The 143078-nt window shown below is 40.0% G+C and overlaps 8 protein-coding genes across 11 annotated transcripts; 4 read left to right on the forward strand and 4 right to left on the reverse strand.

The window, feature by feature from the left end:
• Positions 1 to 7053: 7053 nt before the first annotated feature.
• On the reverse strand, positions 7054 to 14159 carry scml4 (Scm polycomb group protein like 4). 2 transcript variants are annotated; one of them, XM_026319385.1, is made up of 6 exons: positions 14023 to 14159; positions 12764 to 12966; positions 12046 to 12175; positions 9820 to 10029; positions 8977 to 9122; positions 7054 to 8521 (listed from the first exon to the last, which is right to left on the reverse strand). In XM_026319385.1, the coding sequence occupies exons 2-6, from the start codon at positions 12959 to 12961 to the stop codon at positions 8396 to 8398; spliced, it is 810 nt and encodes a 269-aa protein (XP_026175170.1). In that variant the 5' UTR covers positions 12962 to 12966; positions 14023 to 14159; the 3' UTR covers positions 7054 to 8395. The 2 variants fall into 2 exon arrangements, with proteins under 2 accessions (XP_026175170.1, XP_026175169.1); XM_026319384.1 differs by having other exon boundaries at positions 9820 to 10032.
• A 10213-nt stretch (positions 14160 to 24372) lies between these two features.
• Positions 24373 to 36603, reverse strand: sec63 (SEC63 homolog, protein translocation regulator). Its single transcript, XM_026319042.2, has 20 exons — positions 36325 to 36603; positions 35451 to 35550; positions 33932 to 34046; positions 33722 to 33834; positions 33575 to 33636; positions 33075 to 33133; positions 32806 to 32856; positions 32569 to 32677; positions 32339 to 32433; positions 32073 to 32205; positions 31430 to 31522; positions 30828 to 30973; positions 30599 to 30746; positions 30344 to 30426; positions 30103 to 30171; positions 29844 to 29999; positions 29583 to 29753; positions 29177 to 29377; positions 27438 to 27542; positions 24373 to 26919 (listed from the first exon to the last, which is right to left on the reverse strand). The coding sequence occupies exons 1-20, from the start codon at positions 36446 to 36448 to the stop codon at positions 26782 to 26784; spliced, it is 2271 nt and encodes a 756-aa protein (XP_026174827.1). The 5' UTR covers positions 36449 to 36603; the 3' UTR covers positions 24373 to 26781.
• Positions 36604 to 37288: 685 nt separating this feature from the next.
• iyd (iodotyrosine deiodinase) lies at positions 37289 to 39533 on the reverse strand. Its single transcript, XM_026318772.2, has 5 exons — positions 39264 to 39533; positions 38515 to 38706; positions 38251 to 38410; positions 37939 to 38095; positions 37289 to 37741 (listed from the first exon to the last, which is right to left on the reverse strand). Exons 1-5 carry the CDS (start codon positions 39460 to 39462, stop codon positions 37559 to 37561), a joined length of 891 nt encoding a protein of 296 aa, XP_026174557.1. The 5' UTR covers positions 39463 to 39533; the 3' UTR covers positions 37289 to 37558.
• A 1819-nt stretch (positions 39534 to 41352) lies between these two features.
• On the forward strand, positions 41353 to 57560 carry ppp1r14c (protein phosphatase 1, regulatory (inhibitor) subunit 14C). The gene is made up of 4 exons (XM_026317976.1): positions 41353 to 41682; positions 54385 to 54468; positions 55058 to 55090; positions 57045 to 57560. The coding sequence occupies exons 1-4, from the start codon at positions 41449 to 41451 to the stop codon at positions 57117 to 57119; spliced, it is 426 nt and encodes a 141-aa protein (XP_026173761.1). The 5' UTR covers positions 41353 to 41448; the 3' UTR covers positions 57120 to 57560.
• Positions 57561 to 66493: 8933 nt separating this feature from the next.
• On the forward strand, positions 66494 to 88788 carry map7b (microtubule-associated protein 7b). Of its 2 annotated transcripts, XM_026319534.1 has the most exons (19): positions 66494 to 66610; positions 77275 to 77433; positions 77569 to 77646; positions 78254 to 78417; positions 79336 to 79450; positions 80443 to 80553; positions 80728 to 80823; positions 82148 to 82267; positions 83374 to 83519; positions 84202 to 84338; positions 84565 to 84809; positions 84928 to 85078; positions 85160 to 85328; positions 85512 to 85616; positions 85697 to 85747; positions 85854 to 85887; positions 86020 to 86134; positions 86263 to 86444; positions 87030 to 88788. In XM_026319534.1, the coding sequence occupies exons 1-19, from the start codon at positions 66565 to 66567 to the stop codon at positions 87038 to 87040; spliced, it is 2235 nt and encodes a 744-aa protein (XP_026175319.1). In that variant the 5' UTR covers positions 66494 to 66564; the 3' UTR covers positions 87041 to 88788. The 2 variants fall into 2 exon arrangements, with proteins under 2 accessions (XP_026175319.1, XP_026175320.1); XM_026319535.1 differs by lacking the exon at positions 80728 to 80823.
• Positions 88789 to 88989: 201 nt separating this feature from the next.
• armc1l (armadillo repeat containing 1, like) lies at positions 88990 to 91179 on the reverse strand. Its single transcript, XM_026318674.1, has 7 exons — positions 91124 to 91179; positions 90658 to 90835; positions 90346 to 90437; positions 90077 to 90260; positions 89877 to 89993; positions 89621 to 89695; positions 88990 to 89509 (listed from the first exon to the last, which is right to left on the reverse strand). Exons 2-7 carry the CDS (start codon positions 90808 to 90810, stop codon positions 89315 to 89317), a joined length of 816 nt encoding a protein of 271 aa, XP_026174459.1. The 5' UTR covers positions 90811 to 90835; positions 91124 to 91179; the 3' UTR covers positions 88990 to 89314.
• A 147-nt stretch (positions 91180 to 91326) lies between these two features.
• On the forward strand, positions 91327 to 97466 carry mtfr2 (mitochondrial fission regulator 2). The gene is made up of 8 exons (XM_026318622.1): positions 91327 to 91461; positions 92279 to 92461; positions 92608 to 92712; positions 92897 to 93021; positions 95815 to 96023; positions 96129 to 96417; positions 96567 to 96750; positions 96981 to 97466. The coding sequence occupies exons 2-8, from the start codon at positions 92390 to 92392 to the stop codon at positions 97032 to 97034; spliced, it is 1038 nt and encodes a 345-aa protein (XP_026174407.1). The 5' UTR covers positions 91327 to 91461; positions 92279 to 92389; the 3' UTR covers positions 97035 to 97466.
• Positions 97467 to 121423: 23957 nt separating this feature from the next.
• On the forward strand, positions 121424 to 140291 carry LOC113137568 (cAMP-specific 3',5'-cyclic phosphodiesterase 7B). Of its 2 annotated transcripts, XM_026319299.1 has the most exons (14): positions 121424 to 121713; positions 124348 to 124408; positions 127396 to 127730; positions 131681 to 131770; positions 132135 to 132298; positions 132433 to 132496; positions 132713 to 132808; positions 133763 to 133863; positions 134557 to 134688; positions 134780 to 134871; positions 135047 to 135191; positions 135337 to 135433; positions 136532 to 136612; positions 136751 to 140291. In XM_026319299.1, the coding sequence occupies exons 3-14, from the start codon at positions 127403 to 127405 to the stop codon at positions 136966 to 136968; spliced, it is 1608 nt and encodes a 535-aa protein (XP_026175084.1). In that variant the 5' UTR covers positions 121424 to 121713; positions 124348 to 124408; positions 127396 to 127402; the 3' UTR covers positions 136969 to 140291. The 2 variants fall into 2 exon arrangements, with proteins under 2 accessions (XP_026175084.1, XP_026175086.1); XM_026319301.1 differs by lacking the exon at positions 127396 to 127730.
• Positions 140292 to 143078: the final 2787 nt, after the last annotated feature.

The raw sequence follows: 143078 nt of genomic DNA on the forward strand, positions 1-143078 counted from the left end.
AGTCAAATTTTATTGATGGTGTAAAATCAGCATTGCAGTCTCAAGGGGCCACCAGCTTGGATAAGGACCTTTAGTCTTGTCTTGTCTTTTTCATTATTCTTGTGCTTTTAAAAGTAGTCCCTAAATGAACAAAAGTTGGTCTCATTGTCAGTCTATATTTACATGATTCCTCTGATGTGAGCTTCAAAACTGTGTCCTTCAAGTGGATCTTCAAGAATTTACAATTGTGCTTCTTCTTCTTATATCTACTCTGTTTTTCACAGTCTGCACTTTCATAGATGAAAACACTTGTGTTCAGAGATAAATATAAATAGGTGCCAGACAGAAAAAAGTTTGGGCTCACATGAAAACTCAAATGACCCATCTGAGGTTTGCCTGTTAAAAGTTCAGGACAGCTGATGACTTTGGTTCTCATCGAGGCAGTAAAATTTATAGCAAAGCACTTTTTCCATCTAGTCTACAACAAATGCCAAGAACACAATCCACATTTTTGGAGATGTATTGACAAAGAAAAAAAATCAATAACTTTAGTTTGCAGGTTTAAGATAGATAAAGCCTATATGAACTACTCATAAACCCACCGAGTAAAATACTTTTGCTTTAAAGAACAGTAAACGCATGTGTTTTTACCTCGTATCTGAAGAGCATAAACAACACACACTCCCTTGAGCGTGTCCAGATTGTTCAAGTGTAAAAAAAACAGAGATAAGAGGGTGGGTGGACAGCCTGTACTAATACTGTACATAGCTTAACACATCTGTCATTCATTTGGTGCTTTTATCCAGACCATCTTGAGTACATCCATTTGATATAGGTGTGTTCCCAGTGGGAAATGACACACTGCAGTAACCCTGCACTGTTACCACCATACTCTGCCTGTTGCATCATCAAATGCACTCTCAAAACAGCTAGAAACTAAAAGATCCTACTCATTGGAACAAAAATAAATTCAGCATGAATCATCCAATATGCGAAAAAAAAACCCCAGCTGAAACAAAGTAGTTATTGATCTGTGTGACCAATCTGCTACATCAACTTTCTTTCTGAGATTATTTGCCCTAGTTAATATTTTCCTAATCAAGATTTGACAAAGGGATTATGTGAAATGAGAGAACAGTCACAAATTTGCAGATAATTCTCCCAAGCTGTAAGGCAGCTGTTTTCATCCAAAACAGGTAACTCAGCTTCATTTGACAGTAACCTAACTGTACCAAGCAGCAGATAGATAAAGTTAGCAACTAGTTAGAGAACATATTTAATGAAGCATTTAGCAATAGTCAGTTTTTCTAACATATTAAGACAAAACTGAATGAATATTGAACTTAACATTAACTGGGTGACCAGAAACATAAATCCAAATGAATGCTGATTTTGTGCAAATCTGAAACTGAAACAGATTAAGTCTATCAATATTTGCTATGCTGCTCTCATTATATTACAGACCTACAGTATAAAGTAAGAGGACAGCAGATCCTTGGCATCTCTTGTCCACATGTCAACACTGGATCCTCAAGCTCAATTTAAAATCATTCCACTAATATAAAACAAAAAAAAAAAACTCTGTGTATATTTTGAATAATTAGATTAGAGATTGGTTATTATGATGCAAGCACTTGTTTTAATGGTTGTAAAGCTGACAGGTTGTTGATGAAATCTCTCTCCATACAGTAATTTGTACTGTTAAACTGGATGGAGGTATTGCGGCTCTCACTCTTTACATAAAAGCCTTCTGGAAATGATGTTACAAAATAAGCCTTGATCAAATAATGCGAGACATAATCACATCACCATTTAAATGGAAATCTTTGCAGCATATTTTTCCAATTCCACCCTCTGAGTACTTATCTGTGACTTGGTCTTGTCATCCATTAACATGTAAACACTCGCTTGTGTTTGAGGAATTGGAGTGAAGCTTGGAAAAGCCTGGTAGCTCATGTATGAATAGAATAGAGCTTTAGAAATAGGTGTTGCTTTTTTTGCACTATCACACATAAATGCACGCAATGCTCTTTCCAGTTTAGGTGCACAGATAGGAAATATTTCACATAGGAGAATTTGAATACCTTCCAATCAGTCCAAATACATTTTGAAAGAGGAAATCAATTTAGATAAAAGTGACTTCAATTTCTAATTTTCACTTTAAAACACAAAAAATGAAAGGAAAAACAGCGTTTTGGTTTAATTTACCTTTATACATAAAAGCTTTTTTATTAAATTATTAAATTAGAATCAAGTGTTAAATGAGGAGAGTTGATTTTTTTTTTTAAAAAGTTGTGCTCTTTCTGCCTTCTAATGAAAATAAACAAAGTGGACGTGGCTTGGCGTTTTCACAGTAGAAGCTTCATTGAGTCTGCTCTGTTAACTCGATGGTCGTGTTATGACAGTTTGCAGTATTTCAGAGACTAGACAGAACAAACAGCCTACCTGTGTTTTATCCAAAGTAAAGAGAGTCAGTAGTTGAACTACAGGATGAATTTGACAGCTATGATGTTTCTTTAAGCCCAAAGGTCCCCAAATTTGGGGACTTTGGTGAGCGATTAGTAAACACAGCGTGAAACAATAGACTAACACCGAAAGAATATAGCGAATGCAGCAGCCTGGCCTCCCTCCCACACAGCGTTCGACGGATTCTGATTGGCTGATCGTGCTGTGAATGTCATTTTGACGAGTGTAGCGTCATTCTATTGGCTCTAACAATTCAAACGAGGTGCCAATTACTCATCTGAACTAATCTCACGAGTTTCCCCTTTGTTGTTTATTGTTGCTGTTCTTTTCTCTCCGCTCTATCCACTCACCCCAACCGGTCGAGGCAGATGGCCGCCCAAATTGAGCCCGGTTCTGCTGGAGGTTTTTTCTTCCGTTAAAGGGAGTTTTTCCTCTCCACTGTCGCCAAGTGCTTGCTCATAAGGGAATTGTTGGGTTTTTAGTTTTAGTTTTTGTAAAGTGCTTTGAGATGATTTGTATTGTGATTTGGCGCTATACAAATAAAATTGAATTGAATTGAATTAATGACACCAAAAGTATTCAAATAGGCCTTGTGGTTGCAGAGATATACTCATTTCATTATGGGTCTGCAATTTTCGAGCAGAGTTCTAAAAAATAGGCTTATGGCCCAAATGAACTGTTCATCAGGCAGCAGAGCACACTTCGGTTTCTAACCAATTACCTGCCATATCTATCTCTGCTGTATACACTATATGCATGCGATAGTGCATATGTTAGCATGCCAAAACACTGTTATAAGTAGAATAGCCTATATATTCATGTGAGTGGCATAGAGTAAATTTTAAAAAGAAAGGAAAAGGATAAAAGACAGCTTAGTGAGAATTTAAAAAGTGTGAAAGAGCATGTTGACAAATGGTTGGGGAAAGAAGTGTGATGGAGGAGAGGTGTGCAGCTGTTTGTGCTTTGATTGTATTCTAGGAGGGTGTTGTCTCTCAGTATCTAATGTTGTGGCTAAATTGTGATGAATAGCTTGCTGGAGTGTGCTGTTTGTGTGTGCGTACGGTTAGACAATGACTGTCTACTCACTGTTTATTTTGTAAGAAGCTGCTTGTGATTGTGTGCAACAGTAGTTATGGTGCGTATAGCTGAGAAGTGTTTTCAAAGGGGATGTGACTAGAAAGAGGAGATAATGTGCAAGCGAGGCAAAAAAAAAGAAAGAGTATGAAAGAGTTCACATTGACTGCTATGATTGATCTGATTTTCCTAATTGGCACGTAGATCTCAAAGCCTATGTCCTTTGCTACATTGACTGTGCTCAGTGAGTGTCATGTTTAATAAGCTTCCTGATTGGGTTTCTGGCTGTGTGATTGTGCCCTCTGGCTATTGGGTGACTGCAAAACAGGGGGAGGAGAGGAGAGCAGAAGACAGGAGGGTAGTGGAAAGGAGACTAGAAGAAAAACGAGAGGAAAAAAGAAGACTAGATTTAGTTAGTATGTTAAACATACTAACCATGTTAGGACATGTATAACATTGACCATGTTTATCATCTCAGAATGGCAATTTTGGCACGCTGATATATGTCGATTAGCACTGAATACAAAGTGCAGCCGAGACTGAAGTATGTGAAGATAAGTGAAATGTTTTCTATATCCGAAAGAGTTACCTTTTTTTTTTTTTTGTATATATAGAGTACCATGTCTCAATAGGTCTGCCAAGGAAATATATGATTTCTGTTGATTTGGAGCCCTGATGGCCGATATATACATGTTTTGCACTCCAGTCGGTACACTATTGAGACATTCTAGTTGTAGAAAGAGGTGACGATTTTATGTTTATCTGTCATTTTCATTCCATCTCTCCTGCTTTCTCATCAAGCCCCTGATGAAGTGATAGAGTTAATGGAACTTTTTAAGGTCTTGTGGAAAGCTTGTTGAGAAGTAGTAATAGGCTTGCTAGACTGGTGATGGTAAAAAATTAAGATCTGCACACCATCTAATTTCAGAGCCAGACTGAATTGCTGTAGGCAAAAACTTTTCTGTGCTTTATGTAATGAAGTGCACTAGCACCACCTACAGACAAGTTGTGTATTTGTGCAACTTTAAGCCAATAAAAATCATGAGAATAAACAACCACAGTATAACTATCTACACAGAACCATGCACATCTGAACTGCATATATTAAACTATTAAGTGTGAATGTTCAACCTTTGCATTGAACAGTAGTTTGATAAAGGGACCAACAAGAGCATTGCAGCCATGTGATGGACTAGTGACCTGTCCAGAGTGTAACCCTGCCATTCACCCAGAGTGCTGGGATAGGCTCCAGCAGATCCCCGTCACCCTAAGTAGGAATAAGTGGGTATAGATAATGGATGGATGAAGAGCATGTCAGTCTTCATTAACAATTACAACTGAAAGCTCCTAATAAAATCTAGTAAGTGGACTTTGAATTAACATTATTTTGACATATAGCATTTATTAGGGTGATAATGCATCAGGGATTACACGGCTTTCTAATATATACCACATTCTCTCTCTGATAATTTCTCTAGACACGACTTGTTTTGGATACTGTGGTTTGAGATTTCATTTTAAACCATAACAGAAATGACCTTGGTGCCTGACAGAGCCCACCTTTCAAATTGTGATTCCTATGTTTATCCAGTAGATGGCAGACTCATTTAAAGCAAAATCTGTCAAGTTTGAAATTCATTATAAGGCCTTATTACTATTAAACTTAAATCAGCAGCCAGTCAGATTCTGGTTCACATCCAGCTCTAATTAAGACTAAGTCAATCTTCATTGTTTGTAAATGTTCTCGGGCCGAGCCTCACATTCCCTGTTACATAACAAGAGTGTGCATGGGTGTGTAAAGTGAATCCCTTTTAATTGTCACAAACACAACATTCATACTCTACCGGTTTGGGAGCAGAAATACTAGGCACTGACCTGTTTGAAGTTAGGCAAATGAACTGACAGTATTACAGGTTCTCAACATGAGCAATGGTAATGGCTGCCTGTAACGATAAGGTGAAATACTAGCTTTCCAATCAATGCAAACAGAAGAGCAAGAGAACACAACCATTTATTTAACGAAACATAAAACAGAAACTTAGACATGGTGAAACAAAAGCCAGATCCCCAAAATTCTTCCATATTAGTCTCTGCAGGCAGAAACAAAAGCGGCTGTGTGATGTAATGCACATATTTTGCAGAGCCTGGTAAATGTTAAGTTCAGTCTTGACTTATAAGATGGTACAGGTAGGGTAGGATGGAGATATGGAGGTCATCTAGAAATCCTTGTTTTCATGAAAACACGGTTAAACACATCCAGGAGCTTTCCCAAGATCAGTGTTCATCCCCTCAGGAGAGCCCCACATCTGTGGAGCACAGGGAAATACAGTGATCAGACACTATTCACTGAACACAGCAGTGCATTAAGTTCTACTGACTAATAAACAGCTATCACTGACAACCTGCAACACAAATACACCAGTGTTTGGATCAACAAAGCTTATAGACAAGTACTTTGGACAAGTGTCCAGTTGAGGACGTACTAACCAGTATGTAACAGGTTAAGCTATACACATATGAATTCAGCTAGACACGACTTACAGCCATTTCTTGGTGCAGCAAGACAAATTCCACGTTAAGTAACGTTAAGTAAACCTTACCAAGACAAGTCCAGCTTCTTCTGTGTTTCTGCCAGTTTATCCTGAAGCCGTTTCTTCCTCCAGTCCAGAAACTTCCTCCTCATCCTGTTGGCCTGCCACCCCGTCAGGAAACCGAAGGCAAAAGAAACAACGACAGCCACTTGTAGCGTCCTCTCCGAGATGTCTGCCATGTTCACCTCTGTCTCAGACAAACGTGTGACAGCCACGCCACAAGCCTGAATGTTTACACAGGAAGAGAACGGTCGTACTCACGCGATAGTACAGAAACGTTAATCTCGCGGGCTTCAAAATAAACGTCTGGGAACATTTTCTAGGTTTGTAGTTGGGTGTTCCGTTTTTACTTACTACTACTACTACTACTACTACTACTAATAATAATAATAATAATAATAATAATAATAATAATAGAACACACAAACTCTAATACAATTCATTTAAAAAGTTTATTTTATCTGGCAAAGTGCGATTTGTAAAAAAAAAAAGCATTGAAGTAAAAAGTAAGGAAGGTCAAAAGTCACCAGGATGATAGAATTGCAGAAATTTGTAATTTGGGGATACAGCTGTTGTGCAACACAACCCCTGTGTGTTCATGCACCGAAAATCACTGAAATGAAGTTATTACATTGAAAAAGCTAAACCAGAAAATAAAATACAGCTGATAGCTCAAAGGGCTGAAAGATAATTCATACATAAACATACATGCTGTACTTCACACACATCTTGATTGCGGCACACCGACACAAAATATTAGAGTAACAGATACTGTACAGTAAATTCCAAAAGGTATTGTGTTTAACCACACATTATACAAATTTGTCATATGCTGCATGAGATTGATCATTAATGCATCGTTGCTGTTTGTACAGTTTTATATGACAAAACTGTATTTAGTGGTTGCAAAACTCTTATTATTTAATGCTCAAGACATTTTGACTTAATATGTGATACTTTTTACTGCTTCATCATTTTGAAGAACAAAACATAACACACAGGAATGGATATTCAAAACAACTGAAAAGATATTGCTAGAATGTAAGCTAGCCTTAATGAAGTGTATGAGAAGAGTGATTACATTGTCAAGTGTTGTCGCTGTAGTGGCAGTGACTGTTTCAGTGAGCACCAAGTTGCATGATTTTTTTTCAAAAAGTTGCTTTCAGTGACGCCACTTTGTAACCTTCTGAAACACTGAACTCAACCAGTAAGCTTTGCATTCTCCTAGACAGGTTGCACAGCAACCTCAAACTGTAACATGTTATAGAATTTATGCAAATATGATGAAAACACAGCGTCTCCTCTCCTTCCTGTGAGGTTAATAAAGATCATGTCATCATCCACTCCTATGCTTAGTGAAACTGTTGTGTTATAGTTTCCTCACTCAGCACTGAACTGTGGTTAGTGGTAAAAGGTTCCAATTACTTGTTTCGTGTTTTTAGGGGTGAGCTACATCACTTGTTTCTAATGCAGTTTTACATGTTTCAATATCAAGATAAAACTAAAATTTCACATACTGTTTACAATAATTCTGCTTAAGATGCGAACCGTATTGTGTCGGTTTACTCAAGATCCGAGAATCTCTGGCATAGAAAATGTCGACTTTGCAAAGTGATTCATCTTTCAGAGACTGTGTCCCAAAATGACACAATAGCAAAATTTAGTTTTTGGTTTTTGGGTACATTTTTGGGTCAGGCTGAGTAAAATAGTAGTTTGCACTAGCTGTTGATCACAGCAGCTTAGTGAAGTGTTTGAGCATTACCTAGATAAACATGGTCAGTACAGCAGAAAACTGATTATCTTAAAAGACAGCAGCAGTAAGAGTTTTTTAGGTTTGAATATGATATTGAGGTAAAGCACCATAGAAGTTTGTAGAAATCCCTGTGTTTGTAGGTCTTTAGAGGTGTTGAGAGGTGTTGTCTATGATCTGCACAATTTCATGATGTCAAAAGTAAGACGCAGTTATTACAGGTCACATTTCAATATATAGTAGCTGCCATCTGTGTGGAGTGAAAAGTATTTACAATCTAAAGCCATTAGAGTACCTGGGAAACAAAGATGAAAGCGAAATAATAGTTTCAGCTTTAAATAGTCTTAATATGTACAGCCAGCATATTGAATTTGTCAATAAAATGTGGTGCAGATGCAGTAAAAGCTGTTGAGTATGCAATCTGGATCCAGAGGCAGTCGTGATCTGTTGCTGATGGTGGGAGAAAGTTTGACTGAATCAGCACTGGTTTGGTTTTACGGAAATGTGATCGGGGTTTGGGCTTCTCTGCAGCAAATCACAACCGGTTCTGTTTGAGCCTGTCGATGTGGTAACAGAGTTTGAGTGCAGGTCCCAGCTTCAGTCCCAGATACTTCATCATCATCTCACTTTTCAGCAGGAGCAGAGCATCTCCATCTATTTCCTGAAACACATCACAGAATCTATAATATTCTGTTTTCATCTGTGTGTGCAGCTAATGCCATGTAAAAAATACACTCTTTACAACAACCCCTTTACCTTTATGTATATGCGTAAATAAAGCTGCGACAATCCTTTCTGTCCTTCACACAGACTGTTTCAAAGCCTTGTGGTGATGTTAGAAAAATCCTGGTCATTTCAAATATTATGTCACAAGCTTGCCTGAGGACCAGAGGCAGTACAGTGGCTCATAGAAAGTTGAAAGACTTGTAATATACTGTTGCTTGAGGCCAGACCTCATTACATTTGAAAAGTGCTATAATAATACTCATCTAACACCTCATCTAACACACCGCCTAACACCTAATGCATGCTGTGATACAAGCTCTTTTGCAATAAATTCAGTGTTTAGTGTGGGACAACTGTTTTGACCTACAATATGAAGTACTCTGGACTCACATGTTTCCTGAAGGCATCAGCATGGGGTCCCAGGGCTTGGGGGTCAGCATCTTTGATGAACCACACCACCTCCTCGACACCCCAGCTGGATGGGTCCTTACCAGCAGGACGCTTGCACTCTCCAGAGTCTGGTATTGCACTATAACCTTTGTAGCAGAGGGGGACAAGCAAATGCTTTGACATAATAGGAATCCAAGTACATAATACATAATACAATGCAGTCTTATGACGTTACCTGCCAAGACTGTAGTTCCACAGGAGAGATTTGCAACTTAAAGTAATAGACTGACATTTTGCTTTTCTGCCAAGCATTAGATAAGAAGATCAATATCACCATGATGAAGGAACTGCATGTGACTACCAACAGCTCTAAAACACACTAATTAACACATTATAGCTTGTTTGTTTTAACTTGTACAAAAAGTGCAGAAACAACGGTTTGTGGTTTTACAGGATGTTAATTATGGGACCACTTTTTGCCTGGGTGTAGTGACTTCCTGAAGTCTTTTCATCTACATGAGGTTGCCGGGCAACCAGCAGAGTCTCCAGTCGCAGAGTCTTTACAAAGGACATTACAAAGATTATATTGTCCAGTGTTGAGTGACACTGTCAAAGAGGTTTTTTTCCTCATGTTTATTTGAGGGTATAGTTTGCACCGGTGTTGAACTGGACTGCTTTATATTGCTATGATGAAAATGATATGAATCACTAATTTCAGTAAATGTCAGTTATCAGGCCTTCACAGGTAGAACTAGAGGTTAGAAGGAAACATCAGCAAATGCATTTGGCGCATTTGTGTTCTTGGTGAATGAGCATCTTACTGTAACTATGAATTAACCTTACCATTTCTGTTTCCATCCTGAAAGCTTCCTGGGCTCGATGCTTGTCTGCACGTGCCCACTGGAGTAGAGCAGCTGCTGCCACGGTAACTATAAGAGTGCTTTGATGGGTACTGCGATGCCATGACATTGAAGGCAGAGTCGCTGGGATCTACAGCATAGCGTTTGGAGTCGATCGCTGGGTCACATAAGAAGTCATCAGGCATTGGCGTCTCTGCTGGAGGGGAGATGACAGGTAGTAAATTGTCTTATGTAACACTTTACACTACATGTCCATACACTCATACACCAATGGAACAGCCACACCAGCAGCTTGAGGTTCAATGTCTTGCCCAAGGACACTTCAACATGTGGGGTAAAGAAGCCAAGGATCAACCCTCGAACCCTTGGTTTGTATTTGTCCTTGTGGTTTGAAGCACCACTCAGCACAGATACATTCTCAAAACCTCCATATGGAAGTTAGGTGTAAAACTAGGAGGAAGTATCATTTAACACTAAAGTAACAGCTTTGTGCAAGAAACACCTGTTTAAATCAAAAATATTTTACTTTACTTTCAGACCAATAAAATGCTTGCAAATTTAGGTACTTTATAAAACAGTAGTTATATTTTAATGTTCTTTGGCGGTTTAATAATATATAATAAATAAGGCTGTGTTAAAGCCCCCTTAAGCTTGTACAAATATGGATGTGAAAATGTTATGTAGTAGTCAGTAATTCCTCTGAATCTGCTCCGTTTGTGCCAACCGTTTTTCAGCATGTCAATAATGCAGATGCCCCCTAGTTGTGCCAGAGCTGGATAGTTATGGTGTTACCGGATGACAGATTTATAAGAAGGAAATACTGCATTGCAATGATTCAGAATTATGTCTAAATTGTGCTAACAAAAAGGTCAAACAGAATTTTTTGTGTCCTGAAAAATCAATTATGTGATAAGATCTGTGCATGTAATTTTGCAGGCTTATGTACTAATGCACAGACAGTGCAGAAATTACATATTACAATATCATAAAATGTGCAATATGTATTTAATATTTTAATATATATGTTACAGATTTGTTTATTGTCCATTTTAAAACACTATATCCTTAAACCATTTAACAGTTTAGTTCTGTTAATGCAAAAATCTCAAATATTCTTAAACCAACAATGCAAATACTATAAATGATTATAAAATCAAATATTGCTTTTGATAAACGACAGTAAAAACAAAACATGATGTAGCCAAATCATTTATATTTAAAAGGGAATGTAACCTGCTTAGACACAGTGTCTCAAAAATATCCCTAAAATAGAGGTAATATTTTTGAAAGGCTTCTCCATTTCACCAGAAACAATTTACATATCTATCTGGGTGGCACCCCAGGGAACACACTGGTTTGTGTGTGTGTGTGTGTGCGTGTGTGTGTGTGTGTGTGTACTTTGTTTCTGTTTGTCTACTGTCTGACATCAAACAATTTTCATGATTTGCAAGAACAATGAGCAAACCGCTGGTCCTTGACACACAAGGTTCCCATTCCCACTTCAAATCCATTAAAGGCCATCTTTAAATATTTGCCCACACAGAGCAGGACAGAGCAGGAGGGAAAAATTAAAGCAAGACAGAACGAATTGGTGTATGAGGTACATTTTCCTTTGTAAAGAAATTAAAAATGTCTGTTCTTTCTCCAGGGCCAGAGCAGGACAGAAAAGGTTGACAAAGCTGAAGGGGGATGAGAATGAAGATATGTTTGGGTTATGCTTGAACGTACACATTAAAGCCATAGACACTGGGCTCCCTTTGACTCCCTATACATACATGCAAAACACTGTATCGTTTCACACCTAAAAAGACATCCCCTCACGGAGAACAAGCCATCTGTGTATTTACAGAACAAAGAAGAAACACACCACAATGACACTTGTAAAGACAGATTTTAACGCTGAATTAACATCACAGTCAGAGCAGGTAGCAGTGTAGCAGAGGGATGAAAAAGATAAGGATCAATAACAGAAGAGAAGGAAGGGAGGACACATCATAACACAAAGTCACAGCAAGTCGAGCTGATTGTAAAATAAGTATAAAAAAAAGCAGAACTTGTACCGAGGCTTAAAAAAAACATTAGATTTTCTACCTTGATTCAGCCCCTTGCTACACTAACATTATTTCCCTTTGTACATAAATGAGTATTTTATTCAACAGAAAAACCTATAAAGGTTAATGTGGCTGTGTGTGTCTTTGTGTAGTATTACCTGTTAGGACCTGCGGTGTGGCGGAGTGTGGGACGATAGCAGCGTCCTGTGGGATGGATCCCATCTCAGGTTCTGGTGTGCTGCTGGGAGGAGAGTTAGCCAGCGGGGACATCACCATCCTCGGCTTCAGCTACACATATTTGTACACACAAAAAACAACAGTGTTTACATTTTTAAAACATCTAATTAAAAAAATGAAATATAAATGGCCCAATATGGGTGTGTATTCTGTATATTCTCATTATATTCCCATTAACAATGTTCTCAGATCAATCAAAATACTTAGATCCATAACATGAGTATGACAAAAACTGTAAAGTTTGGCCAAAGAGTTGCACCATACTACAGTAGCGTTGAAGTTAATGGAAATTTGGTCATTAGTTCTTTCTTCAACTTAAGCATCAGAAAGAAACTGGATCTCCGGATCTTTTAATGGCATTAAAAGAAATGATAGAGTTTAAATCACCCATGTCACATGCATCTAATGTAACACATTGTTTCTATTTTTTATTACATTTTATGCTATTTTTATGCCTATGTGATTGGGTGTTGCATCCTGTCATTACACAGGTAACCTACACTAAACTTGTCTTTTGTAGACACAGAAGAATGCAGCTGATTTCAGGATGTAGTCTGTGTAGGCGCTGTTTAATTTTCATGACAAAGAAATGCTCATTTCAAGGTTAATATAAAAAAAACAAAACAATCAGTGACTGACCTTAAAGCCAGGTTTTCTGCCTCTCTTCTTCGGGACCTTGAGGGGTGACAGCGGCTCTACATAGTGACTCTGAAACTCCAGCTTACGGATGGGAGGACGCCCTCTCTTTCTGCCAGGTACTTTACCCTGGGGCCCCATTATGAACTGGGGGCCAAGTGTGGGAGTCTGCATCTCTGTGTCGGCAGACAGGGTACTCATCAGACCTGTCAGAGACAAAAAGATTATTAAACTGAAAGTAACAGGAAGTGGCAGCTTTAAACTACATGCATCACTGCCTTGGCTCCAAACTAGAGCGGAAATTTAGATGCACATGTGAGACTACCCCCTCTACATGCACTCACTCACACACACACAATCAGAAACTAAAAGAAATAGTAGAAGCAAAGCCACATAAAGCTTTGTACTACACCACACCCCTCCCCCCCCTCCAGCTGCAAAGATCACAATAAATATCATTACTGCACAGAGAATCAGAGACAAAGCCACTCACACACACACACTCTCCCTCTCTCTCTTTGTTACACACACTCACACACACATGCACAGAGGAAGTGAAAGCAAAGCACATATATCCACAACACCCCCACAATCAATCAATCAAGTGCACATTCATACGCAATCTCACACACACACGTACAACTATCTATGTGAGGACGCTTATTGAAATAATTTACTCCCTAACCCAAACCCTAACCCTAGGGCTGACTTTAACCCTGAAGCCAAGTCTTTTGAAGGGATGTGAGAAAGTGAGGGCAAAATGTCCTCACTCCTATGGTCCTCACAACGTATGGTACACACTTGCACAGCATTGGTTTCAAGTGTTGGTCTTGTGAGCATTTATACACATAGCTCTGACGTTCACAATACGCGCCTCTTTCAGACGACCTGTGTCCCTTATTTCATTCATGCAGCACAATACCTGACGTGGCCTTTAAATCTGAAGTTATGCTTTTATAGAAGGTGCTGGTGTACTACTGTCATCAACAGTCACAGCATACCTGTTATTTCTGTTGGCTAAGAAGCATACACACCAGGCTTTAAGTCAATACATACAGACTGGTAATTATTAAAGAATAAAATCATCTTCCTATGATGACAAATAATATGTCAGTGGAAGAGGAGGAACAGGAACAGAGATAGACAGAACACGTGAATATGCATAATTTCTTCCATCCTCTTTCTCTTTCTCTTTCTCAGACCAAATCACATAGAAAAAGCTTCACAATGAGCATAAATTTATCATTCTGAGCATTGCCTACCATGCACACAGCCTCCTGGTAATCACTGTATGTGTGATGCTTCACTCCGGCAGTAGGTTTCTGGATATTCCCCTGATGGATCTCCAGGAGTCTGCCTCTACTGTTCTCTGCTGCTACACACTGTCAAGACACCGACAACTCTGTGTGCCTCCCTCTTCTCTACCCCCCCCCCCCCCCCCCCCTCAATCCTCAGAAACCACCTCAGAAACAACCCTTCCTCCCCATCTTTTCTCCCCTAACCCCCTTCTTCTGTGTCCCCTTTCAGTCGTCATAGCAACACGCCTTTAACATCCCGCGGCAGCCGGCAGACGTGCTGAGCCCAAAGCAATGTCTGTGTGTCTGTGTGTGGCTGCGCGGGGCTGTAATGTAATTACAGTTGCCGCAGCTCAGGGTTTTTCTTGTCTGTCTTCAAAAAAAAAAAAAAAAAAAGCTTAAAGCGGGTGACAAGGGATTCAAGCTGTGCAATGTTTCACACTACAAGATTTAGGGTTACAAACTGTAATCTGTACTCAAATTATTTCTGAAATTTTTTTTTTTTGCACAAAAATCATCTTCTCTCAACATAAAACAGAACTGCAGTCTAAACATATGAAATCTTTTAATTAATCTTAAATGTTTGAACTTTTCTTACACTGGCTCATAGCGAGAGGGATCAATTTTTTTTTTTTTTTTTTTTGCAAACATCAAAAGGTTCAAGCAGAATCCCTTCAGGATTACTCTGCTGCTTTTGTTTGTGATAAAAGATCATATTGCTGTCAAAGCTCACAGCCTCCCTTTTATTTATAGACTTTCTCTGCCTTTGTGTCAGCTCATGTATGAAGCTTTTGATTTATCTATAATGAAAAAACATTACACATGGAAAGCAAAAAGGCCAGCCAAAGGCAAGGTTGTGTGTGCTTTCCCCTCTGAGATGCAGGTAGAAAAAGAAAAAGCAGGCTCCAGAGTGCTTATTTGCTCTTAAAGGCTACAAGTGTAGAGTACAACTCTGGCTTTACCACCTCACCAGCGCATATTGATTAGTTGTTCTCAGGATGCTATGCCCATTCCCATTCAGTGCTGCATTTGTGAGTTTGAACACTCAGTCAAATTCAGTTTAACCTTTCAAAGGGAGGATCAAACGCCGGTGTGCCCTCCCTCACACGCACGTGAAGAGATTTGTCAGGAGTCGGCTGTAAAGCAGTCTCTCACAACCTGAATGTGACAAGACCGACAAACTCTAATGTTTCATTACGTCAAGTCCATACATGATAATAAAAACAGGACAATAAACACCAAGGTCAGGACAATAACGATATGATACTGGATACTGAGCACTGGCACACGTTTATGCTCTTAATCGGGACTGACTGTGATAGAAGGGGACCTGTGTGTGTGTGTAAAGGAAGTGACCCATAAATCATAAAAGTAATTACACAGTGAGATTAATCCTGATGTCCCTCCTCAATCAGTCCTGTCCCATTACAGCGCATCACATTACAAACAGGGGAAGATTGAGAGAAAACAGATAATCACCTTTTACTTACCAAAAATTGGATACGAGGGAGGGAAAGCGGTTAACAGGAGACAACACCATTATTTTACAGGCAAGGGGAAAGCTTTGCACCACTGCACCGCACCCTAACACTATCCAATTGGGACTGCATCCTAATTTGTTTATGGCTAATTAAGCAATTAAGCGATCAGTGAACCCCTATGCCCAATTTGATTTTTCGACTAAGGGATATTGTCTCTTTTTGAAAGCGTCGTGTTGGAGGAAAGCATCTGAAAGCTGTTGGAGCTCAGCATTATGGCCATAGTAATGCAGCAATGATCAGCAATGATTAACATAACTTAATCACTAGCTTCAGGGGATGGAGATTTGCATGGGTTTTCACTTATGCAGAGGGAAAACTAGAATGAAGTGAGTTATGCTAATGTCAGACTAAAGTGCACACCTACACACACATAAACAAAACAGTCTAAACACTGATATACACACACCAAAATGCATGCATAAAATAACTGCATTGCAACTGGAAGCTATATACCATTACCTGCATGCAGACTACATTGCTGTGTTTGTGTGTGTGTCTGTGTGTGTTTGTGCTCTTTAATCAATGAAACAACGTAACAAACCCCCTGAATTTATTTACAGCACAGGCAGGGCGTCACCATGGTAACAGACAGTGAAATCGGATCCTGCGCCAGAGTCGTGTGATAAGGTGCGAATAAATAAACGCATAAACTACAATGTGTGTATTAAACAGGCACATATACACACACATACATATGCACGCACCCCCCTACACACACACACACAGCCCCTCCTTATCTCCACTCACCCACTTATAACACAACACACTTCAGAAGAAAGGAAAAGTAAAAAATATTGCTCTTTTCAGCAGCTTTGGGTCAGGGGAAAAAATTTCATGTGAGCATTTCTATTTTCTGCTAAAGTTTATACTTCGGTATTTCTGTTTTTTATTTTACCCTACTACATTTTTCTGACAAATACAGTCAGAAGTTATCTTACAGATTAGCATTTTAGAGTCAAAATTAAAGGAGAGCTGACTAAGATGTTGTTAGTACATTCAAATCAACACATGCAAGGCAGTTTAGGACCTAGGTGGTGTTCACATAGATACCTATCACTTAGGAACATCAAAAAGATTTGATCTGACAAAAAATCTAAACTGATCATTAAAGGCCTGTAGTGTTAACATAGCCTTACTCTGTGTGCAGGTGTCAGGTGCCTGGCCCCTCAGTCTCTGCCCAGCTGGCTCAGACTCCGCCTCCAAATCCACCAGGTGCCAGCAGCCCCGCCCCTGGTCGTCCCGTCGATCCAGACGCAGACGCAGTCGTACACCTTTGCTGAGGACACCGGGTAACCAGGTGACAGAAGGCGGACGAGTGGATAGTTCAAGGTGGGAGTTAAGGTTGAAATCCCGTCCTCCTCGCAGCCTCATGCCCTTGCAGCCCACCAGGGGTGAATGAGATACATCACACTAAAGAAAAATAGAAGTAAATAAAAATTTTAAAAATTGAACAACAACATATATCAAATGATCCTTTATGATTTCAAAGGCATGTTGCACAGGTCCTGACCTACCGTCAAACATGCTTCCCTCACAATAAAATACTCCATTACATGATTTCTCAATATTAATCATGTCTTCTACAATTTAATTCCAGATCTTTTAACCCTTAAATGAATGTGAAAACAGCAGAAAGGAGGCAGGGAGAAGAAAAAGAAGCAGAAAAAAAAAAAGAAAAAACAAGAGTGGAAGGCACATTAAAAGACAAAAAGAAATTGGGTGAGGCTCTTGCGTAATTATACCAGCATGTGTTCCAAGGTCAAAGAAATAAACTCGAGGCTAATGGAAGAAAACGGCTTTGCTAGTGATAAAAATATTGAAGACAATGTGTCTATTGTGCAGTAAAGTGAATGCAATTTGGCCTCCAGGGCACTGGATTTACTGATTTACATTAAGTAACTAAGCATTCGGTCTCATCTGTGTAGGATGGAGAAAAGACAAGTGAATGGGGAAAAGAGGGAAGCTTGGAAACTTGTTAGAGCTGATGGAAATGTTCACATTATCACCCTATTACCCTGTTCTGCAAGCTGATCTTATTTTCTGTTTGGTGATTATTAGTCCTGCAGTAATTACTTTTAACAGTTTTTACCCAGGTCTTTATTTACCACCTTCAGGCTTAGAACAAGTAATGCTTAAAATGTTAGAATTTCATTTACTCAGAGATTATCAGCAAATACTATCATACCATAATACACAATTACTTTTATTACAAAATTAATTTGCTTAAAATAAATAAATAAAATAAAGTGATTGGGTTTACTAATTAAACACACTAATTAATCTTTGCCTTCCTCAAGCAATGGTTTACAATGTACGCCATCTTAATGAGCAGCATGGTGGATTAGTGATTAGCACTGTTGCCTCACAGCAAGAAGGTTCCTGGTTCGAAACCCAGCAGGGACCTTTCTGTGTGGAGTTTGCATGTTCTCCCTGTGCTTGTGTGGGTTTTCTCCAGGTACTCTGGTTTCCTCCCACAGTCCAACAACATGTATGTCAGGTTAATTGGTGACTCTAAATTGCCCATAGGAGTGAGTGTGAGTGTGTGAGGTTGTTTGTCTCTATGTGGCCCTGTGATGGACTGGTGACCTGTCCAGGGTGTACCCCTGCCTTTCACCCAAAGAGAGCTGGGATAGGCTCCAGCAGATCCCTGTGACCCTAAATAGGAATAAGCGGGTATAGATAATGGATGGATGGATGGGCACAGAGTATTGGACAAAATGAATTTATGACCTGATGATATCACCAAAGTGATTACAATTAATCTTGAGGGTGATGTGAATATCTGTTTCAAATTTCAAGGCAATCCATCCCATAGTTGATTACCAAAGAGATCAAGATTCATCTTCTGGGGACCATGAATATTCATTAAATATTCAGCAAATAATGTGCTATCTTTTAGACAATGAACAAAAAACAGGTAGAGATATAAGAAAAGAACACAGAACAAAAGGAGGAAACAGCAAAGTGAAGATGAATCACTTTTCAGGGAACTGTCAGTTTCGATCAGGTTGAAGATGAAAAATCTGCCCTCAACCCTAATATTTCACATTTACCATAAAATCTGAAACATCAAACAGTGATCCAAAAAAAAAACATGAAAGAAAGAAGTTTTTCTCTCACACACACACACATACACAGCTATCTGTAACACAATGAAACAACTGGAATGAAAAAAAAAGTTAAAATTGATGAAACAGTGTGCAACTCATCCCACATACACACACACGTTTCTTTTTCTGTCTAAAGGCTTCGACTCCCATGAGAGCAGAAAACTATTTTATCTTGCCACTTTACCAAAACACTTGTGGATTGGAGTCCTGCCAGGAGTGAATCTACTTGAGAGATTTCTTTAACAAAATCAAACATGCATGGACACACACACACACATGCACATATACACACAACTGCTGTTCATTACCACAAGATGTGAAAGACACAGATAACAGGCAAAAGTGCTAGAGAGGCTTCAGAGAAACTCAGTCGTATGACTTTTCTTTTTAAGAGGTGTAACTACATTTACACCTGATCGTTCCACATTCTGCACATGCTTTACAGACGGAAACTGGCCTAACATCTCTCTCATACTAGATTTGTTCTGTAGATATCAGATGACCTACAAAATAAAACTTACATCAGAATTAGTCAGCTAAAGGTGATAAGACATTCAGTGGTATTTCACACCACAGACAACAAACACACCAGAAACTAATCAGATTTGAAAATAATAGACAGGAAACATAATGGATGTTTTTTTTTTTTTTTCTTTTTTTCAGTTCTCAGCATCTAACACACAGTCTTATCATTTGACTGGACACTTCCATGGGCTCCATTTAAATCAGAATTTGGTATAGGTTAATCAGAAAAATCTATCATTTTTGCAATGTATTTGCATGTGCACAACTGTTTTGCCAAAAACTTTTCAATTCAGTCAACATTTATAAATGAACTATTAATAATAATAATATGTTCCATAGTTACTTAGCCAGGACGTGCTCTAAAACATGTCTGAAAATAATGAAAAATGCTCACAGCAACAGAAAAAGATATTCAATTGACAGTCATTTAAAAAGTAACTGTACTTTTCTGTGTAAACCTCGTCTGTCGGTCCAAAAGTGTACAGCACTTGATTAAAAATATGCTATTAAGTCAGACATATGTAGCACAGCCTGAAACATGTCGTGATGGCAATTTTTTGATCCCAGGGTAAAATGCTTTCTAATAAAAGGAAAGAAAATGGAGAGCACAACATCCCACGTACTCCCACTGTCTTTATGCTACTGAAGAACCTGCGTAATTTGCATCCACCGACCTGCATTCAAACCCAGGTTGACTCTTCTGCTGGGAAAGAAGAAGATGAATAGCTTCTGTAGAGTCGCCCTGTTTGCATTCTTTAGCAATCAGTGGTTAGTTTTACCAGCATCAGACCCACAGACACAAACTCAGCACCACTTTTTTCTCAGGTTGGCAGTGGGTCAGCATATTCAAATGCATCACATACAGTAAAATATAAAATGCAGTTTAAAATGACCTTGTGTTTGATGTTCCTAATATTTTGTACTCTTCTGAAGTGCCATGAACAGACAGCATATGGTGCCTGTAGACTTATTCTGAGACTGGAATTAGTTTATTATGGGATTCTTGTAGGTTAGGGCTTGTTGTAAATGATATAAAATCCTACAATGAATCATTTTCCATTAAGTGCTTTACAATCTCACATAGAATAATTGACGCCTTTAAGTTCTTTTCCGTGATAAAGTCTGTGCTTCATGTCTTTACCTGTTCAGGCGGCGTTGATTCAGCTACACGAGTCCATTTCTCCACAGTGGGCAGGCTGCGCTCAGAGAGTGAGCCGGTGCATGGAGCAGCAGAAGCGGCAGGAACACCAGGGGGGACTCTCGGTCTGGATCAGTTCGGGTTCCACCCATGCAGATGCGGCAGAGAAGCGAGCGAGGAGCGCGGACTGGGATCGGATCTGCTGGACGGGAAGCTGGAGGAGACGCAGTTTCACCTTCCAAAAAAAAAAAAAAAAAAAAAAAAAGACCGCCCCGGAAATTTTGGCAGGAGTTGCAGCGTCCTCATGGGCGCAACTTGGTGTTGATCATTTCCCCTCGCAGGTTTTAAAGCTGCGTCTCATTCACCTGCACTGGTTCATCAGGCAGAGAGAGAGAGAGAGAGAGAGAGGGAGAGAGAGAGAGACACCAGCAGTAAATAAAACAGGGGCGCTCAAACTCAAAGAGGCCCACCCCCCTTTTCCTAAGACTGAAACACTCCTTGATTGACATGGACCGAGCATGGAAACAAATACATATTTATTTTCATTTATTCACTATATTTTACCTCCATGTGCATCAGTTCAACAGATATGCTAATTTCCCTTTTATGTGTTGAACTCAATTAGCCTAAATTTACATATTGTTGGTATCTTGAAGAAAAAAAACTATATGTATTATCTAGGAAAGATATTATATCATGATGCTAACGTGAAAAACTCACCTCACATTTGCAAAACTTAATTCAATTCAATTCAATTTTATTTGTATAGCGCCAAATCACAATACAAATCATCTCAAGGCACTTTACAAAAACTAAAACTAAAAACCCAACAATTCCCTTATGAGCAAGCACTTGGCGACAGTGGAGAGGAAAAAACTCCCTTTAACGGAAGAAAAAAACCTCCAGCAGAACCGGGCTCAGTTTGGGCGGCCATCTGCCTCGACCGGTTGGGGTGAGTGGATAGAGCAGAGAGAAAAGAACAGCAACAATAAACAACAAATAGACACTGCAAGTTGGTGGGGCCAGTAACTGCACATCAGCGATAAACAGCTCCAGGACCAGGGACACCTGCAGAAGGTACAGAGAGAGAGAGAGAGAGAGAGAGGGAGGGAGAGAGCACAAACTAGGGGAGAGAGAGAGCACAAGGTTAGTAACATTCAATGGTGGAATATACATGAGGTGGGAGAGAAGGGGGGGGGGGGGGGGGGGGGGTGCTCAGTGCACCGATGGTCCTCGGGCAGTCTAGGCCTATAGCAGCATAACTAACTAAGGGATGGTTCAGGGTTGCCTGAAGCCAGCCCTAACTATATGCTTTGTCAAAGAGGAAGGTTTTAAGTCTAGCCTTAAAAGTACAGAGAGTGTCTGCCTCCTGAACCCAGGCTGAGAGCTGGTTCCACAGGAGAGGAGCTTGATAGCTAAAGGCTCTGCCTCCCATTCTGCTTCTCTGGGAACCACAAGTAGGCCTGCACTCTGAGAGCGAAGTGGTCTATTGGGATAATATGGTACTATGAGGTCTTTAAGGTATGAAGGAGCTTGATTATGAAGGGATTTGTATGTGAGAAGAAGGATTTTAAATTCTATTCTATATTTTACAGGGAGCCAATGAAGAGAAGCCAATATAGGAGAAATATGATCTCTCTTGCTAGTTCCTGTCAGGACTCTGGCTGCGGCATTCTGGATTAATTGGAGGCTTTTTATTAAGATATTAGGACATCCAGATAGTAATGAGTTACAGTAATCTAGCCTTGAGGAAACAAATGCATGGACTAGTTTTTCTGGATCATTTTGAGACAGGATGTTCCTAATTTTGGAAATGTTGCGCAGGTGAAAGAATGCAGTTCTAGAAATTTGTTTTATGTGTGAGTTAAAGGACATGTCCTGGTCAAAAATAACTCCAAGGTTTTTTACAGTAGTGCTGGAGGCCAGGGCTATGCCATCTAGAGTAGCTATAATTTTAGAAAAGTTATTTCTGAGATTTTTAGGCCCAAATATAATGACTTCTGTTTTCTCCGAGTTTAAAAGTAAAAAGTTACTGGTCATCCAAGCCTTTATGTCAGTTAGACAGGCTTGAAGTCTGGTTAACTGGTTTGTGTTAACAGGTTTAATAGATAGATATAACTGAGTGTCATCCGCATAGCAGTGGTAATTAATAGAGTGCTTCCTAATGATATATCCTAAAGGAAGCATGTACAGGGTGAACAGAATCGGTCCTAGCACAGAACCTTGTGGAACTCCATAACTAACTTTTGTTCGTGTGGAAGGTTCATCATGGACATGAACAAACTGGAATCTGTCCGATAAATAGGATTGGAACCACTTTAACGCTGTTCCTCTGATACCAATCACATGCTCCAGTCTCTGTAATAAGATGTTGTGGTCAATGGTGTTGACTGCTGCACTAAGGTCTAGGAGGACAAGTATCGAAACAAGTCCATTATCTGAGGCTAAGAGAAGATCGTTGGTAACTTTCAACAGTGCTGTTTCTGTACTATGATGTGCTCTAAATCCTGATTGGAAATCTTCAAATAGTTCATTCCTGTGTAAGTGGTCTGATAGCTGCTTAGCAACAGCTTTTTCTAGGATTTTAGAAATAAATGGCAGGTTGGATATTGGTCTATAATTAGCCAAGACTCCTGGATCAAGACTAGGCTTTTTGAGTAAAGGTTTGATTACTGCAGTCTTAAAGGCCTGTGGTACGTAGCCTGAAACTAGAGATAAATTTACCAAGTCCAATAAAGATGAGTTCATTAATGGCAGGGTGCCTTTAAGCAGTCTAGTCGGGATGGGGTCCAAGAGACACGTTGATGATTTCGATGAAGCAACTACTGATGTAAATTCAGAGAGATCTATAGGAGAGAAGCAGTCTAAACATAACTGAGGCCCTACAGATGATTCAAGAGCTACTGTAGTAAAAGATTCATTTATTGCAGGTATAGGAAGCATCTGCTGAATTTTATCTCTAATAAGTTGTGATTTTATTTGTAAAGAAACTCATAAATTCATCACTGCTGAGAGCTAAGGGAACACTGGGCTCAACGGAGCTGTGACTTTTTGTCAGCCTGGCTACAGTGCTGAAAAGAAACCTGGGATTGTTCTTATTTTCCTCTATTAGTGATGAATAGTATGCAGTTCTGGCTTTACGGAGAGCTTTTTTATATGTTAGTAGACTGTTTTTCCAGGCTAGAAAAATTTCCTCTAAGTTTGTGGAACGCCACTTCCTTTCCAGCCTTCGTGATGCCTGCTTTAAGGTACGAACATGTAAATTATACCATGGGGCTAGTCTTCTCTGAATCACTAACTTCTTTTTCAGAGGGGCTACAGAATCAAGCGTTTCACGCAGTGAGGTTACAGCGCTGTCAACAACATGATCAATTTGGTAGGGAGTAGGATTAAGGCAGCTGCCCTCCACTATGTTTATACTTGGCATAGATGCAAATAAAGATGGAATCATTTTCTTAAATTTATTAACAGCGTTGTCGGATAAACATCTGCTGTAGTGGAATTTTCTTCCAGACGCTGCATGATCCATCATTTTAAACTCGAACTTACTGCCAAGGAACTCCCTAAGCCCCTTCTTACCATGGGGGCCTTTACGTAGAATAGCTAATTAACCCTAAAACCAGAATTTAACAATAAATAAATAAAAATAAATAAAAACCGTGGCATGCATTGTAGCTCAGGCTTTTGTAGTCCTGGGTTTACTGGTGCTTATAAATTCATGCACAGCAACTGTACAAATGTCCAATTTTAAGGTTGTTTTTTTTAAATAATTATTTATTGCTCTATTCTACTATTTTAGTGGGATTTTTTTTTTCTTGCTGCTGTGGTACCTGAATTTCCCTGCCACTGGATCAATAAAGTGTCATCTAATCTAATTTGTGAACACTAATCAGTTTAAAACAGGAAAGAGCCAATGTCTCACTGCACACAGGTCAAACTGACTTTGCTGCAGTTAATTCATTAATTAATCAATCACTCTCCTTCTGGTAAAAATAAAACCATGTAATTTAAAAGTTTTTATTTGAAATGATTTTAAATACAAATAATATATTTTTTTTTCCATTTACAATGACAGTTCCTTTGTAAACAAAAGTGGCAGATAGTCATTGGATAGTTTGTCCAAACTGGGGCCGCCTGCCGGCCAGTAGCCCGGACATGGTCTGTCGTGGGAGAGATGTCGTATTTAACCTCACTGCAGTTTTTCCACACAGCGTAAAATCACTGATGCTACATTCTATTGCAGAGCGATAAATACTCAAGAGTACAATATTACCTTTTATCATACACCAGCTTTGAACACAATTACAGGAGGGTATAGTGCACGCATGTGAATTTGTATGAACGTGTGTTTGTGGTGTTGGGAGAGCATTCCCATGGATATTCAAACCTTTACCTCTCCCACACTAACATGACACACTAGTATATACCATAAAAGTGTGTGTGGATATTCATGGTGAAAGATTAGTCGTATTTGTTTTTAAAAAACTGAACTGTCATTGACATACAGTAAGAGCCCACAGAGCTACGCATGGAAACTCTGATTTTGTTTTTTTTACACCCCCCCCGCCCCAACTTGTCAGTCTAACAGATGTAAAAACAAAAGTTAGAACCAAACAAGACACAGATTTAAGTATAACATTTGTTATATAACTACAGCTTAACTGAGACAAAAATCTAAATTTAAATGAAAAAGGGTTTTCTTGGTTAGCCAAAACAGCTTGGTAGTCTCCTGGCAGAAAAGAAAAAAGGAGTAGTCCTCCATTTGGTGGAACAAATCAATCCAACTGAAATGGCAGTAATTAGAAAAACTAAGGTTGTTCTGTTTTAATGACTAAAGACAAAAGGTGCTAGACAGAATATGCTTAGTCTTACAAGTTCATTTCACAAGGTTTTTGTTCAAGAATTGTTTTAGTCGAGTGCTGTGGATCAGAGACCTCATGTCTCAAAATCTCATTAACAAAAGACCCGTCACATGTCCAGTATGCTTGCTAACTGTCTTCCAGCAGAAAAAAAACAACAAAAAACTTGAACTTATTAGGGGCTCTGTCATAACAAGACCAGTGATATGTATCCCAAGACTGCAGCGCTAAACGTTACTATGAAAAGACTAATTCTAAAATGAAAGAAAGAAAGCAAAAAAAAAACACTTCAGATTCTTACAAACACACACACACAAAAATAAACTTTCTGCTCTCCAAGAACCACTGGTGCATAGCACCCAAAGACTTGTATGTTGTGGTATTTCAGTTGTATTCATAAGGCCTTTTTGGACAATGAGTATACACTGGAATGTGCTACAGTTGTTAACAAAAAAAAAAAAAAAAAAAAAAAATCTAAACAAATGAAAGGATGATAAGAAAGAAAGTCACTTCTCTGCAAAAGCCACAAGTATATCTATAGCATGATCTGAGCCCTGTAGAAAGACTGAAAACTCACAACTTTTATGCAGTATATGAAGAAGAAGAAATAAATTTTAACACTGCAAGTTTTTTTTTCATTTTCGCCCAGCACACCCAGCTCTAAACATCTGTTGTTTCTTTCCAAAAAAATAGACTTTGACTTGGATTATGCAGAACAGGCAAATTTAAAAACTAACTGGATAACCATCTCTATCTGCGGACCAGTGTCTCCTTTGACATAGAGTGAGTAAAAGTACATACAAGTGACTGGCAGAAAAAACAAACACCAGAATCTACCGTGTGCACTGATGTGCACTGATAGGAGCAAACGTCTCGGACGTGATCCCTGACAAACAGGGCTAAAGCTCACACCTCTGCAGTTTAAGTGTGCAATCAAAAGTATCACTGTTGCCGAGTGATTTTTAAAATTAGGGAGACACAGCAATGTCATGATTTCCATTTAAAGATCATCTGTTCTTGTTTATTTTGCAAACAGAATCATTTGTTATGCATCCCAACTCCACCTCAAGAAACATAGAGCCCAGATAATAGGTCCTCCAGTCCACTGTGCCCATATTTCACACTTGTACGAACACATACAAAGGTTACAAACACACAGCATACACATACATACTCTTACATACAAACACACACACACACCACTCAGGTCTGGCTAAGTATTGACAGATTTCCCTTCCCCTAGCAACAGAAAGTGAATGAACAAGTCTCTGTAGAAAAGGGGAAATGAAGGGGGCAGGGTCACAGTCCAAGTTATGAAGGTGGAGGTGGAAGGCTGTTTGTGTACAAACTGTCCCTGGTGATTCTATGTGTGTGTGTGTGTGTGTGTGTGTGTGTGTGTGTGTGTGTAATACGGGCAAGATGTTGCTGCTCCTCATTCACTGCTCTGGAGTGTTGCTGTGGGCTCAGGAGTGGGTGGCCAGTCCACTGGTGGTGGTGTGGGGTGTTCAGGGAGAGGGGGAGGATTGTGAGTGTGTATGCGTGTATGTCAGTGTTCAGTCGTTGTCCTCGTCATCGTCTTCACTCTCCTCGATGCCATCGCTGTCCTCCTGTTCCTCGTCCTCCTCTTCTGTGTCGGGGATGTCCCACTGCGGGTGGTTGTCCAGCATGGCCTTGGCTTCATGGACCTCCAACTAAGAAAAGCAAAGTACACACCTTTAGGGACTAATGCCCCTTTTCCATTACACAGTTTTAGCACTACTCGGCTCTACTATAACTCAACTCCACTCAGTTTTGGTCATTTTCCATTATAATTGAGTACCACCTCAACATGTGTGTGGCCACAATAGTGATGTCAGCGTGATCCTCCTTTAGTACCTGCTACCAGGTATTATCCCCTAATGGAAAACCCCAAAAATCTTATCCTATCTCTAATCTGACATTTACAACCACAAAAGTGATCTAACACTGCAATACAGTCCAGGATGAAACCACTGCTTGATGGGATAAGTAGTTCACTGGGCATCTAATGTCTATTATTGATAGGGCAATACTCTCTGCTTTTCTGGCACAAAACACATTACATCGAGAACATTACATCTATTTACACGTATTTGGTTAAAAGAAAATGCTCAGGAAAATGCTCTAACCAGTGAAAGGGGCATACCATGAAATTACACACACAAACTATCACAAAGACTTTTGTCATCACCTTTAGTGGTTTGATCTGGTCCAGTCCCATGTAAGAATCAGAACGGAGAATGACAGAATATTGGTAGTTGCCTGTTTTGGAAGGGGCTGGAAACTTCAGCTCCACCTGAGGAACAACACACACAGACACATATCACTATTAAATCTAATTTAGTCATATAGTGGAGTGGCCGAGGGTACACTGCCACATGCTGTAACATTGCTTCACTGAGGCTAAATTGCTAGGGTTGATGTCAAAATAAAATTGCCACCATGAAAAAAAAAAAGCATGGTTTTTAATCAGCATTTAACAAGAGCTGCCTTTTTTACAATATAATACATACATACATGTATGTATTATATTGTATTTATTCAGGATGAGGTCAACCTGTAAGTGGCAAACACTGTTAACACAGTTGAATATTACAAACTTAAAAAAAAAAAAAAAAAAAAAAAGAATCCACAGTCATTAATGACACATGATCATGTAGCTGCAGAGGGACAAAGTGCACCAGGTAATCACAAATGAACCATCATATGATGATGGGCTCCAACTGTAAATATTAGACCAGCATTTCCTCAGGCTGTGACTGCTATGTCATGCAATTGCATATGGCAAACATCTAATTATCGGCACAATGAGGCTAATGATTATTCAGAGTGTGAGCGGAGAATGAACCGCGGACACAGCTGCAATTTACTGCCCCACCTTGTTGATGAAAGCAGCCCCCTTTTCCCTCCCACAAAATACTCATCTGTCAAAGATGCAGCATAAAAGCTGGCACGCAACACAAACAGAGGGAATTGTTGAAGTGACAGACTAATTGATACCATAAGAGTAAACTGTTATGCATGGACAGGCCATCTCTTGCTACTGCATTCCTACAGCGCAGCAACAGCTGGTCATGCAGTCTTCATGACCTCATTAAGCTTTTACTTCACTGTCCACCCCTGCTGCTGCTGGAGAGCACCAGGATCAGAGGCGCACACTGTACAAAATAAACACACACGTGTGTTTTGTTCTTTGTGGGGACTTCACATTGACTTACATTAATTTCCAGGAGCCTTAACCTTAATCTATGGCAACTAATCTCAACCTAACCTTTCATTAACCTTACACTAATTCATCACCATAAAATTTACATGGTGGGGACCAGCATCAGGTCCCCACTATGTGGCAGAGTCCCCACAATGTGCGTATTACCAGGTGTGCATGCGCATGCAACACACACACGCACGCACGCACGCACACGCACGCACGCACACACACGCACACACACGCACACACACACACGCCTCCAAGGAAAAAATAATGACACAAAGTGCAAAAGGTTGCCTAGCAACAGGATATGTAAGGGGCTATGGTGCACAAGAAACCTGAACACACCCCACCTCAACTTATTAGACCTTTCTTCTCCAGGAGATTCACAGCACAATGTAACCTCCAATTATTTTAATTTAACACACAGGACTGACTTTATAATACTGAACATAACAATGCAAAAAAGTAATCATTTTTGTTAATTAATATCTATACTACTTTATCAAGGAACATTTGGTTCTTTCTTTTAAAATGTGAAGCTTTCATTGTAAATTCGTAATTTTAAGATGGCATGTTGGGCTTTTAGAAAATGCAATGGGAATTTTATCTTTTTGTGCTGTTTTCCCAGTTTGCCATTCACTATGAGATAGGCGTATGCTCATTTCCTGTGTGTTACTGTTTTTTGTAACACACACACACACACACACACACAAGCTCACCTCTTCTGTGTCTTTTAGTGTGCAGACGTGGTAGGGCATGGAGACGAGGGTCTGATCCCGGCGATCGGCGATGTAGAGCCACCACCACTCCTGCTTTTCCTCGGGGAAGTACAGGCTGTAGACAGGGTGCGTCACTTTGGACTTGGTCTCTAGCAGCGCCCGCTCTCGCCGCTGGATGCTTTGCTGCAACGCCTCCCACTCCTGATAGGAAGATGTTGAAGTAGTGAGGGGATGTTTGACAGCATTTATTAAAACATTTAAATTGCATCTGTACTTAATGACGGGAAACATCTTTCCTGCTAACTCATATTGCAGCATATCATGAAAATAAGTTTAATGGCCACTCAACATGTTATATTTTCCTATTATTTCTCAGGCATGACACTGACATATAAAGTTCTCTAACCTCCTCATCGTCGCCGGCCACTTCATCCACTTCTGTGTCACTCTGTTTGTCGCTGTCTTCATCTCTCTCACTGGGAGAGTCCTTGTTGGCCTCACCCTCGTCGGACTCGCTGCCTTTGTCTGAGGCTTCATCTTCTTCTTCCTTTACTGTCGTTGCTGCCGCTACGACTTCCTGTGACACCAACATCCATAACAAGAATTCATGATGAATGTGTCTAAAAGTCATTAAGCAGTTTTATTTCAACCATGACTGATAGCGTACATTTCCTGCCACGTTTCCATTGGCCTGCTTGGTTTTTGCAGGCGCAGGAGGGGCCTTCTTCTTGGTTAATTTTTTCTTCTTGGACTTCGCTGTCTTCTTAGCCCCTTTACTCTTGTTCTGCCACACTTTGGTTTTTGCTTTACTTGAGTCTCCTTGCTTTATATGTGCACAAAGAAAAAAAAAAAAAAAAAAAAAGTTTAGGTACTCAGCAACATTTCTTGAACCCATGAAACTTTCAATCTCAGAGTGTTGCCCTTACCGCTTCCTCTGTAGTAGCAGCCTCCTCTCCTGTACATGGGGTTGACTCCTGCTCCTTTTCAAACATGTCCTACACAAAAAGTGCACAATTAATTTATGCTTTGCAACCATGCACACAGTGAACAGCAAACTCTTGTGGTCATCTGTGAAAGTGCAGGTACACAGCAAGGATAATAAATCAATTTTAAGTCACAGAAGCTACTCATGTTGTACTGTAGTTGTTTAATCCAATCGTCACTTACCGCCATGCGTTTTCTGGTTAAGGTGACAGTTACTGTAACAATAGAGCCTGCTGTGATGTTATTGCTGTCTTCATCATCAAGGACTGCAGGGACACAGTGAAAATGTACACGAGGAAATGACATTAGGTGTTTGTAATCTTTTTGGTCGAAATATACTTTAAAACACATTTTAATGTGGAGAGAAGTGAGGTGAGACACTTTTTGTACCATGCGGAGAGGAAAAGCCTGTTTCTAAGTGTGCACTTCAGGACTAACCCTGCAGTTTCGTATCCATGGTGATGTGAGGGAAGCTGCCCAGCACAGCCATAACTTCATCGTATTTCTCCTCCCCCAAGAAACGCAACATGTTGCGTCTGTCAGAGTCCTTGAGACTCACTAGGTCCTGCAAACTCCGAACCTTGTACTAGACAGGAGAGGAAACGTTATTTTATCTACACTGCACAAGTACAATGTACGTGCACATGTAGGAAAACTTAGCAGTTACCTTCTTGGAGATGCAGTAGCGGAGGTTCTCCTCCTCGAAATGGGGCAGCTGCAGCAGTGGTGACTTTGACTCCTGTAGACCCTGGACTATCATCTGGGTCAGCTTCATACAATTCTCTATGGTTACCAGTCGAGGAGCATGGAAACCTGAGAGAGATGATTTTGTTTGTTAAACAACAGTAAACTACTGAGCTGTAAACTACTAAATACTTTTTTATACATCTGCCCCCATTTTTAATGAGAGATTCAATTCTCCTGTGCATGGATGATCTCAGTCTAATACCATTCTTCAGCTGCTCTTTGCTGAAGGACTTTACCTTCTGGTTCAAAATACTCCAGAGGTGTTTTATAGGATTCAAGTGAGGGACCCACTTGGCCAGGTCAAAGTTTTTCGCTTTTCAAAAGCTCTTGTGTGATTTTTGCAGTGTGTTTTAGGTCACTGTCATGTTGGATTTCTCTGCTTTATAGGTCATCTTTTCAGTCAGGGTATGCAAACTACACTTCAACTGATAAATGATCAAATTATGATATATTTGTATAACATTTTAATAATATTCCACATGGGTGTACTCAGTTTTGATGGCTACTGTATTTCAAGTGTACCTCCTCTGCTGTTGGCCATCATGGTAAGCTGACAGCCCACGTTTATCATCTCCTGGAGGAGAGCTGGACTCTTCCTCACCACAAACCTCTGATCTGGGAACATAAACACAAACATATAGACACATATACAGAATAACATGTTCCTGATGGGGAAAGGCAAAAGCTCCATTTGTTCATGACTTCGGTTTTTAACAAACTGGACTCTATAAGTGTAAGATTTGATGCTGTACTACCAATATAATTAAGTGGTTTCATAATGGTGATGAGGTCCTGATGGTGCCAAATCATAGGAGCCAAAATATTGGATGTGCATTTACTAATGCAAAACTACTCCCAGCTTGTAAGGGGTGAGTATATATAATATCTCTGCACAAACAGGGCAGGGCTGTTTATTCATGACAAAATCTTGCTGTTTGACAAGTTAATTCCAAACAGCCTGTGCAGCTGTTTTATTTCCCTTTTTTGGAAATCTAAAGAACCAATTCCTGTCCACTTCTGTTGCTCCAGAGAAGTCATTAGGCTGTGTAACTCACAGTGATTATGTTAACATGAAAATACAACTGTTTTAAAACACAACTGTGAAGGCTAGCAGGTAATGACAATATTTGGATTTTTTTTTAATATAATAGTTTGAATTTTTTACCTTCCTCTAACTCTTCTGACACGTCCATGCGTGCCAGGTGAGCAAGCACCAAGACCCTGGCCTTTAAGCTGTAAGGATAGCAGAACGGAGGCTCCTTCTTTTTCACGTTGATATTTCCCAACTCACGAATCAACTGCAAGAAGAGACAGGACATTTTGTTTATGCCATAGACCTGAAACAATTCAATTGTTCTTAAAGTATATCCCTCCCTTTAAATTCCACTCAGGCTGATCTCACATGCACACTGTGTTGATGTCTGTTATTACCTGTGGCACTTCGATGTTGTCTGTTGGTCGTATGGTGGCTTCTTTATTGCTGCGAGGGTCAAACTCAAATGCTGCCGTCAACACCATGGCTAACCCTGGAGTTGAGAATTAGAAACAACTCAGAATTGGTCCAAAAGAAAAAGATCATGACCTGAACATACTAGTTGCTTGGTACAGCTTATTGGTGGGTATATCTAGTGTACATTAAATGGTGTGTAGGGTAGACTCACGCTTCATGTTCATATTTGGTGTCTTGTACATGAAATGCATAAACAGCTGTGTTGTGTTGATGAGGATCTGGTCTCCGCTGTAGCGGATTGAGCGGTACCACCAGGTGCCCTACAATGGAGATGCAAAAACAAAAAATTAAGAGAAAGAAAATTGAACAATTCAGGGTATAAGAAGCAAGTAGAACTATTTTATACAATCTAATAGAACATTGTTTTAAATCATGGATCAGGACTTACCACAACAACAGGAAGGATGACCATAAAGGCTAGTCCATATACCAACAGCACCTACATAGGAAAAACAACTGTCAGTCCGTATAACATTCTGAATGTGGCCTACATAAGTAGTGACACTGGATCATGCTGCAGTCTTTAAGCTACTTATCACAATGGCTTTCTGTAGTCATATAGAAGGGATATAACACATTTCAAGCACATTAAGGAGTGATGAGCTGATGAAATCTAATTTGATGAAATATAAACTGACATAATCAATAAACATATACCAGCATTGAGTTCTTCTGGTCAACAATCCAGGCAGGAAGGGCAATACCAAAGCTGGTTGCTAGAAAGGGAGACATAAAAAAAAATATCCTCTGTTTACCTACTGCACTGGGCTATATATAGCAATTTGGTATTGTAGACAAGAGGGAACTGAATGTCTGTTGATGCCACTGGATCAAGTAAGATTTGTTTGTGTGTGTGTTGACATTAATTACTACACAAAGCATCATTAAAACCATAAATGTCTGGGGATTATTTAAGAGCAACTTTACATGATTGTTTTTTTTTTAGCCACTACACCTATGGTGCATAATCATGGGCCACCAATGATTAGAAACACCCGCAGCTGAAGCATGTGTGAAAGTGGGAGACACTTTTCATCATCAGCTCTGGGTGTCAGCTCCTACTGGAATGAATGGAGTGCTATGTTTCAACTCATCTTCTACTGTTCAACACATTCATGATTCACACCTCGACTCAAAAATGCAAAGGATTCACTTACCTCCTGGACCATCTGGGTTGCCGTAAATTTGCCAGTTTAATTTTGACTGTTCATTGGTTAGACTGGGAAATAAAACAAGTAGACACAAGTAAATTTCAGATGCAGTCTTACTGTCTAGACTTATGTCAAAACCCGAATAACACTTACGCAGCATAGGCTTTGGCAATTCTCATGAATGTGGCCTCATCACCACCTTTGTCCGGGTGAAACTTAAGTGACAGTACACGGTACTGCTTCTTGATTTCTGACAGAGATGCACCCTAAAGAGAGAAATATAATTACATCATCTCTAAACTGCATATAGTGGAAATAACAGATACTGAATTTGTTCTGAGTTTCTGTTTTGTATGCATTTACCGGGTCCAAATTGAGGACTTCATATGGATTATACTCCTGATACTCTCTGTCCAGCTTGGACACCTTGTAGGCTAGCAGCAGGAACACAGCCCATCCAAATAACAAGGCAGCTTTCCTGAAAATGGCAACACAAATACAGTAAGAAAAGGTTGCACATAGATGTCTGTTTTCCAGACAACATCAGATGTGTCTCATTTTACAAGGCTCAAATTGTGGCTTGCAATCACGATAATAGTTTGTTACAATGCTGCAATACAAACTAGCTCTCAGCATTTTAAAGCTACAAACATGAGGTTGTAAACTGAAGCACTAAATAAAGCTCATTTTACTCTACTGCATACAAGGGGAAGGGTACGAGTTTATGTCATTGTTGTTGTTTGGTATTTATGCATGGTAGTTGAACCTGTTTCCATGACAATAGCAAAACCCTATGGCCTGCTCTGCAACATCTGTTGCCATGACAACCGCTCACTATTCTCAGAGTTGTCTGAGTAACTCAACCAGAAAAATACATGATGGCTTCCCATAATAAACACTGTCATTATGATACAGTTGGGAAGAGGAAACAGATACTGAGATTTTGCAAGAAAGGATAAAGACAATCATTTTGATTCCTGCCACTAAATAAACATACAGGACTCCACCAAGTTCTTCTGCCAAGAACACAAAAATGCTAATTAGGAATTGAGGAAAAAAAACAGGATGTAGGTCGAGTTACAAAACAGGAGTGGAAAGTGGAAGAATGAAGACAAACAGCTGAGAAAGCGGAGACAGAACGAAGAGGACACAAACACTGCAAAGAAAGCAAATGAAAGAGAGAATATGGGCAGAGTGAGTCAGTGAACAGCACTTGAACACCCATCGTTCCATTAACTTACACACTCGGAGCGAATACACAACACAGAGAAAACAGGTGCAGTGCAACATACTTGTCCAGCTGCACACATTACTGAGAGGTTTACACATAAAAACAACATAAACCAAACTTCAGCCAAAAATCACCCAAATTAAGAACTACCACGCACCCATATACGTACGCTCGAGCCCGTCTACGTAATGACACCATGGCCTATGTCTCATCTTCAGACAACAGAAACAATAACACTATCCAGCTAGAAACACAGAGGCTGAAGGAGTTCCTTCTCCAGTGATGGGAAGATGACTGAGCTTTCTCTCAGCTTAGGCAATTCACAACCAAACAACAGAGGGGATGTGACATTTGGAAAACCTTTTAATGTAAAGCCAAGCATGCCATTCATACATTAAAGACTTGAATGAAAGTAATCCATCTGGAGGTGAAGTTGGATTGGATTAAACACATCACACAGCTCCATAAACTACAAAACACTAAATAATGAAGGAGACTAATCAAATACATGTGTCTTAGGTTATGGAAGAATTTCTAGGAAAAGGAAGTCTGGTTGGTTATCATTACACCTACAGGCTGCCTGCATTCATTCAGGCATTCATGCTCCCTGAATTTTTACATCAAAGCTAAATCCAACTGAACTGGACTCACTTTAGTGTTGGCATGATGCTCTGCTGTGACTTCATCAGCCTGAGTCGGTACCACAGACACCTGCCATGGACCCTCCTCAGGCTCTTCAGCCGCAGTTGTTCTGTGGAGGAGGGACATAAAGATTTTATTGACACCATTAGAAACACACCGGTACCAGTCGCAATCAACAGTGATAAAGCTAAGTCATTTGGGTAGGATTACTGGTGCTTAAAACTAACAATCGAAATCAGAGATGTAGCTTCTTCCCTGTGACACAACCTGGACAAGAGGAGACTGGTTATTATCATGTTGTGAGCGAGAACACCCAGCATCCAACAAGTGTCTAGCCTCATATTGTCATAGCATAACTGATTCTGACCTGATAAGATTTATTAGTATATGTTAACGATTAAATAAACCAGATTAGATTGTAGCTCCATTGTTGGCAAACAGAAAGCTGCATCAAGATAGGTCTATAGCAAGAACCTGTCAGATTAGCACTGGCCTTTGGTGGTGAAGCTTCATCTGGGCTGATCAACAGTTAGCTTCATGTTTCTACGGGTAAATCATGTATCCAGCTAGTAGTTACCAGCTAGATGCATGGATGGGAGGTGATGGGTTAGTAATAGGTAACTAAAGCTGTGAAGACAGTAAGAGCTGGTTAACACTGGCTGACTTGTACTAAGCTCTGATCAGATAGAGACCATCGTTTCCCAGCTACATGAATGAAGCTACTGCGTCGTTTGGTTTGGTTGGACAGTCCCCGCCTCCAGCAGCAGGTTAACCAGCACATACTTCCAGCTGCTGAGGGTTTACAGAGCCAGCTGCTGGCTGAACCCTGCACTAGCTTGGGTTAGTTAGCCAGGTTAGCAATGAGCCAGACATCGGGCCTTACCAGCATTCTGATCCCGGGGCCAGAGGTAATATGTGGCTGGGATCACAATAAGTCCGACGAAGGACGTTAGGAAGTAGAAAAAGGTATTGCCGCTGTCATCGTACTGGAACTGTTGTCCGGCCATTTCGTAGCGGCAACTGTGTCGCCCTTCTTCTCCACCACTGCGCTTCCCCCTTCTAGCCCAATTTGTTGACACGGAACCTTAGCCAGCGAGCTAGCATCCAGCCGAGACCATGGGCTGCTCTGGGCATCGGTGTACGTGGTGTACGCCTGCGCAATGTGGCCCTTCTTCTTCTTCTTCTTTGGGGGTTTCGCGCTTTCGCTGCGCGTTACTGACCCCGAGAGGTGGAAATAAAGACAGATGGAGGAAGTGAGTGAGTTATCAAAGGGGTGTGATGTTGGAAAGGTGCAAGGTTAAATTCTCCAACTCCTGCACTCTTGAAAGCCTACTGCCTCTCTTGAAAGCTACAGACTGTCAGTCACTGTAGCATTTATATAGCTTTAAAAAAAAATCAGAAAATTGTTATTTCTTGTGTTTTATTATTTTATTAGAATTTTCATTTGAAGGTATATGCATAAAGACACTATTACTCAGTCAAACCCATAGTTTAACTCTTAATCCAAGGACTATAGATTTTGCAACACTGGTATGTCACAAGTTACTCATGTAATACCAAAGCAAACAACTAAAAACACTCACACATTATTTTATATTTCGCAGCACTTGTCTAGATTTCACTTTGTCTGAAAGATTTCTCTGTTTTTGATGAACACGGGGCATTTGACCTTCAGATGTCTGCACATTGAGCTTGTTTGATTGATTTAACATTTATAGCTGTGTGCTTTATCTAGCAGTGAGATTACACTCCATTTGCTTCAGTTTATGGACATGTTTCTGTCAACCTTTATGGTGAGTTAAAAATGACTGAATTAATATTTAGATTTAGATGAACAGTCAGAAACACTCAACATGCTGTTTTAATATAAACGTATAATATAAAATAATATAATTATTATGATTACATTAAAATGTATTTGATGGTTGCAAGGAGTGATTATATGTTATCAATTTATCTGTCCATTAGAGATAAAATAAAACAGTTACTTTGCCTACCAAATTAAAGCATTTCTAAGCTATATTATCATATGCATCTATGCTAATGTTCATTTTCTCATGCATGAAGAAAATGTGTTTTGTTTTTTTGCATTTTATTTTGTCTGCAGACTGAATCTGTCATATGTGCACCATAATATCATCCAGAGGCTTGCGTTTCAAGTCAGGAATGGTAGCGTCAGCAGCAGGATAACCAACAGGAAGTAGAATCAGCAGCTTCTCATTGGCTGGCCGTTTGAGGAGCAGCCTGAGCTGGGGGCCACAGTTGAGGGGCGTCGACGTGACAGTAACAAGTCCCGCATTCTGATAAGCCAGAAACAATACATATTCAGTTTTTACACAGGACAAACACATGCATTTTCAAAAGGCTGCAACAATCCAAAGAGTTCAATATTTAGCACACACTTAACTCTCCTACGTGCTGTTGTCTAAATGTTATATATGACCAGGAAAACAGGGACTGACTGGTGTATCTTTCAAAGGGTGATGTTATCCTTTACCTGTAACGCAGCCAACAGGATTCCACAGGATATGGAGACACTGATTTCATTGTAGTAGTGTGTCTTTTTCTGGCTGTTTGGCAAAATGCCGTATGTCTGTTTGAAGATGAGGACCAGGTATGGAGCAACATCCAAGTACTCCTTTATCCAGTTTGTCCTGCCAAAGCAAGGGAGTTGTTGTTAAACCTATCCATAATGAATAATGGTCCATAATGAATAATGGTCATGTCTGCATGGCTAAAAGTTAAGACACAGTGTTGAATCCTGTTAGTTAAAGCACAAGTATAGTAAGAAGAATGTGTGGGTGTTCACCTTAATTTGGCCAAATCACGGACCCACTTGTCTCCCATCCTCTGACGGTAGTTCACCTCCTCCTCTTCCTCCACTATCAGTCTGATCTGGTGCTTCATCTCTGGGTCAGACACTACAACGAATGTCCAGGGTTCTGTGTGTGCTCCACTGGGAGCCGTACCTATGCAGGAAAGACAAAAAATTACATAGCTGCATCTAGCTATGGATCAATTAATTAATGAATTTCAGTATATAGCAGATCAACAGTGGCCCATTAGCACGTGCCAGCAGTGCGGATGACGTTATCAATGACCTCTCGTGGGACTGGCTCTGGGCTGATGAACCGGACAGACCTCCGCTGGTTCATCAGAGTGTAGAACTCCTGGGATCTTGCCAGCATTGTCTCCTCGGTGTAACGCTGATGTGAGTAGGGCACATGTGGAAGGTCCTGTTCATTGTCCACCCAATCATCATCCTCTAAAATGGTGACACACAGAAAGCAGAAACAGTGGGCATATTTGAAACTGTTAGATTGGAATAAGGGGCATCTGTAGACACACTGTGTCTGGATTTACAGATTTTTACACTTTGTAATCACTGCTTTAGGAATGCTGTCTAGTAATTTTTAAAAAATTTGACTGTTTTGACAACACAGAAAACGTGTAAAAAGTGTTTTATGATTTTCCTTTGTAAATTGCATCTTGTTTTATTTAGAAGTGGGAAAACGGAAGGAAAGAGATGACAGTTTCCGTCTCTCTGTCACGTTCATGTGTCTGCAGGTCATTCCTCATTATTGATTAACAATGCTGTGAATGACCATTCCTAGAAATCAATCAACTGTCTCGGTTTCGCTGCGCGCGCTCTCGCAATGCGCGTGCACGCTGGCTCGGAAAACATTCATGAGATTCACAAACCTGCAAGTTTGTAAAGACACTTTTCCTGCGCAAACATTGGCTTTAAGAGACAGAATAGTGTTTGTTGATCATCCGAATGGGACTAAGTGAGTGAGCAAAAGCTTTGTGCCCAGCTCTTACCGTCTTCCCTTGCGGTGATTTCTGTATCGTCCTGTAAGTCCTGATCCACCCACGGTCTGAATTCACTTTTAGACGCAGCTTTAGTCTTGTCCTGGGAGGTCGAGGTGGTCTCTGGCTCCCGTGACTTGACCAGCATGAAGCCTATGACCAGGCACAGGATCACCACGAGAACAGGCGTGAGGACGGAAAGGAGAGCCATGGCTGGCAGAGTGCAGGACTAGAGGACACGGTCTCTTGATCTTTGGTGCACCTCTGCTGAGTGTACACACGGTGTGTTATGAAACACTACTACTGTTATCTGGGTGGGCCTATACACGCTGAGTTAGCAGCTCTCCTGGACGAAATAACAAGCAGCTGGCTGCTGCTGCTCCTTTATGTTTGAGCTACAGCTGTTTCAGGGTGTTTCAAAGTCTTTATATATGCTAAGTTCATATTCTTCTTCCTGGGGTCAGCTCTGTTGATCTTTCTCCATCTTCTTGCTGACAGGGCTCAAACTGAACAGTGTTATAATTGTCTTTCATTACATTGTATTTTATTTTATGTATTTTTTGCTTTTTATTTATTTTTTGTTAAATAAGCTTTGATTTAAAGTGAGAAACTCAGTGGGACCCATATAGTACCAGCTGTGCAACTCCAGACCTTTGGACACCTGTGGTATAGTCATTAAACTTGGATTGTTTTGCATCATACAAGGAGCAATATAGTTGATCAAATACAAAATTGCATAATTTATTGCTCAGCGGGGCAGCACGGTGGAAGAGTGGTTAGCGTTGTTGCCTTACAGCAAGAAGGTTCCTGGTTCGAAGCCCAGCAGGGATCTTTCTTGTGTGGAGTTTGCATGTTCTCCCTGTGCTTGTGTGGGTTTTCTCCAGGTACTCTGGTTTCCTCCCACAGTCCAAAAACATGTATGTCAGGTTGATTGGTGACTCTGAATTGCCCATAGGAGTGAGTGTGAGTGTGTGAGGCTGTTTGTCTCTATGTGGCCTGTGATGAACTGATGGACTGGTGACCTGTCCAGGGTGTACCCCTGCCTTTCACCCAAAGAGAGCTGGGATAGGCTCCAGCTGATCCCTGTGACCCTAAATAGGAAAAAATGGGTATAGATAATGGATGAATATTGTTCAGCATAAGGTTTTCCAAAATTGAGTGAAACAATAGCAGCATTTTATTCAAAATGTACGAATCCAAATGATCATTGAATGTAATCACAAACAGCTTATCTCTCCTTTGTGGCTATAGGCAGCAGAGGGGCTCAGCACTATCACCTCACTGAAGGACGATTTGTTGCAGGACTGTTGGATTTGACTGCATTAGTCTCTTAGCTGTACCCGATAAACTCTCACATCAGTAGGTTACATATGTATTTGCTACTATTAATTCTCCTTGTGACCAAAAGGTGGCGCAACATACTTCCTCAATGTCTTAGCCTACTGAGGTTTGGGTTCAAACATATTGATATAAATACATGCTGGTGATCCAATTTCAGGTGCGCATATCCATCTTTGGTTTTTCTAGACATCTGTGCTTCACAGATACAGTGACATAATAACCTAAAATATACAGTTCAATAAACAAATACTAACACAAGATGGCAGAAGAGCACGGCTGGAATTTAGAAAGACCCTCTGCTGAAGCACACCAGCATCTGCCTGCTCTCCACTGATGCACAGACAAGCACCATTGAGAGAATCTGTTTGAAACACTGCAAAAAATGGCCACGTTATCAAATATAAAGCCTAGGCCTGTATCATAGATCAGTCTTCAGGATCTTTTCCAAAAAATGGTTTACCGTCTACCTGCCAATGGCAACATTCAGGTTGAAGAATTCAAATCATTGCAGAACTTTAGTATTTTAACAGCTGCTGAATGACCATTTTCTGTTTTACAGTTATTTAAAAATCGTTTATGAAGCGCAGTGTTGGCAACCTATGGTCTAATTTCATTCCACTCTATTGTAAAAGGTTTGGATTTTCAAGGGAGACATAGAAACCACGCGCCTAAGGTGCTTCATTTCTTGCAGCGTTCGCTCCGCCTCCTCGGCCGTCTCCGGCGCTGCGCTTTAAATAGCAGCTGTTTAAAAGCTCCTCAACACTCTCCTGCTCGTCGTGCAGCACACAGTTCCACTCAGCGGTGCAAACCTCACTCATTCACACATTTGTTCAGTAATAAGCCCCAGCGTTCCGAAATGTCGGCCGCAAGCACCGAGACTAGTGCCCCGCTGCCCACCGCCGGCAGCCGCGTCTTCTTTCAAGCTGCACCCGGGGTAGGCTGCGTGGGTTCCGGCTCCATTACTGGGGACGATCCGGTCCAGAAGAAACAGGGTAAAGTGACGGTCAAATACGACAGGAAAGAACTGCGGAAAAGACTGGTCCTGGAGGAATGGATCATTGAGCAGCTCAGCGAGTTGTATGACTGTGAGGTGAGTGGAACAGAAATCACACTCGGTTAGGGCGCGCACTTGTCACAGACACATCCAAACCATACCGAGACAGATGGACAGGGAGACACTGGTTAAGGGGAACATCAGCTTTGAATACACACTTTGTCAGTGCTGTGGGAGCATGACAGGATGGGTTTATAGCATTACATCAAATTTACATTCATTTGACCTATAGGTCATTCCCCAACCCCGACTCTCCGGCTTTACACGCGCTGTATCTATTGAGTTGCAGCCAGAACTGCATCATATGGCGTCTCATCGCTGATTTTAGATGCTCAGCCCTCAGTCTTTGCAAACCGTGCAACCATATTTACAGTGGACGCTGCCACCATCCTAAATAGCTTGTGTCGTTGGGTTCATTGGTGCTTCTTTGTCCTCTGCAACACCGACACCTGCCGGTTTTTGACTCAGGCGGGAATAGCAGGGGGGCTAAGCAACACAAAGCTGTCTGGTTTGTCTATGTGGCTCTTTGCTGCAAGGCTAAACACTGAGTACTGTCCCCTCACATCTTCACCAGTTGAGAAACTGCACGGTTGCGCCTTTTACGCACCAATCGCCTCGGTTGCACCGAGAAATACATTTGGCACTGTTTGTAATTTTAGCCTCTGTATTAATCTATTTGACAGGCTGTGTTAAGCCACAGCAGATAGGCTAAGTATTTCAGTTTTTCTGTGGTTAAGAAACACACCACGCGTTTGAATTAATATTTCAGTCGTTTCTGTGGAAAATTTCTGACCTTTTAAACGCTCTCTTCACCATTCGAGGGATGATCTGACGCCAGACGATATGGACAGCCTAATTATTTTGCGCTCTCGCGTTCACAAGTCGCATTCTTTAACATTTAATAGGGGAATGGGAGCACCGTGGGGTTTCGTGCGTGTGGGTCTGTGTTTGTGCATTTGGAGATAAGGAGAGAGAAAACGCAGAAAGAGAGAGATCCTATAGGTGATGTGGCACTGTATGTGTGTGTGCGCCCCCCATGCCACACACAATCTACTGCCAGAGCCAAGTCGGGGGGGAGGCCAGAGAAGAGAAAAGACGGACAGTGTGGTAGGGATGTGCTGGCTCTCCTCGCCAGCCAATCACCTGCTCTAGCACTGGCCTGCTTTCCTTACAGCAGAGGGTCAGCACCACCCACACATACACACCGCAGGCATACAGTATATCTGTCACCTCAGACTCAGCCAATCGGGATGAAATAGAGGGTGTGAGCGTGCATCCAGCACGTGTCCACATATGAACCTGTAGTGGAAATGCCTTTTATGAAGACTGAGGTTGTGTGTGTGTGTGTGTGTGTGCGTGTGTGTGTGTGTGTGTGTCTGTCTGTGTCTGTGTGTTTGTATGCATGTGGTCATTTATTTAAGTAGCATGTTGCATGTCTGACCATTAGCCTACAATGATTCATTGCAGGGAGTGCACGTGTCCAGAAAACACATGCACAAATCAGGATAGCAGGGACACTTCAACGTCAAAGCATTATTGTCTGTTTTAGTAGTTTGTCCCTTTGCTGATAGAACACAGAGCAATGCAATGCAAATATTCGTTCCCCACACTGAAGGCAAATAGACTCTTCAAGCTAAACCATAATCACTTCCTCTAGCTCCAAACTGATCTCTTCTGGTAGAATTTAAAACTTTTTGCAGTCATCCCACCCTCAGCTGCTGTTTTTATGGCTTTTCTCTTGTTTGCAAGCTTGTTCTCCTCTACACCCCCACCTTGGTTCTCACTCTTGTAGGAAATACTGTAGCCTTTCTGCAAGAAAACTAGTTTACATTTCAAAGTGCATGGCTGAGCTTTTGGCTCATGTCATCTGCAGGTGTGCTTCAACTACAAGTTGTATGATGCCTGTCCCACATGACTCAACTGATCAATTTGATGTTTTTTGATGATTGCTGGAGTGCATCAGCCCAGCATTAATCTCAGAAAGTCTCTGATAGGTCATGCAGCATATGGCTTTCTCTTCCAATGGATGTTTACCTGCAGGGTTTTTGATTCCAGCCTTTTGATTTGTTTAATGCAAATGAATATTTACATGAATGGTCGAAAACACTCAGCATCTTGCTGCAGAGTATTGTGATTTCTGGATGGTACGACATTTATCTTTTACTTTGCTACAGTATGAGTGTTGAAAAGGACCCCCACCCCCTCCCCTCGCCATTGCATGTCATGACTTTAATAGACAAATGTCTCTGCAGTTCATATATCAGGGTAGATATTCCCATCAGGGTGACACATCCTCACGTCATGTCATTCACACGGCAAATGGGAAAATATCACATGATAACCCCCTGGCTCGGTGGAGTTGTTGCTATCATGCTGGATACTGGAATGATCACAGTGTTGACTGGTGGCTGGCATCATTTTTCAGACACTTGTCACTTTGCTCATCCGTGCATCTGTCTGTGAAAGGATAAGTAAAAGGCAGTGTTTGAACAGGTGGACTTTTCTGCTTGATGGATGTTTGGTGACATGGCTGTAAACAGGAAGTCACACCCACTTCCTCTCTGTTAACACCTCGACTGTCAGACCTAAGATACACACCGGTGTGTATTTTGTGTGTAGATATAATGAGAGACTGCTGATTTGGTTGTGCTGGTCAGGCTTAAAGGTCAGCTTCTATATCAGTTCCATAAGAAAACCTGATAGTAGAGACTGTCACTGAGCATATTATGTAACGTGGTGCCTGTTTTTGGTGATGCTTAAAGTGACAGAACAGAGAAAGTATTAGGTGAGACAAAATCGGATTTTATTAATCAATAATGAGTATATGAGAATTTCAGCAGCAAAATCTGCAAATTGCCAATCCCAGCTGACACTGGGTGAGAGGTGGGGTACACACTGGACAGATCACCAGCCTGTAGCAGGGCTGACACATAGAGACAGACAAACACTCATATTCACATTCACACCTACAGGCAACCACAAATTAGTCACTAATTGTGCAACAAAGTAATTGTAAAAAAAAAAAAAAAACAACCCACAGCTTTCTGTTTCACAGCACTGTGGCAGAAACAGGCTGGATGACTTCCTGTTTCCAGTCTGAATGTTATACTAATCCTGCATCTCTAAGTGTTTACTTCATACTGTATGTAGCACAGAAGAATAATGATGATGTCAAGCTTCTCATACAACTCTGTATTTCCCAAGACATTTTATCCTTGTAGCTAACGGGACATTTATGTAAAGAAAATCTCCAGATTTTATTTATGTTTTTCATCTTCTGAAGTGTTTATTGGCTCCCATTAAATACATTTTGCCCAACATTGATTTTAATTTGCCTCGAATCTCCATTTCTCTCTCTCTCTCTCTCTCTCTCTCTTGGGTGATTGGATAACAGAAGGTGAGTTCTGTCAAAGATGGATAACCCTCCGGTCTCCTGGGATATGTTGCCTGTTCATTTCGCTGTTCAAAGGACAGAGAGGGGAGAGGAGAAAAAGAAGAGAACAGAAGAACAGAGGAGAGGGGTGACTTAAAGAGAGACAGGGAAAGAGAGAGAAAGCCAAGGACCCTTGGGCTCCCAGTACAGCCCATAGTGGAGGTTATACAGTGTCTCATTGATGTTTTCCTGTTATAGTGGTATCCAACAAATCCATTGGTGACACTATGAAGATGCTGTTGCAGTGGTTTCTACCTCTAACACATTTATTTTTCCTCGCTGGACCAAAACTCCATACAAAGTGACTAGAAAGACACAAAAGAACCAAAAATAAATGCAAAATTACCACAATAAGACACTGAATGATCAGAAAGAGATGCAAAATAATCACAGACCTAAAAAAAAGTATGGAAAACAAATAGGGAAATTTTTGATCATAAAGCTCTTTTATCAATTTGCACCTTTAATTCAGGATTGAGTTTTATTATAGGGATACTGTCATGTAAATGTGCCCCATCATTTACTTGCACCACAATCTTTGCTTCTCATTTCATTGCAAACCTCCATCACCTCTGTAAATGAAAATCCACTATACCAATCACTCTCAGGGCTAGACTGTACTGGAGTGCAGTTTAATGATGAGGTTAAGTTTAGGTGATTAAAAGGCAGAATGTGTCAGCACACATTTACCAACAGTAGTAGATACGTTGGCTTGCAGGCTGCAGTTTTGTAGTTTGCGTTGTTGGGGTGCATGCTGCAGTCTTTCCCTGAATACATTAACATGAAACTATACAGGTCAGTGTACATATTTGAACTAAATGGATTAGGGGAAGCAGGAGATGGAGCATCTTCCTGCAGATAATAATAGATAACGTTTCTATCTGCTGCTGTCTTTCTCTCCTGAAAATCACCTACAATATGTAGGGTCGGTTATCTTCCACTCTGTTTTGTGTAGGAGGGTCTGTCTCAAGGCGATGTTTGCATGTGTGTTGGGAACAAACTAATCTGGGTTTTTTTTTTTTTTTTTTTTTTTTTTTTTTTTTGCTGACTTCTCTTTCTCCCAGCATCAACACAGACATCCTGGTGGAAAACATGAGCATATTAATCTCTTTCTGCCTGTATCATTATCCCCCTCTCCCGTTGCTTCTCCTGTGACCTTGTCAGTAACGTTTCCCCTTGGTTGTCTTTCATGTTTTTCTTGCTGGGAAGCAGAACCACCAGATATCATGTGAACCTCATAGGGTAGCAGCAATGGAGTTAACTGTGCAATCCAAGCCAAGTCATTTAGGGACAGTCAATAGGTTTAGGAATAGCATGCTGGGGATAAACGCACACATATCGACATGCAAAGACAGAAGCATTACGTTACCACAAAGGTTACTGGATATTCTGTATGTGAAGTGTATGGATTACCGGTACAAGGAAATCTGCAAATCTGAGAGAAAAACAATGAGTAAAATACACATGTACATTAAATTATGCTTCACCATTAATTCAGTTATTACAATCTGAGGGACAGATCCGACCATTGGTTGATTTAGCCAGTGGTCCTGATGAGTTTATGGATCTCGGGGAAGGTCATTGTTGTGCTTGTTATGTGTGCTTGGAAAAGCAGGCGTCTATCTGCCACTTAAACTGAACAGACAAAAATAGAAATGTGCTTAGCGTCTGTGTGTGAGCACGTTGACACATTTCATTTAACACCTGCAGACACAGGCATCTGATGTTAAACAAACCAGGGGTGTTGACAAGATGGCCTTTTAGTGAAAAACTAGCCACCAGCTGCTGAAACAGATATAAATGCACACGTAGCAGGAAGGTGTCAAATATCTATCTCAAAAGCAAAACGAAGGACCAAAGTTGCAGTGTGTTTGTTCCCCTCTTTATTACATTTGATTTTCTGTCCTGCTGTTAATTTCTGTGCTGTTCGCAGTGTTTTTCATCTCAACTTAGGTCCCATCACAGCGATGGGCCACTGAAGCAGGTTGATGATATGAAGTGATTTTCATCTAATTTTTGTTTGCGTCAGCCTGTCTTTCACTCTCCGCTTCCCTTTCCCCCCTGTCCTCTGTGGTTTCCGACTCTCTTAAACCTGAACGTTGTGTTTATGGGCTTGGCCATCATGCGGTCATGGAGGATTCAGGAATTAATGCCAACCATCGGGAGGTACATCAGGCTGTCTGCTTCATGGAGGAGAACGTAAAGATGAATAGTATGAAAAATAAAAAGGAAGAAAATATCTGCAGATTGTTAACTGGACTTATAAATAGTCAAATATTATGTTTTCCACTTATTCTTCAACAACTGAATCAGTCTTCATATGGGATGTCAGCTGCAAAGTGATTAAAGATATCTGCCAAGATGTGTAAGCCGACTGGCAGAAATGGGAAGCCACTGAGGCTGTGAAAGGAAGAGCTATTGACTTTTCACACTCACACACTGACTTTCTTCTCTGCCTATGACATCTCCACCCAGCCCAAGATGATCCAGTTAATCACTGGTTTTATTGTCAGTGGATCGGCACAGTTTATAAACTGGCTCTGTAGACAACACTGACTCACTCTCTGAGGGTTGGCACTGCATAAAGATGCAAAACACTGTTGTCATTCACATGGCTGAGAGGAAGAGACTCACAGAGAAGGAGATGAGGGGAAGATGGAGAAAAGGAAGATCATTGTTTTGACTTTCAAAGTCTGTGAAGTGGGATCACACAGTATACAGTATAGGTGTGTCTTTTACCTACATGGTTACCATTGCATGCGCTGAATGAATGATCTTATTCTTGGTCAGCTTTGATACTACTACACCACCACCTGACATCTATATCTTCACAAAAATACATTTTAATAAATCCATTAATATTTTATCTAGCTAATTGTTATGGTTGCTGACTGGCTGACCAACTGCCTGCATGTGACCTTGATGCTATTAGCATTATACGTCCAGTTTGAGTGGAAGCTTGGCTTTGCACTTCTGGCAAAGGTCCACAGGGCCTCAGCCGTCAATACAGTAGCCTCAGGGAGAAACTGCCTGCCTGATAAATTCAGTAAAGTGAATCACATGGTCCTGAACCACAAAACTGTGAAACAGTGTCACAAGACAGATGCTGGTATTTTCCTGGTTGATGTTCCACAATAATACTTACTCTGGACTTTTAATCAGGATTCACTGCATAGGTTATTTTCAGTGTATGTGCATGGCTGATGAGAACACGTGCAGGGTATCCTGGTTTGTGGGCGGCTTTTATGTGTTGCTTTGTTAGCCTGTGCATATTTATTGTCTGTAGAGTTGATGATTTTTAACAATGGGCTACAGTGCATTCAGTTCAGCGCCATAATAAAGCCAGTAAAATGCTGCATTTCAGCTACATACCCCATGAAAAAAGAGACAGCTCAGTCTAGGGGTAATGACAAAATGTTTTGCATCATATCCAGCTATGGCAGCAACAGGGAAGAGTAACAAAGCTTTTGATGCACTGGTCCAAATATACTCCAACAGGCAGGTGCATTGGAACCGTTATTAGAGATCCTTGGCAATAAAAGTAAGCGGATCCTGATATGAGACATGTCCTAGCTGACCTGGGAGCTCATTGATAGAAGCTGTGAAGTAAAACAACACGAGGATTACTAGTGTGAGGCTGCAACTACCACAGTGAGGGATGGATGAATGGTGCGGTTACAGTTAGCTTCCAAAGTTCAGCATGCATAATGAGAGTTATTTTTAACTCAGACTCTCCTCTGAGGATAATTCCTCCCTCCAACCCTCATTTTTCTACCAGTTCCCCTCTGATATACAACGTCCTCTGAAGCACAGCTGAATCAGCGTGGGAAAGAGCTGCAGCAGCTGACTTTATCCAGTGAAGTCACTCTATCCATGTATGGTTTCAGCAAATCATATTGCTCAGGGGGCCATAAGGAGGTGTTGGGAGGGAGGGGAAGGAGGAAAGGAGGGATGTGGAAAAGGGCTTTGAATCACCTAATCCTACAGTTGCAGTTTTTGTTTTCCCATGCTTCATGAAGTCATGTATTCTTCCTGACCTCTTGTTCACCTTGATCCTCCAGGATTCCTATCATTTTTCTTGTCCCGTCCTCATCCTGTGTTCTTTGTCGTGCAGTTTCTCTCCGTTTCCTGCTCCTCACTCAGTCCCATAAGATTAATTCATCCCACCTTGAGCTCCTCCTCGCTTTGATGTGACACAGCATGGCAGTGTAGAGACACAAAGAAAGCTGAGCTGGGAGGTTTTTACTGTTGCACAATCCTCCTCTTCCTTCCCCTCTGCCTCATCATCACCGTGACCCACTTCTGTGCACTCCCCATCTCCATGCATCTTGTTTTCTCCTCCAATGTATTCTAGTTATTGCTCACATACTTGCCTCTCTTCATTCCTTTTCACTTATTGCATCTCTTCAGTGTCCCTTCTTATTTCGTTGTTTAACATTTCAATCTTTTCTTTTGCTTTTTTGCCCTATCCTTTAATTATTTTTCCTTGTTTACATCCATCCACCCATTATCTATACCTGCTTATTCCTATTTAGGGTCACGTGGATCTGCTGGAGCCTAGTGATGTAGCCATGGGTGGATTACTGAACAGGCGTACTGGGCACAGGTCCGGGGGCCCATGGGGTCTGGGGGCCCTAGAGGAGATCCTTAAAGGGACTGTAAACCTCTCAATTGGAGATTATCTACAAGCAACAACAAAATGCAGAGAAATAATGGGTGAAAAACAGCTACAACAAAATACAAAACAAGTAGATACACACTGACTACAAATCAAGAAAACAGTGTGTGCAGCCACCTAACAAGAATAGGATTACAGCTCTGTCAAAACAGAAGTGAAAGAATTGAGAAATGCAGCAGGTTAATTAACAAACTTTACCTCATTATTTTCTTTTCTGCAGAGCTGCACTAATTTCTCAGGGAGGAACTTCTCACAGTACAAGTAGCCAGGATGGCAAAGCTACAGAAAACTAGCTCATCAAACCTTGGACTGTCTTCACCGGGCACAGCTATCCATCCAAAAACATGAAACTAAATTCTGCTGTGGCATTTCAAGCACAAGTTAGCAGCTGGCTGACTGTTAACCTACTATGCCATGGACTGGCATGACATACTTAAAAACGTAACCCCTGCTAAACACAACTGGTAAATCTAGTTCATGTATGTAGGCTATGAATAGGAATAATCATGATTCACTTGGCTGAGTGAAATGGTTCTTTGTCACAAGGAGTTTGACTCTTTGTTTAAGTGTTTGAATAGAGTCTGAATAGAGTTTGTGGTGAGTCACAGGGTCGGGCCCCTTCCATTAGCTTTGATTCACCTCATCACAGATGAACCAGACTGAAAACCCTGCCGGCTGCTTTGCTGTCGGTGAAAACAAGTCTGCCACACATGCGCACGTTTTTCTCTGCACACAGCAAACACACTGACTGTCTGTTTCACTCTGTGTTTCTCTCCCTGACTTTCTTTTACTTGCCAACTGAGTCTACACAAAGTTGCCTTCATTACAACAAACACTTGGCCCCTTGTTATCTCTTTTGCACACACTAAAATCTACACATAAGATACACACAAACTCTCTTTTCCTTTTCTTATCGCTGTCTTTTTTCTGCATATGCCCCCTTATCTCCAACAAATGTTTCTACACTTCTTTCATAGATAAACACGCATAGACATTTTCATGCATTCCAATGTAAACTATATACTGCAAGTAAACATTGACTAATTTTTCATATGTGTGTGTATGTATGTATATATATATATATATATATATATATATGTGTGTGTGTGTCTGTCTGTCAGGCATTGTATTATGCACCAATACCGCCTCTGAACACTACACTCAAAAACCAAATAATATTTAATGTGTATGAGAGCATATATTGTTTGCCTTGAATGTAGTATTGTGGCTTGAATAGCTTCTGATTCATTGTTGTTTTGTCACCCTTCCACTTCTGTCACAATGGAAAATTATTTTCCCCAAGGGTAGAGGGCGTGACCTCAACTATTTTAGGCTCTCAATCACCAGCAGGACAACAACAACTTCAGTGTTTATCTGCACATTAACTGTGTGAGTGCTTTTCCATTTTTGTCACTTAGTGGAGTATGTTGATTAGACTTACTGTAGGTACTTTCTTACAAGCTCCACAGAGAAACAGAACCCTGTAGCGAGTGTTTCTCTGCAGACTGGTGCTGGCATTAAACTGTGTGTGTGTGCGTGTGTGTGCGTGTGTGTGCGTGTGTGTGTGTGTGTGAGGATTCACACATTGTTGGCAATTGCCTGCAGTCATGCTTCATGCACACACCAGCCCTACCGAAGTCAGCACAAATCACGGTGACAGAGGGTGACCGACTGCCTGCTGACATGTGGAATAGTCAGGGACAAACACACACACACACACACACACACATGAACACAAGGCAGAGTGATTGACTGATTACTAGATAGATAGATGAGATATTGTCTTTTCCCTTCAACTCTCAGGAAAAAGTAGGTCAGTGTTAAATTCACTCTTCTGGCCGGCTTTTGCTTCACTCATTCTAGTTTACAAATTCATCTCAATTTACAGGTTAAAGGTTTTCTCTGTATGGGAACCAGCAATTCACAGAGTGCTAGCTGAGCACTGCCTAGTGTTGTTGTTTTAAATTTCATCTGTTGTTTTTGGCATTCATGACAGGCGATGATTAGTGTGCTCGGTTCATATTTCAGAACTTGCAGGTAGCTGCTGCCAGGTGGAAACAGGTTGACCTTTTAAGAAGGAACGGCAGTTTTTACTAGTGTCTTGTAATTCTAGTGCAAACCTTTGATGGGTTTTGATGCCTAGCTTGAAGTACAGTGAGTGCAGTTTTATCTCTATTTTTTGGTTCGTTCAACCTTTATGGGACAGTATAGAGAACCACACTAAGATGAAAAGCATAAGAATTAATAATAATAAAACTCTAGGGGCAACCACATAATGTTCATTGTTGCCTCCCACTCCTCTTTATCCATTTATTCCTCTTCTCCTCAGAGTGAAATAGCTTATCTCTTCTCTGATGTTTTGTATTTGCATATAACCTTAGTCCTCTGGTTCCACTACAAAACCAATAAATGACAGGCTTTGATATAGGCTGCCACATTACCTAGTTTCTCCAACTTTGTTTTCTGTTTCCTGAACAATGGGGAATTTTGAAGTGAGACCCTCAAACTAGGATGTGGAAAGAGATTTCAGAGAAAGAGGGCAAAGGCTACACTTGTCTGTAGAGAGAAGGGGATGCTTAAAATGCTGGTTGTGTAAATGCCTCTTAACAGCTCAGGAATAAGGATGAAGCTGTGGTAGACTTGTGTGAAAGTGTGTGTATGAATGTCAAATATGAGGTTAACAAAATGTTTCTTGTGAGACCTACATTTCTGTTGTACCACAAATCTTTACAGTTAATGATTTTTAGAATTTAAAAAAAAAAGAAAAGATTTTTATGAAAAACTCCAGTTGCACTTGGTACAATAATTCATCTGTAGTAATTCTGTCAAACATAGAGCACATAATGTACCATGCTAGCCTCCTGCAGCTTGTCTTCCATTTATTATTGTAATTTCAAAGGTATAATTGTGAGCTAATTCCATTCTGTGCGCATCAATCCACCCACCGAAAACTGAGATAATAGAGACTGAGCTTTAATGCCGGGAGCTAAAATCAAATCATCCTTCTGTCCTCGCTGTTTCTGTGTCTGAATACCTGTGCAGACTGCAGGCTGAAGCACACAGGAGTCCTCCGAGAGACTTAAACACACACACACACACACACACACACGCACACACGCACACACGCACACACACACACACACACACACACACACACAACCCTAAACTCAGTCAGTATTGTAGCATTTGATCTTAATCAGAGATCATCCTATAATTTTACTGCTATTGAACATACTAGCTATTGTTTATGAATGTTGGTTAGTATGCAATCTGTCATTTGTGGTTATGTACATGTCTGAGGAAAATAGCAGAGTTCACTCTAGAGTCACACTTTATTTTAGTGTAAATTGTGGCCCATGTTGTTTGTGACATGGTCTTATGTCCCAAGCTAACGAGTAGCTGCCTGTGGTTTTATGGGTAAGGGATCATGAGAAATGATGAACCAAGCAGCCAGGACTATGATCTTAAAGTAACTGAAATTGGCTGAAACTTCAAAAGCTGGAAGTTGATTTTTAGTGGGATTGTCAAAGTGGTTCAGTGGAGCTTGTTGTCCTATTGGCACCTGACTGTGTTAATGGAAAACTTTGATATTGAACAATAATGTAAAAAGAGAAAATCACAATATATTCAGTGTCCACATCATGTGTGTATGTCTTTGAAATTCTTTCTTTCTTCAGTGTCTATCCATGGCATGTTTGGATATGAAGGCAAATAAACTATGGTTAGAGTTAGTTAGGCAACTCAAACACTTTGCGGTTTCAGTTCATGAAAAGCAGACATTAATTTTCAAGGCTGTGACGAAAACTACTTGTATGTAAGTGCAGTAGACCCACCACTGAGCTCCACACCCTTGCTTTCCAATTTATTATATAAGGGCCACGCTGCACTGGCAATGAATTTTGACAATGAAATCATGTCATAAGGTGGGAAATCATCTAATATGTCTGTGGGGTGTTGGGGTGAGAGTGGCAGTGGTGCCCATTTTGCTGCAATCATGCAGCATGTTGCAGTATGCTGTTAGTGAGCAGCTGGTAAAGGCCATCACTTGAACAAAGGACATGCACTTGTCCATGGCTTCTCTGACTTTAATTCCCAGAAGGGGAAGTCTGAAGGATGCATCATGCGGTAGCTGAGGGAAGGCTTGATCCTCCCTATATGCCTTTTCTGCACAAGCCTTAGGGTGAAATAAAACTAACCAGAGGACCTTTTGAAGTGGTGTTGAGCTGAATACAACCTCTAACCACTAAGCCAGTAAATTGCTCAGCCCAGCACAATGACATTTCCATATGATCTCTGTCCCTAATAGGCAAATATACAGTATGTTCAAGGCTGTTTGGGATTTGGGGAACAGATCTGTGGAAACATTGTTTTAAATAGACTTGGATTTATGTTCAGGGGTGAAAAGAATTAACTAAAAGTTATTAGAGTTGGTGTCAATGAAAACATTTTCCATCATGATGATAATAATATGCATCAGCGTTTTGTGCACATCATTCCAACACAGAGTCTTGTTTAGTTTTCCATTCTAATTTCAAGTTTACCTCCTCTCTCTTATTCCTCTCTTGCATGTTCTTGTCTTCCTCACTTTCTGCAGCTCACTAACCACAACAGTGTCTTTGTGTTCCAGGAGGAGGAGATGCCAGAGGTAGAAATAGACATTGATGACCTGCTGGAAGTTAACAGTGACGACGAGAGAGCCAGCAAACTGCAGGTATACCCCAATGACTGTGTCAGGGGTACTGTGTCTTTGTACCTAGATGTCTATTTTTAGCAAATGGCATTTTAATACATTGCTTGTGAATCACTGTAAAAGGGAGTTAGACATGAGATTAAATCTCTGTACTTTATATCACCCAGCAGTAACGGTCTCTGTTACATTAACTTATTTTATGACTGACCATAATTTCTGTTTATTTGTACCGACTGCAGCTAGTGATTTCCATCATTTACAGAATGACTTTTCATATCATCCTGACAACATGTCAACATGTGCTGTTGCTCCCTTCTGCTGCTTTGTAGTCAAACCTAACATGTCCCAGATGCAAAGCAGGTCCTCAGTGAAGAAACATCATCATTGCATTTTTGTTTCCTTAAGCAGTCATGTTTTACACAACCAAAGCATTTTCTGATAGTAGTTAGAGTTTTGTTGCAGTGGAAATTGAGAGTATGCTGTCTACTATTGAAAGAGCTAACTACATAAACAGCAAAAATGTAGAGTTTAAGGTTAAGTCTCTGTAGCTGTAGTGATTCAAAGACAATATTGTAACACTGTCTATAACTCTCCTCTGTTGTCTACACAGGAATCATTAATAGACTGCTACAAACCAACAGAGGTGAGTTATGTGTCTGCAAGTGTGCAATAGATGTGTGTGTGTGTAGAGGTGTTAAGTGTTTGGGTTGGGGTAAAGTGAGGTTAAGCTATTTTGGTGGTTAAAGGTAGCGCAGACCAATCACATTATCTCTACATACGGTGACCTCATCGAGCCTGGATTCCCCATCTGTCATCTGTGTGTGTGTGTGTGTGTGTGTGTATGGCATTGGGTCAGTTTGTGGCAACAACTACAAGGTCACTGGTATCCAAAACTACAGTAGTGTCCAGCCAAGTTAACAGCCGCTAATACATGTCGCACCTAGGCACCGACCCACTCAAACACATTGTAATCCCTTGAGTATGGACTAGCACAGATGCAATTTAAAAAAAAAAAAAACAGTTCCAGAAAGAAGTCAGCTGGGGATAAATAGTGAAAATGGAAGGCTGGTTAAGTGGAGAGAAAAGGTGAATGTGATAAAAGTAGGGAGTGATGGAAGGATGATGGAGGAAAGAGTGAGAGCACTGTTAGGAAAAATATGCACAAGGAAAACATGGAACACGGGGAAGGAAATAAGAGACAGAAGCCATCACAAAGTAACATGGAAGAAACGGATGCTGAGAGATATATGAAAAGACAGCCAGATGGAGAAAGAAAGACCAGAGCACAGGGAAGAGAGGAGGACGAGAGATGCAGAGGGAGATAGAGGAGGTGGAGGCATCAGTAATTAGGTCACAAGCAATGTCACCCCTAATAAGGGGAATTCAATTCCAGTGTATTCTCAACCGCAACCACACTAACATGGACCTCTACACAACCTGTGGGTCCTCACAGACTTACTTTTCTTCATAATCCATTATCTCTTCACTGTGATTTAAAGGACCACCGTGACTGGAATTTGAGACTCTGTGTTTCTTTACCATCCATTTAGAATTATTTCTGCCTGTTTTTGTATGCGTGCGGCACAATGCGGGATGTTTTGGCAGCAGCTGTGCTTAATATCTAGGGCTCCTTCTCCCCCACATTTCCCTTTGGTACTAGCAATTCCAAAACACGTAATTCAGTCAAGAGTATTACGGTGAATGAAAAATCGAGAGTCAGACTTTCTGAAATCACATCAATGAAAATGTAAGACTTTAAAGAATATGTAGCTGGGTTATGTATCTGATTTTATTCCTCTTTGGGGAAAAAGTTCAACATTTGGAGAAATACAGTTATTTGCAAGGTTTGTAGGATTTCAAAATCAGTACCACCCTTATAGATCTAAACTAAGTTTAGATCTACAATCTGCAGGCAGGTAGCTTAGCTTGGCAGGAAGACAGGAAATACTGGGAAACAAGTAGTCTGGCTGTTTCCTACAGTATTAGAATGAACTTTCGTTATGTTTTAGTACAAAATGACAAGCTGTGGCTTTATAGGGGTTTTTCACACAGTAATTTCCTGGAGCCTTGTCATCATAAGGGTTTAATTAGTGAATTTTGGAAGTCCTGGCAGGTGGATTTTGTTACCTTTGGATAGAGCCGAGCTAGGCAGTTCCCAGTTTCCAGTCTTTATGCTAAGCTAACCACCAGCTGGCTGTAGGTTCAGATTTTGCATAGAGACAAGAGAGCATAGCCCTGCCATAGACTGGCAATCTGTCCAGGGTGCTCCCTGTCTCTCGCCTGGCATCTGCTGGGATTGGCTCCAGCCCATTGGGACCCTGAATTGAACTAAGCAATATAGAGAATGGATGAATGGATGGACATGAGAGTGCTCTTAGATCAGCATATTCCCCAAAATGAACTTAACTATTACCTATTCCTTTAAGAATCAATGTTTCTATATTATGTAGGACTCATCTTCTGTTAATCATATCCCACAAATAATAGTAGGACTCTTCTGCCTGGTTTACTATGCAAACTCAAGCAAACTACAACCTTTTATTTGTAAGTGTGTATATGTGCATGCATATCTAAGTTTCCTTCTTTTCTCTTTATAGGACTTTGTCCGTGAGTTGCTGGGCAGGATAAGGGGAATGAGAAAACTTAGTGCACCGACCAAGAAGGGCCTATAATGGCTGTATTGGTAGCCATGAATCATCCATAAACTATGCCATCTCAGCTCCACCTACTTAACCCACTTAACATGGACTGTCATCACACATAAGAAACATTAGTAACTATTCTGCAACCTCCAAACATACACCATAAAACCCATGCATCTAGCACTAGTCATTCATTCAAATAGAATAATGTGTATTATAGTATTTGACTGTTGAAAGGTACGTAAGAAAATCAGAGCCAACATGGTCAGATAGCTTACGGCTACAATGAAATGTCAAACCAGAACGTGCCAGAACTGCAACAGTGCTCTTATATGAATACAACCTATGTAAGTTCACATTTCAGAGCCATGGTAAAAGTTTTACGCTGATGCTGTAATCCCAACAGCCATACAGACTAAAACAAATCTCAAAAATGGAGTTGGTAGAAAAAAAAAAAAAATTGTACTGCAGTAGGTGTGAAATTAGCTGTAGCACTATGTAAACACATTGCTTCATGACTTTGTCATTTTTTTACAGAGGTGTTTTGCTGTTACTTCTTTTAAAAAGGTACTGTATGTTGACATTTGTTGTTCATGTGATTGAAGTGTGGTTTTCAGCAGATTGTTTTGTCCTACTGTACTTTAAAGTCAACATTCATCATTAGTCCATCAGTGCTTGCAAATATAAGGACGATCTGTTGTTTTATTTTAAGCACAAGGCATCTATACATCAATTCTGTGTTTTTGTGATGTGTAAATTCTGGAAAGAGTGGGGACATTTTAGCAAAACAGACTAAAACAGTGTAAAGATTTTTTTAACCCATTTTCTAGCACACTTTTCACCACAGTAAGGCATGATGGGTGTTGCGGGTCTCTTGGTATGAGACTACAAAACCTGTATGATTGGCAGCCTTTCATACATCATCTTATGCATTGTTGTTCATTGCTGTCCCTCACCAGATAACATATCAATTAGTTGTTTAAGCCCAAACCTTGTAATTGTTTCTCAAACTCTGGTTTCACTTAACTCTGCTAACCTGCCTCAATAATAGTGGTCGATGTTGCCTTTAAGGATATTCAGGATCAGTTCACCTAATTCTCAGCACTGAACCTTAACCACCTTGACAACCTAAAGGCAGATATGGTTGAGTCAGAACCTGAGGAGAACCTGAAACAAAGAGACTTAAACCTGTCAGGCCCCGTAAGGGAAGGTGTGCCAAAACTGGGAGTATTGAATCCTAAAGGTCATACGTCATGGAGGCATCAGTGTGACACAGCATTTCCACAGTGATTAAGTTTGTAATAATATATGGACACAGAATTTTAAGATGTTTAAAGCTTTTACAGGTTGTACAAAATAAGTTGTAATTGCATAATCCCAGGTTTAAGAGGTGGATTTAGCTATTTATTGTTGTTGATGGGCTTCTGTGCACCAACACACTCGAAAACCTGTAAGCACTGGTACAATCATGACTCTGTGATTTTATTTATATACATATATAATATATATATATATATATATATATATATATAATATACATATATATAATATATATATAAAATATATATATATATATATATATATATATATATATATATATATATATATATATATATATATATATATGTATATATATATATATATATATATCTGCCAAAGACAAAAGCAGGGCATTGATTGATTTTCACATAACACTTGCAAAACACCCAGCCTGCATGCTAACAACAGAGAAAACATTCATAAAGAGTATAGATATTATGAAATTATAATCAAGCAAAAAATACTTTTGGACTTAGCTACCATATATAACTTTGTAGAACCTTTTGTTTTGAAACAACGTGACTGTCACGTTGGAGAAAATCCAGGAAATAAAAAAAAAAAAAAAAAATGGTGCTGTTTTTGATGTTCTTCCCAGGTTTTGGTTGTGTAAAAGGCATTTTTGACTGTCGATTGATGTTGGAGAAATATGTCTGAAAGAAATGTGTCCTGTCCTTTTTTTTGATGACATGTATGTCTTCTAAAGTGGCATCCTCTTTGCATTTACCTTTTTTTCTGTTTAAATAACATTGGACTGCACCACAATCAGCTAACACAATCAGTGGTTGATTTGTTTAAACAGATCATGTGTTTTCCAGATCACTGAATTGGCAAGGAAAGTTGAAGAGGAGGCCATTATAGATCATTAAGATGCATCCAGGACTCATGTCGAGGTACCTTACAAGATTTTCTCTGTCAAGAAACAGTTCAGGGGCAATATGATGATATTTTATAATTTAAGGACTTCATGTGGAGAGTGTTTTGAAAGGGTGCGTACTAGAAAGCTTTACATTTGCATGTTGTAGCATGTTGAGGAGAATATTTTGTTGGCCCAAAGTTTCTTTTTTTTGTTGTTTTTTTTTTTTTCACAAAATAAAAAACTTTTTTATACCTTTACCATTTATTAAAACTAAAACATTCAGTTTTTTAGCTGCAGTTATGTTTTTCTGTACATCCACAATAAGCGTTCCTGTTTTTAAAATGTAATGTGGTGTGTGGTTTGTTTTTGCTGGTAATAAAAATGCAGAATGACTCTGCACTGTTTAAACAGATGTTCTTCTGTGTATTTTTTTTTTTTTAATTTTTCATGGCTAAAGTAAAAGTGTTCATAGACTTTATTGAAAGCAATATTTCAACATTTTGGGAAGTATGCTTATTGGGTTTCTTGCTGAGCGTTAGATGAGAAGATCAATACCACTCTCATGTCTTCCCACAGAGGGTGGTCGTAATTTTAAAAGTGTATCTGTGTGGCCGAGTGTGTGCCATTACTCAGAGATTGTATGTGTGCTTTTTATGTTTCTGTGCTTCTGCACAAGGAGCATATTAGAGTATTGTGGCTGCCAATGTGTTCCTACTCATTGCCACACTATGTGGCAGTAGCTTAGTAGGACATGCCTGTGCACTGTCTGATTCTGTAAAGAGCTTATCAGGGTATGACATTATTGCTCAATGCACGCATGAATAGCCTTTCTCTGCAGCATGTCTGGCCCCATATGGACTGGCCTACTGGCCCACTGTATGCTGTTGCTAAGTAGAAAATGTTCACTGATGTCTGAGGAAGGTTAGAGATTTTTAAAAGGCTACTCTGATTGCCTAAGAAGGAATAATCACAATCCATGAATCATTGTGAGGGAACGAGTCAGCCTCACTGTATAGCTTCCATTTCTTAATGGAAGTCATGTGGAAGAACATAGGCCAGTTTACAGAAGACACAGAGAGAGACACACACACAGATATTATTCCTGCAGAAACTGTGCTAATGAATAATGACTCTGTGACACGCATTCCCAAACAGCCACGTGTTTTTCACTGCACTAACCAGAATTGCAGAAAGTGCTGCTGGTGATGCTGCTGTCGTGTGTTGGGAGGAAGAGAGAGCCAAAGCAGTGCCAGTGCGACTGTGCAATGCGACAGGGTTGTGTATGTGCCTTTAAATTTCATGACCCAGTTTTCACAGCTGGGGCTGGCTGGCAGGCAGCTCTCGTGCACGCCGCCTTGAATAATTGGGACTGTAAGGTGAATGTGAGGGGAATAGTTAAGGACGGGAGCTTCCCCCCGTCAGCAAGCGCGCTGGGTTCAGTTAGCTGGCTGCACACCAGCAAGTCTCGCACACAACTTGCTGTTGGTCATGGTGTTTCACAATTTTAAAACTGATGTGAATGGAGGCAGTGATTTGATAGAAGCTAGAAAAAGTATGAACGTATGAAATGAAATGAGCTTGGCAAGAGGAAGAGCCATCTTTGTGAGTTAGTATCAGGTCTATACTTCTGATGTTGAAGCCTCTAGGAATCTAAAGGTTGTGTGAAATCGTCCAGCATACCACACTGTAAATTTCATGTCTTCACATCCCCATCTTCATTTTGCATTCTCTCTTTTGATCCTATATGTTTCTGTCAGCTCCTTGATTTTCTTTTGCTTCTTCTCCCTTGTGGCTGCAGTGCTCCATCATACCAATACCTCAGAGAGACAGAAAGAGAAAAGAGTGGGAACAGACTGAGTGTATAAAAAGAAATGCAGATGCTTTAGATGACCAGAGCAGTCAGCTGAGAGATGAGAGATGACACCAGCAACACACAACCCCCACCCCCTAGTTCCTTTCAGCTGGAAGATAGAGTGCTGTGGAACCCAACTGTACCATCAACGCTGGGACGACATGTCACACTCTTATACTCTGCTCATTCATTCACACGACAGTCAATTCCACCATACAGCATCCACTATTACCCACTTAAAGAGAAGGAAGCTCCATGGCAGAGGGCTGTGTACCCTGCACACTAGACCTGCAGCATTTTGGGTAAAAAGGGACATGGCGTGCAAAGCTCTCTGTCCATCATCCCAATTATAACATGATACTGATGTAGTATGACAATAGCTTTACTAACCACATAAATTGCAATATTAAGAGAATTAGGAGACGTTACCCCAAACTGAATCATTCCTGGCAAAATGATTTTTTTGTTACTTACTAAATATTTAATTCTACTTAAACCTTAAGTACAACCAAATCCCTGGGAACAGCCTCCTTACTTCACTTTATAAATACTAGATAACACCCATGCATGTGTTCTACTTACGCAGCATCCGTGTGTGTGTAAAAAAAACCTGCACTTCATCTCGTGGGAAATCTATTTAATTTCACTACACTGAGTCCATTTAATATTTCAGCACTCTAGATATAAATGTTACAACTCTTACTCTTGAAGCATAAAAAGTTGTAGGCGTGTACAAGATCACACAGACTTCATAGCTCACATGCTACTATTATTATTACTACAGCTGTTGGAAAACACACAGATGTGTTCTGAGCTGGTTTTAGTAAGAACAAGGTTTACTCCATAACTGCAGTGAACACTAGTAGTAGTAATATCTATTAACAATTTACAGACTAAAACATGGCAAGGGATCCCAACCAGACCTTTTTGTAAAGGGGTCACATCATCGGTATCACTGAGATTATTTCTGAGAAAGTGATGACACAGTCTGATCAAAAATCAAGTATGCATTTTCTGTAAAGCACAAATAAATTATGCTCCACTCTGGTAATATTATACAATATTATACATAATGCCTGTATATTAATAATAGCACAGCTGCTAGAAAGACTTTTAAGAAGTGAATACCAGCAGCATGGAGGCCTAGATGTAGTGCGTTTAATACTTTATAGTTCAGCGTTCCACTAAGCCAACCCAACAGAATAAATGCCTGGATATCAGACAGCCAACACTGTTGTACACACTCTGTAGACAATACCTCTGCTACCGTCCAAAGGATTAACTGTAAGGATTTAGACTCAATAGTACTATTTACTCAGGTCACATAAACATGTGGCCGTTGCCCTGTTTTGTGTATGAACAGCTTGTTTTTGAGGTTTATTTTCTTTGTTGCGATTGGTCATCTCAGTGCTTACCCAGAGGGATGTGATTCAGCTGAGTGTGTGTGTGTGTGTGTCTTTGTTTAAGTGTGTGCTAAAGTCTATTTAGACAACACAGAGGGAGTCCTGGTGGGGAATCTGTTTATCTACAGGGGGTGAGTTCAGATCATTCTCCATTATGCCATCTGTTTCTAGAGAATTATGTAGCAACAGGGATAATTAAAGCGGCTATTATCATGATGGTACCACAACAACACACACTACATGCCCAGTGCCATATACATGTACACACAACAGCAACTTGTAACAGGGGAGCTAAGGGTTGGGACTGCAAACACTCTTTTAGATTTGGTCTTGTCATATCCATAAAGAACAGAATTAAAGACTGGTGTCCTAGTAATTTAATTCATATTTTCCTCATAATAAAACAATGACCAGTTAGAATCAGAAGAAAATGAACATCCCTGGAGAGAGAGGTCAAAGCAAACCCTCTGATTGACCCTTTTCCTTTGTTTTATTTTAAGATTGTGATCAGGCCTCAGCTGTCAACGGCACTAATGATTTGTCTCTACGGAGTGATGGTCCTGTTTGCCTGCTGCTTAAAAGGTAATACGAGGATAAAGAGACAAGGCCACACAGAGACAGAAGGTGAACAGAAAGGAAGAGTGATAAGATAAAGAGACAGAAATGAAAAACAAGTCCTAGTTGCAGTACTGTATATAGTCTACTATATCTGTGATCTGATCATGACTAGTCATCTGCTTTCATATCGGCTATGAAAATATACTACTATTACACTACATGGGTTGCTAGAAAATATAAGCATTTAAGTCTGCACCATTATTGTTCCAATTGGCAATAAATGCAACAAATTGACTGTGAAAATTTGCAGCTAAGCTGTGACTTGCTAAAGTGATATCACCATCACGCTGACATCTGTTTACTTTTTTCGGCTGATGAGATGAGTGTTTTGTAGGTGGTGATGTGTTACTATTGTCAGCACAGCAGCATATCTGCAAGCTGGTTAGAAATGAATTTCTGCAGCCCATGCAGTGTTACCTAACCTCATTATCTGATATTATTTGTTCAGCACCACATAATTGGCTGTTAAGTTGCCTTCGGTTGATAATGGAAATATTGCAATTACACATGGAGCATGCTTTACTGTCCTGGTATAGACTGTAAATACAAATGGGACTTTTTACTTTACACCCACGATTCCAAGAAGTAAGAAGCAACTGTGAACAAACAATATTGATTTTGTTGCTTCATACAATATTCATTCATTTAAAACATTGTGTTCTAAAAGAATATTGCCCTTATTAGGACCAACAAAGGTATAAAAAGTTGTATTTTAATATGTGTGATCATACAATACACAACATTTTCTGCCAAAGTTAACAGAGTAGTGGTTATTTCACATTAAGAGTTTGTGGATGTTTTTGTTTGTTATAATGTATAATATAACACTTACAGATACTTTTCCCTCCAAGCTTAAACTTTAAAAAAAAATGTAAACTTCAAATTTTAAAGGGTTTTACAACCACATTCCAGTAGGTGTAAAAAGATGCAGTTTGCCTTTGGATGGTTGAGTCGGCTTATCTGACCTGCACCCTGACGTTCACTGGCTCGTGATTTAGCTTCACACACAAGCGCATAAGAGCACAAATTAATCCAAATGAATCAGTGAGGCTGTTTGTCCTCAAAAATCAATCAGTTCCTCCATCTGCTTATTTTTCAGCTGTCCACCCGAATGCATCATTGAAGCAAACACACAAAATTATTCTGTGCTTTCTCTCATTTCAGCAGAGAAATCCTATAAACTCAAAGCTTCAGTGTGTACAGTCCAAGTCATGGTGAGCATTTGCTGATGAGCAATCAGATATGGGATCTGTATAGGGAGGATCCTGAGACCCTTGGGAGCCAAATACAGTTTGGGGCAGCTTTTATCACATACACATGACTTTGAACCTCACACCAAGTTTAACCACAACCTACCTTGTACCTATTGACTGACCTTCAAAGCTTCTGATACAATCAAAAATGAAAAAGTACAAAAGTAGAGACTAAATGCAAGAGAAGAAGAGCAGAGAATGGCTTCATCTGGACGAAGGTTTTGTCTGAAAAACCAAGCAGAGTGATGCAGGGAGGTTTGATTAAACTACTTCAGTAAAGGCTGAATACATTAAGCTCCTTTTTTTCAATCAGATTTTTTCCATCCTCTTCATCGTCCATCCTGTCAGACAGCTAAGAGATGCCGACAGTAGAAATGTGCTTTTCTCTGTCCATCTGTGTGTCAGCATGTGAGTATCTACCTACAGGCCATTATCTCCTCTCTTCACCTCCTCCATCGGCGAAATTGTCAAACAGCTGGTTGCCATGGTTGCAGTTTACCCTGCACCAATCAGAAGCCACTTTACTGGGGGTCCAGGGCAGGGAATGGGGGGTGGGGGTAAGCCTGCACAGTCTGGCAAATAGTGACGATACGAGCAGAGATTAGCATACATTCATCCAGGAACAGTAAATCCTTGCTCAAATATCACTGGGTTAGCTGAAATAACAGTAGTCAGTGGTATTTTTGTCAGTCGGCTCATTTTGTGTAATTGAAATGCTGTTTGTTGAAGGGTAACTGTGAGGTGAAATGCTATGTTAGTCATTGATTTCTTCTTTTTTTTTTGGTAAAAAATAGATATCTGTATTTGGGAACCTGATATGTGAGTAGTATATTAGAGAGTAGATTAACCAGAACTACTGTTACTCCTTTTAAACAAATTGCAGGCATTAAACAAAACTTAATTCTTTTTATAGCTCTGCAATTATCTGGAGCTTATGATTTAAACATCTTATTGATGTATCAATGGAGCCTAATTAAAAAGGTATTGGTATATTCAGTCCCTTTATAGGGATAAAGGGACTAAATGTGGTTTTGATGAGCCAGACTTTTAATGTAAGAAGAGGGCTCCCTCTTCTGGTCAAAACACAATGATAGTCACTACACATTTGTTCTATAATGATTGTACATTTCAAAACTTGTACTGTATCTTCACTTTTGGTGATTTTGAATTGAGATATTTTTATGTATTACCTTTTAATCCTAACCTGTGCTGACATCCAGGCTACTGTGTTTTGTGAGCCAACACAAAGGACTGCTTAAATAGCTGTATGAAATGTTACTGCATAGGGTTAATGGAAGAAAGCATCCTCTGGTGAGCACATGCTATTGACTCAAAATGTGCATCTTCTCTTTTCGACATAATTTGCAGCCATTCAGACGTATTTAGTAAAAACAGGAAACACCTGACTCTCATTCTTTTCAAATCCATTTGTACGAGAGGAATATTCATGTTTTGAAGGAAATTACAGTTTAGTGCTTAAGGACTGATTTCTCCTGATAATGCTAAGGGCTGACATGTAAAGTGTAAAATCAATCCCTGAGTTTTTGAAGTATCCATCTGTGAAAATGATGGATTATTTAGTTTTATTAGTTGTCATGTAGGCTCCTAACTGCTCATGTTTTATTAGTGTTACAGTTTGATGATGTATGTTTGTTATACTGTATTGGTGTATGTTTAATTTAGTGTAGCTGTGGTGTGATTGGTATTCTTTTCTTTTTTTACCTTTAAACAAAAAAACAAACAAACAAACAAAGAAAGCAGACATCAGTGACTGATTATTACTCTGCAGTGGTTTCAACAAACACAGCCACAGTGCCAGCAGATGTCAGCACAGTGCATTTCTTATAGACCTGACTTGTCCACCTTGTCTTATCTCATGTATCTTTAAAGCAGTAATCACCCTCAATAAAACATTAACATTTATTGTTTTTCATTAGAAATATCCTTCACGTGTAGGAGGCCACTATATATAAAGCATATACAAGCTTTATTAAACAGGTGAAAAGTTGAGTTTTTTCTAAGCCTGCCTACAAATTATGGATTCGTTCGTGCTGCTGACATTAGTGGTGAGCCGGTGTCCTCCTCCACCTGTCCGGGGGAGGGTGCCCGGTCTGTGTCAGGATCAGGTCCCGCGGGTTCCTGTCGCTGATCCTCTCAGCTGACGTCAGGAGAAATGGCGGACCAGGATGGCAGCGACACATCTCCTCCCGAGTCCCAAGGTGAGTCCTTACCGACGAAGAAACTTAAAAAAAAAACCAAACTTTTCTTTACCTGTGTGCGAGCTGTTCACTGATGAATTTACAAAGCACCGGACAGCGGAAGTTACTTTAGTTTCCCACCGCCGCATTAACGAGAGACTCAAGTACTCGGTCACGGGAGTGGGATTAACAATCAACCGACTCACCCAACCGGTTGCTTTAGGTTATGTTTATTAAACTCTGCTCTGTGAGATACTGCAACATGTGTAGTTTTACTTTTAGAGTAGAAGTGACACAGTCCGGACACCTGTTGCTGACGTTTCCTTTGAGTCGACGCGACAGGTGAATCATTGAACACGACGTCGTTCCTGGGTTTTTAGAAACTTATTTTATAACGTGTCTTGAGGCTATATATTTGTTTCCTGGCTTCTTAAACCTAGTTTTGTTCTATCCACAGTTTGGACTGACTTGATACTCCAAAGTGTTTTTTTTTTTTTTTTTTTTACTGCGAGTTTTACACCAAATATCCGCACACCTGTCGCCCAAAAGTGATAATTTCCATATATTATATTAAACTTAAAACTGACTGGCTAACAAAGTAGATCTATGTCTCAGTATGTTCTTATAGTCAAATACAAACCAATACATGGTATAAAAATTTACAACACTAAACAAATAAGCAGTGAAGTGCAGAGCATTATGGAAATGTATCTGTGAAACAATAATACTGTGGATTTTGTGTGTGTGTGAATCGCAAAGGGCAGAATTTCTGTTGCACAATTCCGTGTATGTGAAACTGAAGCATATTTGCATGTTTTGCCTCGGGCCACACCTCAGTGAGCGATGACACACATACACACTACAGGTGTTTTCCATCATCTGTGAAATGTCAAAATACCTACATCAGTGATAAGCTGTGCAATGCTGCTTTTATTTCCCCATGTTAAACTTAACATTGTCCACCTGGAGGGTGCAGTTGATGTGCATTTTAATCATTTCACAGATGTGATACTGGATGCTGCACCATCAGATATTCTGTAATCTTTCTCATCTTTATGACATGCAGAATTTTGCATGATGCAGCTATCAGGGATGAAATGCTTGACCTGGAAAGGACTGACATTTACGGTATATAACACTAAATGCCAGTTAAATCCTTGAAAAGAGCTTTTAAATAGTGCATGATTATTAGGTAGCACAGTTAATTTTCTTGAACAGGATGTCTGTCTATACTTTGACAGGAATGACAAGGACAGGTTTGCTTCCATAGTTGACATTTATAAAAGCAGAGTAGGTTAAGGTTGAAGATAGATAGTTTTCTTTAAGGTGTGTATGAGATTATTAAATTAAAAATGAATCATCACAACTATAGTTTCAAATTTTTACTTATTTTTTACTTATTCCAAGGATCAAATGATAAATTATAGTAAACATGAGACAGCATGTTAATGTTACTATAGCAGCTTTGTTCCTCACTCTCTATTTTTTCCTCCTCTGTTTTCACTTCACCTTAAATGCCATTTGCAAGACTAATATACGACCCTGCTGCAAAGTCTCAAAAATCTCCCTAATTCTCTATAACAATGTGTTTTCAAGATTTCCCATTCTTCTGCTAGCTTTGTGTTTACACTTTAAGATGTGTTATATTTTCATGCTGCTTTGCGTTAGAAGATTTGAAATAAATTGCACCACAGTACCTCTGACCACAACAGTCAAGCTGGCACTAATGTTGTGATCACTGTATCCTATGGGATTATCAGATGGTCTCCTAAATCTGCAGTTTGAAAATCTGTTACATCCTTTAGTTGGCCCACAACATGCCTGCACAAAAATGCTTCTTTTCTCATTCACTGGTCAAATGTTTTGTCTCTTTTTGTATCAGATGGCAAATTAATTGTGTGGTTTTTTTTTACATGTTATTCAATGCAAAGTGATTGCAGATTGTCTCCATAGTCCCACTTTCAAGCAGTATTGACAGTATTAATATCCACACATGCCCTGATTGGTGAGAAGCACAGCCCCACCTGTGGCCCGTCTTCACCTTTATCACGAACATGAGGTTTACTAATTTGAAAGGCTCCACTGCAGTGAAGTGGTGCAGCTTTTCTGACTGTTACGTTACTCCATCAATGCAACGGCATCATCTTGTCCACATCACGGGGCTCGTAGGATTTTCTTGTGTGGAGATGTGAGCAGCAGTGGTCATTTGTAAACTATCCGATTATATCGAAGTGCATAGGTGTATATGGTATACATGAGTTACTGTTGTTTCACTTCGAAATATCACTTCCCTCAATTTGTAATAAATAAATTTTTACACTGTGTAAACCACATGTCTTTGGGTCCACAACTCAGATTTCATATGAAGTTTTTGCATAGAGCTGTGTATGGGGTGTCCTATATATCTTGTGTTGTCCTTATGAACAAATTAAAAATGACAAGCACTAAACTTTGACTTTGATGACCTTGTGTTGTTCTGAAGAACTAGAAAAGGTCTAGTGCTCTAGCTGCAGTCAAAAAAGTAATCTGTCTCTGTGTATAACTTATATACACATTCAATAAGTGTGAAAAGGGTGTGTAACCTAGCCTATCCTGTTAAGTGTAGGATTACAGTATTACTCTGTCCTGCAGGGAGAAAGATCAGATTACTATTTCATGAATGTGTGTTTGTGCAGCACATGCTCCCTGAGGAGATGAGACAGTCTTGTCCTGAATTCCTGCATATATAAAACATCTATGGTAAAGTTGCAAATTGCATGTACTAAGCAAATAGTATGTTTAACTACACACTGGGCTATTCACTTTGCACAACTTTATGCAAATGTGAGGCTGACTAAACAAGAGATGTACCTGTATCGGGTTTGAGACAAGATGCCAGCGTTTGTGTCCTTAATCATTTTGTCTCATTGCTGTTTTGAGCCTCGGTGTGTTGGTGACTGTAAGATTTTAAACTGTCATGCTGGTTGTTTAATCTCCATGTTTGCTTTGGTAGATGTGTGATAAGCATGCGTCAAGCACACAACACTATTGACGGTTGTTCGTGCTGGTTGTTCAGGCTGGTGTTTCCATTATTATTGAAGTGGTAGCCAATTATCTGGCCACTTAATTTCTTCTTTCCTTCCATAGTGCTTGTCTTTTTGTGTCTTTATTATGTTGACACGCTCTGCATGTTCTAGTTCTTTGTCTTCTTTGTTTCTCAGTCATTGTTACTACAGTAAAGCACAACTGAGGTTGATGTCTTACAGACCTGCAACTGAAGATTATCATTATTAAGTAGATCATATGCCAAAAAAAACATAATGTAAACAGTTTTTAAAATAACATCCTAATTCTTCTTGAAGTCTAAAATTAAAGATTCATTGTCACTTTTGCAAAACACAGAGGCAGAAACCCCTCATGTCTGAGAAACTGGAAATGGAAAAGCATTGGTATCTTTGCAGACAGAATGATGTCCTGTGCTGCTATGATATTTCAAATAGCTGATGGCTCTTTAAATGCATAGTGGGGTGGAGCCATAGAACATGTGCTCTGGGAACACACCCCTTCCACGGAGGCAGTGTCAGTTCTGAATTGTATGCTTTGGTGTGTGCAGAGGTGTGCATCATTAGTTGTGTGTGTGTGTGTGTGAGAGAGAGAGAGAGAGAGAGAGTTTACATTACACTGAAATGAGCCAGTCTTCTGTTCTCTCGCTGTGACTCTCCTGCTGCGTCATTGGTCCATGTGCTGCTGTTGTCAGGGCAACCCTTTACTGGCACCGGCTCACCTTCTACCACCGGATTCACATTGAATATTTTATCAATCACTCTGCCCTACGTTGCTCGTGTATCTTTGGCCCTGTGTGATGTGGCTCTTCTGACAAGTTTGCATTTACAGAACATGCCTATAGAGGCCAGTCAAGGAGGAAGAAGGGAGGGGGTGGGGGATGACATAAAAGTGGTGATGGCAGCAGCAGCATCTCTTGAGGAGAGAGGGAGTCAGGCGAAGTGCAATCCTTCCAGCTCCCAACCAAGCCAGTCTTGTGGATTAAATCTTCTTTTCTAAGCCAGACTACGAGAGCTGATCCTCGGACTCTGTCTCACTCTGTCTCTTTCACTCTTCCTTGATGCCTGGCACTGCCATCGCTGCATGGACATGGTACAGTGAGCTGCTCTGTGTGTCTCCTTTCAGCATTGCACTGTACTTTATTCGTCATGCATCATCTTTACTTTTTTCCTTTTTCTCTCATCTACCACTTTTCATTTCTTTCTGTCTGTCCTTCTCTCCTCCCCATTTCTCTTCCTGTCTCTCACCTTCCTCCTATCTCAGACGCAGAGCAGCAATGTGCAGCCAAAAAGGAAATAGTTGCTAGCATTAGCTCTTAGCTACCTGCGTCTTTACTGAGAAGAAGGCTTTTAGGGGTGACACCGTCCACCACCATCCTCTGGGGTCCCCAACCCACCCACCACTGCAGGGTGGGATGGGCAGGGGTAGGGTGAGTTAGCCAGGTTTGGGCGTAAGCAACAGGGCAGGCGATGCCCTGGAGTAAAGAACGAGGACAAGGAGGAGGTGGAGGTGGGTGCTCACAGGGCAAGTGGAAGCTGAGGAAGGGAGGCAGCCGCTCAGCCATCCCGGCACTCTTCACCATCACTGAGGAAGAGGAGGGGCAGAGATGTAGAGATGCTTGCAGAAGGAAGAAAAAAGGTATGGATGGAAAGACTAGTGGAGAGAAACTGAAAGCAGAGAACACAATGAAGCTAACTTAAACTATTAAAATGTGTGTGTGTGTGTTTGTAATGGCATCAATATCTGGCACAGAGAACCTACTAGAACAGAAGGATGTTTAATCACTCTCTGGAGACCATTGAGGACAAGAGAGTGCGATTCTATTTGTTCATAGTCATGACAGTGGATCCAGGAGCTTGGATAACGAGGACTTATGTTACACCTGTGTGTGTGTGTGTGTGTGTGTGCGCACGCGTGCGTGCGTGTGCGTGTGTGTGTTTGCAGACTTTGTGTATATTTGCTTGCTATTTTTTTTATATATGTGTGTGTGTGTGTGTGTGTGTGTGTATACAGTTTGCCTTTGTCAAGGAAAAGTATGGTAACCCATTAAGCTCAGCCATCCAGAGACAGGTGGCTGACAGGACTGATGAGTGTGTTTCTCAGGGTGATGTGTGTGTGGAAAGCAGCTGACAAAGCAGGATCGGGTCAACACAAGGGCAACAGATGAGAGTAAAGGTACAGCCCACTTCACACAGGGATGTGATTGTAATGCCTCAGTAAGCAGAGTGGTCAGTCAACAGAACAGCATGCGTCTACAGTCACAGCAGGCATAAAGGTGCTACACTTTAATTTTTAACTGATTTTTTTTTTTTTTTTTTCTTTTTTTTTTTTCTTGCTGTTTTCAAATCCAATACTTCAAACATCTGAAGTCATTTATAAAATATAAAATGTACTTTGTAGTTTACATTACCCTAATGCTAACATACTACTGTCGTTTTGTCCACCCTATTTAGACCAATGAGGGTAGGCTAAATCATTCCTCTGTAGACATGATCATGCAGTTCAATCAAGACTTCTCCACAGTCTGAACAAACACTGAACAATGTAGTATGAAACCTTTTCAGGGTCCTTCTGAATCAGTGGACTGCTTTATCTGCTTTCATTTCTAACTATATAATATAGAAAGAATAAGACATAATAAGAAGTTTGTATGATTCATAACTGCATCTTCTTTTAGTGTAAATCACAATTCTCATAGTAAAAGGGTTGCAGTTTTCTCATGGGGCAAGCATTTTTAAAGTGCTCACTTAAACCATAAATAATACAGGAGGACAGACAGAGAGAAGGGGGAAATAAAGATGTGCTTGTGAGCTCTTGCAGCAAGCAGGAATCTCCAAGTATCAGATGACTGTAGAGTTCAATACTTTATTTTTTCCCCCTTAAAATTGCAGCCATGCTTTGGTGTTGTCAAAGCTGTCAAGTGTAGGTATGATGTATGGAGTAAGCAATATAGTTAAGCATGTCTGCTGTCATTCATTCTGCAGAAGACTGTCATCTAGTTCTGCTTTAGCATTTTATCATAAATACTTCTGTTTAGATGGAGCTAATTGATGGAACCTTTATGTGCTTTTATCTGTAGTAGTTGTATATGAACTTAGAGAGAATTTTCATACGCACTTGAATCGTGTTGTGAATGCAGCTTAATGTACTATAAAGTAGCGGTCAGCCTTCATGGATCTGTTACCCAGGCCTGAATGCTTGTTTTGGGGTTAGGACAGAGGACTCCCCATGCCTCTCTTCTGGCTGGAGCTTAGCATTAGCAGCAGCTAATCTTCTCATGCTGCGGAGGAGGCAGGAGCCACACAGCTTGGTTGCCTGCTACCCATTGGCCTGGACAGCACAGCATTAATCTCTAACTCTGACCATTTAATCTGACTGCCAGTGAATGCAGATAGACTGGGGGTGGGGAGCGTACATGCACACACACAGACAAACACCAGCAAGGGGAGGGCCAGATTAAACAGTCACACTCTCCCTCTCTTTTACACGCACATATACATGCACACATGGACAAAAGGATGGGGGGTTGGAGAGTCGCCATGACCTGTCGCTCACTCAGTTGGCTTTCACCAAAAGTGACACGACCACAACTGACCTTTCTGTTTTTCTACCCTTCCTCTCTCTTTAGTCTGGAAACAGTTTAGTTTTGGGTGGCTCTTTTTTGATCACTTGGAATTTCTTCATTTTGCATTTCACTGCCCCCAACCACCACCTCACTACACCATGGAGTTTGGATATGAGCCGGTTTTTGACCATACAGGATGTTTTCAGGAACTAGGGTTGTTGAGTATACCCCTCCAATCTGAATAGTTGAAGTGGGACACTAGCCAGTGGTTCAACAGGTCCCATCCTGGGACTGACAACTCTGCAGTCATGAACCAAAATCCAGGTAAAGACTTTGAGACATCTGAACTTCTGCAGATTTTATTGAACAACCAAAACAGATTGAACAGAGTGTGTTGGATGTTTTCAGGAGGTTGTATCAGGATAGTTTGGTCTTTGCTTTCTATTCCAATACATTAGATTTGAAGGGCTATGACATGAAATAGGGTGTAATACTTGAGTACACATCTGCAATCTGATTACAACTTTGGAGTTAGTAAAATTCGTAGTATTTAAATACTGAGGAACCTTGTGTTCTGTGAAGCCTTCTGTAAGTGATATATATATATTTTTTTTTTCTTGGGGGGGGGGGGGATAAAATATGGAGTAAATGTGTATGCGTCACAGTCACAAGATGGTCAGGGTCTTTGGATGTACTGATATATGGATATGTATTACAAAGAAGCAGCACTACAGAGCAAATTAAATTGACTTTGGTGTGTTTGCAAAGGTTGCTAAACTGCTGCCTCGTGCACACAAGCAAATATACTTGCTGCTATTTAAGGTGTGTTTGTTAAATGACTTTTACAACAGATGGATGAGCCTGTGAGATGCTGTGGGAGGGCACAACTGCAAGAGAAATAAAGTCAGAGGTGCTGTGCTATCTTGTGGAAATTTTTTTTTCGTTTTGTTTGTTGTGCTTTAACATAGACTTTTCTCACAGTGTGTTTTTTGTCGTAATGCCAGGATTTTGCTTCTGCAAAACATGTTGTAGGAAAAGAGTGGGCAGCAACAGCAGAGATAATGTAATAGAATTACATTAGGTTAGCATTTTGTTTTCTGTGTCTGGAAGGTAATACTGACATGATAAAGGTGAATCCATTGGTCCTTGTCCCCCAAATCACAACTGATTCAGGATTCACCTCCATCGACTTCTCTCCATCTTCCTCTGTTTATAAGGCTTCATTTACTCGGTAGGGTACACTGTACAGACCTCGTATTAGGTTTAGCGAGACTGCTGCTTTATTAGGCCTCGTTTTCTTCCGTCCGTGTGGAGGAACCCAGTATATGTAGAATGGCTGGGGCTGTTAATGAGATGAGTTTTAGATTTGCCATACAATTTAGAATATAATCCGTTCATGCATATCTATACTGCCTTGTATGCATCTTTTACACATTGTCATTAATATGCATCTTTAGAATCCAAAATGATAAATGTATGTGTGTATTTTATATGTAAAGCTGCCACACATGCAAACACACACAGCTCTGACATGGCATAAATCAATATTCATTAACTGCCCTTGCAATGTATACTTTATCACAGCATGCAGTTTCATATGTACAGATTGTTTGATAAGGGGTCATCTGGCTGTTACTCAATACGAGCCACATCATATCTTACACACATGCTCTATTGTATTTATTCTTTAATTCACACCACTGTTTTCATTGCTGTTTTTTTTTCCTTGGTGTATTATATTACTACTATTGCTGCAGGAGTGTAAGTTTCCCACAGGATTAATTTACACACATTCTATGGGAGTGAGTGTATGGTTTTTACTGATTATGAATCATTTCAGTGCTAGATGCATGTATGCTTCATTGTGAATGTATCTTGTAATTTTTCTGCAGCTTTGTGTTTCAGTGCCAGACCTTTTTAGGTAGAGAATTGTTTCTTACTTATGTGGTTGAGTGTTCCCAGGTCTTTTCAGTGAAAGTGCTGCAGTTCAAGTTGTCAAATTAAGCAAAGTGGTTCTGCTTTTAGCCTGTTAGCCTGATTATTGTGCAGTTTCCCACTCAGCCTGTTAGAGGGTCCACTACCTCGCTCTTCAAAAGTTAACTTGCATAAAAGGAAGGAGCTCCTTTATTTCGTCTTCCAGCTGCACATTTGTGGCCACCTGACCTCTCATTGAGAGTTCACTTCATCTTATTTATGCTGATATTGTACAGTACATAATCTAGGCCTAAAGCTTCTCACAAATTCCCATTTCAGTATTTGGCTGCAGCACATTATCCTCTCCTCTCAATGAATCTTTTGTTGGAGGAAAATGATTTTGGAGGAGGGATTCTATTGACTGGACATTATTGTAACCTGGCCCTGCCATGCCTTTCCTGTCATAACAATAACCATTATGAAACCAGTTCCATTGCTGGTGCACCTGAGGCAGAGCAGGTCTGTTAGTATCTGTGTATACACCTCTGTAGCTGCCCTATGGACTGTGACATGCAATACCTCTGCAGCTATGACCTCATCTCTTTGTCCAGCATGTCCTTTACAAATTATTATAAAACATCTTGATGTGGTAAATTTTGATTTATAATATTTTTAGGCAACATCAAAGCATCTCGGTCTCTTTTGCCTAAATACACTTCAGTGTGGTAGATCCCATTATTAACTTAATGGCATAAATATCACACACTAACAATACCATACTCATGTGGGGGGAAAATCAATGGTAGCATGAAGTTATACAAAAATGAAGGATGCAGCTGGAGTTGTGTTCCTAGAGTAGCACTGGATATGAAATCTGCACTTTGCTCCTCTCTTTTACAGGCATCATTAATTACCCTCCTGAAATAACATGTCAGTGACATGAAGAGATAAAGAAACTGTAGTAGAACAATGAGAGTCATTTTGAATAGCGTGTGTCGCTTGTGCTATTTCAGATGAAGCCCAGCTGTTTTAGTTTCTCAGTTTAGTTTGCGTCAGGGGGACTGAGTTATTTTGGTCTAGAACTTTCTGGGACAGATTGGCCTTAATTCACCACCATGCCCACCAACAGAAGGGGTGTTAAATGCTAATTTTGTATACTTACAGTACGGTACCTAATATGACCTTTCTCAGAGCAGAGAGGAAGCACTTCAACACACTATGAATATCTGAGAATACACGAGGCCTGTTGTTTAACCCAAATTTGCTTTTTGCCATACAGAGCTTGAAAAATGTAGTAGACTGATGTAGGTTGTTTTGATCATCTCTTTCCTATACATTGCTCCTCTTTTTTTAAACTTTTGTTGCACTGTTTCTCTCCCTAGTTTAATTTGTACAGTACACATCACAAAGCCATTGTATGGTTGGACCTCATTACTGCTTTGGTATGAATTCCTTAAGTTGGCTCACGAGTACTAGTAATATGACTTTCATGATTTTCATGTGTAGTGTCATTAGGAAAAAAAAGTTTTAATTCATTTTTGAGCTCTGCAAAAAAAAAAGTGACCCCAATATTTCAAGGTTAGTGCTCTCAGGACACTAGGACACTAGAAACCCTAAGACAAGTCTTGGTTTGTACAAGATAGTCTAGAAGTGCTAGCATGTTTTTTTATTTTGAATTAATAAAGCAAGGTGTTGCTTGGAATAAACTGTTATATGGATTATGCTGTTTTGGAAAAACAATAAGGAATAGTGTTGAAAGAAGTACTATGCTTGTATGAGAAATTACATAGGGCATCTCCTACAAGGTTTATGGTGCATTTGGTGTAGTTGTTCACAGTTCACCACTGATTTTCACCATGTAATTCTGTTGCAGTGATTTACTATATTGTGTACAGTGCTGGTTGGGAAATAAATCCCTCCAGTCTATTAGTGTGTTAATGGAAGGGGATTTGTGATGCATTCAAGACGAAGTCTCATGTAGTAAATTGTATTTGTCTATGCATTTGATAGAACTAATTCTTTTAAGCATTTACATAGTAGTACATAGATAAAATCGATAACCCCCCCCCCACCACCACCACCACCACACACACACACACACACACACACACACTTCATTTCTATTTTGTTACTGACACTTGTTTGCCATTCCCCCTCCCCCCAGCATCTTACTCCCACTACAAATCAGAGGATGGCAGAGCTTCTTCGGCCACTCGCCCGGGCTCCTCAGGCTCTGGACAGACCTACACTCCCACTCCTACTCCCACCCCCAGTCGCACCACCACCTGCCACAGCCCCACTAACAATGCTGCCACCAAAACAGGTAAGTAACGCTGGGAATAACGTCTGTCATATTTTAAAAATAAAAATACAGAATGACACATAGCACAGGAGTCCTCCCATCGTCATCAGTTCTTCAACCCAGTATTTCATTCTGCTGTGTAACCCTTGTTTGCAGATTCACTGCTCTTCAACAAGATTGACGAGAGACAGAGGCTGGCCCGTGAGCGCCGGGAGGAGCATGACAAACAGAATGGTGTGTGTTCTTTGCATGTAGAGAGTATGCTTCTGTGTAAAGGGGTTTTAGATTCTTTCCTCCCTTTTTCAAACTCTTTTCCCACAATCCATCATGACTGAACAAGGTTGGTAGCTGTGGCAAAGTGCCCGTCTGGGTGTTACATAAAGTCTAGGCCCAAGCCAGGCACCCCCTGTCACTATGGCACCCATGTTACATAATGGGTCAGGCCGTGGGACGGGTTTTAGGAAGGTGTTTTGAATGTGTGTTTTTGTAGGAGTGTGTGAGTGATTTACTGTAACAGATGGATTTCAGGGAGCCATGGCCTGTTTGTGCTTGTATGTTTTTGCTCCTGAAATGTGTTTTTGTTCAAGGTATTGTGAAGTGGTCATGCCTCTGGGCCCCAGCTGGAGGATTTGCTTTGAGTCGAGATCTAAGCCTGGTCACATGATCTACATCTGACCCATCACACTGCTGCTATAAGCCTGTGTGTGTGTCCATGTGTTGTCCATGTGTTTATGCATGTAATTGTGTACATGTGATATGTATATTAACATTTTCTTTGTATTTTTCATGTGCCATGTGTCAAATCTTTAACTCTGTGTGTGTCTGTGTACGTGCACCTCAGCTGTCAAGGAGGCCCAGTGGCAGGCACGTGAGGAGCGAGCGAGGCAGCACTATGAGAAGCACCTGGAGGAGAGGAGAAGAAAGCTGGAGGAGCAGAGGATAAAGGAGGAGAAGAGGCGGGTTGCTGTAGAAGAGAAGCGACGACAGAAACTGGAGGAGGACAAGGTACTGACCCCGTACACACCTGTGTTTTCACGTGTCACATAAACACACAGACATACGCACATATATGCGCATGTCACACACTCTTAATTTTAAGTGCAAAATTATCTTCTCATGCTTCAAAATGTCATTATTCATTAATTCCCTTATGCATAATAAATGTTTTTAGTAAACCATTTACATGATCTATGCCCCTTCTCTTAGAGTGAGTTGGAGTTTGAACTGTCCTGGTAACTCCTAAACTGATTTACAGTTTTACTCACACACCATATCAGATTGTATAGAAAAAATGGGCATAGTGTATATCCTGCAGTTATTAAAGCTATAACAAGTAATAAATAAGTGAATGACCCTCAGTGAATTGGATTTTAGATTCTAATTAGGTTATTATTTAATGAACATGATTATTCCAATGAGTCAGATATACAGTATTATTCTGAGGGAAGGCATTGATGGCTTTTTCCACAATGTAAAAAATATGGGTCTAACAGTCACTATCTGCTAACAAATAAAAGCAAAATGTTAAAACATTGAAATTTGTAAAAATAATTTGGACAGCCTGTTACCCCTGTGTAGCTCTAAATTCCTACATCTGTAAAACGAGGTTTTGTTTTTATTCAACAGGGACGGTAGAGATAAACAGGAATGCAGGGAAGGAGAGACAGCAGGATGATCTACAGAAGTTGCTTTTGTTCAGAACTAAACCAGTGACATTACGCAACATAGTGCACAACCAAACAGTTAGACCACTGGACACTAGTCCTGCCTAGTTTTTATCGTGCTTTGTTGTAGACTGAATGTAACAAACCACAAGTGGGCATTTAGAGCAAAGGTTGTTCCAGTGTTGCAGCACTACTTACATGTTTGTTTCTTTATAATGCTGGTTGAATGAAGATGATGTCAATGCTTTTGTGACTCAAGGCCCGTCACGAGGCGGTTATTCGTCGGACGTTGGAGAGGAGCCAGAGGACCACACAGAAGAACCGCTGGTCATGGGGAGGGGCACTGCACACCAACACTCCCAGCACACCAGCTGGTACTCTAACTCATCACACCTGCACTGATTTGAGTTTACTGAGACACGCAATCTATCAGCTAGTTTGAAAATCTTTCTTAGTACTGTTGAGCGTCTTTTCCTCATGTACTTCTGATATATCAGCTCTGTAATGTCTGACAGTCTCTCTTGTGTAAATATGTCTGCCTGCCTCTGCATGTCAATATTGTTCTGTTCTTCATATTTGAAAGTTTTTGAGACGCTGCTGTCTGTTACTGCTGACTCACATCCTGCTCTGCCTCTTTCCCCATCTCTCTCTCTCTCTCTCTCTCGCTCTCTCTCTCTCTCTCTCTCTCTCTCTCTCTCTCTCTCTCTCTCTCTCTATCAATCTCTCTATGTCCCTTATTCTCATACTCAACCTCTCCCTTTCTCTCTCACTCTTGGATCTCCCTCTCCCTCCTCTCTGCTCTTTGTTTTTCTACCATTGTCCTTTCCCATCCTGGTCCAGGTTTTGTTGAGTCGGCTTTCCTTTATCCACTCGACCTTGCTGGACTGGAGCACATGCAAAGTGCTTTCAGTCTCTACCGCACATATGGAATGACCTCCCAATGTGAATATTATAGCACCGTGCCAGTTAGCTGACTAGCATTAGAGTGCCGGCTTTAGGACAGCACAGCACTGTTTTAGCTAATGGGTCTTAGTGTAAATGTAGGCCAGTGTGAATGTCATGGTTAGTGTTGTTAGTGTTATTTGCATGTAGTAATCTACTTTGTGACTTGAACTTGTATTTAAAAACACACACTCCTTTGTTGAAACCTCTGTAGCTTCCATTTAGTGCTAATTCATGTTCTAATATTTTTCCCCAGTTGGTAGTTTTTGTCATCTAATCTGACTTAACCAGAAGTCTTAGACTAGAGTACCTCTTCAATGAGAGAATACTATCCCCAGTTCTTTCTCCTTCCTCTGTCTTCAAGTCCCTTATGTCCATTAATAATATGACATCCATGTGCTTCTGTTATGCTGCTTCTTCATAGATGCAGACAGGCGGTCAGTGTCCACAATGAATTTATCCAAACATACAGATCCTGTCATTACCAAGCGCCTGTCTTCCTCCTCCGCCACACTCCTTCATTCACCAGACCGAGGTAATTCAACATTACACAGAAACACTCACTTGTGCTAGTATGCGTTCGGCTCCTAGACAGTAAATTCCTGTCTTTTTAATTGGTTGTTGTTAATGTAACCTGAGGACTAATATATACGTTTGTGTACAATTACTGTAGGTTATGGATTGTTTGTGGTTCATATGTTGTTGACAGGCTTACAGATGAGAACAGCCTCCTCCCCTGTCATTAACAAAGCTCAGTCCAAACCCTTCCTACACCAGGGAAAGACCACTCAACACAAAAACACAGGTTTTTTTTTTTTTTCTGGGAACTTTTTGCAGTTTGGTCAAACTGTGTTGCAAAGCGTAAAGATCATGGGCTGGAAACTGTTGAGAAATTCTTAAGTAAAGGACCTTATGATTAACCTGACAGTAAAATTAAGAAAACACAGATGGTTGTTTATAATAATGTGTGTAGCTGTTCAATCCATTGGCATCTGACTAAACTTTTGATTTCAAAATCAGAGCATAACAGAATATTGTAGTCTGAGATCGTATTTGCGGTATGATTATGAAATGAAGTATCCACACATGTACATGCACATATACAGAATTTACTGTATATTTGCATGTGTTAGCACTTTGTGTGTTTAATCAGAGGGATCAAGATTTTCCCCCTCTAGTGTGGCCCCTTTCTCTAATCCTCTGTAGGATAATCTCTTTGTTTTTGTGGGAACACTGAATGCTGCTTTTATCCCAGCTGAAAAGCAACACCCACATTTCAACAATCGGCCATACATTTAGTTATCAACATAAAATACAATAATGGGCTCAGTTTTACGCTGCCCAGTCACACTTTGCTCATTCCGATTGACACAGAGAGAAGCCTAACACATTTACTGTGTAACACAAACATATGCATTTTTTTAGACACAAAATGGCATAGAATGGACGCTAAAATTAGTGTTAGTTAATTAGTGTTCAGTTTCCAGTCCAGTTGTATCTTTGCCCTGCACCCTGAAACCTGCAACCTTGCACTCTGCTTTGTCATGTGAGCGAGAAGTGCTGCCTGTTTTGCCTGAAGAACTGTCCTCTTCAGTGGCAAATCAAGTTGTCATGAGGATTGACTAATTGTTGCATTGTACACTTTTGATTTAAGCTACACATTACACACAGCATACTCCTACGCAGATATCAGTGGCTTTGCCTGGCAAATTTTTATTTTTTTTTTATTATTTGCATAAAACCTGTCAGAACTATTTAAAACATTAGCCAGGTTTATTAATAATATTAATAATTAAAAGCTTAGAGACCATTTTCTTAAAATGCATATGCAATATACCCTTTGTCCTTTTATCTGAATGCTCTCCTCTCTGTGTTTGCCCTGGGTGTGCGCTTCACTACATGCTGTTTGCTACCACTCATAATTAACAGTCTGGTGCATGCAGGTGTAGGCGTAATGGCTTGTGCATGGTTATTTCACTTTAACTCTCACAAACACTGTGCAGCATTTGGGAAGGAATGGGCAACCACAGTAATTATGCATCATTTATAATCTGCTTTGACTGATTGCTTAGGTTAATCAGAGGGCAGTTTATAGCTTTACTGTTTCTCTTTGGTCTGTGTGTGTTCAGGCCTGCGCCGTCTTCCATTGGCGCCATGGGAGAGCAACATTGTGAACCGCCTGCAGCAGCCAACACACTCCTACCTGGCCCGTAGCCGCAGTGCCATGAGTCTGTCTGGAGAGCAAACGGGTAACAAGCACACATCCGTCATAAAATGACCTTCCTTACGGTCAGTAGTGACAGAGGACAGATGATGTTTAATGAAAACACACAACTGTGAGCTTCGAGGTAGCAGATTAATTTGCTGAAATAAAGTAAGACTCTTTAACAAGTCTGAATATTTTCTTCCTGACAGCCCAAAATGAACGCATTTCTTTGTTTTTGATGGGTGTTGAAATAATTAGCGTTTGAATTGTAAAATGCACTACTTTTTCTGACCTTTTCTAACTTGAGCTCTCTATATATCTACCTGTTTTTATTGCTTAAAAGAAGATTTTGTTCCATCATGTTTTTTTACAAAAGCTCAAACATACAGAAGCCTTCATTGACCCACACACAAAACACTGAATCTTGGTTTGTCTTTCTCTACTCTTCACACTTTAATACACTCAGCATTGTCTACAGTGTGTGAATGTACATGTCCTGTCTATGTTATGTGTATTTCACTGCATGCTCAGTTCCTGTGTGTGGTGTTGGGTCTATAATAAAGTTTATTCTGATTGGATGACACAGAAGAAATGCCTCCAACACTTAGGACTTTTTTACAGCAAGCAACAGTTTGAACAGTCAACCCTGCTCATCTCAAAGTGTGATAATTCAGAGGGAAAGAAATATTATCCTTCCAAATGAGGACCATTGCAGTGAAACTGGCCTAAGTTTGTTTTTTTTTTTATTTTAATCTCTAAATTGATCAACCTCATGAAATGCATTACAGTGGAACATTCCTGTAGCATACAGTGTCAAAGTGATGGTTGCATTATGTTAGCAGCTGTTCTTCCAGTCACTAGTACTAATGCCTTCTTTCTCTTCTTCTCTGTTTCCACTGAACATTCATCTTTTAATTCCTTCCACCGCTCTGTTGATCCTCCCGAACCCACGACTTCTTTATATCAATTCTTCTGACATCCACCACATTCCTTCCTCTTCTTCCTGGTCTTTTGGTCTGTCCTCCTGTTTGTCAAATCCTTATGGGCGCACCACAAATCCTCACACTGTCCTGATCCTACCCTCCTCAAAACACCCCAAACTCACAACCTCGTACATCACCATAGCCATGCCTGTGTGTCCTCGCTCAGTGTCTTGCCACCCCATGGGCTCCATGTCCTTCAGGGCCCTGCAGGCCCAGCCGGTTCCTCACTGCCGTAGCCATGAAAGAAGCCTCAGCAGGGAGAAAGTCTCATCCTCCAACACTCCACGCAGGAGGACTACTGGAACCACACATGTAGGTCATTTGTCATTGTGATAAACTACATTTTTTGTCTTGAATTTTAAAAAAAGACTCAACTTAAATATACTTGCTTTCGTTTCCCTCTTCTTGTCCACGTTTCTCCCTCATCTCTTTTATGTTGACAATGCCCCAGATCAGTATCATCTGCGCGCACACACAAAATCTGCACTGTACACACTGTCCATCTGTCTACTCCAGTGCCAAAGCTTAGGCCATTAAGGTCTTAGAAGGAGAACATCTTCTGCTCTGTGCATTTCACACACACATCCACATGCACACATCTATCCAAAATCTAAACCCAGTCCAACATACCAGTGATGTACCAAGTTATACCATTTACATTAGAAAATATTTAGATGATATATACATGTACAGTGAGTCAATGTTATGAGTGACGGACTGTTAGTTTTGGCAAAAGTTGTGATTATTTTATGTTGGTGTCACAGCTTGGTGCCAGAGGTTATGCACAGCCTGAGGAAGGCAGTCTGAGTCTAATCCTGTTAGTGATCATCTTCTGCTGGTGTCAGTAAGGCACCATCTGTACCAACTAAACACTTTGTGTGTTGCTATGGACATTTTTTTGTGAGAAGCTGTTTCAGTAACAGTATGCCTATCTGGGTCCTGGGTAAGTGGAAAACACTCCTGCTATTGTTAATAATATTTGATCTCTTTGCAGAAGGACCGTGACAACGTCAGGAAGTCATGGAGCAACCTGTCACTCCCACTGGTTCCCATTCTGACATTGCCCCCCAGGCAGCGCTCTTCTTCTCCAGTCAAGAAAAACAACAGACTGACAGCACCCTCTCCTGGCAGGTAGGAGCATAATGCCATGTTTGTCTACGTAAACAGACTGGAGTTATGGATCACAGGAAGCAGAAAGAGGGCACAACTGTTTGATGAAGTTTTAGGGGCATGTAACAGTTTTTCTTCCTGAAATGCTTGTTTTCGGAGTCTTAAATGAATTAGAATTTAGGGATAAGACATATTTGCTTATTTTGGACAGAACTGTTTTTTGCAAATGCTTCTTTTCCTCTTGCAGACCTCCTCAGAAGCCAGCAGGTCGTCCCCCGACCCCCAAGCTGCTGAGGTCTCCAGGGGCGGACGACCCTGGAAACATTCGTCCTGTCAGGATTAACCCTGAGAGCCCCCACCCTCCAATGCCCACCGGATCCCAAGAGAAGGAGGAAGTGCAGGTCCTCAGTCCTCCTCAGCCTCGACCTCAGCCACTGGGTCAGAACAAGACCCCTACTGAACAGACACCAGCAGCACCAACAGCAGCCAGCGGTCAGTTACCACTATCTGAACCAATTTCACCCCTACATACCATATAGCCTGGATGGTTAAGCTTTTATTAATCAATTTATAAATCACATGTTACAGTTTTATTTGTGATGCCTTCTAGAGAGTATAAGCGGTCCTGCAGCCAACAAGCCAACGGCAGGCACAACAGATCCAGAGGAGGCGAGTCGTATCCTCTCCGAGAAACGTCGACTGGCCCGCGAGCAGAGGGAGAGAGAGGAGGAGGCGCGTAGGCTGCAGGAAGAGCAGGCGAGGTATGCTGGCTGTGCTGTATGTGAACATTGTCTGACTGTAATACAGCCATACCAGACTGGAAATCATTTGCGTGTCTCCAGGTTAGCAAAGGAGGAGATGGCTCGCCGAAAGGCAGAGGAGCGAGCCAAGAGAGAGGAGGAGGCTCAGCGGCAAGCAGAGGAGAGGAGAATGAAGGAGGAGGAAGAGAGAAAGGCAGAGGAAGAGAGACTTCTGAAGGAGAGAGAGGAGGCAGAAAGACTCCAAAAACAGGTCTGGGAAAGAAAGCTTAGGATTTTTCAACTAAAGGTAAAACAGACCTGTTGAAGAAATGTCGATCTCACAAAATGTCGATCTCTCTGTGTGTGTGTGCGTGTGTGTGTGTGCGTGTGTGTGCGTGTGTGTGCGTGTGTGTGCGTGTGTGTGCGTGTGTGTGCGTGTGTGTGTGTGTGTTAGAAAGAGGAAGAAGAGTGTCGACAGAGAGAGGAGGCCGAGCGGGTGAAGCAGGAGAGAGAGAAACACTTCCAAAAGGAGGAGGCTGAACGCTTGGAGAGAAAAAAGGTGACAGTTGTTCACACACTTATTTCTTAATGTTTCACATGTACAGTACAAATAAAAGCTTGTTTCCCTCTAATCATCAGCGTCTGGAGGAGATCATGAAGAGAACAAGACGTTCAGACACAGCAGAGAAGGTAAGAATCCAAACAAAATGTCGTGCAAGTGTAACAAATACCTGACTGACATTTGAGAAACTGTTGTTTGAGTGTCCATTCTCTTTTTATTCTTTCCCATCTCCAGAAAGTTACACCTAACAGGAATGGAGAAAGTGCAGGTAATTTTTTTTCTACATCATACTTAGAACAGTTACGGCAGCAGGAAGGACTTTGACTATCCAGGATTTCTTAAAAATTGATTGTAGTTGATTCTTTGTCTAAGACCTGTCTTGGTTTTCTTCCACAATCAGTGACCCCGGCCTCTGCTGCCTCATCCGCAGGGACTGTGTCACAAACACACAGTAGCAACAGCAACAGTGGCCAACTTGACTCCAGCATGACACCACTGAGCCATTCTGACCAGAGGTAGAACTGTAACTCCAATATCTTACATAATTTTATTGCTGCTGTAATTTGTGACATTATCTATTAGTGTAAGGGTAACATTTTTAAAAACCTGTCACCTTTCCACCCTTGTTTTTCTGTTTTTCCAGGGAGAATGGGGAGTTTGAAGAGGTGATTGTACTGCCTTCACATTCCAGGTTGTCTCCTCCTGAGGGAGCAGAGGATCAGCAGCACCAGGAGGACGAGAGAGTTCCTGTCATAGCCTTCAGGGAGAACGGTCTCCTAAAGTCTCTGAGCGGAGTAGAGGATCTATCAGCACATCAGGGACCAGGTCAATCACCACTTTTTCTGTTATGCTCCTGATTCTTTCATCATTTATTCTCATGGTCTGGTTACAGTGAATGTCATTCATTGCGGCCACCCGTTATAATCTTACATAAATCTAATTTATAAAGTTGGTACTTCTACTCAGCAATAATGAAATATAATATAATATATAATAATGAAAATCACTTTGCTGTGTCAGTTTGTCTTTTGTGACTCTGGGAGCATCTTTCTAAAACCTGTGTAAGTAACTAACATAGTGAGAGCATCATCAGGGTTATCACAGCTTGAGCTCAAAAACCCCAAATTTTTCGCATTTAACACACATTACAAACTTGTGGCATCGAGTTTTAAAGAGAAGGGTATTTGCAAAGTACTGCAAGGATGATCAAATGACAGACTATTGATTTGTATTATGGGAAATGAAATATCCAGTGTTTTTGGAGATTGATCCATTAGTGACTGAAAATACAGGCACAGTAATTTGTTCTTTGCCACATTGATTTAGAGCTTTTTTTTTTTAATCTGTCTTTCTCCCAAATTGAGCCATGTGAACAACAGACATTCTTCGTTTTTCACTGTTGGTTTTTAGATGTTGCCTGACGTCCACCTTGCCCGAGATGGTTACACACCCAGAGACAAGAAGAGGGGTGGTCAGAGAGTTGGAGAGAAACACAGAGCTGTTGGACTGGATCAAAGGAGGGACTAATAGTACTAGAAGTTTACTTTCTCAGCCTCCTATGGCAGAAAAGCCACCATTTCTCCAAAGGTGATGTTTCCAAAGATCTCTCTAAAGCATTTCCAGAGAGAAGTTACTTTTCCCTCAACAGACTCTCTAAGGAGCAGATTATCTCTCTCTGACCATGTTTACATTTGGTCATAATATTGTGTGTACAGCCCCAGTTATCTGATTCTGAAGTGGATGTCCTGAAATCGCAGGGCAACACTTACTCCCTTGTTTGACTCTTGCATTGTGTGTGTGCGAAGTTTGAATGAGAGACTAATAATAATGTAAACTGAGATCAGTTATGATACTTGAAGTTGTTTCCGTAGAACTTAATCATATCGACAGAATCAGCAATGTGATGTTATAACTGGAACTTACACAACAGGCTCAGAAGTACAAGGTTTCATTTACAGGTTTGCTTTCTTTAACAGTAATCAGCTCATTTTCACATTTCAGCAGTTCTATTAAAATGTTACAGAAGACATGAGATGTAGGAACAATGTCGTGCATGAAGTTCTATTAAGACTGCAGGAAAGTTTCATGTAATATATTTTTGCTGTGTCTACAGTGTTTAAGACTAGAGGTTATTATTGGGTGTGCCAGGGTGTTGGAGTATTTTAAGTTAAATGATGGCAAAATGAAAATACTGTTCTCTCAGAAAACTGAGAATTAGGGTGTAAAGTACTTCTTTATTGTTTAGTTTAATTTAATTGCTGTATAGATAAAATGTGATTGTTTCATCCTCATCCTGTTTTCATTTTCAGCACAAATTGAGAAAAAGACGTTAAGTCCAGCCTTTCTTTTTTTTTTTTTTTTTTTTTCCTATGTTTACCCTGTTAAAGCTGCACTGTACGTCACCCTGTCACTAACTTCAAATGCAGTGTCGGAGGGCCTCGCTGTAGCTTAGCCACCTCATGTTGAAGTATGAGCTTTGTTTTGACTGAGTGAGTACTAAATGTATTAAAATAATTTACTGGTAATAATTTAAAATCATCTAATTAATTTGACCTTTATTAAGGATTTAAAAAAATGCTGCTAATTTTGATTACTTTGCCTTACAGCATTGTAGAAAAAAAATAGGTGACTTGTCTCTTTCTTACTGAGCTTCCATATTCTGGTCACACACTCAACCCTACAGTAGTTTTCTTTTCTTGATTCATGGCACATTTGAAATATAATTGCATATCATCAGTCTGACTATATAAAAGTTTCAGTTTAAAACAACTGATCCTTCTTATGGCCTTTTCAAGAAAGACGAGTGAGAGTCACATAAAACTTTGAAACCCAAATATTACAGTCTTCACATCTTAGCGCACTCAAGGCTGTTTTCTCAAATCCTAGCACTTTTTCTCTTAAGTCTTGCAGTTCTAAACAGACCCATGGCCTGGTTGTGTAGTAGCTTTTTTTCTGGTAGTGAAAAGCATGCTGTTTTAAAAATAGCAGTTTAATATACCAGTAGCTTGCAAATAAGTTGCTTGTAAAATATATTGTACATTTTCCAGTAAATTATGTTTATGTGGTTATATTTTACTAAGACTGACCACAGGACTCTAATAAGCCCATCAGAAAATGAGATGTCTTCGAACCACTGTAAAACTGATATCTGAAACCGTTCCAGCTGTGTTGTTTGGCAAGTAAATAAAACTTTTTGAATTCATTACTATATGCACTGATGTGGTCGTCCACTTTTTGCCTTAAAGAGTGGACACAAAAATTAAAATGCACATTAACGTAATATTTTATACCTTTATTTCAACATATATCACTAGACATACAGAAGTTGTAGAATAATTGTAGAAAATTAACAGTTTGGAAAGACCAAAAAAAAAAGAAAATATTTACACTTAATGACAATCATAGATAGAAAAAAGCATTATGGAAGTCCAGAAAAAAAAGAATTTTTGTCTCTGTTCATCTTGGAGAGTAGAGTAGAGCCAGATCTGATGTGTTTCTGTGCATATTAATGCACAGAATTAAATGCACATATTAATTAGTGCATAAAAATTGACAAACTGGTGAAGTTCAGATCACATTATCATGTGGCCTGCTCACAACCAGCAATGTCCATTCCAGTTACCGGTACGTGCACAAGGAGGAGTCCTTAAACACATCTCTCACACAGGGTCTGAAGGAATAAAACTGCCTCAGTGTCACCAGTAGAACGTTTTTGAGAGGAAACTTGCGGCTGCGTTGAGCCAGCTTCCACTGGAATCTTGCTTAGCTGTAGTGCGGGAAATTGCTCGATCAACCTCCCTCTCCGGGCTTTCCTCTTCTTCTGGGAGATACTCTGGCAGAGTTGAGTTTTGCTGCACCTTCACTCCAGATGTGTTCAGAGGGATCAAAACCTGAAGAAAACATTGACATTAGAGGAAATTTATTTTCTGAAAGCTTGATGTGAACTTGCACCCACAATACTTGAGCTTGTCCACCAGCATATTTACTCAAAATTCACACACCTCTTCTCCTGTATCATTCTTCACCACCTGTTGGGCTGACAACACTTTAGTGGCAGCAATGGCCGATGCCAGACTCTGTAAGTGAAGAGACAGTGTGGAAGAAGGCATCTTGAGACTCACTGACATCAATCAAAAGATTTCCTACAAGTATTTCTTAATAACTTTGACAATACAACAAATTAATAGTTATTTTTTTAAAAGGTCTGTTATTCCCAAATGAAAACTGATACTAAATGTTTGTATTTTTGTCTGTTACCTCAGTGGGCAGGTCTGAACGGATACGGACAGTGCATCTCTTGGAGGCCATCTGAAAGGTGAAGCTGATAACTCCTCTGACTTTCAGAAGAGCCTCCTCACACAATCCTCGCTGATCCTTGACAACAGAAAAACTATTATTTAACAACAAATACTGTCATACCACTGAGTATAAATGTATGCATCTACCAGTTTGCTCACTGTGCTGTCCAGCCCTTGGATGTGCAGAGTGACAGACTTCGACTTCTTGTTGGAGGAGTTGATAAAGAACTGAGGTTTCTTTCTCCTCTCCCCCTCATGTGTGCGAAGTACAGGGTTAACGTGTGCATTCAGAATACCGAACACCTCCTGGGCCAAAGCTGTGATGTCAACAGACAGCTCCTCCCTATATGGACATATGATTATTATAAGTATGGACATTTCATGTGCAACCACAACAAGAAAACACTCAAGACAGTTCATGTCCTCACCTGTGGATTAGATTCTCCAAGCTCACCATCATACCCAGTTCATTCCTCATGGTGGGGATGTTGGGAGACAACTCAGCCAGGTAACGCAGGGTCTAAGCACAGAGGAGGGAGTGTAAACAGATGATACCAATGAAATAAACTGCCCTGACTCACTAAACAACTAGTAAGTCTCATGTGGAGAAATTAAAAACAAGAAGCAAGATGTTTTAAAATTACAATGTTAATTTAATCACTTTTTGGAAGTGGCTGTTCAGATGTAGCTGCACTTTGAACTGCATGTCAAAACAGAAGCATTTGTTTTCATGCACCAACCTGCAAAGTTGCAAAAATAACTTCTGGATCCTTGTGGTCCAGGAAAAGTACCAGCCCGGGGAGACAGCCCTGGTCCTGGACTATAACCTCACGGTTCTGTGGTTCCGAGGCCAGATCCCGCAGCTGACTCACCACTGACAATGCGTCCATCATCTCTGTAACGTTACCAGACCTCACACTGCAAAGACACAATCACAGAGGAATCAGTTAAGGCCACAGTGGACAAATAGTCTTGGAGGTTTTTTAACCGCAGGAAAGTTTTTGCTAAATTCGAGTTAGCCCAGTGCTAAGGTTGTAGCTAACTAACTGTAGCAGGACTAACGTTACTCCTGGTCCTTAAAAACCGACCGACTTTACAAAAACACATTTGTCTTTGTTCTGTTTCAGTTTAAAGCTGTGAACTTCCTCTAACTGGGCTGTCTGTGTGTTAAATGTAAAGAAATTCAGCTTAGAGACATTTACTCACCCTCGAAAAAAACCGCAGCTCGTGTACAAAATACAAATTTACTGCCAGATTTCCGCGACACGCAATTGGTCCAGCAAACGTTACGTACCCCGCACGGTCGCCTTCTCTTATTGGCTAATCCTCAGGACTTCTGGAGCTACAGCCAATCACAATAGATGTTACTGCTGCGGCTTTATTTGACTTTACAGCCTCGTTGTTTGAACGTTTGATCTTTGAGGAAGCAGTGAGTTTTTTTTTTTACTGCTTTTCCTGAGTTATAGTTTATGTTTCTGGCTGCAGTGAAGAATCCGGATAAATGTAGCTACTAAAACGCGTTTCAACAAGAAAACGAACCCACGGTAAGTACACGCACATTTCCTCCCATTGTGAATGCGTTACTTTTGATGAGCTATGCAGCTTCTACACTGCAGAGCCTGCACAGTCTGACTGTCTCTGTGCTAAATTACTGGAGTCCACGATGGACCGTACGCTGTGCTGATCCAGTGTGATCAGTGGTCAGGTTGTGATGCCACCAGCTGTAAAAGTGGCAGCTGGTAAGTTAGTTAGATGGGAAGGTTTGTGCCATTAGTTTGCAGCCTATGTATTTATTTTATTCTTCTGACACATGACATCCAGATCAATGTAGCACCTCCATCTCTGGAGATAGACCAGTGAAATCACGTTCAATATGTTCTATATCTGCAGTTAGTTCATCATTAGTTATAAAGCAGATTAGACTTGTTTAATTCAGATTTAGTCTACATTATAAGTAAGTGTACAAGTTTGGTTTAGGCTGGAATTCATCTGTAAGGTTGCTGAGATTTAAAAATAGGTTCAGTACTAATATCTTAGGCAAACAGAGGTGCAACATTAGTCAGTTAATAAATAAATATAATAAATGGATGGTGAAACTGTGATGAGTAATCTACCCATGCAGCTATCCAAATGAGGAAGAAGGCAGGGTGGGAATAAAAATACAGAATATAAACATATTGTGGTTTCAAAAGCATAAAATAAAATGGGAGATTAAAAAAATCAGCTTTAAATTTGTTCATCCTCAGCGTTCAATGCAGCTCCATCAGGTTCAGTTTTGATTTCTCTTATGATTGATGATCTTTGAGGTTTTTAAAGTGTGCATTGGCTTTCTTTAATTACGTGCTATGTATTTTGTTTCAGGTGTGAACTATGTGACTTAGTGACATCCTTTCTGTGTCGGCCTGTGATTGAGTCAGTCAGCAGGAAGAGGAGCTTTGCCTTTGTCAGCTGGCCCGGGAAAAAGTCCTTCCAATGTCGTTAGTAGAGGACATATTGGATGTGCTGTGCATCGTCCTGGAGTATTTTGGAGTGCCTCCAGATATGGTGAGAACACAGACACGTTTCTGTTATAACTATTATAGATTCTCCAAGTAGGATCCAGGAATATCTGGGGACTTATACATTAGTGTTGTTTAAAGGTGGCGATTTTCTGCTAAGGTTAATTTATGTGATGTTTTTTTTTCCTGCAGCTGGTTCCAGTATGGAACAGTCAGCTGTGTGGTCAGTATCGCAGCATTGTGCGGATGATTGGGACCAACCTCCCACTGACACCAACACCACGTGTTCACTTTCAGGTACTGTACAGCTAACAGAAAATCAGCAGGCTAAATATATAGTCATGATAAATATGCCTATCTATCTAATATCTGTAGGTTGGTTTGTTATAAAATCATATCTTTGTTCTTATATTAACACTTTCTTTTTTGTCCTGTAGTCAGTGTCTAATTGTGTAATTCTTTGTCCATGTTTCATCTTCAGATCCCTCTGCTCAACCATAAGCCCCATGGGGACGATGACATCACCGTGGACACACCTGCCATCCCTTCATTCGCTGATGTCTTGTGGGTGTTTGAGGATGAAGGGGACAGCTCTGCCAAGACCAGGTACACACAAAAGTGTCATGGTCCAAAAAAAAAAAAAAAAAAAAACCCTAGACAGGTTAAGTTGGATTCTGATGCCAAAAACGGCTTAAAGGACACAATGGAGTGTGGGAAGTCCCCAGAGGAATAGACAGAAAATATTCCTACCAGTTAATGTAGGCAAGGCAATAATATGCAAGTTACAAACACTGAGCTTTTTATCACTCATTTATTGCAGCAGCACTTTAAATACATACATGTCTGTACATTTCTAAAGCAAACCTTGCTTTCTGCTTGCAGGGATAAAAAGCCATAATAATAATAAAATAAGCAGCAATTCTAATATTGATAATAATGTCAAGCTTTATTATATAGAATTTTTCAAAACAAAACACTACACATTAACAAACATATTTACATAGACATATAAGTGCAGTATGACATGTTCGTGCACGCCTGGCTTATCCATATAAACCCACAAAATATACATATATATATATATATATATATATATATATATATATACATATATACATACACACACACACACACACACACACACACAGTGGGTACGGAAAGTATTCAGTCCCCTTTAAATTTTTGCCTCTTTGTGTCATTGCAGCCATTTGCCAAAATCAAAAAAGTTCATTTTATTTCTCATTAATGTACACTCAGCACCCCATCTTGACAGAAAAAAACAGAAATGTAGAAATTTTTTCAAATTTATTAAAAAAGAAAAACTGAAATATCACATGGTCATAAGTATTCAGACCCTGTGCTCAGTATTGAGTAGAAGCATCCTTTTGAGCTAGTACAGCCATGAGTCTTCTTGGGAATGATGCAACAAGTTTTTCACACCTGGATTTGGGGATCCTCTGCCATTCTTCCTTGCAGATCCTCTCCAGTTCTGTCAGGTTGGATGGTGAACGTTGGTGGACAGCCATTTTCAGGTCTCTCCAGAGATGCTCAATTGGGTTTAGGTCAGGGCTCTGGCTGGGCCAGTCAAGAACGGTCACAGAGTTGTTCCGAAGCCACTCCTTTGTTATTTTAGCTGTGTGCTTAGGGTCATTGTCCTGTTGAAAGGTGAACCTTCGGCCCAGTCTGAGGTCCTGACCACTCTGGAAGAGGTTTTCTTCCAGGATATCTCTGTACTTGGCCGCATTCATCTTTCCTTCAATTGCAACCAGTCATCCTGTCCCTGCAGCCGAAAAACACCCCCACAACATGATGCTCCCACCACCATGTTTCACTGTAGGGATTGTATTGGGCAGGTGATGAGCAGTGCCTGGTTTTCTCCACACATACCGCTTAGAATTAACGCCAAAAAGTTCAATCTTGGTCTCATCAGACCAGAGAATCTTATTTCTCATAGTATGGGAGTCCTTCATGTGTTTTTTGGCAAACTCTATGCGGGCTTTCATGTGTCTTGCACTGAGGAGAGGCTTCCGTCGGGCCACTCTGCCATAAAGCCCCGACTGGTGGAGGGCTGCAGTGATAGTTGACTTTGTGGAACTTTTTCCCATCTCCCTACTGCATCTCTGGAGCTCAGCCACAGTGATCTTTGGGTTCTTCTTTACCTCTCTCACCAAGGTTCTTCTCCCACGATTGCTCAGTTTGGCTGGACGGCCAGGTCTAGGACGAGTTCTGGTCTTCCCAAACTTTTTCCATTTGAGGATTATGGAGGCCACTGTGCTCTTAGGAACCTTGAGTGCTGCAGAAATTCTTTTGCAACCTTGACCAGATCTGTGCCTTGCCACAATTCTGTCTCTGAGCTCCTTGGGCAGTTCCTTCGACCTCATGATTCTTATTTGCTCTACATTTCTGTTTTTTTCTGTCAAGATGGGGTGCTGAGTGTACATTAATGAGAAATAAAATGAACTTTTTTGATTTTGGCAAATGGCTGCAATGACACAAAGAGTGAAAAATTTAAAGGGGTCTGAATACTTTCCGTACCCACTGTATATAGTATAAGATTTACAAGAATGCTCTTCTTTACAAATATGTTTTCAGACGTGATTTAATTCAGTTAAACCACTTAACACTTCAAAAACAATAAGTACCATTTTAAAATCAGTTCAAAATTTTACTGGGAACCAATGAAGTAAAGTAAGAATGGGTATATTATGTTTGTTTTCTATTTGAGTTTGTCAAAATCCTGGCAGCAATGTTTGAACTAAGTGGGGACGTTCAGTGGACCTTTTGTTCAGCCCTGAATAAACAATGTTACAACAATTTAAACGGGAATAGACAGGAGCATGGATAACTTTCTCTAGATCTCGCGCAGAGAGTACTGGTTTAATTTTGATCATGTTCCTGAGATGTAAAATGCGTGATTGAATCGTCGTAATGATTTGTTGATCAGAGGAATGCCAGGTAAGTGTACCTCAACTCTTACTGGTTGTAAAGGTACTTGTAGGCAGCCTGTCTGAGGAGAACACTGGTCACAACAATGCTAAAAACAATGATAAAAATGATAAAGCGCCAGTTTAACAAGTAAAAAGTGCAAAATGACTCTTTAGGTGTTTACAGTACTAAATGTGCTTGGTATTTTAGTTTAGTTTTAAATATCCATAATCATGAACTGTTTGTCTTTTGTTTATGACGATGAACAAAACAACCATAAGGTCTCGTTATGGAAAGATGTGTTTCTTCAGTGAGTTAACTGATACTAACACTTATTTCAAAGTTTCCAAGATACTGATGCACATTTTAAAAATTGTTTTGCAGCTTCCAAGACACACATATGTGTTGGTAAAATAGAATATGTTGGTAATAACATCAACAAGATAAATTTAGACTGACGTGTGGTCTTTGCAGAAATCATTTACCTCCAAAGATGGAAACTGCAATAAATCGAGATGTGGTGAGATACCCAGGACCAGCACCCAAACAGGCCCAGAAAGGAATCAGGAATGTAAGGCAGACAACTGACTTAGAAGCCATGAAGAAGATCACAGCGCTGGAGAACGAGCTGGTCAAGCTACGAGCTCAGATAGCCATGATTGTCACTGCTGCTCCCTCCTCAGGTACACATTCACTGTAACTGGTCACACAAGATGTTTTGAGTACATTAGGGAAGCACAGTGTTTTATCTCTCATCTAATCGAGTCCCATCATGCATCATGCCCTAGATGCACCTTTGATGTCTCCACCAGCTCTCACCTCCACACCTCGTTGTGCTCCTCCACCACCGCCTCCACCTCCACCTCCACCTCCCCCTCCCTGTCTGAGCACCACTACTGAGACTCAGTCTGTATTAGAGCTGATCCACCAGCGCAGGAGGAATCAAAAAAACCTTGACAAGGGGCAGCTCAAGCCCCAGGGCTCAGACCCCAGCAGGGGTTCAGAATTGAACAGGGTGCCCTCCATGATGGACATTCTCAAGGATTTAAATCAAGTTAAATTGCGGTCCGTGGAGAGGTAGGTATTAGGGCCTGTTTTTGACTGAGTTATATCAGTGTTAATACCCTGAAATAGGCACTTAATTTCTCATTTCCTTGTATTCCTAGTATTTATTCATTTAATATAGTGACTTTGTTATCTTTCACACAATATTTCTTTCTTTCCAGGTCTCCAGGGGGCACTCCTCTCAGGAGGGATCATTGTAAGGGAGGTACAGCAGGACTTAATGACCCAGCTGCTCTTATTGCTGAGGCACTAAAGAGAAAGTTTGCCCGTCACCGCCACAATGTGTCCTCTGATAAAGAGAATTCACGAGAACTCTCACCATTCGGCAGCCCAGAAACACCCAAGGTTTGTTTTCACATGCCGTCACACAGCTTTATTTGATTTTTTTTTTTTTTCTGAGCACCTGTCATAAATAGAGACCTGTCAGCTTAAAGGTAGGGTAGAAAGGAGAAATTTAATCACAACTCTACCTTTAAAAAAAAAAAAGTCTGTCAGTTCCAGATCATTTGTAACGAAAGGCCTTTTTAATATTTCTCTGTGTCTGACAGTATGCTAACTTGATTCTTCTTTTCCAGGTTCCCCACCATTCCAGACGCAGTCAGGGACGCCTCCAACTCTTATCTCATTAAACGATACCGATCACAGTCTCACTAAGAGATTATTTCTGCAGCTGCTGATTCACATTTCATTTTTTGTCTGTTCTTCTGTGCTTTTAAGCAGGTTTGTCTCACATTGCAAACTGTTCAGTGTATATTTGCGTTAGGGGGATTACTGTAAACAAAGTTGTTTTGTTTTTGCGTGTTGGGTTATTACAGTTTCAGATTTGTTCACACTGATAAGTTTCTGTGCAGAACTCACTAGAAGGAGATAATGTATTTAAGCAGGTATGCACTGTGGCTTTTAGCTGCCTGCCTTGATGTTTCTACAATCACTGTGAGGACTTTCTTCCCTCAACCAAGTGAAATGAATAACAGCAGGAATTATTATTCACATAGCTGTTCTATGCAATTGCTCTTTCAGATTGGTTTTATGTTATTAAAGTGATCAAGTGCACTGATCAATTTTGTTGTTCTCTTTTTGTGTTTCCTAATAGTTCAGTTTGTTTTAAGCGTTGAAAGTTGTACATGTTCTGACTTTATTAGTGAGGGGTATTTGAATTGATGTTCAAACTGCAACAAGAGGCTTAGGACAAAATGCCTGTTTCACTCTGGACTGTCAGCAGCTGGAGGGATGACATTAAACCCATGAAAACATGAAAGCTCTCTAGAGGTTGTCTGCCTTTAGCTTCTGTTGTGTTTATCTGTCCAGAATTATATTTTTGCTGTGTTTTTTTTTTTTAGCATTATTATGACAAACTTTGCCTTCAACAAAATGCAGATAACATTTTATCAGTGCCCATATGAATGAAAAAGCTCTCCCTGTCTCTCTCTGCAGGCCACAATGCTGCTGTGTTTTGGCACAGAGGCATTAGGGGATCTGAGATAGCGTTTTTGAAATATTAACTTTTAACTGTTTCAACCATTTGAAGTGCTTATAGATATATTGTTGATACTTACCTTTTTAAATAGTTTTCGGAAGTAAGAACTTGTAATTGTGGTCAACTCCTACTGAGGCTCTCTGGTCTATCTGGGAGTGTCAGTAGTCCTGCTGTTTGTCAGCGCTAAGTATCTTGTTGAGTGTTGTGCTTACTGTCTCTTTTTTATTTAATAAAACTTAACATCAGTTCCTGTCAGCCTTCCTAATGGTTAATTATTTGGTGGTTTAGAGACTGGAGGGAAAAAATTAAGGGGTAACTGAACTGTCTCATCCAAACTACATTTAGCAAGAAAAGTAGTTTTTACATATAAAGTGACTTTTGGTGGAAAAATCACCTGAATGGACAGCATATTGTGTCAATTCTTACAGGGGGAATGTCTCAAATCCAGTATTTAGTCATCTTGAAGATGAGCAAAGTTATATTTTACAAAGCATTTTTCTTCACATGAATACAAATAATTTAAAATTATTTAATTTATTTGATAAAGTAAAAACACATTGCTTTCACCATGGGAAAAAAAAATGTCAGAGCGGCTAGCTTGGCTTATTTGATGGACTGGTGACCTGTCCAGGGTGTACCCCTGCCTTTCACCCAAAGGGAGGTGGGATAGGCTCCAGTAGATCCACATGACCCTGAATAGGAATAAGCAGGTATAGATGATGGATGGATGGATGAAAAATCTTTAGTCATGAAAATCTATGAATCAGCAATAAGAAGTACAAGGTTGACAGATCTAATGAGTTATTCTGTGAGATGCAACTTGAATTTCAGCTGGTGTTTATTTACATTTTGGAACATTAAGTAGGCCGAATTAGATAATACCAGACAAACAGTTACACTTACATTCACGTCTACGGGTAATTTCAAATTTTTTCCAGTCACCAATTAGCCTAACCTCAATGTGCAACACATGTACTGGCACCTAGCAGTGAACCCTTTAAGACCATTAAAAGCCTGATGATTCTTGAACAAGTTCTGAAGCGTTCGTCTGCCTTGGAAATAAAATATTCCTGCCTCAGTTCATCTCTTGAGCCTATCCTGCCTGCACTCCTGTGCTTCATGTAGTCAGCACTGGTGTACATATCCTGGCCATGGTCTCTCCATAAATAGTTTCTGGTTGTCTCTGATTAAAATGTTTAAGTGAAATTTGCCTGATTGTGTATCTGGGTTTAAGACCAGCTTTCTTTCTGTTACCTGACTTCGTACCTCTTGAACTGTTACCTGTTCTGACTGCCTGTTAATCTGATGTTAAACTGTTAATTGGCCTCAAGTGCTTTTAACTAAACCAGCTCTGTCTGAGTGCAGATAGTTGGGACATCATTGCTGTTGTCTTGATTCTGAACTGTGAGGCCGTATGAATTTGACAGAGCTATTGAATTTAAGTTGGGGTTATGATAATTGGTGACTAAAAAAAATTGAATTGCCCATGTGTGAATGTAATTGTAACTGTTGTCTGTTCCTTTGTGTATCCTACCTCTCACCCAATTTTAGTTTGAACTGGCTTATATAAAAAAAAAACATTATTTTTTTGTTTGTGAAAGTTTGTCTACTAAATGTACATAAATGTAGCTTCATACATATGTTACCTGGTCTGTGAATAAGATGTTTCTGGAGGATCACAGTCCATGTCAGTTTCCTCATCTTCACTGGAAAATGATAGTTAGATGGAAAAATAAGTAAAATAGAGAGATTGTTGAAAAGGAAGACATTAATTCAGAATGATATGGAACTAAGACATAACCACACTGCATCTGTCAATTTCTGCTTTTCCCCCCCTACTGTCCTGTACCCATCTTGATGACTAGTTCCAGGAGCAAAATTCAGTGTCAGTAGCCCTGTGCTTATTAATGGGAAATTGGCTTTAATGCATAATTAAACAACCACTAATATTATTAAAAGAATTGAGGTATTCTTACTCCTTCTGGTCAATGTCCATGGGGATGATGTTTGAAAATTAAAATTGCCCATGTGTGGAATATAAGTGTAGCTATTTGTCTGTTCCTTTGTGTATCTCACCTCTCACCCAATTTTAGTTTGAACTGGCTTAAAAAAAAAACAAAACAAAGAAAAACTTTTTTTTTTTGTGAAGGTTTGTCTACTAAATGTACAGGGGTTGGACAATGAAACTGAAATGCCTGGTTTTAGACCACAATAATTCATTAATATGGCCATGGATATTGGCCCTGTGGAGCTCCCAACAAACAGTTTTGGTGGAAACAGGAGAGTTGAGGTGCACATTTAATTCTGCAGTGAGTTGGGCAGCTGTAGTTTTATGTTTTTTGGATACAATCTGGGATAGCACCCGGACATCCCTTTCAGACAGCTTCCTCTTGCGTCCACAGTTTCTCCTGTTGGATGTGGTTCGTCCTTCTTGGTGGTATGCTGACATTACCCTGGATACCATGGCTCTTGATACATCACAGAGACTTGCTGTCTTGGTCACAGATGCGCCAGCGAGACGTGCACCAACAATTTGTCCTCCTTTGAACTCTGATATGTCCCTTATAATGTTGTGTGCATTGCAATATTTTAAGCAAAACTGTGCCATTACTCTGCTAATTAAACCTTCACACACTGCTCTTACTGGTGGAATGTGCAATCAATGAGGATTGGCCACCAGGCTGGTCAAATTTAGCCATGAAACCTCCAACACTAAATTGGCCAGTGTTTCAGTTTCATTGTCCAACCCCTGTATATAAATGTAGCTTCATACATATGTTACCTGGTCTGTGAATAAGATGTTTCTGGAGAATCACAGTCCATGTCAGTTTCCTCATCTTCACTGGAAAATGATAGTTAGATGGAAAAATAAGTAAAATAGAGAGATTGTTGAAAAGGAAGACATTAATTCAGAATGATATGGAACTAAGACATAACCACACTGCATCTGTCAATTTCTGCTTTCCCCCCCCTACTGTCCTGTACCCATCTTGATGACTAGTTCCAGGAGCAAAATTCAGTGTCAGTAGCCCTGTGCTTATTAATGGGAAATTGGCTTTAATGCATAATTAAACAACCACTAATATTATTAAAAGAATTGAGGTATTCTTACTCCTTCTGGTCAATGTCCATGGGGATGATGTTTTCCGGAGAGGACAGACATCCTGCAGCATTTCTGCATGGAGAACATATTTACCTTGGATAAGTCAGTCATAATATCCAAAATACTTTGGGAAAGATAGTTGGACAAATAATTTTCAATTTAAAAAGGCACAAGAAAATAGCAGAAAAAAAAAAACAGAACTTTACTAATTTTACATTTTTAGAATGTGTAGCCATTACTTAAAAAAAGTTTTTTACATACATCAGCTCTTATCAGGCATCCTAATGCTGATGTACTTAATTGGGAGTTTAGAGAATCGAAAATTCAGCTGAACAGAACTTTCAAATCCAAACTACATTTAGCAAGAAAAGAAATTTCTTGGGAAAAAAATCACCCTAAATGGACAGCATATTGTGTGAGTTAGGAGGAGAAACACATAGAATATATAGCCATTGCTCAATTATTCTATTTGCAGGGGTTATTAATGGGAAATTGGCTTTAATGCATAATTACATAGCCACTAATATTATTGAAAGACTCAAGGGGTTGTTACTCCAGCTGGTCTTCCTTGCCTGTAGATGTGACCTCAAGTGTAACGGTTCATTTGTGTCAGCCCTGTGATAGATTGGTGAACTGTACAAAGTGTACCCTACTGCTCACCCAATGTCACTTTGGCTTAAAAAGAAACAGTGTGTGTGTGTGTGTGCGTGCGTGTGTGCATGTGTGTGTGTGTGTGTGTGTGTGAAGGTTTGTCAAGTAAATGTACATACATGTTGTCATGCTCCGTATTCTTGACTTCCTGTTTTGGTTTTATTTTGAAGGATCATGACAGGAACTAGTTTTTGTTGTTTTCTGTTCCCTTGACTGTTGCCCCAATTAGTTACTGATTTCACCTGTGCCTTGTTTTGTCCCTCACCTTTTATACCTTGGTTTAGCCACTGTCCTTTGTCAGGTCGTCTGCCTGCCTACCACTACCAATGAGAAAGAGTTTTCTAGTTTGCCTTGCCTTCATTGTTTCACATTTTGGATTTCCTTCCTGGGTTTTCGTTCTTGGATTTTCACCTTGTGTTAAGTATTCTGCTTTTTGTCTGTGCCCTCACCATGTCTTGTGTGCTCATGTGTTCCAGTTTTGCCTTGTTACCTTGTCTATGTTAACTCCCTTCATTCATGTCTTGTTCCCCTTGTGTTCCATGTTCATGCCTTGATTCCCCTTCATGTTCATGTTCCCCTTTTGGTCTGGTGTGTGACCCATACCCTCATGCCTCGTTCCCCTTAGTGTTCATGTTCCTGTCCCACGTTCCTGCTTTCATGTAGCCCCGTATGCCTTGAGTCCCTGTCTTTGTCTTCGTGTTCATGTTTCATGTCCAAGTGTACAGTGGGTATGGAAAGTATTCAGACCCCTTTAAATTTTTCACTCTTTGTGTCATTGCAGCCATTTGCCAAAATCAAAAAAGTTCATTTTATTTCTCATTAATGTACACTCAGCACCCCATCTTGACAGAAAAAACCAGAAATGTAGAAATTTTTGCAAATTTATTAAAAAAGAAAAACTGAAATATCACATGGTCATAAGTATTCAGACCCTGTGCTCAGTATTGAGTAGAAGCACCCTTTTGAGCTAGTACAGCCATGAGTCTTCTTGGGAATGATGCAACAAGTTTTTCACACCTGGATTTGGGGATCTTCTGCCATTCTTCCTTGCAGATCCTCTCCAGTTCTGTCAGGTTGGATGGTGAACGTTGGTGGACAGCCATTTTCAGGTCTCTCCAGAGATGCTCAATTGGGTTTAGGTCAGGGCTCTGGCTGGGCCAGTCAAGAACGGTCACAGAGTTGTTCCGAAGCCACTCCTTTGTTATTTTAGCTGTGTGCTTAGGGTCATTGTCCTGTTGAAAGGTGAACCTTCGGCCCAGTCTGAAGTCCTGAGCACTCTGGTAGAGGTTTTCTTCCAGGATATCTCTGTACTTGGCCGCATTCATCTTTCCTTCAATTGCAACCAGTCGTCCTGTCCCTGCAGCTGAAAAACACCCCCACAACATGATGCTCCCACCACCATGTTTCATTGTAGGGATTGTATTGGGCAGGTGATGAGCAGTGGCTGGTTTTCTCCACACGTACTGCTTAGAATTAATGCCAAAAAGTTCAATCTTGGTCTCATCAGACCAGAGAATCTTATTTCTCATGGTCTGGGAGTCCTTCATGTGTTTTTTGGCAAACTCTATGCGGGCTTTCATGTGTCTTGCACTGAGGAGAGGCTTCCGTCGGGCCACTCTGCCATAAAGCCCCGACTGGTGGAGGGCGTCAGTGATAGTTGACTTTGTGGAACTTTCTCCCATCTCCCTACTGCATCTCTGGAGCTCAGCCACAGTGATCTTTGGGTTCTTCTTTACCTCTCTCACCAAGGCTCTTCTCCCACGATTGCTCAGTTTGGCTGGACGGCCAGGTCTAGGAAGAGTTCTGGTCGTCCCAAACTTTTTCCATTTGAGGATTATGGAGGCCACTGTGCTCTTAGGAACCTTGAGTGCTACAGAAATTCTTGTGTAACCTTGGCCAGATCTGTGCCTTGCCGCAATTCTGTCTCTGAGCTCCTTGGGCAGTTCCTTCAACCTCATGATTCTCATTTGCTCTGACATGCACTGTGAGCTGTAAGGTCTTATATAGACAGGTGTGTGCCTTTCCTAATCAAGTCCAATCAGTTTAATTAAACACAGCTGGACTCCAATGAAGGAGCAGAACCATCTCAAGGAGGATCAGAAGAAATGGACAGCATGTGAGTTAAATATGAGTGTCACTGCAAAGGGTCTGAATACTTATGACCATGTGATGTTTCAGTTTTTCTTTTGTAATAAATTTGCAAAAATTTCTACATTTCTGTTTTTTTCTGTCAAGATGGGGTGCTGAGTGTACATTAATGAGAAATAAAATGAACTTTTTTGATTTTGGCAAATGGCTGCAATGACACAAAGAGTGAAAAATTTAAAGGGGTCTGAATACTTTCCGTACCCACTGTATCCCTGCCTTGACCTGTCCCTGATTAGCCAAGTGTTTGTTCTTGTTGAGCCTTGTTTTGTTCAATAAAGTCCCTTTTCCTTCACTTCTGTGTCCTGTGTGGGTGAAGTCCACTCCCAACCGTGTCCTAGTTCATGACACATGTAGCATCGTAGTTATCTTACCTGCCCTGTAAATTCAATGGAGCTTGTGTAGAATTACAGGCCTTAGCATTCATGCTAACGGGAAACAATTCATTACTAAGTCAGTAGTCATGTACAACCACAAACTTCCAAAATGCAGTACACCCACATACTTTACACTCCTACTATATTTGTCAGTAAGATATGCTAAACGCAAACAAAAAACAAACTTTGATATATATATATATATATATACGTACCTCCACATGGTTGGATTAAGCTAGACAGTCTACCGTATACACGTGCTCAGCCTAGTTGTCGCCCAAAACTTCGTCACACATGCAACTCGGCATTGCTGCGTCATATTTCCTGTTACATCTTTCTCAGTATTGTCCAATAATATTAAAGAATAAAAATTTCAAATGATTAGTAATTAACCATTATTAGGCAACCTTTGGCCTACAGTTTAAAATCACAGCACTACAAAAACATACATAAGACGTAACACAAGGATATCATTGTTTGGATATCTCTTATTGAAGTTTTCTAACAATGTCACCGTAAGTGGTCTAACAAGTCTAATTGAACTTGTTAATATGTAACATCAACATGTAGGACAACATATTTTTTGACTACCTTTCGACTTGAGATCCTCGGACAACACGTTGATTAGACATTCCCATTGCCAATGTTGGTTTGCTAAGTAACTCCTAAGAAACATCCATCCTTACTAGTCGGATTAGAGATACCTGTATGTCTATTAAAGGTGCTTTTAGAATTACCCATCATCAAAATCATTTCAAAGACCAAGAAGAGACCAACTCTAAAAAGTCCTCATATACAATAAGAAACAAAAGTGAAATCAGGCAGAAACATTTCCTGATTTTTGTATGCCACAGATGGGCAGGTCAGATTCACCTAGACATACTAGAAGAGCTGCATATTTGATCGACATCTTTTCAATTAATAAAACTGCAAGTGGTTGGCCTGTCATAACATGTCATACATTTCAATTTAGTCATCACTGCTGCCATGCTCTGCAGAGATGCTCAATTGGGTTTAGGTCAGGGCTCTGGCTGGGCCAGTCAAAAACGTTCAGAGTTGTTCCGAAGCCACTCCTTTGTTATTTTAGCTGTGTGCTTAGGGTCATTGTCCTGTTGAAAGGTGAACCTTCGGCCCAGTCTGAGGTCCTGAGCACTCTGGAAGAGGTTTTCTTCCAGGATATCTCTGTACTTGGCCGCATTCATCTTTCCTTCAATTGCAACCAGTCGTCCTGTCCCTGCAGCTGAAAAACACCCCCACAACATGATGCTCCCACCACCATGTTTCACTGTAGGGATTGTATTGGACAGGTGATGAGCAGTGCCTGGTTTTCTCCACACGTACTGCTTAGAATTAATGCCAAAAAGTTCAATCTTGGTCTCATCAGACCAGAGAATCTTATTTCTCATGGTCTGGGAGTCCTTCATGTGTTTTTTGGCAAACTCTATGCGGGCTTTCATGTGTCTTGCACTGAGGAGAGGCTTCCGTCGGGCCACTCTGCCATAAAGCCCCGACTGGTGGAGGGCTGCAGTGATAGTTGACTTTGTGGAACTTTCTCCCATCTCCCTACTGCATCTCTGGAGCTCAGCCACAGTGATCTTTGGGTTCTTCTTTACCTCTCTCACCAAGGCTCTTCTCCCACGATTGCTCAGTTTGGCTGGACGGCCAGGTCTAGGAAGAGTTCTGGTCGTCCCAAACTTTTTCCATTTGAGGATTATGGAGGCCACTGTGCTCTTAGGAACCTTGAGTGCTACAGAAATTCTTGTGTAACCTTGGCCAGATCTGTGCCTTGCCACAATTCTGTCTCTGAGCTCCTTGGGCAGTTCCTTCGACCTCATGATTCTCATTTGCTCTGACATGCACTGTGAGCTGTAAGGTCTTATATAGACAGGTGTGTGCCTTTCCTAATCAAGTCCAATCAGTTTAATTAAACACAGCTGGACTCCAATGAAGGAGCAGAACCATCTCAAGGAGGATCAGAAGAAATGTGGACAGCATGTGAGTTAAATATGAGTGTCACTGCAAAGGGTCTGAATACTTATGACCATGTGATGTTTCAGTTTTTCTTTTGTAATAAATTTGCAAAAATTTCTACATTTCTGTTTTTTTCTGTCAAGATGGGGTGCTGAGTGTACATTAATGAGAAATAAAATGAACTTTTTTGATTTTGGCAAATGGCTGCAATGACACAAAGAGTGAAAAATTTAAAGGGGTCTGAATACTTTCCGTACCCACTGTATCCCTGCCTTGACCTGTCCCTGATTAGCCAAGTGTTTGTTCTTGTTGAGCCTTGTTTTGTTCAATAAAGTCCCTTTTCCTTCACTTCTGTGTCCTGTGTGGGTGAAGTCCACTCCCAACCGTGTCCTAGTTCATGACACATGTAGCATCGTAGTTATCTTACCTGCCCTGTAAATTCAATGGAGCTTGTGTAGAATTACAGGCCTTAGCATTCATGCTAACGGGAAACAATTCATTACTAAGTCAGTAGTCATGTACAACCACAAACTTCCAAAATGCAGTACACCCACATACTTTACACTCCTACTATATTTGTCAGTAAGATATGCTAAACGCAAACAAAAAACAAACTTTGATATATATATATATATACGTACCTCCACATGGTTGGATTAAGCTAGACAGTCTACCGTATACACGTGCTCAGCCTAGTTGTCGCCCAAAACTTCGTCACACATGCGACTCGGCATTGCTGCGTCATATTTCCTGTTACATCTTTCTCAGTATTGTCCAATAATATTAAAGAATAAAAATTTCAAATGATTAGTAATTAACCATTATTAGGCAACCTTTGGCCTACAGTTTAAAATCACAGCACTACAAAAACATACATAAGACGTAACACAAGGATATCATTGTTTGGATATCTCTTATTGAAGTTTTCTAACAATGTCACCGTAAGTGGTCTAACAAGTCTAATTGAACTTGTTAATATGTAACATCAACATGTAGGACAACATATTTTTTGACTACCTTTCGACTTGAGATCCTCGGACAACACGTTGATTAGACATTCCCATTGCCAATGTTGGTTTGCTAAGTAACTCCTAAGAAACATCCATCCTTACTAGTCGGATTAGAGATACCTGTATGTCTATTAGAGGTGCTTTTAGAATTACCCATCATCAAAATCATTTCAAAGACCAAGAAGAGACCAACTCTAAAAAGTCCTCATATACAATAAGAAACAAAAGTGAAATCAGGCAGAAACATTTCCTGATTTTTGTATGCCACAGATGGGCAGGTCAGATTCACCTAGACATACTAGAAGAGCTGCATATTTGATCGACATCTTTTCAATTAATAAAACTGCAAGTGGTTGGCCTGTCATAACATGTCATACATTTCAATTTAGTCATCACTGCTGCCATGCTCTCCAGAGATGCTCAATTGGGTTTAGGTCAGGGCTCTGGCTGGGCCAGTCAAGAACGTTCAGAGTTGTTCCGAAGCCACTCCTTTGTTATTTTAGCTGTGTGCTTAGGGTCATTGTCCTGTTGAAAGGTGAACCTTCGGCCCAGTCTGAGGTCCTGAGCACTCTGGTAGAGGTTTTCTTCCAGGATATCTCTGTACTTGGTCGCATTCATCTTTCCTTCAATTGCAACCAGTCGTCCTGTCCCTGCAGCTGAAAAACACCCCCACAACATGATGCTCCCACCACCATGTTTCACTGTAGGGATTGTATTGGACAGGGGATGAGCAGTGCCTGGTTTTCTCCACACATACCGATTAGAATTAGCGCCAAAAAGTTCAATCTTGGTCTCATCAGACCAGAGAATCTTATTTCTTATAGTCTGGGAGTCCTTCATGTGTTTTTTGGCAAACTCTAGTCACCTTTCATGTGTCGCTTTCATGTGTCTTGCACTGAGGAGAGGCTTCCGTCCAGCCCCTCTGCCATAAAGCCCTGACTGGTGGAGGGCTGCAGTGATAGTTGACTTTGTGGAACTTTCTCCCATCTACCTACTGCATCTCTGGAGCTCAGCCACAGTGATCTTTGGGTTCTTCTTTACCTCTCTCACCAAGGCTCTTCTCCCACGATTGCTCAGTTTGGCTGGACGGCCAGGTCTAAGAAGAGTTCTGGTTGTCCCAAACTTTTTCCATTTGAGGATTATGGAGGCCACTGTGCTCTTAGGAACCTTGAGTGCTGCAGAAATTCTTTTGTAACCTTGGCCTAGTGATGGGCAAATGATACCAAGGCTTCGGAGCTTGTGTCACTCTTCCTGAAGTGGAGTGATTCGAAACACTGTGTCGGAGCTTGTATCAAAACACCAGTGTCACGTGACTGATGACGTCCGAAGCTTCGAACGTCATCACTGTTTCTCTTCGCGCTTCATTGCTTCAAAATGTTTCAAAGCTTTTCATTGGCTCATAGTCTTTCAGTGTGTGTCATTGGCTCATGGCGTTTCAATGCATTCTGAGGCAATGACAGCTTGAGAGGTTTGACAGATTTGAGTGGTTTGGTGCCATACCAGCTATATAAGATGCATCATTCTGCTTCAGGATTTGGAGAATGAGAGAGAGTATTTTGGCAAGTTTCACGGCGAGTCCCACCAATAAGCAACGTTCTAAAGTTTGGGATCATTTTGATTTCAAGAGGTCTGGACTTTTATTGCTGTCATGGGATTGAAACAGTGCCAGTGCTTCATTCGTGCTCTTTAGAGGTTGCTATTGCTTCAGTTGTCCACCAGAAGTCACCGTCACTGAAGTCTCGAAGCTTTGAATCTTTTTCGGCACAATTGTCAGGAAAGCCTCAGTGCTTCATGAGGCTTCACTTGCCCATCATTACCTTGGCCAGATCTGTGCCTTGCCACAATTCTGTCTCTGAGCTCCTTGGGCAGTTCCTTCGACCTCATGATTCTCATTTGCTCTGACATGCACTGTGAGCTGTAAGGTCTTATATAGACAGGTTTGTGCCTTTCCTAATCAAGTCCAATCAGTTTAATTAAACACAGCTGGACTCCAATGAAGGAGCAGAACCATCTCAAGGAGGATCAGAAGAAATGGACAGCATGTGAGTTAAATATGAGTGTCACTGCAAAGGGTCTGAATACTTATGACCATGTGATATTTCAGTTTTTCTTTTTTAATAAATTTGCAAAAATTCCTACATTTGTGTTTTTTTTCTGTCAAGATGGGGTGCTGAGTGTACATTAATGAGAAATAAAATGAACTTTTTTGATTTTGGCAAATGGCTGCAATGATGCAAAGAGTGAAAAATTTAAGGGGGTCTGAATACTTTCCGTACCAACTGTACATTCACATCTACGGGTAATTTCAAATTTTGTACCGTCACCAATTAGCCTAACCTCAATGTGCAACACATGTACTGTGTTACGCCCCAGCCTAGGGGTTGCCGGAGCGTAACACGATTGTGGAGTTTTCCTCCAAACCTCTTCCACTCTCAACAAACACGAACGATACGAACTACAATTAACAAGAATATTTATTCTTTCGAAACACAGAATACAATACAGAATGTTCAAACCAAACAAAACGCTCCGATATCAATCAAAAGAAACAACACAAAATCACAGGTCGCTAGCCTGGAAACTCCTAAAACAAACAGAAGAAAACAAAACACAAACGTGGCCTAAATATCTAAGTATCTCTAATCTAAACAATGAAAATACTATCAATACAAAACCTGCACAGTCAAAACAAAAATCTAATCTCTAACTAACTAATATACGAAAACGAAGTCTTTATCAAAATAGCTGGGAATGGCAAAGGTGGGAGAATAGCTCTCCTGAGCAGTAGTCCGTGGGTTCTTATAGTTCTTCCGGGAAGTGTTGGACCAATCCCGGAAGTCCAATCCACGGGGTCCTCGAGTCCACGCCCACTCCAGCACCGTCTCACACACACACTCACGAAATGGGGAGGGGAGAGCCAACAACACTAACTACACACATAATGACACGAAGAGTAAGTATGCGTATTTATGTCTTCTACTATTACTACTCTTACTCTTTATGTGATACCAAAATTGTTTTACAAAAGCCATTTTGCCAAACCCTGAAAACTTGTTGTTTCTTAATCTCTGTGGCATATTCACAAAGTCAAAAACTCAAAAACAGTGATGATTGATAAATTGATTTTCTGAGATCTTGTAATTATGAGAATTAAACATCTTCACTCGGCCCTGTGATGGACTACTGACCTGTCCTGGGTGTCCTCCAAAGAGAGCTTGGATAGACATTTACAGAGGTCCTCGATACTAAAGAGGAATAAACGGGAATAGGTCCTGGGTGGACAGATGAAAAATTTTTAGTCATGAAAAGCTATGAACTTTTACAAGGAACAAGAAGTACAAGGTTGACAGATCTAATGAGTTATTCTGTGAGATGCAACTTGAGTTTTAGCTTGTGTTTATTGACATTTTGGAACATTAAGTAGGCCGAATTAGATAATACCAGACAAGCAGTTACGCTTACATTCACGTCTACGGGTAATTTCAAATTTTGTACCGTCACCAATTAGCCTAACCTCAATGTGCAACACATGTACTGGCACCGATCAGTGAACCCTTTGATACCATTTAATAGCCTGATGATTCTCAAAGAAGTTCTAAAGCGTTCGCCTGCTCTGTTAAACATGAAGAGTAAGTATGCGTATTTATGTCTTTTACTATGACTAGTCTTACTCTTTATGTGATACCAAAATTGATTTACAAAAGCCATTTTGCCAAACCCTGAAAACTTGTCTTTGTTCTTGATGTGTGTTGTTTCTTAATCTTTTTGGCATATTCACAAAACCAAAAACTCTGCCTTGGAAATAAAATATTCCTGCCTCAGTTCATCTCTTGAGCCTATCCTGCCTGCACTCCTGTGCTTCATGTAGTCAGCACTGGTGTACATATCCTGGCCATGGTCTCTCCATAAATAGTTTCTGGTTGTCTCTGATTAAAATGTTTAAGTGAAGACCAGCTTTCTTTCTGTTACCTGACTTCGTACCTCTTGAACTGTTACCTGTTCTGACTGCCTGTTAATCTGATGTTAAACTGTTAATTGGCCTCAAGTGCTTTTAACTAAACCAGCTCTGTCTGAGTGCAGATAGTTGGGACATCATTGCTGTTGTCTTGATTCTGAACTGTGAGGCCGTATGAATTTGACAGAGCTATTGAATTTAAGTTGGGGTTAGGATAATTGGTGACTAAAAAAAATTGAATTGCCCATGTGTGAATGTAATTGTAACTGTTGTCTGTTCCTTTGTGTATCCTACCTCTCACCCAATTTTCTTTGAACTGGCTTATAAAAAAGAATTATTATTTTTTGTGAAGGTTTGTCTACTAAATGTACATAAATGTAGCTTCATACATATGTTACCTGGTCGGTGAATAAGCTGTTTGTGGAGGGTCGCACTCCATGTCAGTTTCCTCATCCTCACTGGAAAACGATAGTTAAATGGAAAAATAAGTAAAATAGAGAGATTGGTGAAGAGGATAGCCATTGCTCAGTTATTGTATTTGTAGTGCTTATTAATGGGAAATTGGCTTTAATGCATAATTAAACAACCACTAATATTATTAAAACAATTGAGGTATTCTTACTCCTTCTGGTCAATGTCCATAGGGATGATATTTTCTGGAGAATACAGACCATTTCTGCATAGAGAACATATTTACCTTAGATAAGTCATTCATAGTATCCTAAATACTTTGGAAAAATAGTCGGACAAATAATTTTCAACAATTTAACACAAGAAAATAGTTAAAACTCTAAATAAGAGAACTTTATTAATTGTACAGTTTTTCACTTCTTGAAGATGTGAAGTTTGCTTGTTTTGTTTCACAAAGCATTTTTCTTCACATGAATACAAATAACAACAATAAACTAGACTACAGCAGTTCAGTAGAAAGGTTCACAAACACCTGATTTACAAATAATTTAAAAAGTTGCTAAATTTATTGGACTGATAGTAAAAACACATTGCTTTCACCATAGGAAAAAAATGGCAATTATGCATCTTATAAAGCATAACTACACAGCCACTAATATTATTGAAAGACTCAAGGGGTTGTTACTCCAGCTGGTCTTCCTTGCCTGTAGGTGTGACCTCAAGTGTAACTGTTTGTTCATTTGTGCCAGCCCCGTGATAGATTGGTGAACTGCACAAAGTGTACCCCACTGCTCCCCCAATATCAGTTTGGCTTATAAAGAAAGAAACAAGTGCATTAATACGGACAACAAAACTCCAATATTCATCAGATTAAGAGAGTACTGTGATTAAAAATGAAATACCCAGAATGGTATATGGGAACATAACAAACTGCATGATGATAGCCAAAGCCAATGTGAAATTTATAGATGGAGGAAAGTCAGATGGTCAGACGTAGGCTGACAGACATGTGCCATTAATTGGTCTACGCTCTATAACATGTAAAACGGGGAAAGGAATATTCTAAAAGCAACTCATGTAAACACCTTAATCAGAATATTGTCTTATTTGGAATAAGGTCAATAGTCAGATTATTGCTATACATGTAAACGCCATCCTCAGTTGGCTCTTTAGCTTCATAGTTATCTTACCTGTGCTGTAAGTTCCGTGGTGCTTGTAGAGCAACATGCGCCATAATCGGTGCAAAAGAATCCTAACACAAAATAAACAAGCACATGATTTAGCCAACTCATTACTAAGTCAGTAATACACAACTACAAATTTCCACAGTGCAGTACATCCACATACTTTACACTTCCCTTACCAAGCGATACGGTGGCGATTCAAACAACAAACTGGATGGCACGTTAATGACTTGCCGCCAAAACATTTCGTTGCCGCCTTAAATTTTCGGCTACGTATTTACGTGTTACGTATTACATATTTCCGTGTTACGTGTTACATATTAAAGTTTTCTAATAGTGTCACCATAAGTGGTCCAATGAGTCTAATGTGTTAATGTAACATCAACAAGCTATTTTTGACTATAAAAACATTTTGGTGAAACAGAATATAGCCTACCTTTTGACTTGAGATCCTTGGACAACACGTTGATTAGACATTCCCATTGCCAATGTTGGTTTGCTAAGTAACTGAAACATCCATTACGTAAAGAATTCGAGATGCCTACAGTTTGTCTCTTAGAGGTGTCTTTCAAATTACCCATGAAGAAGAGTCCAGCCATTGTCCTGTATGTCATGGCAAAAATGTAGAAGAGACACAGTTCAGCTTACAAATAATCATTTGATAGCAGTAGAGGAAACACATCGAGCCAGCTTCAACTAGGAAATTCAGTTCTATTGATAGAATCTGGGTGTGGTGTGTTTTACATAAACAAACAAATGAATGACTCATGCAAATCAACCTGACAAAATAAATACAGGTTTATGTCCTGTGTACTGTGTTGTTCCTGCTGAGGCACACAGTTGTTAAAATTAAATGTATAATGGTTTGTCATGAATTACTAAAATCATAAACAACTTTTCATACCTCAGGGAAACCAGATCCCTTGATGAATCAATCAGTCAGTTAATAAATGATTAATAATCTCAGTCTTTAATCTGAGTGGGAGTTCTTTGAGTCAAAGACAATTTTATTCTCAGAGAAACATAAATGATGCCAGTCACATATGATTTGGAAGTTTATTCAATTATTCACCAAGGCAGAAATCAGAGAGAAAGTGAAACAGAAAATGGATTAATGGAGTTTGAAATCAGTTTATATTTGGATTTAAATCTGAGATTTAAAAGGTTTGAAGGCCAAAGGTTACCCAACTTATAACTAGGGAGACTAAGTGAGAAAATCAGCACAGTCACGGTTACTTGTCCAATCTGATCAGGTTCTGTCATGAGCTGGTGTCGGAGTGGAGGTGCGGGAGAGAAGGTAGGACCCAAATGCAGGACAACAAAAGCTTTATTTCTCCTGGGGACTTCCAGGGCACAAAACAAACCAAAATTCACAGGAACCGGGTAGAATGGTAAGGAACAAAAGATAAGACCAGATGGGACGGTCGTCATAAAAAACACTCTTACACTCATCAACACAAACTATAATGCTTCGGCAGGGAACAAAGGAAAGAAGGAGGTATAAATAGGAAAAAACACAGACGGTGATTAGAAACATAATTGACACAGGTGAAGCTAATGAACACAAATAACTAGTGAGGCTTCCGGGGACCAGTGCGAGGGAAGTCTCTACAAAATAAAGGTCCCCCGGCAGGAAGTCCCAAAGGGGAATCATGACAGGTTCATTGAGGTTTGGGCCGTCCCACTGGGGATTCAGGAGCCTTGACTACTGTTTCTGAGTGGGATCTGCTTCTGCCTCAGTTTCAGAATGTGTAACCTGGTTCGACCAGACTTGCGTTTGTCATCGCCAGCTCTTTTCAGTCTCTCAGTCCATGGAGGGTCAGTTTGGCATGGCTTTGTTGGTGTCTCCACTCGTCTGCTTTCTCACAACGTCTGGCACTAACACTGCCACAGTGCCAGCTTTAAACAGAAATAGTTAACAAATATGAAGGAGAAGGGGGCACAACTTCTGGGTTCTCTTGAGGACTTTCTCGTGATCCATGTGGAAAACATGAGCAGGCTCGATCTCGTAAGCGGTGTGTCTGTGTGTAGAGTCTCTCCCTCTTGATACCCAAGAGACGGATGTTGTGCACCAGACTCTGGTTAGCAAGAGCCCCCTTGTGTTTAGGGAGCATGTCTGAATTAGCCACAAGCACAACTAACATATAAATAATAACACAGCTTATATCTAACATCACATTCTAGTAGTGATGCTTTCAGTAGGTTGAGTCTGTTCCAGATAGAGCAATAGAAATACCAGCAGAGTGAGGATTCAAATCCTGCTGCAATCTGGTTACAGGCCTTGTACTTATTTGTGATGCCTCATTGTATTCTGATGTCATCAATATAAATCTCAGTGTCAAATGATCCTAAAGGTTTCTGAGTGCTCATCTCTCGTATCAGTATAGTGTGTTGGTCCAGTGTGCAGTGTCTGAGGCTGCTGCTGGGACCATGTGTATATAGTTAGCATGTCAAGGGCACATAGTCCTGTCCAGTTTGTTGGGAGAACTCTTTTTGCCTTACCACATACACACAACATGTCTGGCATGGAGTAGAGAGTATGTGTGTTGGTGCTGTTTAATGCTGTAACACACAACAAAACATTTCCACAGGTCCAGTTGAATCAGTCCAACTTGTTTTCAAGTGCAGGCTTAATGTGGTTTAGTGTGGAAAGAAAAGTAATTGTGCTTTGATCTCATGGGCATATTTGGAAGGTGGGCTATTTAGGAGTGAAAGCTGCTGTAGTTACATTCTTAGGGGAGATAGTGTTTATTATTTTTACTTTGGCTTTTTGTTCTTTTCTTGTTTTTCTTAGCAGTTTGAAGCGCTTGTAGGTGGTGATATAATTTTTTTAAATAGTTTTAGAAACTGAGAACTTGAACAAATGCTTCATGAGACATGATATGAGACAAGTGTCTTCCCTGGCAGAAAGAGAAGTAAATCAGCTGAATAAAGACAGTATGTATTTGTTGTAATGATATTGTTTTTTTGTTTTTTTTTATTATTTCATTTATGCCAGATCACCCCGCATACTGGTTTGGTTGCTTTTGTTTAAGAATTTATGGGAAGTGTTCATTAATATAATGTAAGAAAAAACATGTCTAAGAAATCTAAAATCTAAATGTTTCCCCTAAATACTGTGCATATGTTCCTGTTACCGTTCCAGTATCATAAGGGGACCAGACGTTCTGATGGCAGGTAAACCAACAGTTAATAAATTATTAATAATATCTAGTCTCTAATCTGAATGGAGGAGATTTTCCGAGTTAGTAACACAGTTATTATGTGAAAAAACATTACTTAAAGTTTAAATATTTAACTATTTAAAAACAAAGAAAAACAGGGAAGAACAATAGAGAAGTGTCCACAAGACAAAAAGAGATATAAAATAGTAAGAATCCCTAAGATAAATAGTGGTGGGAAAAGTGATTTTAGATTTAATTTTTGTTCTTGAATTCAGTAATGTGGAACAGACAAGGTTGTTTAGATGTAGGGATTAGCACTAATTAAACTAAAGGGAAACCAAGTCAGTTTGCGAAACAACATGCCTGGCTGTGTCAGAATGACTGAAAACCTTTGCAAAACCTTTGTATGGCTGACTGCCATGGCTCAGTTTTACTTGTCTGAGCTCAGTGCTGTATGATACGGGGGGAAATCAGATTTACGTCTCTCTATCACACTCAGAAAGTGTGTCCGTTGTGCAAAGACTGATGGTTTGTCCATGATCAAAGGAGTCTGGAAACACAGCATCTCTTCATCAATCTCAATCAGCGTTCTTCTCTTGTTTCTTCTCAGGACTGTGGGAAATAACACATTATTTTAGAAAGGTGTATAATTATTGTGTACAGTGTAGGGTGCTCAGTTATTCTAGTTGCAGTGGTTATCAGTGGGAAATTGCATTTATTGCATGATTAGTCGACAGCCTCTAACAGTATTGAAATACCTTGCAAGAATCAAGGAATTGCTACTCCTGCTGGTCGACCTCCATAGGGGTGATGTCCTCAGTGGAGGAGCCATGTTCTGCTGCATTGCTGCATAGACAACATATTTAACTCGGATAAGTCATTTAGAATTTCCTAAATACTTTGTGAAAGGTAGCAGGACTGATAGTTTGTAACTTAAAAAGGCACAATCAAATAGTCAAAACATTAAATAAATAAAATATCTTTACTAATTTTACAGCATTAAGATATGCGCTCCTTAAAGATGAGCAAAGTTTGTTTTACAAAGCATCTTTTCTTTACATAAATACATATAACTACAATAAACCAGATTACAGCAGTTATGTTACAGTAGAAAGGTTCACAAAAACCTGATTTCCAAATAATTTAAAATGTTGCAAAATGTATTTTAGTACATGGTACATGTAGTGTTGTAGGTATTTTACCTGGTCTGTGAATTCCATGTAGTTTCTGGAGGATCACAGTCCATGGCAGTGTTTCCATCCTCACTGAGACAATAGTTACACAGAGACATAAGTAAATTAGACAGACTGGAACAAGAACTACAGTAATTCAGAACCACATTGCATCAATTTGTGCTTTATTTATTTAGAATTTATTTATTGTTTCTACTGTCCTGATCCCAATTCCCTGAATAGTTCCAGGAGCAAAATTAAAAAGTAAATTCCCCCGGTATCAGTCTTTTGTTCTAATTTTACAAGAGGCCCCTTAGTAATGAGAACTGAGAGGTACAATGCTCCTTTTACTTACAAATTGATAGTTACGTCAAGTATTTTAGCATCACCATGACTTTGTAACATTCTGTACCAGTTTAACAAAATCTGGATTTATTTCATTTTACCTGGTGTGTGAATCCCTGGCAGTCCCTGAAGATCCTCGTATTTCATAAGAGCCGAATTGAAAAACTCTCACAGAACTACAGCAAAGCAGTTGCACATAGAGACAAGCAAAATTAAGTAAGTTAATATTACCTACACAGAGAGCATACTTGTTAATAAGATATACTTTAACCTGTGAGGGCCTTGTCCATCTCCAAAAGCAGTGTGCTGTGTGTCACCCTGTCAAAGCAAGGAGCAAAAATGCAGTACAAATGACATCAGAAAGAATCTGTTGCATAAAAACAGATTTTATATGTCAGTTTATTGTATATATTACAATAGCTGGTGGTAAGCTCACCTGTTGATAGATAATGGTAAATGTTCGATCATCATAGACGACTACACCAGGACATCCATATGGGTTGTCCTCACACTGGATTGAAATCTGCAGTAACATCAAAAATGAAATGTGTCATGTCATGGTCATATTGCATTGTTTAACTGACCACAGTGGTTAACGTTTAAAGGCCCCTCATAGCTCTGCCTGCTAATAATGCTAATGGGAAGCACAAAAAGAAAACACACACCCACTCGGCTCTGATGAAGTCAATTCAGCAAGTCCGTAGACATTCCCATACAACCACAAACTTCCTAAACTAATGTACATCCACATATTTTAACCAACACTTGTACAGGTGTGTTTATTCCAGTGAAAAGCTGAAAATTTACCCGGTTTGTGGTACAAATAACCGCCATTATGCTCGTCCTCATGAACAGGCCCATAGCGTGCTTGCGTCAGACCACGTGAGTTTTACGTCTTTCGCACAATGTGTTTAACAATGTTGCGTATGTCAAAATACAAATTAAATTATTATTTCAAACCCATCGTTTGGCCAACATTATTTCTGATAACTGTTTTTTATTTGAGTTTGGTTTGTGTTATGGAAGAAATAAGAAGTTACATATTTTTTTGAAAGTAAATTTGTTCTTCCTTCTCACCAAAATGTTACAAATCTTTTTTCATAAGACAGAATGTGGAGTCGTCCTCTGACCATGTTAGTTCATGTTGGCCCAACATTTCAACCACAACAAAAAACAACTTTTAAGGGACGTCCTTTGAATTTAAACCATCTACTATCATTTCAGACACCACGAGGAAGTCAACTGTTTGCCTACAATTAAAATCATACGTCCGTACTTTCTGGCTGTTCAGTCATTATTGTAGCTGTGATTAAGGTTCACAGAACTTTTTAAGCAACACTACTCCAACAAAATACCAAAAAAGTTTGTTTGGATATCTCCTTTTTATGTTTTCTGACAGTTTTATCATAAATTGTCTAATGGGTCTAATTGAACTTAATATGTAACATCAATATGGGCAACATGGTATATTTGGCTGTAAATAAACTTTGGCAACACAGAACAAAGCCTACCTTTTTGCTTGAGGTCCTTGGACATGTTGATTAGATCCCATTGCCAATGTTGGTTTTCGTAATAACTGCTAAGAAACATCTATCCTCACTAATTGGATTAGAGATACCTACTGTGTATCCATTAGAGTTTTTTTTATATTATCCATCATCATTTCATAGACCAAGACGATGCCAGCTCTTGCCCTGTACAGTCAAGAACAAAAATGAAATGAGACATAGGCATTTTTTGATTTTGTGTGCCACAGATAAGCAGTTGGTTGTTTTTTTTTTCAGTTCAGTAAAGGAAGCGGTAGGCAGTGTGGTCACAAATGAGGGCAGACAACCTAAAATGAAACAGCTGCATACTTCTGAAGCCTTTGAAAATGCATTACTAGTAAAATTGGAAGTGGTTGGTCTGTCACGCCAACATGAACATACAACTATCCATCCATCATCTATACCCACTTATTCCTATTTAGGGTCACAGAGATCTGCTGGAGCCTATCCTAGCTCTCTTTGGGTGAAGGGCAGGGGTACACCCTGGACAGGTCACCAGTCCATCACAGGGCCACATAGAGATAAACAACCTCACATATGAACATACAGTTTAGTTCAGTGGGGGGTTTTTTTGTTTTTTTGTTTTTTTCTTTTGTCTCAACCTTGATCTATCTGAGTAGTATCCTGGAGTTTCAATTTTGACAAACTGACTAACCATGTAAAATATTAAACATACTGCAAATGTTACCACTTTATTTACTGTGCTGGTATGTTTAAGAATTAAGTTCTTTTATAATGACTTATTAAAAAATGTTTAAATCTAAGGAAATGCTGCCTTAAGTGTTTAAATGTGGTCTAAATGTTAGGATCAGCAGGTTTTTGTTTTTCATGGCTACCACATTTATGGCTTTTTATGTTTGCATACATAAAAATGTGGTGGTAAGTATTTATTTTCTGGAACTGAAACTACAAAGAGAAGTCCATGTATTAATTCATTTATTCATTTAGCAATCATGGAAACATTATGCAACAGTGAAGTGCCTCTTCACCAAAAAATGAAAAAGAAAATACAGACAGAAAGACAAACAGACCACATTAATCATCCTTCACCATCTGCGTCTTGCACCTGACTTGAAAGAGCACCGCATGCTACTGGTGCAGTAACTACTCTGCAATGTAGCCCACAGCCAGACTGTATTTGGTTTCACCAAACAATTTTTTTAATGTCATGCAAGAATTTTTGCATATGTTCCACTGTTGTTCTACCATTTTTTCCCCAGTTTTAAGACATTTAATAGATTCCAGTCTGGCCATTGTAGTGGAGCAAATTGTTTTGGATTTCTGTTTTTATTGCAGAAACCGGTTAGACTTTTTTTGTCCTTAAGAAGGATGTCAACAGTTATGATTTCTGAATCACAGCCTCTGTGAACACTTGACTCTTGGTCTACTTAATAATGAATGATGCTATAATTTTTAGATTTTCTAAGGACAAAACTGTTTACATCTGCCTCCTAAAGACAAGTGCAGAGAAACAGTGCCCACTAGGTGAGGACGAGCTGGAGAGATGGGTCAGCAAACCATTGGAGGCCACTGACCCTGAAGATTTTTGTGGGACCAGTTCATCAGCACTACTACAGGTCATTTTATACATGTCCAAGTCAGGTCTCAAGTCTCTCATGGTTGAAATTAGCATTATGTTGTTTCGTACACACCATCTACCCTGCTTAGAAACCTGCACTGATATATCTAAGGAATTTGAAACGTAGGTTATCTGGTAGCATGCACTGTCATAGTTGGTTGGTAAATGATCATTTTAAAGAGGTTGTTGCAATGCAGTGTTGGAAACCATACCCCCAGCTTCAAAATTACCTAAATGGTGTACATAAACTATTTACATTTATCTTCTTTGGCTGCCATCTTAGCACAGTTAACTCTGAATACATGTGTAGTTTGTAAAACTGATATATCTGCTTGATGCATTTTTTCTGACCCTATGAGGTGTGTGTTTTTAACATAATATTCATGTCATCGGCTATTTCATTAATTTCCATGCACTAAAAAAGATATAAGATTAAGCAAATAAAGTAAAATTAAAATTGAGTCCAAGTCAATCTCAGTAAGTTGCATTCTGAAATCTCACCACGAGATGCCACTAAACCTTTCACATTTTATACATTGTACTTTTATACTAAGTCCAAGTCCCTATCTCTGCTACCTTCCTCTAAAATTTGACCTTTTTAGACCCCACAGTCGGTTTTACTGGCACAATACTACTGGGCCTATTACTACTAATAATACTACTACTAATAGGGATGATAATAATAATAATACTTCCACTAATACTACTACAAATAATGACAATAATGATGATGATGATAATAACCCGAATGAAAACAGTAAGGTTCGGCCCCTAATATATCACAGTTGTGAATTGAGGACCAGTGATGGTGCGCAGCGCTGATTGGTCCGCTCTCGCATGTCCCGCCTCCCGCAGCCCCTCCCCTCGCCTCTTGCTGCGGCTCACAACCAAGTCAAAAACACACACACACACACACGCACGCGGACAGGCGCGGTGGCGGCGGAAACGCCAACTTCATCTTTCTCTCTCTCTTTAAAAACGCCAGAGCTGTCTTCACAGGGGGAGAAATGTCAGGCGCGGCCGCGGGAGGAGGATGAAAGATTTAGTTTTTTGAACAGGTGTCAGCCGGGGCACAGTCACCTTTCGTCCTGCTCGTATGCGGTTCGGTCCTGGCGCGTCCCGTGACATGAAAACACTCCGCACTCGTCTTGTTCCGTCGCATTCACCTGCTGTCCACGACCAGCCGCGATGGTTAAATGTCCTGTTTAATGGTCGAGGTACGTAGCCTGTGACTTTACAGCTGTGCTGTGCTGAGCGTGTTGAGCCATATATACACATGGGGCTTGTGTTGTTTTGGAACAGGCCTGGCAGGACCAGTGTTACATTCACACAATGCTCCTTTAATAGTGAAAAATAGAGTTTAAAATGACATGACCGCATTGCTGTCTGCTCTGTGCTATGATGTTATTGGAAAATTCCTACATTGATGTGATGATATTCCCATGAAGGAAGGGGAAGATGTTTTGATTGTGTTGGTGAGTTTATACTGACCTTGGCTTTTTTTATTTATTTATTTATCTCTTTATTGTGATGCAGACGTCTTCATGTATATTCTATAAGGTGCAGCAGGCTACAGTAGACGCTGTGTGTTATTGCAGTGTGTCATGTCCGTGTGTTGACAGCTGAACAGCAGCGTGGCCACTGCAGACCACATGGGGCAGGTGTTCAGTGGAGGGATGATATGATAAAGAAGCTACAGTGTGTGTGTGTGTGTGTTTGAAAACTGAGAGGAACAGTGTGAAAATAAGGGAGTTTGTTATTGTTGAGAGGTTATAAGTCGCTGCCCTGTTAAAACCAAGTCTATTCAGTCATACTAGTTTAGTCTTGATCAGCTTTACCTGTTAACTCAGCAGCCACTTTATAGGTTTTTAGGGTTTTCTACCACAAAGTTGATTCTTGAGCTTGTGAACAGTTTGACTAAAGCAAATCAACTTAAAGTTTACAGATTTGCTGTTTCCAGAGCTTTCTAAAGACATCTCTTGGCTTTAATAGTCCTACTGTGTGCTGTATGGACTGTTTGCTTTTGTATTGTAAATAGTTGTTACTGGAACTTCTTTTGTTGTTTTGTTCTCTAATTGTTTTTCTGTTCCTTGTTATTCATTTTTTTGTAATGTGTTGTGTTGTGGGACTTTATAAAAAGTGTTTGTGTACATTAACTTTGAACCTTCAAATTTACCTGCATTGTCTGTGATTAAATTAAACTGGTGTTTACTGTCTTGTATGTCAAAAACCTTTTCTAAACCCGTCCCCCCCCCCACCAGCACTACAGGAGAAAGTGGACAAGCATGTCCAACGTAAACAGTTTGACAGCAGCTAAGACACTTTGATTATTGGAGGGCTGTTCAGATGAGCTGAATAGTGATGTGAGAACAGAGCTAAAGATCATGGAAAGAAATGACAAGACCATCCTGTAAACATGTGATAAACACGTGGGCTGGATGAGTGAACAGTCATTGCCTCTGGTTTGTCTCCATCCACCCGTTTCCTGCCCGCAGAAATGGCAAACAGCGTGATCATTCAGATGTAAATCCTCCCACAGAAAGTACACATTTGTGACTGTCTTCCCCCAGAGAGTAAAGAAGATAATGGAGAATTTATCTTTTACTTCATTTTTCTGTAAAACAAGCGCACTCAGTCCGCTCTCTCGTTAAGCTGTTATGACTATTATAGCCATTACTAGCTTTTATAAATAGATGACCTCAATTGGAAAATATAGTGAGGTGACTGAAGTGCAGCTCAGGACTTTGGGTTCTAATAAGACTTTTGAGCTCATTGCTGATCAGGGTACAACAGTCACTGCTTGTGTGCTTGATGAATTTTAACCCACCAGTCTGAGATGGGCAAGGTATTGGCAGTGCTCATTCAAAAGCGGTGCCACTGATGGAAAATGTATGTCTGCCAGCTCTCGTATTACTTGGCAGGAGTTTGGAGTGAGACAACAGAGGGCTTGATCTGTCAGGAGTCACAAATCAAGACTTGACATTAATCAGATGTGAAAGAGTTGCTTAAAATTCTTCTACATTAATCATCATCAGTTTATTGTTTTAATTTCTCACGCAAGAATTTCAAACATTAGCTGGGTCCAGTGTACAGTTTTGCTACTATTCTTGGTCAGAACATACAATTCTGATTATCTATCTAAAAAAAAAAAGGAAGTGGCTTGAACATGATACAAGTACACCTTTGATAGAAAATTATTTTTTTTAAAAATGACTTAAGACCCCTGACTATGAGGACCAGCCATGTGGAAGCATGTGATTAATGTGCAGATTGTTGCTAGTTTATACCACTGGCCCACTTTTTCAGCCCAGAGATGATGAATAGTGGTGCCTTTATCCAGTTCCAACTGTATGGTTCAGTTTGGGACACAAAACAAAACAGATGAAGGAGAGATGTCTTAACATAAATTGTTAAACATCACCATAGTAACTGCCAAGTGGATGCTAAAAAAAAAAATCCATTCAAAATATTTATTACTTATTATTTATTATTTATCAGTAACTGTGAATGTTCAAGTCTCAGGAGACTCTTCACTTTATACCCTAAATCACTTAATCAGAAATAACATATATTTTAAGTTGTGTAGTTCTTAATACTGAGTTAAACTCTGCTGAAGATCTTCAGGGCTTGTGACATTCCTGCAGAAGAGTTCTGAGTGTGTGTGAAGCCTCGCAAAGAGGGTCACCATAACGTTTGGCATAGTTTTTTTTGTTTGTTTGTTTTGTTTTGTTTTTTTTTTATTGTTGAGATTAATTTATGCTCTTTGATAGCAGTGTGTATTTTTAGGTGTTGTAATATAAATATCACTCTCTCTCTCTCTCTCTCTCTCTCTCTCTCTATCTCTGTCACAGAGGTGTGGAGCTGTCACATTTAAAAGGTCGGAGCAGAATGCCATACAAGTTCGCATGCTGGGTAAGAACACTCACTGACCCAAATACCTCGCACCAAAAGGCTGTTAATATATGTAGTCTGTTCCAGATATTTGGTAACTAGTAACTATACTTAAGGCTTTCACCAACCTTTGACCTGGTGTAATCTCGTTCTCAAACAGAGAAGCATATTTCTGCTATCTGTGTATACACTCTACCCTGTGCAGTCGAAAAGCTTTTTGTGGTGCTCAATACACCGAGTTTCACAACTATGTAAAAGTAACAAATGAGACCAGCTTGTGGAAAAGCCTGACAGTGTTGTGTGTTACTCAAGTCATGTTTTTTGAAGTCGTGTCTTGCCTGGAGACAGTAAAATGAAGCTTCTTATCGTAACTACAGTAACTACAGTCTCAGACCTTGATGATCCAGACCTTGAAATGTAGCCAAAGCTTTTTTTTTTCTTTTTTTTTTTCCATATTAATGTCAATATTGTTTAAAAGCTCCCACAAAAGTGATGTGAAAGTGTGAATCATTCTTTAATATGACAAGAAAAGTAAAAGTAAGGCAGTGTATAAATAACCAACCCCCACCCCCAAAGAAAAAGAAAATCCACACATGTACATGCACAAACAAGCAGGTATGCAGATTCAAACACCTATACAAAGTATTTCGTTCACTGGCTGACCCACTTCGGTACAGCAAGCTGCCAAAAAATTGTGACCAGTGGCATCATTAAAGAGAATCAAAAATAGAGATCTGCCACAGTGGCATCTCGGTTGTACTGTATACAGTGTGTGGGTGTGAGAGAGCAGCGAGACACTGCCTGACACTGAACGGGAGGGAGAGATCATCTGGAGCCAGCAGTCCACTGGCTCACTCCCAGGTTTATTCATCAAGACTCCGACTGACCTTGTCGACGCTCTAATATCTTTCTCTCTCCGATTCAGTGCCATTATCCCGCATTGTCATGGTTTCATTGTTTCTTTTTTCATGTCTTATTTCACACAGTTATGAGTCCTTGTTTTGTTTGTTTGGTGCCATTATTCTTTTGCAGCTTTAATCATAAGTTTTCCTCTATTAAATTCATATCTGGTGTTTTCTGCCAGTCTCTAATACAGGCTTTCTTTGCTGCCCTTCATGTTGCCACTGTCATCCTAATGCATTCAGCCGATAGTCGCTTTACAATTAAGGCTGATTAGAATTATGATCTGGCATCATGACTGAATACACTAAGTTGGACTGGGTCCATTATCGAGTGGAAATAAACAGAGCAAGAAATAAAGTGGTGCAGTGGGTTATGAGTGACAACTATTATATAATTCAGTTCATCAGATTTCCAATACAAAGCTGCACCTCACCTGATGCTCACCTCATTCTTACATTTCACTCACTTCCAGCTTTCTGCAGAGCTTATAGTGCGTTTCTACAATCTCATTTAAATTTAGGAAAATGCTGCATTAGGAACGTCTTTTTGTTTTGATACAGAAACATATGCTGGCTTTATCTGTATATGTTGGTGAAAACAGTCCTTCGTAAGGTGAAGTATCGAGTCCTAGTTTTTACTAATCTGAAATATAAATAAAAGCAACAGTCACAATAAAAAGATATGTTTCTTGGAAGAAATTTGTGAAAAGTTTTGCTTTTAGTAGTGCAAAGTAAATAATGTGTTTTATTTTCCATTGCATCATAACATGCAACAAGAGAAAACATATAATTTACCAAATTCTGACTGCTGATCACCTCTGCAACAAGGCAACTATACATCTGACACATTCTTTACTTTTTGTCTCATGCATGCTTCTCACAGTTTCTCACAGGCTTTATCTTTTATCTTCACGCTCTTTGTCTCATGATATCTTGCAATCAACATATTGCGCGTCATACGTGACGTTCAAGGCTATGTGCCTTCCCGTGCATCTGTGCGCGTCAGTACCTTTGTCTGCTTGTGACTTCTTAAGTGAACATTTCAATGGAAGCATAGTGGTTATACATGGGTCTACTTATATTCACTTATAAAACCATGTTTTCAGCTGCCACAGAAACCTGGCGATGACGAGAAGAGAGCTGTTTCTTTCCCTAACAAATGTTCACACCTGTTCTTTAGACCTTTAAAGGTTAAAACAACTATCCACACAATTAAGAAGGAAGCAATTAGTTAATTGTTGGTTGCTGTCTCAAATGTGAGCAATTTGCAGCTTTTCTTTGTTTTATAACATAACTTGGATTTTTTTTTTTTTTTTTTTTTTTTTCTTTGCAGGGCTTTCTTTCACATTTCACATATTTTCATCAGTCTGTTGACCTGAAAATAATTTGTACTGGCTGACTTAATATTGGGTAGTAATTTTGATATATCTGCTGTAGAACTGTATGTTGGGGGAAAGAAAAATAACTGTGTATTTCTAAGGGTGTTCATCTCACACAGCCCCTTTCCCACTGACCTGGCCATGTGACGGGGGATGAGTCCGTGAACCCAAAGGCCCATGTAGGTTCACGCTAATCTCATCAGTGGTTAGAGTTGCAGCGTATAGGCAGAGTAAGAGAGCATGTGAGCAGTGAGAGGAGGGGCTTTTAGACTCCACAATAATGCTGGTGCAAGTGAGACCTTAGAGGGGAGAGAGATTGCGGCAGGAGGGCGCAAACTGTCAGTGGCTGACTCTGGAAGAGAGGGACACAGATGGATTCTCTCCACTTTTGTTTTGTTTTCCCTGCTTAACGTTTTGTTTCCACTCTGAACCCCTTCGCTTTCAATCTTCGTTTACTGCTGTTATGCCTGCTGCTGATTTTTTGTTTTTTTTTTGTTTTTTTTCCTCCCTCTGCAGTGTTTTTTTTGTCATACATCCAGACTTGCTACTATCTCAGTCTGTCCTCTTTACACGTATGGCTTCCTGACAGTGAGCTTCTCCTGTCGTCTCTCTTACTGTTTTATTTTTTTTTTTTGTCACGCGTTTATTTCTCTCCCTTCCTCACTTTGACCCACTTTTTATTTTGATCTTTTTTCCAAGTGTCCTTTATCCATTTATTGTCGTGCAGTGTTAGGATGCCAGTGTTAGAGGGGCTCTGGAACCCAGATCTCAGGATGCGGGACACTGGTCTTGGTGTTGGGGTTGAGGTCGGTGTCTGTCCAGATGAGGTTCCCCACTCACCGGTGTGGGATCCGCTCAAGACTCCTCCGGTGACTTGCGGGGGTCTGTCACTGGCCTTGGAACTTCCGGCTCTCATACGGCAGCTCAGGGCAGCCTGGAGGGCACGCAGAGGAGGCCCTCAGGTGTCCAAGAGAAGTCAGGCGAGCACTTGGGTGGATGCAGAAAAGGAAGAATGGGAGGATTTGAAGCAGAACATAGAGGACAGGAATACACATCTGGAAGGTAACTTGCACATGTTAAAAGTGCAGCAAAGCTTTTAGGACTCAAATTCCTCATGATGTATGATGTTGATTTTTGTACATTGTTTTAGTTTGATCTAGCAGCTGTTCACTACATGAAAATAAATTCATGATAGAAAGAGTATAGAAAACATTGAATGTTTATAGCATGCTCCATCATGATGTGTTATGTGGATATGAGATCTATTATGTTTTTTGGGATGTCTCTTCGTTTTAAATATTCTGCTTTTGACAGGTGCATGGACGTGTGTGACAGCTGGTTTTTTGAGAAGCATGTCTCTGGCTGTGTGTTTATCTGGCATGGGTCAGGATGGGGTTCCGAGCAGAGTGAAATTAGAGATGTGGACTGTAAAGCCAAAGAGTGATCATTAAATAAAGCTGTGTTACCATCTGCTGAGTGGTAACTCTACTGATGACACAGATATGACGCCAGTGATTAAAGCTTCTGTCTGTCTGAATTGAACGCAAATGACACAAAATAATATTGTGGACAGTGTGGATGAGTTGACAGTAAGCAAATGTTTACCAGCAAATAAACAGTAATAACAGGAAATAAGGTACAGACTTACATTAACAATGGTAGTAATGAACTGCAGTGACATTACTGATAGTGAATAGAATATTATGCATGGGAAGCCTTCTAATGCTGGTTCTGTTTGCACTAAGGTATTTTTAGCCAAGTCTTTGGCTTATATGTTATCATTTTGCTGTTAATGTCAGATTGACACAGTATCAGCAAGGCCATGTAGTAGCATCAGTATAAGACTAAAGTCAATACTGGCATATAAACAAAAATAATGTGAAGAAAATAATTGTCTTCACAGGAAAAATATATAAATCGGTAACTAGCTAATAGCAGGAATTTGATGACACATGTAAATATTTAATGTACCTTTCAAGAGTTAAGAAGAAGAGATGACTCATTGTGGGGAATTACCTGTGCACGACTGACTAAGATGGGAAATGTATGCTCTTCACTGACTGAGACTTTCCCTTTGAATTATGACAACCTCGTTCATTTCGTAACTCCTTACAGCAAGTCAAAGTCCATCTGCGCAGTATTTGAAATCATGTACAGCATGTTGAGATACCCTGTTGGAGCCTGTTTGATGTTTACCAGAACAAAGAAATGAACAAAAGAGAATTTTTTTTTTTTTTTTTTTTTGTACAGGTGAAAGAAATCACATTTCCTTTTAGGTACCAGTATTATTTCTTCCTGTTTGTTTTTAGATAAATGGACCTGTGAAACATATCATTTTGAGGGCACCTTTTCACATCCAAACACAGATTTTTAGGAAGTTTAACATAAAACTAACATTTAAGACTAAACTAACAGATATGTTGGGTTTTTTCTGATTTTGCTTATATTTTCTGAATCTGGCTTCTGTTGCTGTCAAATCATAAGGATTACAAATCATGTTAGTACAAACACACAGAAAAAGACAGTGTTAGGTCTGCCAGCATATTAACTGAATCTGGAGATTCCATCCAGCTCTGTGGATGCAGTGTAAGTTTCTTTGTATCCAGATGAAGCAGCATCAGCCACAGGCAGCAAGAAACATCATCTGTTACTATGAGTTGTTTGTGTTGCCGCTGCATGTGGCAGCAACGTGTCTGACTGTCTCTTTGTGAGAGGGAAAAAACAGCCACGGAGCACAATTTGTGCAGTAACACCCACTGATTTTGTGAAGCCAAGTTAAACATATTCCTATCAGTCCCCTTTGTGTGTGTGTGTGTGTGTGTGTGTGTGTTTTTATTATGTTTTGTGGACAAATTTTTGTGCAGTGCCATTGTTTGTGCCAGCATTTTAGCTTGTTCTCACAACTTCAAAGGGCTTTTTGATGGTTGAGACCTGGTTTAAGAGTTAAGGTTAGAATTAGGTTTGTGTTTAGGCATTTACTGTGATAATTAAGGTTAGGGAAAGCAGCAAGGTAATATATTATGTCAATGAATGTCCTTACAAACATAGCTGGACCAATGTGTTTGGGTGATCTGTGCCAAGTGTGCGATCTTGTTTTCGCATTCAGAATCAGGGATTTAACCTCATTTTCAAGTGTGTGTGTGTACAGTTGGTGTTTATGTACGGGTGCATGATGAGGCGCGTGCGTTTTTAAACACCCTTTCCAACTGATTCATGTTTTCATCCTAAATGACCCACTTCTACTCAGTGTGGAGACAATGACCTATTTACCACACAGAGAGTTAAAGGAAGAGAACGGGGGGGGGGAGGAGAGGTGTGGGCCTTGAGACGATAGGAAGATTCAGATGGGGAGAGAGAGGGTGTGGTGAAGAGGATGGAATGAAAGATGATGGGAAGGTTGAGGGGGTAGTAATCGAGAGAGTAAGGGATGAGACGGGAGCCTGGAGTATGTGAGGACTGTAGGATGGACTGACATAAAATAAAGATGTCTAAAGGGAAGGGAGAGAGCCAAGGGTGTTGTTTGTGTGTGAGAATGAGAGTTAAAGAGAGGGAGTGGGGGGGTTACTAACACTGAGTGTTACTGCAGTGGGTTTTCCAGATGATGTATTTCTTTCTCTCCTTCCCTGTCAGCACTCAGGATATAAAAGCAAAGAGGCTTTCCCCCTTTTCTCCTTGAACTAGGTCAGCAGGACTCACTTTAACAGGCTGAGTCACCTCCTCCAAGTGGTTCATATTTGTTTGTTGGACATACATAAATAGGAAATGATGCCACTTCTTCACAATGTGTTTTATGTATAGCTGTGTAGTTGACACATCACACATCACACACACACAATTTCCAAATATCACAACACCTGTTTGCAGACACTTTGGCAACCCAAAATTGCGAGGCAAGATCTGGCAACCCAAGAGAGTTACCACAGTGACTCTAGCCCCATTAACAGGTAATTTAGCTGCATAATACGCTCCAGTTCCTCACATAAGATCTGTAAATTATTCAGCATTCCCATAGTTTTAAGTTTACCCAAGTGTAAATTTCATGTGTGTGCATGTGTGTTGTTTCTTAGCAGCTAGTTCTATTGTGCCTTGTTGTCAGTGGCCTTAGGGTCTATGAATAGCGCATTTTAATTTGAGGTATTCAAAGATCTATTGTGCGGTTTTGTTCCTTTTCCATCTAATAGATGCTCACACAGCAAGGATTAAAACCCTAAAAGGTCACTTTTGGGACTTCTGCAGACATTTCCTGTGGAAAGAATTCATAGGATAGGCAAAACACATAATATCCTTCTAGGAGAAAATGTGCTGTCAGCATGTATGTTTAGAGTGCCAATGTACTATAAATTCTGACTAGTCATAAATATTTCCTTTTCTTTGCTAGAAAACATTTGGCAGCTGTTTAAACAGTGGATATTATGTTTTAGATTCAAATGCTTCAAGAGCACCTTTATGTTGCAGAAGGGTAACATTTCCAAGTCTACTCCTTCTGTTTGGCCCTCGGTTATAATACTGTGAACTACCTGTAGCGTGACACTGTACTGAAAACAAGAATAATTATTGTATGAACAGAATGTTCACAGTACCAGTCTCATAAATAAGTGTTTAGACATCCACCAAAACAGCTGCACTGTGGCATGAAATCCATTCTCCTCAGGCAAACTCAGACCAGATGCATGATCTACTGCTGATTGTCAAAGATGTTCTTGTTTTATAGGGGCTTATTTAAAAGCAGCACAAAAACTGCTTGTGAGGGGCTGGTTATGTTGAACATTTATGCACAGTACCAGGGGAACATTTTGCATAGTTGTCCTCTTACCACCCTCCTCAGCCATTAAATGGTGGCCTGTTGGCTCTGCTGTGCTTAGTCTCTAGACTCGTCTTCTTTTCCTCTTTCCACCTTAAAAGTTTGATTTTGATGTCTGCCATAATAGCACCAAATATTCATATTTATTTATCCATGTTTCTGTTTTTCCAATCTCCTTTACTTTTAATACCTTTTTCCTTAATCTTTCTAGCTGATGGCAGACTGAGCACTGGTCATGCTGGTGTGTTGCTGGCTGAGAGACGAGGCTCCTACCCGCTGATTGACCTGCGCACCCTGAAAAGTAAGTGTCCTCACTCATTTAAAGAAGACGTATAAGTATTTGATTGCTTTTTAGGCTAAATCCAACTTGTAATCAACTTATTTTTGTTTAATCATTGCCAGTAGTACAGTGTGAATTAAGGGAAACACTTGTCTCTCAATATAACTCCAAGGCAGAATCAGGGTAATTGTGTGTTAAATGTGGGTTAGGTGTACTGTGTGTTTTTGAAAGTGGGGCACACAGTTATTTACTTAGCTGATAGGGCATGACGTTAACTTAGTTACTCAAGACAAAAAATCTGGGTATGGTAACAGTAAATACAACTCATATGCAAATAAGATTTACCAGCTATTCTGCATGTTAAATTCTCTCTTTTTAATTGCAGCCAGTGCCCAGCAGGGGGAGGTAGCGTCTGGCACTAGGAGAAAGGTGAAGCGCCTCCTGAGCTTCCAGAGATACTGTCATGCTTCCAGGCTGCTGAGGGGGTTGGTGCCCCACACACCCGGCTCCCTACACCTCTTAGATGATGACTACCTGGGACAAGCTGCAGTAAGGGCTCACACTCACAATCACATACATACGTTGGTGCAGAGGTACAGGTATCCCAATCTCTCTGCATCACATACTGTGTGTGCCGCCTGTGAATCCAGATCCATTCTGACAACTGTCTGTTTTCATTACAGCATATGCTATCAAAAGTAGGCACATGGAACTTTGACATTTTCCTCTTCGATCGTCTTACAAATGGTAAAAGGATTTTTTAAACATTATGTACAATTTTGCAGTCATATCATATTGGTGACTGTTGTCATTTTCTTGCCTTTATTTGTTATTACTGTTTTGTTTTATGCAACTTTATAAAATAACTTTTTGTCACTGTCATATTCCAGTTGTTAAAAATATTTGGGTACTACTATTGTGTGGCACTTCGCATATGAATATTTGTGTGTGTGAATGCTTTAGGTAACAGCCTAGTGACTCTGATGTGCCATCTCTTCAATGTCTGTGGTCTCATTCATCACTTCCAGCTGGACATGGTCAAACTGCACAGGTTTCTGGGTAAGGTGCTGGGAAGTGGAAGGTGTTCCACCTATTCATCCTCTGTCCTGCCTTGTTTTTTTTTTTTAACCAAGAAGGGGGTAAAAAAATATCATCCCAATAGAATTTGATCCAAAATGTTAGACAAAATTAATCAAAGCTCATGCTGCTCATTGCCAGCTTCACTTTTTTATTAACATATATAAGCAGAATAGATATACTATACCTGAAAAGTAAAAATACAACAGGTGTAGGTAAAACAGTTTTTTTTACAACATCTAAATGGTAAGGAGTGCTCACACAAAACATTTTCTCACCGTTGTCTCAATTGTCAGAAAGCATTCATTCATGCACCAGGCGGCTTTGTTGGCGGGGAAGAATGCTCAGGAAAACTGAGAGCGGTTTTACTTTCTGGAAGGCCCAGGCTGACGTCAACTGCTTTTTTCCTCTGCTAATCAGTAATTACAAAGGGACACTGGCTTTATGTTTTGCATAGCAACAAAAAACATGGTTAAAGTGACTATGGGGACTTTGTTGTAGTAAGTGAATATTGATGTAGGACAAAAATTCCAATTCAGGTGGATGATTAATATTAAAAGGCTTTTAATAGATATAGATATACATGATATACATACTGGCAGACTTACTTTCCTCATGGTGTCTCCTGAGACCATCCACATCAAGCCCTAAATTAGCATTTTTACAGCTGCATCCCACCCAAAGATAAGACACGTTTCCTTAGTTTTCCATTGTTTTCCCCTTCAAAAGCACCAGTGTGGAAACCAGATGTGCTCCCACTTTGAATATTTTTTTTTTTACTGCTGCTGTAGTTTGAAGGAACCTTAACTCCCACAAAGGCCACAGTCAATTGAAGACATCTGCCTGACAGTTTCAGTAGTGTTGTATAAAAGCATTAGTGAGAGATTAAAAATGTGATCTCGCCTTCTGATCTCAGTGTGCCTCCTGATTTGCCAGGCATGGTGCAGGAGGACTACCACTCCCAGAATCCCTATCACAATGCTGTTCATGCCGCAGATGTCACTCAAGCCATGTACTGCTACCTGAAGGAGCCCAAGGTAATAAATAATTCTGTATTTACAAATACCCTCTCACCTCACTTTCTTGCTCTTTCTTTTGTGCTGACACACACACTACAGCGATTCACTAGGACTAATCCTCTCCTTGACATATTCTATTAGCTCTGCTCCCTGAGGGATAATTTCTGCTCACTTAGACTTGACAACACATCCATCCACAGCCTGGAGAAATCCCTGAAGCCTTCTGACGAGATTAAGCGTCTCTGCATCTTTCCCTTTATTCAGTAATTGCTTTTGTGTCCTTTGTTGCTCTGTAAAGCACTTTGTTACCTGTACCTGTTTTGTTAAAAGCACTTATATGAATAAACTGAAATGGATATAGGACACATGCTGGTGTGCTTTAGATAACTAGTTGACATTCATATAAGATGACAACCTTGCTGCTACTCAGATCAATATACCATTTTGTCCTTTACTAACCATGATGCTGTTGTCTGCACACACCTCGGCTTGTTCCGAGTTAAAATCCATAACTGTGAGTGAGCACAGTTTAGTCTGCAAGATAGAAATGTGTCCTTTTATTCAGCTTTTTTGCACAGCCAAAGCAATTGCAAACATTGCCTTTATGACACCATGTGTGTTTTGCAGGTATATTACACTATATATCAGTGATTGAAAAAAGGTGACTAAAGTAATGATTGCATATGTCTGTGGATCATTCCTGTTTTGTAGCTTGCAGAGCAGCTGAGTCCCCTCGACGTGTTCCTGGGTCTGATGGCAGCAGCTGCTCATGATGTGGACCATCCTGGAGTCAACCAGCCCTTCCTCATTAAGACCAGACACCACCTGGCTTCCCTATACCAGGTACACACCAGGGGTGTGTCCCATGTCAGTGTGTGTTTGAACATGTGTAGTAGAGTCTTTGTGAAAAGAAGTTTATGTTCGTCTTGTACAGAACACGTCTGTGCTGGAGAGTCACCACTGGAGATCCACTGTGGGAATGCTGCGAGAGTCAGGGCTGCTGTCCCACTTGCCTGCTGCCATGTCGTAAGAACACACACACACACACACACACACACACAGAGACATGTGCATGACCACCGTTGAATGATTAATGCTGGTAGCAATATTTTAGATATTAAAAAGCATGCAACTTAGTAAAAATTTGAGGCATGAGTGATTTTGTCGCTTTGGTTCAGTGGCGCCTCCCTGTGCTCTGCAGGCAAGACATGGAACAGCAGCTTGGCTCTCTCATCCTGGCTACAGACATCAGCAGGCAGAATGAGTTCCTGCTAACCTTCAGAGAACATCTGGACAATCAGGACCTGGACCTTCAACTTGCTTCACACAGGCACTTTATGCTGCAGGTATACTTACAGTACAGTATATCCATGCGTTTTTCATAAAAATCTCTAATCTCTAATTTACAGTTCATTCATTGTCACTTTAGTATATAGTCTTTCTACGCCAAGTGTGTGTTGATATACAGTATGTGTGCATTGTTACCTTCAGATTGCTCTAAAGTGTGCTGACATCTGTAACCCATGTCGGGTTTGGGAGCTGAGCAAACAGTGGAGCGAGAGGGTGTGTGAGGAGTTCTACAGGCAGGGTGAGTAAAATGTCTTCTCACTTCAAATCAGGATAAAACGAGAGAGAGATGGTGGATATGACATTGAAGTATTTTGGGTGTACCTTCATTTAAAAGGAATAGATAATCTTTCAAGAAAATATATCTTGTCAGATTATTTGTCATACCTTTGAGACACTTAAATACCATTAACAGATGTTACTATGACAGAAGCCTCCTTCTGTGGTGTGTTGTAAAGAATACAGAAAGCTTTCCCACAGAACATGGCAAGGTAACATGCATAAATGTCACCAAACAGACTGACACTTTTCATAATACTCACATAACATACTGTTATGGTAAAAGTCTGAATTTAACAGTTCACCAACTCCTGCTGGGTTTTTAGATGCTAAATACTCTGGTGTTGGTAGAGACCTTTCACATAACTTTAATCAGTATGATTAACAACCACTGTGGTCACTGATTTACATATATATCAGTGACCACAATGGTTGTTAATCATGTCTGCAACAAAATGTGACATCTTTGCCATTTTACCTATGGTCAACCGTTTTAACTCTAAACCAGTATTGCTGACACTGACATTTAATGGGCTACAGCCCTGAGAGTACCCACCCGTCCCTCCTTGAGTACCGGAACCTGATTTAGTACAACCTCCTGACGAGTGCTGCAATTTAGATCCTGGAAATTGTCTCCAAAGTGGGTTGAGGACAGTGGAAAGAAAAGAACAAGGAAAGGACAGTGTAAATGAACTTTTACCAGCTGGTCATTAACATTGTCTGTCTGTCTGAAGCATACAGTGGATTTTTAGAACCTTTTTGCTGAAAACAGCTGTTTACTGTGGATGAAAATACTGAGAAAGCGGTGACAGTGAATCAAAACAATGAAACTGCTGCTATAAAACCTAAGGAATAAGATGAAAGTGTTTAACTGCAGAATCGAGTGAAAAGCAATACTGTTCACATAATAAATAGTCAGTAGGTCCGTTGTTAATATTAAAATATTGATTTTAACAGGTTTTAACAACATGAAGATTTTTGGTAGGTCTGCATCCATGTCAGTTTTTTTGTCTCTGCTTTTCGGGCAGCCATTTCTAAACTCTGGCTAAATACCTGACAGGTGACCTGGAGAAAAAGTTTGACTTGGAGGTCAGTCCTCTCTGTAATCAACAGGCTGACTCTGTGCCAGCCATCCAAATAGGTGAGCCCTAGAGCACGCCCACACAACCACAATTTAATTTATTACCACGACTTATTAAACTTCAGAAGCAAAAACCCACCGTGCATATTAAAAATGCAGTATCGCACGTACCTAACAGAGCATGTTTCTCCATCTTAGGTTTTATTTCGTACATTGTGGAGCCTCTTTTTGAGGAGTGGCACCGTTTTACAGAGCCCAGCCTGCTCAGCCAGGCCATGATGGGTCACCTGCACAAGAACAAGGCCCACTGGAGCCACCTACGATACACGCACACAAATTCAGACACACAAGCACACTCCAACTCTGAGGAGGCTGAGCCTGAAGGAAGAGATGGAGAGGAGGGAGACATCCCTTAATCCTCCTCTCATTTCTTGGTGTTTCATCTTTCTTCACAAACAAAGGAGAGGAGAGGTAATCCAGCTCCTTTATCCTCCAGCATATTTCTTCACAGGCTCTAAAAGTGGGAGCACAGGAGGGGAATGTAGCCTGGGTTGGTAAAAAAGTGTTTCCCTCTGCTGGAGCGGAGGACTGTAGCACTGCAGGATAAAAAGAAGAGAGAGATTCAGGGTAGAGCAGACGGATGGATAATCTTAGTAAATAAATTTGACAGTCATGCCTTGCTCTTTAACCTGTGACATCTGCTTCAAAGTTAAACACAGGGATGTGTAGAAGGATCAGCAAAGAAAGGACAATAATGTGTTTGCACAATGCTGCTAGAACAATAAAGAAAGGCCAAAATTATATAGAAATCTATACAAGTCAGCTGGACTGTGCTGGAAGAGATGTTATATTATATGAAAGAAAAAGAGGATTATATATCAACCATACTATGACTATGCTTTTAAACTGTTAGACAATGCATATTAAGCTCTTTACACTTTCTCCTTTTGTACAGCTTGCACTTCTATTGAATGCTCTTTCACACAAGTGTCTCACTTGTCTACTTATGACTGAAGTGCGTTTTTTAACTCAAGCACTAAGTTGGTACGTGAAGCTACTGTAAACTGTAACACGTATTCTGTTTTCATTGTGCGACCTATAAGACTGACCTATTCAGTTAACCACTGATGTAAAGTGGCTCGGCCAGCGTTGCAGAGTTGCTTGAACACTGATATCAACCATTTGCTGGATGTTTTTGGACTCAAGCTGACTCACAGATATTGGAGAACACAAAACAAGAGCCATTTTTTTAAAAGTGTTTTCATGTAATGTTATGAACAATATAGTATGTACACATTGCGATGTACAACCTCAGCATTTCACATGCCAAAATCTCAGCAATGTGTCACCCTTTTTACTGGATATGGATATTGGGAAATGCAACTTACGCTGGTGTCATCTTTGTAACAACCTAATGGGTGCATTTATTTATCTGATAACCTCACTTTTAGACTCATACAACAAAGCCTTAACAGCAACTTGATCTGTCTGTGAAACACATTTTGTAACAATGGTGTTTTAACATTTTCTGGACAAGCATTCTTACACTTACACTACTCCAACAGTCTGCCTGTTTTTCTTCAGTCATACCAGCAAGTTGAAACATATACACACACACACACACACACACACACACACAGAAGTGTAGCTGTTTTTTGTTTTTTTTTTGTTTGTTTGTTTGATCTTGAACCCAGTATCAGGGTCAGATTGGGTCTTACACCCAGTGAGCATTGCCAATATGCCAGTGTACTGTTCAGACATATCTCACTGCTCTTTTATCTCTCCTAAGGCTTTTTATATCACTTTCTTTTTACACTTGCTGCACGCACTGTGTGCACAGTATCTTATGAACAAACCTGGGCCAATTAGTAACTACAAATACTTCTATTTCTATAATCTAATGTATTATATCAAAACTATCAATATGCCTGTTAACTATATAGCATTGTTCATTTTTAAAATATGTACAATTATTGTCTAATATTATACATAACCTCAATGATGATATAACCTAAAACAAATGATAAACATATTTGCAAATATTAGTTGGTCCAAGTATGAGATGTACTTATATGAAACAGTACTTTTTAACCACTCTGCTCTAAATATGTAAAGGTACGGTTGTCACACTTAAGACTTGCGTGTGGTTGACGCTGTGTAGATGGTGCTAACTGACGCCTCACATCCTCCTTGAGATTTAACAGAGGAATAATCTGAGTTTCATGATTCTGTCGACCCAGCCAACAAAGTAAATTCTGCACACAGTGCATTCTACAAGATAATTATGAGTCAAACATTCAAATGTTGTGTTCATACAGTATCATGAGTTTCTATTGCAGTTGTTTTTAAAAGTTACACATGATATAATCCTTTTGTATGAGGTGTAATGCAATACAGCTAAGTCACAGAGCAAGTTGTAACAAAGTGGCCATATTCACATCTGTCTATAGCTCTGATAATTGATATGTCCTCAATATAACACACTATAGGCTTTGTAGAAACTTTCATTGTTTAAAGTGCACGCTTTTGTCTCTGGTTTTTATGTCTCTGTTATCATGGGGAATCACATCTGTCTTTAAAATGCCTGACATATTTAATTTACTCTAAAAATACACACTTGCCTCTTTGATTGGCAGTAGTTACAGAGAAAACCTAAGGACCAATTCAGTCTTGTTTTGATTTTATTTTTTTTTTAAGTACTTTAGGTACTGGGAGCAAACCATAGACTCAGAACTTCATGAAGCAGCACTTACTGCTACCTAACCCTGCAGTATTTTATTCTTTGCAACTGCCATAGTGTAGACTTAGACGAGATTAGCGAGCCTCAGGCTGCCTTGTATTTGAATACCTCTCACAATCAGCACTGATACAGGGTCACTGAGCCATACTGGTTTTACTAGCAAGTACAAATATGTACTGTATGTCTTTAATAAAGGTTTTTATGCCAGAAGATAGTGTCATAAGATCAATAAATTTACTGTGGAAAAAAAAAAATAGCCCCAACGTATTATTCAGTACAGTATTATGAAGGTTTTTTTTAAGCATGTACATACTTTTATTTTTTCTCCCATAAAAGCTCATCCATTTTCTGAAGTAACTGCTGTGAAGAACTTAATTATAACTAATGAGTAGTTGCTGTTTTTTCTGTATTTTTGTCTTTATACATATCAACAGCAAAATTGAAGCCATTCACATTGAAGCTAAACTGAAGAACTGAATATTTCACGTTTTCATCTGCAGACATTTTGCCCCATTGTCAACTGTAGTTGAAAGATATTTTTTCTAATCCTTTAACCCTAATCACATATGAGCTACCTTTTATAGGCTGTGTGCTTTGAAAAAGAGTAATTATCAGCTTTGTAATTATATATGTTAAATTAAGCCACTAAAGTGATGCCTATGATGTACAAAATTTTGATGATAGATACAGTGAATCTGAGTTAGAGAGATATATTTACACCCCAGTGTGCGAAGTGATCCAAACAAGACTAACATTAGTTTGATCTGAATATCTGTGTTTTAGTGTTTGGGTCAGTCATCTTGACTACATATTTCTGTTCTGAAAACCATCTTATTTGCACTGTGAACAATAAATGTTTTTTTTTTCAAATGCACATCACTCCATGTGTATTTGAATGTGTTCAAAATTTCAAGAAAATGTTATGAGCGTGATCGATCACTAGATGGCAACAGAACCATTTTAGTGACTGTATGAGAGAAAACACTGCATTCACTCTTCAAGTTGCGGGGGGTGGCGGGGGGGGCACATCATGGATGCCTCTCCCTGCTGCTTTGTTTACAGAATAAATAAAACGGTCAGCCTCTGAATTGTGATGATTGTTTTTGTGATGTAAGCTTAGCTGAGGGCTATGAGCTTATGAGTAAACAAAAAACGTAAAGAAAGACAAGCTCAAATCAAACAGTATGAAGCTGCACTAGTTCACAGGACAAACAGCAGAATTTGAGAACCTGAGTGAGTCACACTGTTGAATCATGAGACTGTATGCTGAGATACTGTAGATATTGTGGTATTTTCTACCCTTTTTAAAAATCTAATTATTACAAAATACATCAGTCTGTAGCAGAAAGTGATTTAAAAAAAAGTAAGTGGTTGGAAAGGTAAAGGGAAAATGTTAGGCAAAGAAAAATAAATGTTCAGAGGATTAATGGGGGTTTAGTATTCATAAATGACTGATGAAATGTAGTGAAACTACTGTAAATACTGAGTTGAGAAGAGGGAAAGCACATAAAATGAGATAGTGAGCAGAATCTGGTATAGAACCAGCCTGTAATTCCCTCCCTCATTTGCATATCTCAGATTTGCAATGCAAATGAGCCTTTTTAATGGTGACAGATGTAGAGTCCACTTGATTGGTCACCTATTAAATCCCATTACACTGGACTGGTGGACTTTTCTTAACTTTATCTTGTCTGCAGGTTGTTTCAAATGCTGCTTTGACTACATGAGAGCACGCTCACAGATGCACACGGTCACTCTAGTCAAGATGGAATAGATGTTTTTACAACAAGAATCTGTTCATCAGAGCTTTACATCTGACATCCATCCATGCTGATAGTTCTGTTCTTCCATCTTTCAGTCTCTGAGTCATACACACACACACACACAATTCACTCGGTCATTATTCATCCAGCGTGTATCACTGTAAATATTGACACTGCAAACAGAACCCCCTCTTTTGCCCCTTAAATGACAGTCATCCAACCACTCCCTCTGTAAAAACACTCTGTTCGTCAGCCCATCCTGCCGATAACAATCTACCTCTAAATGCAAACCTGAAAAAGGCACTTTTTGGTTTTTTTTTTTTTTTTCAAAATAGACAACACACAGAATAATCTTTTTTTTATACTTCAGTGAAAAAAAGTATAGCGGATTGTGCCTGTGCTGTAAATGCCAAGTGAACTTTTTGGCCTTACTGCTGTAAAATGAATACTAAATGTTTTATGCTTAGAAAGTGAAAAATGAAACTTGTGGTGTTCACATGCTGTGTCTGTCTCACTTTGCCTGTCTGGCCACAATTGTATGCACTGAAAGGGTTAATCTCTTGTTAGTAAGTGTCCCTGCTATACACTATATATACTATACTATACTGCATATAGTCTCTTTCTTTGCTTTGTGTATATATATGTGTGTGCGCATACACATTTATTTATATATAAATATTTATATATTATAAAAGGTATTTAAATCATTGCAATGTAGTTCATTAGCAGCTGCAACTAGTACTTTTCTGAAAAATGTCTGTTATTCAGTCTATCTTTTGTATTTAAACTAAAAGGAATAGCAAATATTAATAACTTTTGAGAGGATTTCTTATGCTCACTGTTTAACCCACTGTCAGACACATACAGTACATACTGTGTGCTATATGTCACAAATAAACTATATATATATATATATATATATGTATATATATATATATAATCCTCCACTTTACTACTTTACTATATATATATATATATATATATATATAAAATCCTCCACTTTAGACCAACTCTATAGTATGTGCACATGCCTGAAGTAAAGATGCCAGAAGCTGTCCCATTATTACTTTAGCAGTCAAATAATGTTTATGAGAGTATGTTAAGCTTAATAATACACCTTTCATATCTGTCACTACTGTGTGCAACGACTAGTCATCTATAAAGTTAAAACTTCAGTTCTACCTTACACTTCTCATTTAAATCTTAGGACAAAATCCCCCCATGTATGCATTACATACATAATAATGATAGAAACAAGAATATAAAAGATTGTGATAAAAGACATGCATTTAGGTCATCCATTTAAGTAATGCAGACCAAATGTGTTGTAAACTGGATTTTATCTGGGTTGCACTCCACTACATCCCTGCATTTGAGTGTCTCTGTGCTGCAGGTGGTTTCCATGTAGCACTCAGTGTTGTGGAATGACTAAAGCGTACACTTAGGGGAAATAAAGGGTTAATTTGCCATGCAGTTTTGAGATCTCTGACATGCAACGCCCACATATTCACAAACACTTTGCAAACAAATATGTATATGATCAATATCCAGGAGCAAAACCTGTTTGAACCTCTGACAACTGTGTGTGTGTGTGTGTGTGTGTGTGTGTGTTAAGATCTCTTATCTTACTTTTTAGACCCTTATCTTTCTCCTGTAACTCTAAGGTATCTAAATGATACAGATCCCACACCTTTTGCAGAAGCACACCTGCCACATTTCACCTGCTCTGTGTGTGTGTGCGTGTGTGCGTGTGTGTGAATGATGGACAGTGAGTTCTGTACATCTGAGCAGCCATTTGCGTTCATTTTTCAGTGCATGGTGATTTATGTTGGGGGTTTTTTCAGTTTATTGGCATTGCGGTTTGTTCACCGCTATCTTTTATTTGCATTTGTCCTTATATGTGTAAGAATGTGTGTGCAGATGAGATAGGTTTTATCATCAGTAGAGTACATGATGTTTATTATTTCATTTACTCTTTTCATACCATTTGACACAAGTCACAGCAGAAGATTAGTATGCAGGC

Source organism: Mastacembelus armatus, chromosome 24 (genome assembly GCF_900324485.2).
Source record: "Mastacembelus armatus chromosome 24, fMasArm1.2, whole genome shotgun sequence".
Lineage (NCBI taxonomy): Eukaryota > Metazoa > Chordata > Actinopteri > Synbranchiformes > Mastacembelidae > Mastacembelus > Mastacembelus armatus.

Excerpts from the sequence above, each read along its gene's own strand:
- scml4 (XM_026319384.1), bottom strand. The coding sequence starts at position 12,961 with ATGAGTACCCTGTCTGCCGACACAGAGATGCAGACTCCCACACTTGGC. Across the intron at positions 9,123-9,819 it reads TCAGGATGGAAACAGAAATG|GTTATAGTGCAATACCAGAC; the intron begins GTAAGGTTAATT and ends TCTGCTACAAAG. Across the intron at positions 8,522-8,976 it reads CTGATGCCTTCAGGAAACAT|GAAATAGATGGAGATGCTCT; the intron begins GTGAGTCCAGAG and ends GATGTGTTTCAG.
- sec63 (XM_026319042.2), bottom strand. The coding sequence starts at position 36,448 with ATGGCCGGACAACAGTTCCAGTACGATGACAGCGGCAATACCTTTTTC. Across the intron at positions 30,172-30,343 it reads TAACCAGAAAACGCATGGCG|GACATGTTTGAAAAGGAGCA; the intron begins GTAAGTGACGAT and ends CTTTTTGTGTAG. Across the intron at positions 26,920-27,437 it reads ACCAGATCAAACCACTAAAG|TTGGAGGTCCATGAAGCCAA; the intron begins GTGATGACAAAA and ends TGCTTTTCTTAG.
- iyd (XM_026318772.2), bottom strand. The coding sequence starts at position 39,462 with ATGGCTCTCCTTTCCGTCCTCACGCCTGTTCTCGTGGTGATCCTGTGC. Across the intron at positions 38,707-39,263 it reads AATCACCGCAAGGGAAGACG|AGGATGATGATTGGGTGGAC; the intron begins GTAAGAGCTGGG and ends TCACCATTTTAG. Across the intron at positions 38,096-38,250 it reads CGTGATTTGGCCAAATTAAG|GACAAACTGGATAAAGGAGT; the intron begins GTGAACACCCAC and ends TTGCTTTGGCAG.
- ppp1r14c (XM_026317976.1), top strand. The coding sequence starts at position 41,449 with ATGTCGGCCGCAAGCACCGAGACTAGTGCCCCGCTGCCCACCGCCGGC. Across the intron at positions 41,683-54,384 it reads GCGAGTTGTATGACTGTGAG|GAGGAGGAGATGCCAGAGGT; the intron begins GTGAGTGGAACA and ends TTTGTGTTCCAG. Across the intron at positions 54,469-55,057 it reads AGAGAGCCAGCAAACTGCAG|GAATCATTAATAGACTGCTA; the intron begins GTATACCCCAAT and ends TTGTCTACACAG.
- map7b (XM_026319534.1), top strand. The coding sequence starts at position 66,565 with ATGGCGGACCAGGATGGCAGCGACACATCTCCTCCCGAGTCCCAAG. Across the intron at positions 84,810-84,927 it reads AGCACCAACAGCAGCCAGCG|AGAGTATAAGCGGTCCTGCA; the intron begins GTCAGTTACCAC and ends GATGCCTTCTAG. Across the intron at positions 85,079-85,159 it reads CTGCAGGAAGAGCAGGCGAG|GTTAGCAAAGGAGGAGATGG; the intron begins GTATGCTGGCTG and ends GCGTGTCTCCAG.
- armc1l (XM_026318674.1), bottom strand. The coding sequence starts at position 90,810 with ATGATGGACGCATTGTCAGTGGTGAGTCAGCTGCGGGATCTGGCCTCG. Across the intron at positions 90,261-90,345 it reads TTGGAGAATCTAATCCACAG|GGAGGAGCTGTCTGTTGACA; the intron begins GTGAGGACATGA and ends ATGTCCATATAG. Across the intron at positions 89,510-89,620 it reads AGAATGATACAGGAGAAGAG|GTTTTGATCCCTCTGAACAC; the intron begins GTGTGTGAATTT and ends TGTTTTCTTCAG.
- mtfr2 (XM_026318622.1), top strand. The coding sequence starts at position 92,390 with ATGTCGTTAGTAGAGGACATATTGGATGTGCTGTGCATCGTCCTGGAG. Across the intron at positions 96,024-96,128 it reads CACTGCTGCTCCCTCCTCAG|ATGCACCTTTGATGTCTCCA; the intron begins GTACACATTCAC and ends ATCATGCCCTAG. Across the intron at positions 96,751-96,980 it reads GCAGCCCAGAAACACCCAAG|GTTCCCCACCATTCCAGACG; the intron begins GTTTGTTTTCAC and ends CTTCTTTTCCAG.
- LOC113137568 (XM_026319299.1), top strand. The coding sequence starts at position 127,403 with ATGCCAGTGTTAGAGGGGCTCTGGAACCCAGATCTCAGGATGCGGGAC. Across the intron at positions 132,497-132,712 it reads CTTCGATCGTCTTACAAATG|GTAACAGCCTAGTGACTCTG; the intron begins GTAAAAGGATTT and ends TGAATGCTTTAG. Across the intron at positions 132,809-133,762 it reads CAAACTGCACAGGTTTCTGG|GCATGGTGCAGGAGGACTAC; the intron begins GTAAGGTGCTGG and ends CTGATTTGCCAG.